The following is a 144,179-nucleotide window of genomic DNA, read 5'->3' on the forward strand; positions in this document are numbered from 1 at the left end:
CCCCCCAGCACTGAGGGGCACCTGCCAGCAGGCCCCCACTCATGTCCCCCAGCACCCCCACCCCCCAGCACTGAGGGGCACCTGCCAGCAGGCGCCCACTCATGTCCCCTTGCACACCCACCACCCAGCACTGAGGGGCACCTGCCAGCAGGCCCCCACTCATGTCCCACTCATGTCCCCTTGTACCCCACCCCCCAGCAGTGCAGGGCGCCTGCCAGCAGGCCCCCACTCATATCCCACTCATGTCCCCTTGTACCCCCACCCCCCAGCAGTACAGGGCACCTGCCATCAGGCCCCCACTCATGTCCCCCAGGACCCCCACCCCCAGCACTGAGAGCAGGCCCCCACTCATGTCCCACTCATGTCCCCTTGCACCCCACCCCCAGCAGTGCAGGGCACCTGCCAGCAGGCCCCCACTCATGTCCCCTTGCACCCCCCAACCCCCAGCAGTGCAGGGCACCTGCCAGCAGGCCCCCACTCATGTCCCCCAGCACCCCCACCCCCCAGCAGTGCAGGGAACCTGCCAGCAGGCCCCCACTCATGTCCCCTTGCACACCCACCCCCCAGCACTGAGGGGAACCTGCCAGCAGGCCCCCACTCATGTCCCCTTGCACACCCACGCCCCAGAACTGAGGGGCACCTGCCAGCAGGCCCCCACTCATATCCCACTCATGTCCCCTTGCACCCCCACCCCCCAGCACTGATGGGGCACCTACCAGCAGGCCCCCACTCATGTCCCCTTACACACCCAACCCCCAGCACTGAGGGGCACCTGCCAGCAGGCCCCCACTCATGTCACCTTGCACACCCACCCCCCAGCACTGAGGGGCACCTGCCAGTAGGCCCCCACTCATGTCCCCTTGCACCCCCACACCCCAGCAGTGCAGGGCACCTGCCAGCAGGCCCCCACTCATGTCCCCCAGCACCCCCACCCCCCAGCACTGAGGGGCACCTGCCAGCAGGCCCCCACTCATGTCCCCATGCACCCCCACCCCCCAGCAGTGCAGGGCACCTGCCAGCAGGCCCCCACTCATGTCCCACTCATGTCCCCTTGCACCCCCACCCCCCAGCAGTGCAGGGTACCTGCCAGCAGGCCCCCACTCATGTCCCCTTGCACCCCCACCCCCCAGCAGTGTAGGGCACCTGCCAACAGGCCCCCACTCATGTCCCAATCATGTCCCCTTGCACCCCCACCCCCCAGCAGTACAGGGCACCTGCCAGCAGGCCCCCACTCATGTCCCACTCATGTCCCCTTGCACCCCCACCCCCCAGCAGGGCACCTGCCAGCAGGCCCCCACTCATGTCCCCTTGCACCCCCACGCCCCAGCACTGAGGGGCACCTGCCAGCAGGCCCCCACTCATGTCGCCTTGCACACCCACCCCCCAGCACTGTTGGGCACCTGCCAACAGGCCCCCACTCATGTCCCCTTGCACACCCACCCCCCAGCACTGAGGGGCACCTGCCAGCAGGCCCCCACTCATGTCCCACTCATGTCCCCTTGTACCCCCACCCCCCAGCAGTGCAGGGCGCCTGCCAGCAGGCCCCCACTCATGTCAGACTCATGTCTCCTTGCACCGCCACCCCCCAGCAGTGCAGGGCACCTGCCAGCAGGCCCCCACTCATGTCCCCCAGCACCCCCACCCCCAGCACTGAGGGGCACCTGCCAGCAGGCCCCCACTCATGTCCCCCAGCACTGAGGGGCACCTGCCAGCAGGCGCCCACTCATGTCCCCTTGCACACCCACCACCCAGCACTGAGGGGCACCTGCCAGCAGGCCCCCACTCATGTCCCACTCATGTCCCCTTGTACCCCACCCCCCAGCAGTGCAGGGCGCCTGCCAGCAGGCCCCCACTCATATCCCACTCATGTCCCCTTGTACCCCACCCCCCAGCAGTGCAGGGCACCTGCCAGCAGGCCCCCACTCATGTCCCCCAGCACCCCCACCCCCAGCACTGAGGGGCACCTGCCAGCAGGCCCCCACTCATGTCCCACTCATGTCCCCTTGCACCCCCACCCCCCAGCAGTACAGGGCACCTGCCAGCAGGCCCCCACTCATGTCCCACTCATGTCCCCTTGCACCCCCACCCCCCAGCAGGGCACCTGCCAGCAGGCCCCCACTCATGTCCCCTTGCACCCCCATGCCCCAGCACTGAGGGGCACCTGCCAGCAGGCCCCCACTCATGTCGCCTTGCACACCCACCCCCCAGCACTGTGGGGCACCTGCCAACAGGCCCCCACTCATGTCCCCTTGCACCCCCACCCCCCAGCACTGAGGGGCACCTGCCAGCAGGCCCCCACTCATGTCCCCCAGCACCCCCACCCCCCAGCACTGAGGGGCACCTGCCAGCAGGCGCCCACTCATGTCCCCTTGCACACCCACCACCCAGCACTGAGGGGCACCTGCCAGCAGGCCCCCACTCATGTCCCACTCATGTCCCCTTGTACCCCACCCCCCAGCAGTGCAGGGCGCCTGCCAGCAGGCCCCCACTCATATCCCACTCATGTCCCCTTGTACCCCCACCCCCCAGCAGTACAGGGCACCTGCCATCAGGCCCCCACTCATGTCCCCCAGGACCCCCACCCCCAGCACTGAGGGGCACCTGCCAGCAGGCCCCCACTCATGTCCCACTCATGTCCCCTTGCACCCCACCCCCCAGCAGTGCAGGGCACCTGCCAGCAGGCCCCCACTCATGTCCCCTTGCACCCCCCAACCCCCAGCAGTGCAGGGCACCTGCCAGCAGGCCCCCACTCATGTCCCCCAGCACCCCCACCCCCCAGCAGTGCAGGGAACCTGCCAGCAGGCCCCCACTCATGTCCCCTTGCACACCCACCCCCCAGCACTGAGGGGAACCTGCCAGCAGGCCCCCACTCATGTCCCCTTGCACACCCACGCCCCAGAACTGAGGGGCACCTGCCAGCAGGCCCCCACTCATATCCCACTCATGTCCCCTTGCACCCCCACCCCCCAGCACTGATGGGGCACCTACCAGCAGGCCCCCACTCATGTCCCCTTACACACCCAACCCCCAGCACTGAGGGGCACCTGCCAGCAGGCCCCCACTCATGTCACCTTGCACACCCACCCCCCAGCACTGAGGGGCACCTGCCAGTAGGCCCCCACTCATGTCCCCTTGCACCCCCACACCCCAGCAGTGCAGGGCACCTGCCAGCAGGCCCCCACTCATGTCCCCCAGCACCCCCACCCCCCAGCACTGAGGGGCACCTGCCAGCAGGCCCCCACTCATGTCCCCATGCACCCCCACCCCCCAGCAGTGCAGGGCACCTGCCAGCAGGCCCCCACTCATGTCCCACTCATGTCCCCTTGCACCCCCACCCCCCAGCAGTGCAGGGTACCTGCCAGCAGGCCCCCACTCATGTCCCCTTGCACCCCCACCCCCCAGCAGTGTAGGGCACCTGCCAACAGGCCCCCACTCATGTCCCAATCATGTCCCCTTGCACCCCCACCCCCCAGCAGTACAGGGCACCTGCCAGCAGGCCCCCACTCATGTCCCACTCATGTCCCCTTGCACCCCCACCCCCCAGCAGGGCACCTGCCAGCAGGCCCCCACTCATGTCCCCTTGCACCCCCACGCCCCAGCACTGAGGGGCACCTGCCAGCAGGCCCCCACTCATGTCGCCTTGCACACCCACCCCCCAGCACTGTTGGGCACCTGCCAACAGGCCCCCACTCATGTCCCCTTGCACACCCACCCCCCAGCACTGAGGGGCACCTGCCAGCAGGCCCCCACTCATGTCCCACTCATGTCCCCTTGTACCCCCACCCCCCAGCAGTGCAGGGCGCCTGCCAGCAGGCCCCCACTCATGTCAGACTCATGTCTCCTTGCACCGCCACCCCCCCAGCAGTGCAGGGCACCTGCCAGCAGGCCCCCACTCATGTCCCCCAGCACCCCCACCCCCAGCACTGAGGGGCACCTGCCAGCAGGCCCCCACTCATGTCCCCCAGCACTGAGGGGCACCTGCCAGCAGGCGCCCATTCATGTCCCCTTGCACACCCACCACCCAGCACTGAGGGGCACCTGCCAGCAGGCCCCCACTCATGTCCCACTCATGTCCCCTTGTACCCCACCCCCCAGCAGTGCAGGGCGCCTGCCAGCAGGCCCCCACTCATATCCCACTCCGTCCCCTTGTACCGCCACCCCCAGCAGTGCAGGGCACCTGCCAGCAGGCCCCCATCTGTCCCCAGCACCCCCACCCCCAGCACTGAGGGGCACCTGCCAGCAGCCCCCACTCATGTCCCACTCATGTCCCCTTGCACCCCACCCCCCAGCAGTGCAGGGCACCCTGCCAGCAGGCACCACTCATGTCCCCTGCACCCCCAACCGCCCAGCAGTGCAGGGCACCTGCCAGCAGGCCCCCACTCATGTCCCTCCCAGCTCCCACCCCCAGCATGGCAGGCACCGGCCAGCAGGCCCCCACCCCATGTCCCCTTGCACACCCACCCCCAGCCTGAGGGGAACCTGCCAGCAGCCCCCACTCATGTCCCACTCATGTCCCCTTGCACCCCCACCTCCCAGCAGTGCAGGGCACCTGCCAGCAGGCCCCTACTCATGTCCCTTGCACCCCCACCCCCAGCAGTGCAGGGCACCTGCCAGCAGGCCCCCACTCATGTCCCCTTGCAACCCCACCCCCCAGCACTGAGGGGTCCTGCCAGCAGGCCCCCACTCATGTCCCCCAGCACCCACACACCCCCCAGCACTGAGGGGCACCTGCCAGCAGGCCCCCACTTATGTCCCCTTGCACACCCACCCCCCAGCACTGATGGGGCACCTACCAGCAGGCCCCCACTCATGTCCCCTTACACACCCACCCCCAGCACTGAGGGGCACCTGCCAGCAGGCCCCCACTCATGTCACCTTGCACACCCACCCCCCAGCACTGAGGGGCACCTTCCAGTAGGCCCCCACTCATGTCCCCTTGCACCCCCACCCCCCAGCACTGATGGGGCACCTACCAGCAGGCCCCCACTCATGTCCCCTTACACACCCAAACCCCAGCACTGAGGGGCACCTGCCAGCAGTCCCCCACTCATGTCACCTTGCACACCCACCCCCCAGCACTGAGGGGCACCTGCCAGCAGGCCCCCACTCATGTCCCCTTGCACCCCCACCCCCCCAGCAGTGCAGGGCACCTGCCAGCAGGCCCCCACTCATGTCCCCCAGCACCCTCACCCCAGCACTGAGGGGCACCTGCCAGCAGGCCCCCACTCATGTCCCACTCATGTCCCCTTGCACCCCCACCCCCCAGCAGTGCAGGGTACCTGCCAGCAGGCCCCCACTCATGTCCCCTTGCACCCCCACCCCCCAGCAGTGCAGGGCACCTGCCAGCAGGCCCCCACTCATGTCCCACTCATGTCCCTTGCACCCCACCCCCAGCAGTACAGGGCACCTGCCAGCAGGCCCCACTCATGTCCCACTCATGTCCCCTTGCACCCCCACCCCCCAGCAGGGCACCTGCCAGCAGGCCCCCACTCATGTCCCCTTGCACCCCCATGCCCCAGCACTGAGGGGCACCTGCCAGCAGGCCCCCACTCATGTCGCCTTGCACACCCACCCCCCAGCACTGTGGGGCACCTGCCAACAGGCCCCCACTCATGTCCCCTTGCACCCCCACCCCCCAGCACTGAGGGCACCTGCCAGCAGGCCCCCACTCATGTCCCCCAGCACCCCCACCCCCCAGCACTGAGGGGCACCTGCCAGCAGGTGCCCACTCATGTCCCCTTGCACACCCACCACCCAGCACTGAGGGGCACCTGCCAGCAGGCCCCCACTCATGTCCCACTCATGTCCCCTTGTACCCACCCCCCAGCAGTGCAGGGCGCCTGCCAGCAGGCCCCACTCTTCAATCCCACTCATGTCCCCTTGTACCGCCACCCCCCCAGCAGTGCAGGGCACCTGCCAGCAGGCCCCCACTCATGTCCCCCAGGACCCCCACCCCCAGCACTGAGGGGCACCTGCCAGCAGGCCCCCACTCATGTCCCACTCATGTCCCTTGCAACCCACCCCCCAGCAGTGCAGGGCACCTGCCAGCAGGCCCCCACTCATGTCCCCTTGCACCCCCCAACCCCCAGCAGTGCAGGGCACCTGCCAGCAGGCCCCCACTCATGTCCCCCAGCACCCCCACCCCCCAGCAGTGCAGGGAACCTGCCAGCAGGCCCCCACTCATGTCCCCTTGCACACCCACCCCCCAGCACTGAGGGGAACCTGCCAGCAGGCCCCCACTCATGTCCCACTCAAGTCCCCTTGCACCCCCACCTCCCAGCAGTGCAGGGCACCTGCCAGCAGGCCCCTACTCATGTCCCCTTGCACCCCCACCCCCCAGCCAGTGCAGGGCACCTGCCAGCAGGCCCCCACTCATGTCCCCTTGCACCCCCACCCCCAGCACTGAGGGGCACCTGCCAGCAGGCCCCCACTCATGTCCCCCAGCACCCCCACCCCCCAGCACTGAGGGGCACCTGCCAGCAGGCCCCCACTTATGTCCCCTTGCACACCCACCCCCCAGCACTGATGGGGCACCTACCAGAAGGCCCCCACTCATGTCCCCTTACACACCACCACCCAGCACTGAGGGCACCTGCCAGCAGGCCCCCACTCATGTCACCTTGCACACCCACCCCCAGCACTGAGGGGCACCTGCCAGTAGGCCCCCACACATGTCCCCTTGCACCCCACCCCCCAGCAGTGCAGGCACCTGCCAGCAGGCCCCCACTCATGTCCCCCAGCACCCCCACCCCCCAGCACTGAGGGGCACCTGCCAGCAGGCCCCCACTCATATCCCACTCATGTCCCCTTGCACCCCCCACCCCCCAGCAGTGCAGGGCACCTGCCAGCAGGCCCCCACTCATGTCCCCTTGCACCCCCCACCCCCCAGCAGTGCAGGGCACCTGCCTGCAGACCCCAACTCATGTCCACTCATGTCCCCTTGCACCCCCCACCCCCAGCAGTACAGAGCACCTGCCAGCAGGCCCCCACTCATGTCCCACGCATGTCCCCTTGCACCCCCACCCCCCCAGCAGGGCACCTGCCAGCAGGCCCCCACTCATGTCCCCTTGCACCCCCACGCCCAGCACTGAGGGGCACCTGCCAGCAGGCCCCCCACTCATGTCGCCTTGCACACCCACCCCCAGCACTGTGGGGCACCTGCCAACAGGCCCCCACTCATGTCCCCTTGCACACCCACCCCCCAGCACTGAGGGCACCTGCCAGCAGGCCCCCACTCATGTCCCCTTGTACCCCCACCCCCCAGCAGTGCAGGGCGCCTGCCAGCAGGCCCCCACTCATGTCCGACTCATGTCCCCTGCCACCCCCCCCCAGCAGTGCAGGGCACCTGCCAGCAAGCCCCCACTCATGTCCCCCAGCACCCCCACCCCCAGCACTGAGGGGCACCTGCCAGCAGGCCCCCACTCATGTCCCACTCATGTCCCCTAGCACCCCCACCCCCCAGCACTGAGGGGCACCTGCCAGCAGTCCCCCACTCATGTCCCCCAGCACCCCCACCCCCTAGAACTGAGTGGCACCTGCCAGCAGGCCCCCACTCATGTCCCCTTGCACACCCAACACCCAGCACCGAGGGGCACCTGCCAGCAGGCCCCCACTCATGTCCCACTCATGTCCGCTTGTACCCCACCCCCCAGCAGTGCAGGGCGCCTGCCAGCAGGCCCCCACTCATATCCCACTCATGTCCCCTTGCACCGCCACCCCCCCAGCAGTGCAGGGCACCTGCCAGCAGGCCCCCACTCATGTCCCCCAGCACCCCCACCCCCAGCACTGAGGGGCACCTGCCAGCAGGCCCCCACTCATGTCCCACTCATGTCCCCTTGCACCCCACCCCCCAGCAGTGCAGGGCACCTGCCAGCAGGCCCCCACTCATGTCCCCTTGCACCCCCAACCCCCAGCAGTGCAGGGCACCTGCCAGCAGGCCCCCACTCATGTCCCCCAGCACCCCCACCCCCCAGCAGTGCAGGGCACCTGCCAGCAGCCCCCCACTCATGTCCCCTTGCACACCCACCCCCCAGCACTGAGGGGAACCTGCCAGCAGGCCCCCACTCATGTCCCACTCATGTCCCCTTGCACCCCCACCTCCCAGCAGTGCAGGGCACCTGCCAGCAGGCCCCTACTCATGTCCCCTTGCACCCCCACCCCCCAGCAGTGCAGGGCACCTGCCAGCAGGCCACCACTCATGTCCCCTTGCACCCCCACCCCCCAGCACTGAGGGGCACCTGCCAGCAGGCCCCCACTTATGTCCCCTTGCACACCCACCCCCCAGCACTGAGGGGCACCTGCCAGCAGGCCCTCACTCATGTCACCTTGCACACCCACCCCCCAGCACTGAGGGGCACCTGCCAGTAGGCCCCCACTCATGTCCCCTTGCACCCCTACCCCCCAGCAGTGCAGGGCACCTGCCAGCAGGCCCCCACTCATGTCCCCCAGCACCCCCACCCCCCAGCACTGAGGGGCACATGCCAGCAGGCCCCCACTCATATCCCACTCATGTCCCCTTGCACCCCCACCCCCCAGCACTGATGGGGCACCTACCAGCAGGCCCCCACTCATGTCCCCTTACACACCCAACCCCCAGCACTGAGGGGCACCTGCCAGCAGGCCCCCACTCATGTCACCTTGCACACCCACCCACCAGCACTGAGGGGCACCTGCCAGCAGGACCCCACTCATGTCCCCTTGCACCCCCACCCCCCAGCAGTGCAGGGCACCTGCCAGCAGGCCCCCACTCATGTCCCCCAGCACCCCCTCCCCCAGCACTGAGGGGCACCTGCCAGCAGGCCCCCACTCATGTCCCACTCATGTCCCCTTGCACCCCCACCCCCCAGCAGTGCAGGGTACCTGCCAGCAGGCCCCCACTCATGTCCCCTTGCACCCCCACCCCCCAGCAGTGCAGGGCACCTGCCAGCAGGCCCCCACTCATGTCCCACTCATGTCCCCTTGCACCCCCACCCCCCAGCAGTACAGGGCACCTGCCAGCAGGCCCCCACTCATGTCCCACTCATGTCCCCTTGCACCCCCAACCCCCAGCAGGGCACCTGCCAGCAGGCCCCCACTCATGTCCCCTTGCACCCCCACGCCCCAGCACTGAGGGGCACCTGCCAGCAGGCCCCCACTCATGTCGCCTTGCACACCCACCCCCCAGCACTGTGGGGCACCTGCCAACAGGCCCCCACTCATGTCCCCTTGCACACCCACCCCCCAGCACTGAGGGGCACCTGCCAGCAGGCCCCCACTCATGTCCCACTCATGTCACCTTGCACACCCACCCCCCAGCACTGAGGGGCACCTGCCAGTAGGCCCCCACTCATGTCCCCTTGCACCCCCACCCCCCAGCAGTGCAGGGCACCTGCCAGCAGGCCCCCACTCATGTCCCCCAGCACCCCCATCCCCCAGCACTGAGGGGCACCTGTCAGCAGGCCCCCACTCATATCCCACTCATGTCCCCTTGCACCCCCACCCCCCAGCAGTGCAGGGCACCTGCCAGCAGGCCCCCACTCATGTCCCCTTTCACCCCCACCCCCCAGCAGTGCAGGGCACCTGCCAGCAGACCCCACTCATGTCCCACTCATGTCCCCTTGCACCCCCACCCCCCAGCAGTACAGGGCACCTGCCAGCACGCCCCCACTCATGTCCCACTCATGTCCCCTTGCACCCCCACCCCCCAGAAGGGCACCTGCCAGCAGGCCCCCACTCATGTCCCCTTGCACCCCCACGCCCCAGCACTGAGGGGCACCTGCCAGCAGGCCCCCACTCATGTCGCCTTGCACACCCACCCCCCAGCACTGTGGGGCACCTGCCAACAGGCCCCCACTCATGTCCCCTTGCACACCCACCCCCCAGCACTGAGGGGCACCTGCCAGCAGGCCCCCACTCATGTCCCACTCATGTCCCCTTGTACCCCCACCCCCCAGCAGTGCAGGGCGCCTGCCAGCAGGCCCCCACTCATGTTCGACTCATGTCCCCTTGCACCGCCACCCCCCCAGCAGTGCAGGGCACCTGCCAGCAAGCCCCCACTCATTTCCCCCAGCACCCCCACCCCCAGCACTGAGGGGCACCTGCCAGCAGGCCCCCACTCATGTCCCACTCATGTCCCCTAGCACCCCCACCCCCCAGCACTGAGGGGCACCTGCCAGCAGTCCCCCACTCATGTCCCCCAGCACCCCCACCCCCCAGCACTGAGTGGCACCTGCCAGCAGGCCCCCACTCATGTCCCCTTGCACACCCAACACCCAGCACCGAGGGGCACCTGCCAGCAGGCCCCCACTCATGTCCCACTCATGTCCCCTTGTACCCCACCCCCCAGCAGTGCAGGGCGCCTGCCAGCAGGCCCCCACTCATATCCCACTCATGTCCCCTTGCACCGCCACCCCCCCAGCAGTGCAGGGCACCTGCCAGCAGGCCCCCACTCATGTCCCCCAGCACCCCCACCCCCAGCACTGAGGGGCACCTGCCAGCAGGCCCCCACTCATGTCCCACTCATGTCCCCTTGCACCCCACCCCCCAGCAGTGCAGGGCACCTGCCAGCAGGCCCCCACTCATGTCCCCTTGCACCCCCAACCCCCAGCAGTGCAGGGCACCTTCCAGCAGGCCCCCACTCATGTCCCCCAGCACCCCCACCCCCCAGCAGTGCAGGGCACCTGCCAGCAGCCCCCCACTCATGTCCCCTTGCACACCCACCCCCCAGCACTGAGGGGAACCTGCCAGCAGGCCCCCACTCATGTCCCACTCATGTCCCCTTGCACCCCCACCTCCCAGCAGTGCAGGGCACCTGCCAGCAGGCCCCTACTCATGTCCCCTTGCACCCCCACCCCCCAGCAGTGCAGGGCACCTGCCAGCAGGCCACCACTCATGTCCCCTTGCACCCCCACCCCCCAGCACTGAGGGGCACCTGCCAGCAGGCCCCCACTTATGTCCCCTTGCACACCCACCCCCCAGCACTGATGGGGCACCTACCAGCAGGCCCCCACTCATGTCCCCTTACACACCCACCCCCCAGCACTGAGGGGCACCTGCCAGCAGGCCCCCACTCATGTCACCTTGCACACCCACCCGCCAGCACTGAGGGGCACCTGCCAGTAGGCCCCCACTCATGTCCCCTTGCACCCCTACCCCCCAGCAGTGCAGGGCACCTGCCAGCAGGCCCCCACTCATGTCCCCCAGCACCCCCACCCCCCAGCACTGAGGGGCACCTGCCAGCAGGCCCCCACTCATATCCCACTCATGTCCCCTTGCACCCCCACCCCCCAGCACTGATGGGGCACCTACCAGCAGGCCCCCACTCATGTCCCCTTACACACCCAACCCCCAGCACTGAGGGGCACCTGCCAGCAGGCCCCCACTCATGTCACCTTGCACACCCACCCACCAGCACTGAGGGGCACCTGCCAGCAGGACCCCACTCATGTCCCCTTGCACCCCCACCCCCCAGCAGTGCAGGGCACCTGCCAGCAGGCCCCCACTCATGTCCCCCAGCACCCCCTCCCCCAGCACTGAGGGGCACCTGCCAGCAGGCCCCCACTCATGTCCCACTCATGTCCCCTTGCACACCCACCCCCCAGCAGTGCAGGGTACCTGCCAGCAGGCCCCCACTCATGTCCCCTTGCACCCCCACCCCCAGCAGTGCAGGACACCTGCCAGCAGGCCCCCACTCATGTCCCACTCATGTCCCCTTGCACCCCCACCCCCCAGCAGTACAGGGCACCTGCCAGCAGGCCCCCACTCATGTCCCACTCATGTCCCCTTGCACCCCCAACCCCCAGCAGGGCACCTGCCAGCAGGCCCCCACTCATGTCCCCTTGCACCCCCACGCCCCAGCACTGAGGGGCACCTGCCAGAAGGCCCCCACTCATGTCGCCTTGCACACCCACCCCCCAGCACTGTGGGGCACCTGCCAACAGGCCCCCACTCATGTCCCCTTGCACACCCACCCCCCAGCACTGAGGGGCACCTGCCAGCAGGCCCCCACTCATGTCCCACTCATGTCCCCTTGTACCCCCACCCCCCAGCAGTGCAGGGCGCCTGCCAGCAGGCCCCCACTCATATCCGACTCATGTCCCCTTGCACCGCCACCCCCCCAGCAGTGCAGGGCACCTGCCAGCAGGCCCCCACTCATGTCCCCCAGCACCCCCACCCCCAGCACTGAGGGGCACCTGCCAGCAGGCCCCCACTCATGTCCCACTCATGTCCCCTTGCACCTCCACCCCCCAGCACTGAGGGGCACCTGCCAGCAGGCCCCCACTCATGTCCCCCAGCACCCCCACCCCCCAGCACTGAGGGGCACCTGCCAGCAGGCGCCCACTCATGTCCCCTTGCACACCCACCACCCAGCACTGAGGGGCACCTGCCAGCAGGCCCCCACTCATGTCCCACTCATGTCCCCTTGTACCCCACCCCCCAGCAGTGCAGGGCGCCTGCCAGCAGGCCCCCACTCATATCCCACTCATGTCCCCTTGTACCACCACCCCCCCAGCAGTGCAGGGCACCTGCCAGCAGGCCCCCACTCATGTCCCCCAGGACCCCCACCCCCAGCACTGAGGGGCACCTGCCAGCAGGCCCCCACTCATGTCCCCTTGCACCCCACCCCCCAGCAGTGCAGGGCACCTGCCAGCAGGCCCCCACTCATGTCCCCTTGCACCCCCCAACCCCCAGCAGTGCAGGGCACCTGCCAGCAGGCCCCCACTCATGTCCCCCAGCACCCCCACCCCCCAGCAGTGCAGGGCACCTGCCAGCAGGCCCCCACTCATGTCCCCTTGCACACCCACCCCCCAGCACTGAGGGGAACCTGCCAGCAGGCCCCCAATCATGTCCTACTCAAGTCCCCTTGCACCCCCACCTCCCAGCAGTGCAGGGCACCTGCCAGCAGGCCCCTACTCATGTCCCCTTGCACCCCCACCCCCCAGCAGTGCAGGGCACCTGCCAGCAGGCCCCCACTCATGTCCCCTTGCACCCCCACCCCCCAGCACTGAGGGGCACCTGCCAGCAGGCCCCCACTCATGTCCCCCAGCACCCACACCCCCCAGCACTGAGGGGCACCTGCCAGCAGGCCCCCACTTATGTCCCCTTGCACACCCACCCCCCAGCACTGATGGGGCACCTACCAGCAGGCCCCCACTCATGTCCCTTTACACACCCACCCCCCAGCACTGAGGGGCACCTGCCAGCAGGCCCCCACTCATGTCACCTTGCACACCCACCCCCCAGCACTGAGGGGCACCTGCCAGTAGGCCCCCACTCATGTCCCCTTGCACCCCCACCCACCAGCAGTGCAGGGCACCTGCCAGCAGGCCCCCACTCATGTCCCCCAGCACCCCCACCCCCCAGCACTGAGGGGCACCTGCCAGCAGGCCCCCACTCATATCCCACTCATGTCCCCTTGCACCCCCACCCCCCAGCAGTGCAGGGCACCTGCCAGCAGGCCCCCACTCATGTCCCCTTGCACCCCCACCCCCCAGCAGTGCAGGGCACCTGCCAGCAGACCCCACTCATGTCCCACTCATGTCCCCTTGCACCCCCAGCCCCCAGCAGTACAGGGCACCTGCCAGCAGGCCCCCACTCATGTCCCACTCATGTCCCCTTGCACCCCCACCCCCCAGCAGGGCACCTGCCAGCAGGCCCCCACTCTGCATCTGGACAAGGCAAAAGTGCTTTTTTACCTGAGAACAACGTTCGTTTTTACTTTCCTGATCTGACCTGCACTGCGAGCTGAGACGGGGCTCTTGCAGGTGCAGGCACTCGAACGCTGCCTAGAGGAGGCGGGGCTTGTGCTCACCACGTGACCTATCACGTGGTATTCCTCTGCTTCAAAGCCCACTGACATCCGCCTGAGCGGCGTGCATCTGGACAAGGCAAAAGTGCTTTTTTACCTGAGAACAACGTTCGTTTTTACTTTCCTGATCTGACCTGCACTGCGAGCTGAGACGGGGCTCTTGCAGGTGCAGGCACTCGAACGCTGCCTAGAGGAGGCGGGGCTTGTGCTCACCACGTGACCTATCACGTGGTATTCCTCTGCTTCAAAGCCCACTGACATCCGCCTGAGCGGCGTGCATCTGGACAAGGCAAAAGTGCTTTTTTACCTGAGAACAACTTTCGTTTTTACTTTCCTGATCTGACCTGCACTGCGAGCTGAGACGGGGCTCTTGCAGGTGCAGGCACTCGAACGCTGCCTAGAGGAGGCGGGGCTTGTGCTCACCACGTGACCTATCACGTGGTATTCCTCTGCTTCAAAGCCCACTGACATCCACCCTTGCGGCGATAAGCCCGGTAGGAGACAAGGCCACTGGCTGTTGTGCGGCTGTTTGGCGCGCTGGGGCCGCCTCACGAAAGTAAACGGAATCCGGTTGAATCTGAGGAGTCCGTAGGCTCCGGGACTCCCTTCTTGGTTCTCCCTGCGGCCTCCCCTGCTCCCCGCACATAGTGTCTTGCAGCCGAGGATACAATGTGCACCAACGCTACAATGCCCTCGGCGATAGGTAAATCTACGAGTGCTGCCATAAAGACTCGAGCCCAAAGGAAGCGTGCGCGTGAGTCTGCCTGCAACGACTCCGAACGCTCATGGCTCTCGGCGGAATCCTCGGAACCGTCTCGCACACCTGTCCTAGCTCCTGATACTGCTGAATGCATACAGCTTACGAATGAAGCGGAGCGACATAACAACGAGGAAACCACAGTAAGTGCGTGTGTGTCTTCTATCTTGCAATTAAATTCAGTCTTTCCGGTTTATGCTGGCCACACGAGAGGGTCCATTGAGGGTGTGTGTCCTGAGTCAGTGGTCGAGTCTTCTATAATACAGCACATTACTGACACTGCTATCGTACAGCCTAGTCCATTTCAAATAGACACCCTCCATGACGCCCCATCCCGCTCCCCGTGTCAATGTAAATATGATGAGCCATCTGACAAACGTGATAAACAATATGAAGCTCAGACTTCTCCGATATTGATGACTACCTCGGCCTCAACATGTGCCTCTGCTGTACTTCCAACCTTTGCTGCACCACATAACAGTAGTACAACGCAACAGGTCTGTGGCACTGTGCAAATGCCTCCTTGCAGGCCTACTGGCATAACGTCGGACGTTCAGGTTCTTCTTAAGAGCCCAGGTGCATGTGATGCAGTTTGCGCTCTAATGCAAAAAGAAACAAGCAGCGGATCTCCGCGTACAAGATTTTACAGTGCACATGAAAAGCTGCTACCGTCGCCTATGACGCCACTGAACACAATGCCTGATGTTGATCTCCCTGACACAGCTTTTACATTCAACGAAGTGGACAAACCAGAGCAAAATCTGGAGTCGGAATCATTCTCCCGTGGTTCTTTTACAACCGCTGAGCGGGAGAGGTTGCCGGCTCAGTATGAAAAAGACTCTACCAACCGAAGAAACTCCTTGGAAGTTGTGAATAAGTTGTTAATGGACCTCAAACACTTGAATAAAAACAGATTGAACAACTCGGCATTAAAAAATTTCACGCCGGGTGCTACAGCCCATGTCGGGGCATCCACGATTTCTGTGGTCGAGGCGCCCCTTCCTGCACTGTGGGATAAAAGTCCTCCGCAGAGCGTATCTATGGCCAAGGTGAATCAAAGAAAACACAGACGCTCGAGCCTCTCTCCGAACATTAAATGTTCACAGAAGAAACTTGTTACAGCAAAAAGAGCCGACCCCCTTATTTCGCAAAATGATACAGCGCCGAATCTACACCAACGCATGGATAGATCTTCAATCATGGGTTCTCATTCCGACGCTACGTCAGATTCATCTTCATCGGACTCATCATTAATGGAGCGTCCTTTTCCAAAAATCAGACACCTTCCGTTGAATAAAAGGCGATCTACAGGCCTCCCAATGGACAGCACTGGAAATGAACGCTCTTTACCAAGCATGCAAGAAATTCAGACGCTTATTATGTCATCTACTACTCTTGCTTTGGCTCCATATTTGAAAATGTACGAACACATTAATGACAACATGACAGATCTAACAGCTTTAATCTCTGGCATGAATACAAAGATCGCTGAACTGGAGACCTCTCAGACGACATTAAAGAATACCTCTCTGCACACTGACAAACAGGTTGAATTGGCGTTAGGTGCATTAATAGACAGTAACAAAAACGCTTTTCTGGATAGAAAATTATTGGCTGAAGTGGCAAAACAGGCTTTACATCTTTTTCAACAAAAAATCGATAAGCCTGGCTATATTGGAACTCCTGAAGATAGAGGATTACTGAGCTCCCAAACTCCAGACAAACCTGTAGCCTGTTCATCTGTTCGGATTCCACTAGCCACATGTGCCCAAATAGCAGAGGCCACTGCTATTGAATCAAAGCGAAGTTTAAATAAGCTGGCCTGTAATGAAAAGGTGACGTTAGAAGCTGGTCAGGATCAATATTTGTCGCTGCCGGCTCCATGCCTTGTAGATCCGCAAACGGATGAGTTTGCTCCCTCTGCCACTGATCCAATCCCATCTCAATTGACCAATTCTCAGGCCATTATTGTGGAAATTCAAGCCGCAGCGAACTTGCCTCCTCAGGACCTTCAATTGGCTGCCTCCTCCAATCAAAATCTTGCTTCAGATTCTACTAAAGAGGTATCCAATGTCGCACAAAACCACGGAATTGACGCCGCTGCTGAAGTCTATGACATCTTTAAGCACCCCACGAACGGCCCCATTACAGGTCCGAAAACTGGAAACTGTAGAGGCAACGAAGCCAAAAAATCAAAAAACATACCAACGAAAAAAAGGAACCGAGGAAATGATTCCAGGAAATTTTTGCGTAACATAAAAACGGTGAATGTAATTGTTAATAAAACAATCTCAAAAGGAACAAAGGATGCATCAGACCCTCCGTTAAATGCTGCATCTAACAATCTGGATACGGCCGCAGATCCAACAATCAACTTATGTGGCACATCTGAGGACCTGCTAAACATGTCCGTATACGAAGATGATGTAGCTGAGGACGTGGAGAAGGCTGCTGAGTTTGACACTCTACCGGCAAGCCCTCTCAATGTACACAAGCAGTCTGGCAATCCAACCGGTCCTTTGAGTGCTGCCTGTCCTCATATGACTAACCAGCCTGACACTGGATTAAATCCGTCTGGACATAATTTCACTCATCCACAAGTGCCAGCCCCGAAGTCTTCCAGAATTGTATCCCTAGGTGAAAAAATTGGACCATCCACTACTCCCATAGATGACACGGACAACTGGTCGTAACCCTTCATGACGTTAGAGGAGAAACGTCGCAAGACGTGTGACCTAGGCAACACCGGCCAATCCAAGATGGAAGATCCAGAGGCATTAGTTCCCTCTGCTCCTTGTATTAACCTGTCATCCTCGGTAGTTGCTAAGAATGACTCATCTGGCTCTAATTCTAGGGGTATCCTGCCTAAGTCGCTGCAACCCAAGGCTACTGGGGTGTCGCAAAGAAACTTATCACTGAGTAAGCAAACAACAAACGAATCCCTCAAGAACAAATATTGGAAGAATGAGCCTGCTTACCACCAAGTACTTCTAGAACGTATCGACTCTGCTGATGACTTGATAATGAATCGGCATAATGTGTTATGGCTTTGTCATCTGGTACCGAGCCTGCGAGCAATAGAATCTGGCGATCTAAAAATTGTAGAATTTCTTGAAGAAAGCAAAAATGACGCAGTTATTCTACATGTCCAGTCCAAATTGATAGCTGATACACTGCTCCAAGCCGGACCAGTTCTAATGACTCTGGGCTTTGACATTTCCCTAGCCCCTACACGGATTCCAGAAGAAGCTTTGAATAAAGCTGCGATCTCGTTGGAGGTCGGAAGAGGCTATAAAAACCCTTCAGATCGCTCTTGTGAGAGGGTCACTGCAGTTTCACATTTAACATCCTTCCCTCCGGCACAGAATACCAGCAAGTCCGTGAACGAGACATCCAGCTTAAATAACATCAAGATTACAATCATAGGAGCCAGCCAAGCACATCATACCGAAGTTTTGCAAGGGTCTGATATGCTGCCGAGGGGTCAAGAGAAGGAATGGGCGTGGATTGCTGAATCTTTAAATAATATCACGCCACGCTAACGCCAGGTCCTCAAACACCCTTATAGCAACAAAACCCTTACTCTGGGATCATGGAACACAAGGGGCTTCACTCACCTGTTTAATACCACCTGGGCTGATGATTTGGACCTTATTTGCCTACAGGAGACATGGCTATGTGAAAAACCCATTCTGGAAGGATTTGAAACTGCCTATACTCCAGCCCTCAAACAGACTAGGGGAAGACCAATGTCAGGCCTTCTGGTAGCCGTTAGGATTAATTCAGGTCTTCGGATCCTGAATTCAATTGACATTTCTCCATATATCCAAGTGACCACGGTCAGGGTAGGCAGCACGGCTGCTGATGCAACAACTAACATCTGCATCTTTAATCTGTACTGGAACCACGCGGCCAGTGGAACCACAAACTTCATAGATGAAGTCACCAAGGCGCTGGACGAGCAGATTGAAGCCTGCCCCCTAATTAACCTAATAGTCTGTGGAGACCTCAATATCGACTGTCTTGACCATCAGGACACACCAGGTCACAAGAAGACTGTCAACAACTTAGAATCTCATTTGGCAACTCAATGGTCTCTGGAAATGGAGCTACGCGACTTGATGATGTTGAATGGTCAAACGGTAGGCGATATTCCTGCTGCCCCCACGTGGAGAAGAGGCGACCTAAGTTCAACCTTGGATTATATCATTGTATCCAGTGGGATTCATATGAAAACATCCAGACTGTCTGTCCGAACAATGCGACACAGTGATCACGAGATGGTGGTACTGACATTTGCGGCAACTGACATAAGGCCTCAAGATCGCTGGGCCTTTACAAAACTCGAACAGGAGTCGGTAGGATTCGCCTAAACCTAGACCACACTGAGACAGGCAATATCTTGAAAGGTCTCCAGACTTCGGAACTCACGGAATATAGCCACCTCCTAACACAATATCAAGAACGCAAAAACCACATGGGCAATAGTCTTTTTTTTCCAAAACATAAATTTGATCTTGAAGTGCAACAACGGAAACGTCTCCTACGCTGGCAGATAAGATCAACCTACAAACAAACATCTAGTGCTGCAAATGGGCTCGTAAGAAATTTCAAACAAAGCTATAAGAACTGGCTTAAGTCCCATAAATCTATTATGCTACAGAATGATGCGGAGTTGATGCTATCAAAAATGAAGAGCTCTAACGCAGCTGATTATTGGAGATTGATAAAGGACAACTTTGCTCCTCAACATGCTCTCCAGGCAAACATGGTCTCTGAGTCTGAGTGGGTATCCTTTTATACCAACCTCTTTTGTAACAATAATGAGGTCGTTGACTGGAGTCCCCCAGCGCTGCTACTTTGGGACCTGACCTTTGATTATGAGGAAATATTGAGAGTCATTAGGAATCTACACAACTCTAGAGCCCCCGGACCTGATGGCTTAACGAACTTTACGCTCAAGCTCCAACCTGAACTATGGACTACCTTTTGTGAGCTACAGTTCAAAAGAATCGTTAACAACCGCAAGACCCCTTTGTCTTGGAAATCAGCAGTGATCATACCTATCTTTAAAAAAGGCGATTGTCGGAATCCTAAGAACTACAGACCCATTGCACTACTTGACGTACTGGGCAAGGTCTATGCCACTCTCCTTCAACAAAAACTGACGGAGTGGTTAACAAAATGCAATCAGATGGACCCTAGACAAACGGGATTCGTCAAAGGCTTGGGCTGCGGCATTAACCTCTTAATACTAAATCTATTGAAAATGGAAGCCTTGCGTTCTAATTCCAAGATCTATCTCGCCTTGGTGGACTTGTCTCAGGCGTTCGACAGTATTAACAGAGATTTACTCTGGTCTAAACTGACCAAATGGAATTGCCCTGCAAGTCTGCTGGCCGCTATTCATGAACTCCATACGAACACGACCATCAGAGTCCGCCTAGATCAAAAAGGCAATCTATCTGTACCCATCAACACCTCTCGAGGTGTCAAACAAGGTTGCCCGCTTGCGGCAACCATATTTAATTTGTTCATATCCGACATCAAGGACGTATTTAGTGGCCTACGCACTTTCCCGCCAAAACTCCATGGCTCCCATGTGGACTATTTAGTCTATGCAGATGATATCATTTTGATAGACTCAACCCCCATAGGTTTACAGCGCAAACTAAATGCTGTGGAAAAATACCTAATAGATAACGGGTTAGTTATCAATAGAGGGAAATGCGAAATAATGGTCCTTGAAAGACTGCAAGGATCCAATTCAAACCGGCACGGTACGTGAACAAAGAATCCATCGGACGTGTTCTTAACACCAGATACTTAGGAATGCAACTAAGTGCCAGCAGAAATGACGCTCCCTGGGTGGACTCAGTGAAGAACAAATGCCGTCAATTGGCGTGCCAAGCAGCCATAATCAACAAAAAATTTGGGAAATTTACTTTAAGACCGACGTTAACCTTCTTTCAGCAGAAGGTGGTACCTTCTCTAATTTATGCTGGCGAAAATGCCTTTGGGTGTGGGTTTGAAATGTGGAATTCCCTAGAAAACATCTTCTGGACCAGGGTTCTCCATCTACCCAAAGGCACCTCCACTGTTTGCATTAGATATGAACTTGGCTACATATCGATGCAAGCGAGGGTCGCTTGGAATCTTCTAAGCATCTTCAGGAAAGTAAACCTTAACACCGTTTTGCCTCAGATGAAGATTCTTCACAGCCTACAGTTCGCCAAAGCACCCACAATTGCATTCCAATGGAATAAGATATGTTATGATGTACTCAGCTTGTATGACATTTCGATGCAATTGCTGCTCGAAAATCCGGATGCCGCAAAACTGAAACTTTGGCGAAACGACTGGATCCAGACTTGCGACAAAAGAGCTAAATCTAAATCGATGCGTGAAGTACCAGCCGAGGCAAGAGCATACGGAAACGTAGCTCCATACCTAGCTTGCTTTCCGGACCAGTGGGCCCGGGCGGCCTACCTTCAGTTTAGGCTGAACGCTATGTCAACTAAAGAACGTCTTTGCTATTGGTCTCAATCTTCGGACTCGGACCTTGTGTGTCGATTCTGTTCCAACACAAAGGAAACACTTAAACACCTAATCATAATGTGCTCCGAGTTTGAGTCTGAGAGAATTAACATCTTCAACCCATTAACAATGAATTCTCAGTGCCTCACTCGTGATGACTGGTGGAAAGCTATGTTTGATGGATCAAACAGAGCGTTGTTATATGCTTTGATTTCCTTCCTTCGTGTTATAAAAGAACGTTTACACGATAGCTCGGTGGACCCGCTCGTTGTGAGATCATGAGATCCGCACCTAGTATAAGTTATGGGAACCAGATGAAGGGAGGAGGACTTGTATTGATGTGAGATGAATGTATAAAGCATAGCTTGGTTTTGTCTTTTTTCCTTTTCTTCTTGCTTCTTTTTTTTAAAGGTTTGTAATATAACCAATAAAAATAAAAAAATAACATGTCCCCTTGCACCCCCACGCCCCAGCACTGAGGGGCACCTGCCAGCAGGCCCCCACTCATATCCCACTCATGTCCCCTTGCACCCCCACCCCCCAGCACTGATGGGGCACCTACCAGCAGGCCCCCACTCATGTCCCCTTACACACCCAACCCCCAGCACTGAGGGGCACCTGCCAGCAGGCCCCCACTCATGTCACCTTGCACACCCACCCCCCAGCACTGAGGGGCACCTGCCAGCAGGCCCCCACTCATGTCCCCTTGCACCCCCACCCCCCAGCAGTGCAGGGCACCTGCCAGCAGGCCCCCACTCATGTCCCCCAGCACCCCCACCCCCCAGCACTGAGAGGCACCTGCCAGCAGGCCCCCACTCATGTCCCCTTGCACCCCCACCCCCCAGCAGTGCAGGGCACCTGCCAGCAGGTCCCCACTCATGTCCCACTCATGTCCCCTTGCACCCCCACCCCCCAGCAGTACAGGGCACCTGCCAGCAGGCCCCCACTCATGTCCCACTCATGTCCCCTTGCACCCCCACCCCCCAGCAGGGCACCTGCCAGCAGGCCCCCACTCATGTCCCCTTGCACCCCCACGCCCCAGCACTGAGGGGCACCTGCCAGCAGGCCCCCACTCATGTCGCCTTGCACACCCACCCCCAGCACTGTGGGGCACCTGCCAACAGGCCCCCACTCATGTCCCCTTGCACACCCACCCCCCAGCACTGAGGGGCACCTGCCAGCAGGCCCCCACTCATGTCCCACTCATGTCCCCTTGTACCCCCACCCCCCAGCAGTGCAGGGCGCCTGCCAGCAGGCCCCCACTCATGTCCGACTCATGTCCCCTTGCACAGCCACCCCCCCAGCAGTGCAGGGCACCTGCCAGCAGGCCCCCACTCATGTCCCCCAGCACCCCCACCCCCAGCACTGAGGGGCACCTGCCAGCAGGCCCCCACTCATGTCCCACTCATGTCCCCTTGCACCCCCACCCCCCAGCACTGAGGGGCACCTGCCAGCAGGCCCCCACTCATGTCCCCCAGCACCCCTACCCCCCAGCACTGCGGGGCACCTGCCAGCAGGCGCCCACTCATGTCCCCTTGCACACCCACCACCCAGCACTGAGGGGCACCTGCCAGCAGGCCCCCACTCATGTCCCACTCATGTCCCCTTGTACCCCACCCCCCAGCAGTGCAGGGCGCCTGCCAGCAGGCCCCCACTCATATCCCACTCATGTCCCCTTGTACCGCCACCCCCCCAGCAGTGCAGGGCACCTGCCAGCAGGCCCCCACTCATGTCCCCCAGCACCCCCACCCCCAGCACTGAGGGGCACCTGCCAGCAGGCCCCCACTCATGTCCCACTCATGTCCCCTTGCACCCCACCCCCAGCAGTGCAGGGCACCTGCCAGCAGGCCCCCACTCATGTCCCCTTGCACCCCCCAACCCCCAGCAGTGCAGGGCACCTGCCAGCAGGCCCCCACTCATGTCCCCCAGCACCCCCACCCCCCAGCAGTGCAGGGCACCTGCCAGCAGGCCCCCACTCATGTCCCCTTGCACACCCACCCCCCAGCACTGAGGGGAACCTGCCAGCAGGCCCCCACTCATGTCCCACTCATGTCCCCTTGCACCCCCACCTCCCAGCAGTGCAGGGCACCTGCCAGCAGGCCCCTACTCATGTCCCCTTGCACCCCCACCCCCCAGCAGTGCAGGGCACCTGCCAGCAGGCCCCCACTCATGTCCCCTTGCACACCCACCCCCCAGCACTGAGGGGAACCTGCCAGCAGGCCCCCACTCATGTCCCACTCATGTCCCCTTGCACCCCCACCTCCCAGCAGTGCAGGGCACCTGCCAGCAGGCCCCTACTCATGTCCCCTTGCACCCCCACCCCCCAGCAGTGCAGGGCACCTGCCAGCAGGCCCCCACTCATGTCCCCTTGCACACCCACCCCCCAGCACTGATGGGGCACCTACCAGCAGGCCCCCACTCATGTCCCCTTACACACCCACCCCCCAGCACTGAGGGGCACCTGCCAGCAGGCCCCCACTCATGTCACCTTGCACACCCACCCCCCAGCACTGAGGGGCACCTGCCAGTAGGCCCCCACTCATGTCCCCTTGCACCCCCACCCCCCAGCAGTGCAGGGCACCTGCCAGCAGGCCCCCACTCATGTCCCCCAGCACCCACACCCCCCAGCACTGAGGGGCACCTGCCAGCAGGCCCCCACTCATATCCCACTCATGTCCCCTTGCACCCCTACCCCCCAGCAGTGCAGGGCACCTGCCAGCAGGCCCCCACTCATGTCCCCTTGCACCCCCACCCCCCAGCAGTGCAGGGCACCTGCCAGCAGACCCCACTCATGTCCCACTCATGTCCCCTTGCACCCCCACCCCCCAGCAGTACAGGGCACCTGCCAGCAGGCCCCCACTCATGTCCCACTCATGTCCCCTTGCACCCCCACCCCCCAGCAGGGCACCTGCCAGCAGGCCCCCACTCATGTCCCCTTGCACCCCCAGGCCCCAGCACTGAGGGGCACCTGCCAGCAGGCCCCCACTCATGTCGCCTTGCACACCCATCCCCCAGCACTGTGGGGCACCTGCCAACAGGCCCCCACTCATGTCCCCTTGCACACCCACCCCCCAGCACTGAGGGGCACCTGCCAGCAGGCCCCACTCATGTCCGACTCATGTCCCCTTGCACCGCCACCCCCCCAGCAGTGCAGGCCACCTGCCAGCAAGCCCCCACTCATGTCCCCCAGCACCCCCACCCCCAGCACTGAGGGGCACCTGCCAGCAGGCCCCCACTCATGTCCCACTCATGTCCCCTTGCACCCCCACCCCCCAGCACTGAGGGGCACCTGCCAGCAGGCCCCCACTCATGTCCCCCAGCACCCCCACCCCCCAGCACTGAGGGGCACCTGCCAGCAGGCCCCCACTCATGTCCCCTTGCACACCCAACACCCAGCACCGTGGGGCACCTGCCAGCAGGCCCCCACTCATGTCCCACTCATGTCCCCTTGTACCCCACCCCCCAGCAGTGCAGGGCGCCTGCCAGCAGGCCCCCACTCATATCCCACTCATGTCCCCTTGCACCGCCACCCCCCCAGCAGTGCAGGGCACCTGCCAGCAGGCCCCCACTCATGTCCCCCAGCACCCCCACCCCCAGCACTGAGGGGCACCTGCCAGCAGGCCCCCACTCATGTCCCACTCATGTCCCCTTGCACCCCACCCCCCAGCAGTGCAGGGCACCTGCCAGCAGGCCCCCACTCATGTCCCCTTGCACCCCCACCCCCTAGCAGTGCAGGGCACCTGCCAGCAGGCCCCCACTCATGTCCCACTCATGCATCCTTGCACCCCCACCCCCCAGCAGTGCAGGGTACCTACCAGCAGGCCACCACTCATGTCCCACTCATGTCCCCTTGCACCCCCAGCAGTGCAGAGCACCTGCCAGCAGGCCCCCACTCATGTCCCCTTGCACCCCACCCCCCAGCACTGAGGGGTACCTGCCAGCAGGCCCCCACTCATGTCCATTTGCACCCCACCCCCCAGCACTGAGGGTCACCTGCCAGCAGGCCCCCACTCATGTCCCCTTGCACCCCACCCCCCAGCAGTGCAGGGCACCTGCCAGCAGGCCCCCACTCATGTCCCCTTGCACCCCCACCCCCTAGCAGTGCAGGGCACCTGCCAGCAGGCCCCCACTCATGTCCCACTCATGCATCCTTGCACCCCCACCCCCAGCAGTGCAGGGTACCTACCAGCAGGCCACCACTCATGTCCCACTCATGTCCCCTTGCACCCCCAGCAGTGCAGAGCACCTGCCAGCAGGCCCCCACTCATGTCCCCTTGCACCCCACCCCCAGCACTGAGGGGCACCTGCCAGCAGGCCCCCACTCATGTCCTGTTGCACACCCACCCCCCAGCACTGAGGGGCACCTTCCAGCAGGCCCCCACTCATGTCCCCTTGCACACCCACCCCCCAGCACTGAGGGGCACCTGCCAGCAGGCCCCCACTCATGTCCCACTCATGTCCCCGTGCACCCCCACCCCCCAGCAGTGCAGGGCACCTGCCAGCAGGCCCCCAATCATGTCCCCTTGCACCCCACCCCCCAGCAGTGCAGGGCACCTGCCAGCAGGCCCCCACTCATGTCCCCTTGCACCCCTACCCCCCAGCAGTGCAGGGCACCTGCCAGCAGGCCCCCACTCATGTCCCACTCATGTCCCCTTGCACCCCCACCCCACAGCAGTACAGGGCACCTGCCAGCAGGCCCCCACTCATGTCCCGTTGCACCCCCACCCCCCAGCACTGAGGGGCGCCTGTCAGCAGACCCCCACCTATGTCCCCTTGCATACCCAACCCCAAGCACTGAGGGGCACCTGCCAGCAGGCCCCCACTCATGTCCCCTTGCACACCCACCCCCCAGCACTGAGAGGCACCTGCCAGCAGGCCCCCACTCATGTCCCCTTGCACACCCACCCCCCAGCACTGAGGGGCACCTGCCAGCAGGCCCCCACTCATGTCCCCTTGCACCCCCAACCCCCAGCAGTGCAGGGCACCTGCCAGCAGGACCCAACTCATGTCCCACTCATGTCCCCTTGCACCCCCACCCCCCAGAAGTGCAGGGCACCTGCCAGCAGGCCCCCAATCATGTCCCACTCATGTCCCCTTGCACCCCCACCCCCCAGCAGTGCAGGGCACCTGCCAGCAGGCCCCCACTCATGTCCCCCAGCACCCCCACCCCCTAGCACTGAGGGGCATGTGCCAGCAGGCCCCCACTCATGTCCCACTCAAGTCCCCTTGCACCCCCACACCCCAGCACTGAGGGGTACCTGCCAGGAGGCCCCCACTCATGTCCCCCAGCACCCCCACCCCCAGCACTGAGGGGCACCGGCCAGCAGGCCCCCACTTGTGTCCCCTTGCACACCCACCCCCCAGCACTGAGGGGCACCTGCCAGCAGGCCCCCACTCATGTCCCCTTGCACCCCCACCCCCCAGCAGTGCAGGGCACCTGCCAGCAGGCCCCCACTCATGTCCCCCAGCACCCCCACCCCCGGCATGACTTGAGGCCAGCTTGTTCTTTGCTCTGCGTTTCAGGTCGTTCCACCGCTTGTAGCAATCATCAGCTGAGCGCCTCACAAATCCAAGGGCACTTATGTGGTTGGCGATGGTCTGCAAGTGTGCCTTACGTTGACCAGGTGTAGTCTTGGACCCTGCAGTCACCACCATTTCGTGGCAATGTTGCAACACATAGCTCACAAGTGCATCAAGTTCCAAATCATTGAAGCAAGGCTTCCTTGAGGTACCGGAGTGTGTAGCTGTGCCTGGGGTCTCAGCCTGTCGTGCCAGAGCACCCTTCTTCCTCTTTTTAGAAGGTGGAGCAGAGCCAGAGTGGCTAACACTGCTCTGGTCAGTAGGGGCAGAATCACTGGTGGACTGGGTTGGAGTGTGCGAATGCACATTGACCATAGGACTTGGCTCTGTCATCACGTGCTATGAGGCAAAAACCAGCGCGCGTTATGTCACAGACGCGCTTACGCACTAAGGGCCTTTGGTCCAATGAAATCGCGTACGTGCGCTGATGCGCTTACGCGCTAAGGGCCTTTCCTCAAATTACACGCTGACGTGCAAAATGTTCATGTACCAAATCACTCCGTATCAAGCTGGCCACGTGTTGAGTGGGGGCCTGCTGGCAGGTGCCCCTCAGTGCTGGGGGGTGGGTGTGCAAGGGGACATGAATGGGGGCCTGCTGGCAGGTGCCCCTCAGTGCTGTGAGGTGTGGGTGCTGGGGGACATGAGTGGGGGCCTGCTGGCAGGTGCCCTGCACTGCTGGGGGTTGGGGGTGCAAGGGGACATGAGTGGGACATGAGTGGGGGCCTGCTGGCAGGTGCCCCTCAGTTCTGGGGGGTTGGGGTGCTGGGGGACATGAGTGGGACATGAGTGGGGGCCTGCTGGCAGGTGCCCCTGACTGCCTGGGGGGATGGGGTCCTGGGGGACATGTGTGAGACATGAGTGGGGGCCTGATGGCAGGTGCCCTGCACTGCTGGGGTGTGGGGTGCAAGGGGACATGAGTGGGGGCCTGCTGGCAGGTGCCATGCACTACTGGGGGGTGGGGCTGCAAGGAGACATGAGTGGGGGCCTGCTGGCAGTTGCCCTGCACTGCTGGGGGTGGGGGTACAAGGGGTCATGAGTGGGGGCCTGCTGCCAAGTGCCCCTCAGTGCTGGGGGGTGGGTGTGCAAGGGGACATGAGTGGGGGCCTGCTGGCAGGTGCCCCTCAGTGCTGGGGGGTAGGGGTGCTGGTGGACATGAGTGGGGGCCTGCTGGCAGGTGCCCTGCACTGCTGGGGGATGGGGGTGCAAGGGGACATGAGTGGGGGCCTGCTGGCAGGTGCCCCTCAGTGCTGGGGGGTGGGTGTGCAAGGGGACATGAGTGGGGGCCTGCTGGCAGGTGCCCCTCAGTGCTGGGGGGTGGGGGTGCTGGGGGACATGAGTGGGGGCCTGCTGGCAGGTGCCCTGCACTGTTGGGGGGTGGGGGTGCAAGGGGACATGAGTGGGGGCTTCTTGGCAGGTGCCCTGTACTGCTGGGGGGTGGGGGTGCAAGGGGACATGAGTGGGGGCCTGCTGGCAGGTGCCCCTCAGTGCTGGGGGGTGGGTGTGCAAGGGGACATGACTGGGGGCCTGCTGGCAGGTGCCCCTCAGTGCTGGGGGGTGGGTGTGCAAGGGGACATGAGTGGGGGCCTGCTGGCAGGTGCCCCTCAGTGCTGGGGGGGTGGGGGTGCTAGGGGACATGACTGGGGGCCTGCTGGCAGGTGCCCTGCACTGTTGGGGGGTGGGGGTGCAAGGGGACATGAGTGGGGGCTTCTTGGCAGGTGCCCTGTACTGCTGGGGGGTGGGGGTGCAAGGGGACATGAGTGGGGGCCTGCTGGCAGGTGCCCCTCAGTGCTGGGGGGTGGGTGTGCAAGGGGACATGACTGGGGGCCTGCTGGCAGGTGCCCCTCAGTGCTGGGGGGTGGGTGTGCAAGGGGACATGAGTGGGGGCCTGCTGGCAGGTGCCCCTCAGTGCTGGGGGGTGGGGGTGCAAGGTGACATGAGTGGGGGCCTGCTGGCAGGTGCCCTGCACTGCTGGGGGGTGGGGGTGCACGGGGACATGAGTGGGACATGTGTGGGGGCCTGCTGGCAGGTGCCCCTGACTGCTGGGGGGTGGGGGTGCTGGGGGACATGTGTGGGACATGAGTGGGGGCCTGCTGGCAGGAGCCCTGCACTGCTGGGGGGTGGGGTGCAAGGGGGCATATTGGCAGGTGCCCTGCACTGCTGGGGGGTGGGGGTGCAAGGGGACATGAGTGGGGGCCTTCTGGCTGGTGCCCTGCACTGCTGGGGGTTAGGGGTACAAGGGGACATGAGTGGGACATGAGTGGGGGCCTGCTGGCAGGTGCCATGCACTGCTGGGGGGTGGGGGTGCTGGGGGACATGGGTGGGGGCCTCTGGCAGTTGCCCTGCACTGCTGGGGGGTGGGGGTGCAAGGGGACATGAGTGGGGGCCTGCTGGCAGGTGCCCCCCAGTGCTGGGGGTGGGTGTGCAAGGGGACATGAGTGGGGGCCTGCTGACAGGTGCCCCTCAGTGCTGGGGGGTGGGGGTGCTAGGGGACATGATTGGGGGCCTGCTGGCAGGTGCCCTGCACTGCTGGGGGGTGGGGGTGCAAGGGGACATGAGTGGGGGCCTGCTGGCAGGTGCCCCTCAGTGCTGGGGGGTGGGTGTGCAAGGGGACATGAGTGGGGGCCTGCTGGCAGGTGCCCCTCAGTGCTGGGGGGTGGGGGTGCTGGGGGACATGACTGGGGGCCTGCTGGCAGGTGCCCTGCACTGCTGGGGGTGGGGTTGCAATTGGACATGAGTGGGGGCCAGCTGGCAGGTGCCCTGTACTGCTGGGGTGTGGGGGTGCAAGGGGACATGAGTGGGACATGAGTGGGGGCCTGCTGGCAGGTGCCCCTGACTGCTGGGGGGTGGGGGGTTGGGGGACATGTGTGGGACATGAGTGGGGGCCTGCTGGCAGGAGCCCTGCACTGCTGGGGTGTGGGGTGCAAGGGGACATGAGTGGGGGCCTGCTGGCAGGTGCCCTGCACTGCTGGGGATGGGGGTACAAGGGGACATGAGTGGGGGCCTGCTGGCAGGTGCCCTGCACTGCTGGGGTGTAGGGGTGCAAGGGGACATGAGTGGGGGCCTGCTGGCAGGTGCCCTGCACTGCTGGGGGGTGAGGGTGCTGGGGGACATGAGTGGGGGCCTGCTGGCTGTTGCCCTGCACTTCTGGGGGGTGGGGTGCAAGGGGACATGAGTGGGGGCCTACTGGCAGGTGCCCCTCAGTGCTTGGGGGTGGGTATGCAAGGGGACATGAGTGGGGGCCTGCTGACAGATGCCCCTCAGTGCTGGGGGGTGGGGTGCTGGGGGACATATGTGGGGGCCTGCTGGCAGGTGCCCTGCACTGCTGGGGGATGGGGGTGCAAGGGGACATGAGGGGGGCCTGCTGGCAGGTGCCCTGCACTGCTGGGGGGTGGGGGTGCAAGGGGACATGAGTAGGGGCCTGCTGGCAGGTGCCCCTTAGTGCTGGGGGGTGGGTGTGCAAGGGGACATGAGTGGGGGCCTGCTGGCAGGTGCCCCTCTGTGCTGGGCGGTGGGGTGCTGGGGGACATAAGTGGGGGCCTGCTGGCAGGTGCCCTGCACTGCTGGGGGGTGGGGATGCTGGGGGACATGAGTGGGGGCCTCCTGGCAGGTGCCCTTCACTGCTGGGGGGTGGGGGTGCAAGGGGACATGAGTGGGGGCCTGCTGGCAGGTGACCCTCAATGCTGAGGGGTGGGGATGCTGGGGGACATGAGTGGGGGCCTCCTGGCAGGTGCCCATCACTGCTGGGGGGTAGGGGTGCAAGGGGACATGAGTGGGGGCCTGCTGGCAGGTGCCCCTCAGTGCTGGGGGTGGGGGTGCTGAGGGACATGAGTGGGGGCCTGCTGGCAGGTGCCCTGCACAGCTGGGGGGTAGGGGTGCAAGGGGACATGAGTGGGGGTCTGCTGGCAGGTACCCTGCACTGCTGGGGGATGGGGGTGCAAGGGGACATGAGTGGGACATGAGTGGGGGCCTGCTGGCAGGTGCCCCTCACTGCAGGGGGAGGGGACATGAGTGGGACATGAGTGGGGGCAGCTGGCAGGTGCCCTGTGTGCTGGGGGGTGGGGTGCTGGGGGACATGAGTCAGGGCCTGCTGGCAGGTTCCCTGCACTGCTGGGGGATGGGGGTGCAAGGGGACATAAGGGGGGCCTGCTGGCAGGTGCCTTGCACTGCTGGGGGGTGGGGGTGCAAGGGGACATGAGTGGGGGCCTGCTGGCAGGTGCCCCTCAGTGCTGGGGGGTGGGGGTGCTGGGGGACATAAGTGGGGGCCTGCTGGCAGGTGCCCTGCACTGCTGGGGGGTAGGGGTGCAAGGGGACATGAGTGGGGGCATGCTGGCAGGTGCCCCTCAGTGCTGGGGGGTGGGGGTGCTGGGGGACATAAGTGGGGGCCTGCTGGCAGGTGCCCTGCACTGCTGGGGGGTAGGGGTGCAAGGGGACATGAGTGGGGGCCTGCTGACAGATGCCCCTCAGTGCTGGGGGGTGGGGTGCTGGGGGACATATGTGGGGGCCTGCTGGCAGGTGCCCTGCACTGCTGGGGGATGGGGGTGCAAGGGGACATGAGGGGGGCCTGCTGGCAGGTGCCCTGCACTGCTGGGGGGTGGGGGTGCAAGGGGACATGAGTAGGGGCCTGCTGGCAGGTGCCCCTTAGTGCTGGGGGGTGGGTGTGCAAGGGGACATGAGTGGGGGCCTGCTGGCAGGTGCCCCTCTGTGCTGGGCGGTGGGGTGCTGGGGGACATGAGTGGGGGCCTGCTGGCAGGTGCCCTGCACTGCTGGGGGATGGGGGTGCAAGGGGACATGAGGGGGGCCTGCTGGCAGGTGCCCTGCACTGCTGGGGGGTGAGGGTGCTGGGGGACATGAGTGGGGGCCTGCTGGCAGTTGCCCTGCACTGCTGGAGGGTGGGGGTGCAAGGGGACATGAGTGGGGGCCTGCTGGCAGGTGCCCCTCAGTGCTGGGGGGTGGGTGTGCAAGGGGACATGAATGGGGGCCTGCTGGCAGGTGCCCCTCAGTGCTGGGGGGTGGGGTGCTGGGGGACATGAGTGGGGGCCTGCTGGCAGGTGCCCTGCACTGCTGGGGGGTGGGGGTGCAAGGGGACATGAGTGGGACATGAGTGGGGCCTGCTGGCAGGTGCCCCTCAGTTCTGGGGGGTTGGGGTGCTGGGGGACATATGTGGGGGCCTGCTGGCAGGTGCCCTGCACTGCTGGGGGATGGGGGTGCAAGGGGACATGAGGGGGGCCTGCTGGCAGGTGCCCTGCACTGCTGGGGGGTGGGGGTGCAAGGGGACATGAGTAGGGGCCTGCTGGCAGGTGCCCCTTAGTGCTGGGGGGTGGGTGTGCAAGGGGACATGAGTGGGGGCCTGCTGGCAGGTGCCCCTCTGTGCTGGGGGGTGGGGTGCTGGGGGACATGAGTGGGGGCCTGCTGGCAGGTGCCCTGCACTGCTGGGGGATGGGGGTGCAAGGGGACATGAGGGGGGCCTGCTGGCAGGTGCCCTGCACTGCTGGGGGGTGAGGGTGCTGGGGGACATGAGTGGGGGCCTGCTGGCAGTTGCCCTGCACTGCTGGAGGGTGGGGGTGCAAGGGGACATGAGTGGGGGCCTGCTGGCAGGTGCCCCTCAGTGCTGGGGGTGGGTGTGCAAGGGGACATGAGTGGGGGCCTGCTGGCAGGTGCCCCTCAGTGCTGGGGGGTGGGGTGCTGGGGGACATGAGTGGGGGCCTGCTGGCAGGTGCCCTGCACTGCTGGGGGATGGGGTGCAAGTTGACATGAGGGGGGCCTGCTGGCAGGTGCCCTGCACTGCTGGGGGGTGGGGGTGCAAGGGGACATGAGTGGGGGCCTGCTGGCAGGTGCCCCTCAGTGCTGGGGGGTGGGGGTGCTGGGGGACATAAGTGGGGGCCTGCTGGCAGGTGCCCTGCACTGCTGGGGGGTGGGGATGCTGGGGGACATGAGTGGGGGCCTCCTGGCAGGTGCCCTTCACTGCTGGGGGGTGGGGGTGCAAGGGGACATGAGTGGGGGCCTGCTGGCAGGTGACCCTCAATGCTGAGGGGTGGGGATGCTGGGGGACATGAGTGGGGGCCTCCTGGCAGGTGCCCATCACTGCTGGGGGGTAGGGGTGCAAGGGGACATGAGTGGGGGCCTGCTGGCAGGTGCCCCTCAGTGCTGGGGGTGGGGGTGCTGAGGGACATGAGTGGGGGCCTGCTGGCAGGTGCCCTGCACAGCTGGGGGGTAGGGGTGCAAGGGGACATGAGTGGGGGTCTGCTGGCAGGTACCCTGCACTGCTGGGGGATGGGGGTGCAAGGGGACATGAGTGGGACATGAGTGGGGGCCTGCTGGCAGGTGCCCCTCACTGCAGGGGGAGGGGACATGAGTGGGACATGAGTGGGGGCAGCTGGCAGGTGCCCTGTGTGCTGGGGGGTGGGGTGCTGGGGGACATGAGTCAGGGCCTGCTGGCAGGTTCCCTGCACTGCTGGGGGATGGGGGTGCAAGGGGACATAAGGGGGGCCTGCTGGCAGGTGCCTTGCACTGCTGGGGGGTGGGGGTGCAAGGGGACATGAGTGGGGGCCTGCTGGCAGGTGCCCCTCAGTGCTGGGGGGTGGGGGTGCTGGGGGACATAAGTGGGGGCCTGCTGGCAGGTGCCCTGCACTGCTGGGGGGTAGGGGTGCAAGGGGACATGAGTGGGGGCATGCTGGCAGGTGCCCCTCAGTGCTGGGGGTGGGGGTGCTGAGGGACATAAGTGGGGGCCTGCTGGCAGGTGCCCTGCACTGCTGGGGGGTAGGGGTGCAAGGGGACATGAGTGGGGGCCTACTGGCAGGTGCCCTGCACTGCTGGGGGGTGGGGGTGCAAGGGGACATGAGTGGGACATGAGTGGGGGCCTGCTGGGGGGTGGGGGTGCTGGTGGCCATGTGTGGGGGCCTGCTGGCAGGTGCCCTGCACTGCTGGGGGGTGGGGGTGCTGGGAGACATGAGTTGGTGATCATATTACAACGTGACATGTGGCTTGGCTGGGGGGCATGCCCATGGTGGATGTGCTGCCTGCGGGACATGACTAGGGGTGCGGGGTAGTCCCCTGTGGTGTGGGCTGCCTGCAGGGGCTGTGGAGGGGGTAGAGGGGACACCTGGGAGGACCCACACTGCCAATTCACGTGTAGGACCCCCTGCGCACCCCCGAAATATGCGTTCCCCACTCTGACAGCAAAATCGCGTGTGAAACTTCATGCTCAGCCCGGTAATACACGTAACCTACTCCAAATGCGAGTGAAACTTCCCGCGCACCCCTGAAATACCCATACCCAGCCCAATCGCGTGTGAAACTTCCTGTGCACCCTGAAATACATGTACCCAGGCCCAATCGCGTGCGAAACTTCCCGCGCATCCCCGAAATGCACGTACCCAGGCCAATCGCGTGTGAAACATCCCACGCACCCCTGAAATACATGTACCCAGGCCATTCGCATGTCAAACTTCCCGCACACCCCTGAAATACACATACCCAGCCCAATCGCGTGTGAAACTTCCCGCGAACCCCAGTAATACACGTACCCCACTCGCACAGGCCCTTTCGCGTGTGAAACTTCACGCGCACCCCAGTAATACACTTTCCCCGCTTAGCGTTTGCTGTTTGGCAGCCCTGTAAACTGGTGCAGGGTTAGTGCAGCCCTTTGCGCTGAATTAGGAATTTTGATGGCTTTTCCTTGCGCGAGGTCGTTCTTAGGGGCGTAACTGGTGCTGCTGCAGGGTTGCTGCACCACTCTGCGCCACGGCTGGTTTTGGAGGCTAAAATCCATGAATACGCTGTGCGCGGAAATCGAGTTTAGCGCACGCGGCTGGTGCAGACATTCGCACGCGCACACTGTGCGCCAGCCGCGTGCGCCACTTTTGTGCGAAATTCTATGAATTACCCTGTTAATATTCTGGCTTGGCTCTGCAGCACTTAAAGTGGATTTGTATGGGTTTTGGTTTGGAGATTTGGAGGTCCTCTACCGTGTTCTCCTTGGCGAGCGGGTGTGTATGAGGTTTTGCTGTTTTACTCGCAATTTGGCTATTGCCAAGCTATTTCCAAGGGGTGAAATTGATGTTCTACTCAGTTAGGGTAAAGAGATTCGGCAGGTATTCCCTCGGGATGGTAGGGGAATGGGGGGTGAAGGTTTATCTTTGTTTCTCTTCTAGGTTCAATTGACACAAAGCTGGCACAGGCCATTTAGAGGGACACAGTTTTGAGGTGGGTGGAACAGGCGGACAGGGAGTTGTATATATTGTATATTTCTGGAGGTGTCATGCATCGTGTGAGGAGTCTCCTTTGTTACGATCAAACTCCCAACATAATGGGGGGACGCAACAGATGTGTGACCTTGCAAAATTGCACTAATGCCTTCATTCTTGGCCAAAATGGCACTAGTTTACCCCTTCCCACTTAACATCCTCATTGTCCAGCATTGGATCTTTCATAGATTCACATGCTGTGAATATTCCCGAGCTTTGGGGTGGGACTACTTGGTTACCTTATTTTTTCCCCTTGCTTAAAACAAAGAAAACTTTCCATTTTGTAGGCTGTCACCCTCCTTATGGGTGCTTTTGGTCTCAAACAATGGAACATCGAGTAGTTAGACCCCTAGACCCTACTCCTCTTCCTCACCTCAGATTCTAACTGTGTGTCATGCTGATGGGAGTCCTTGTGTTTTATCCTCTGAGAAAATATCTTCTTCTTTCAAATGGATAGGATTTTATGGAGAATTTCTTCTTGGAAAGGAAAGGGGTTTCTTTGTGGCATCACCTCTACAAGAAGTTATTCTTTAGAATGTGTTTGTGTCATCACGTCTACATGAGGCCTCATCGTCCTCTATACAGATAAGTGGGGATGGAAGGCAAAAAGAAAGCCTTGTTTAAGGCCTGTGCCACCTGTGGCCTTACAAATGTCTTCGAGGGAGATAGGCACACAGATTGTTTCTACTGCTTGTACCCCACCCACACAGTAGAACAGTGTGACATTTGTAAGGGGTTTCATTCTAAAATGCTAAAAGATAGGAATCGTCACCTTGTCTGCTGACTCAACAAGGCAAACTACCCTGAGTCCAACTACCCCTCCGATGTAACAGTGTACAGGGAGTATGGCCACCCCCAAAGTAAATAGGCCATGTTCTAAAGAGAGAACAAGGTCAGAAGAAAGACAGCTTAATAAACATAAGCGGCAAGACACCCACGGCCATGAGCCGTTATTGGCAGCGGGAGAACTTGTCGCCGAAGGAAGCAAGGCCTGGATGCCTCTGAAACCCCCTTCGTCATCAGGCAAATGATCGATGATTCGGTCGCCATCGAGCAAATTGACAGACAAAAAGGTGAGAAAACCTTCCACGGATTCACCAACGTCAATCCAGGTGACGGCTGTCCCGTAGTCGAGCAAACACTATAAACCTTGGGGAATCGTCAACTGCTACCATGACGACAAGCCAGTCTATGACCTTCCCGTCGTCGAGCAAACAGCATGTGTCTAAAGTCTCGGCGGCTACATCAACGACGACAACATCCATATCGTTGACAACATCGTTGAGTAAGCATAAGTCCCAAAGTCTTCCTCTAAGGATCGACAACCTTGTCAATGCCTCTGTCGTTGAGTCAGCATTTTTTAAGTAAACAAAGGTAAGCGACCACGGCAACAGTTGGCAAACCACTATCTGCAGCTCATATAAAGCCTCCAACAAAAAGTAAGTAGTTATTAGCCGCATCAACGGTGAAACTAAACCTGTCTACGACTAAAGTGGCACAGGAGACTGGGGCTACTGTCTCAGATAAATCTACTCCGAAGGCCCCTCTAGAAAGAGTAGTCCTCATAGTGAACACTGTACCAAAGGATACTTGCTGATAGGACAAATACATTTACAGGTCTCGTCAATTGCCTGCATGGACATTATCCCAGAGGATATCCAGTAGCACGAAATAGACACCGACTTTGAAGCTCAGCAGGAAAAACAGGCACAGTTTTCAGACTCTGAAGAGTAATCATGCAGGAACAACAGCAAATTCCAACGTCTCCTAAAGACCCTTAAACTCCAAGGAGAAACATTGCTCTCTTTACCTCTTCAGGTCACCAACAGGGACAACAGTGCTATGTCGAGGCACTCCACCCAAGACCAGGACCAAGTCACCTGGGTGCACAACAATCTCAAGCAGAAATGCGATGACTAATCTGCAAGCGCTCTTGTCTTTGCAAGTTCTATCCTCATTAGAGAGGGTCATTACACAGCTGGATTCCGCTTTAGCTAAGCCGCACCAGCATATTCCATCACTACAAGCACCCATACAAGTCCCTCCATGACTCCATGACACTAATCACACTCTCAGTCCGGGGCAAGGTCAGGGTCTGCAACACGGTCTAGGACAAAATCTTCCCAAAGACCCTCGCGGTCCAGGTCACGCCCAAGACCCAGATTACGGATGGGGTCACAGGTCTCCAACACCATTTCGACAAACACACTCTCTGCCTAGAAGGCAAGAACAGGAATAAAGAGAGCTCACAGACACTGATGGGGATGCCCCCCAAAATACAACATCATCAACCTCATCACACTCAGCCCAGAGAGATGATGGCTGGGATACAGTCTTGCCGGTTGAGGACCCTCTAATAGAGGCACAAAAACCCTCCCTGCCAGACGACATCTTGGCTTTTCACAATATGATGACAAAGGCCTGTCAAGAGTTTGGCCTAATTGCATTGGAGGACAAGAAGGAATGTTTCCTCTTTGATCACATGGGGAAAGAGGAAGGCAGTGGTCTCCAGGCCAATTTTAGATCATGTATGGGAGGAAGGTCTAAAAACGATGAGGCAGCTGTGATGAATCGGATGGAGTCATCACTAATTATCTGGAAGTAACCTCCTCCCACGTGGCCAGGGGACGGCAGCTGCTACCTGATCCTGACCCTGGGGGTGACTATATAAGGGGGGATCACATGGGAGGAGACAGCCTCTGGGGAGATATCATGGCTTCATCGGGTGAGACATGGTATCCCCCATTTACCCTTGAAAATAAGCTCCCCACGACTGAAACCCTCATGGCCTATTGTCATGCATTTGCTTCTTTTCCTATGAAGAACTGGGAAACCTCTCATATAAAATGTATAATAACCTGATGGAATCACCTTTAACAACTCTACTTATCCATCAAACATTTTTTTGTTTATTCAAAGTCTATAAATCAATTGTCTCCAATGGACTACGGTTCCCAGAATCTTCCAAATACTGGGACGAAGAAGAGAGAATGGAGCAAAAGAGATTACAGACTCGATAAGCGCTGTAGTGTTTCACCTGAGCCCAGGAAATGTAAGCAGCTCAAACCGAGAGACATGGACAGCTGCTGTGGTGACTGGCGAGCAAGAGTTGAACCTTGATATGAGGAGCAGGGAAACGAAGAGCAGGAACCAGGAACCGGCGTGGAGAAGCCAAGCGGCTCACAGACAAAGAAAGAAGCTGCAGAGTGAAGAACTGCTGCTGGAACGCCAGGAGGCGGTGAGGGACTCCTGGACGTTCAAACACGAGAAAAGCAGAACAGCGCTTACCAAAGTCTAGATGAAAGCAAGCATGTCCAGCAGAAGTTGTGTAGGACCGGCAAACAGAGAGAAGGTGACCGTGAGGGGAGAGCAGGCTGGAATACTTCATTTGCAGACTGCAAGAGGGAGAATCTGTAACGCTCACCTGACTCCCACGGAGGCGCTGGCCTGGTTTGCGCTGCTGTGACCTCTTCTAAGGTGATGCGCAGGGTTCAGAAGACGGACTGGACCGGGCCCCCAAATCTGGCTTGTCTGGCTCGCAGAAGTATCCTTCTGTAGGCGAAAATAGGGGATTAACTGTCTGTGGGGTAATGCAATCGGCCTCCCACTTTCCCCTCTCGCCCTCCTCGAAACCCTTCTGTGATTCCTCGTAGCGTCTCACTTTAGGGTCTGGAAGGACGAGCTCTCCATCCTGCTTCTGATGCAGGGGCGCGTTGGTATCCAGTTACTTCACTGGATTTTCGGATTGGTGAGAACCAAACTTGCTTGGCTTCCAGGTAAGTTTTTTGATAAGAGGTTCCCCTTGTGTCCATGCATTAATGTACTAATGCTAGTGTATTTTTCCCCATAGGGGCCGGGGTACGGAATGCCGGGGAACAGGCACCAACCCGAGATGAGAGGTGAAATCCTTATAGAAATTAGGTAAGTCTTTAATGAGCTTTTTTTTGGTAATGTCTTTTCATTCGCTCATTAACGCTGATGTCTTTTTTTCCCCTTAGGGGCCGGGGTCCGGAAATGCCAGGATGCGGCGCGGACCCGAAATGGAGAGGGAATGAATCAACAGGTAAGTCTTAACATGGAGATTTAGTTTTCCTTATTCCCTTCTCTCTCTCACCTTTTGTTCGGGTCTTTTTCTCCCTAGGCTCTGGGGCGTGACTGCGAATCCGGATGATCGCTGCTGAACATGGAGGCGCCCTTTAAAGGTGAGTGGAATGCGGCGCTGCAGCGATCGACGCGATGAGCTTTTAAATAAAAGTCTTCCTTTTCAGGATTGTCGGCGAGATGTCTCCGGGATGCGGTTTTAGCAGGTAAGGACTTTTCCTTCTTCTGTTCTCTTCTTCTCTTCCTTTGCAGGTGATCCAGGATGCTGGCAGGCGTGGCAGAAGTCAGGAGCAGAAACGGTGAGCGTCCAGCTGCTAGATGCAGAACAACGCGAAGCATGTGTGGCTGTTCGGGTGGGGTTTAAATAGCCTTGGAAGAAGTTCCAGGTATGTATCCTTCCTCCAATCAGGTATGTATCCTTCCCCGACCACGCCCGGATGGTAAATTAGTCCCACAGGTAAAGTCGTTCCTTTCAGGCCTCAAGGAGGCCGGGATCCTGCAGCATGGTCTGCATCAGGTAAGTGCACCCAAGCACTCCCATAATGAGCCTGGCGCCTATGGCGCCAGGACTGATGTCTTTTATGAGCCTGGCGCCATGGGCGCCAGGACACTGTCCAAAGGGCCCCTATATGGGGTTGCTGGGTCCTTCCTTGGGGACTGGATGTCCGCTTTCGGGGACGCAGGGCTTGAACCGGCTCCCCGGGAGCGGGCATCATGACAGCATCAGCGCCAACGAAGACCAGTGGTTCCACCCAAAAGCAGAGGGGACACCGGGTCATATCGGCGTGCAAATACATGAAAAGCAATTTACAGAGACAGAGTATGGACATATAGAAAAGGGGGGATTTAAATTGCAACTAACCCCTCTTCTAATGTATGGATGTGCAAAGTGTAAACATTTGAAGAACAGTGAGTGGATTACCTATCACAGGCATACGTTATCCAACCTTATATACAAGGACTTGTGGGAGCGGGAAAAGGCTCCAAGTGCATGAATACAGAAGGCCTGGAAGGAGAGTAAACCAGGCCATTCAAGTGTCTGTAAACAGAAGTTCTGGCAGGAGAGTAAACCAAGACATTTCAAGTGTGTGTTTCAAAATTCCTGGCAGGAGAGTATACCAGGCAATTTGAAAGGATTGTGTTAAACATGAAAGAAGAAACCAATGTTGTAAAACCAAACTGCTTTGGCTACAAGTTTGGTAGTTGGCCTAGCGATGCCCAAAGAACTATTGTGTGGAAAAAGCCTCAAGGAGCAAGGAAGAATCCAGGGGCAGGGGACTACCCTCTGGAACCTTTTGTTTGAATCATTTATTCTTTATGAACACTTTTGCTGAACCTTCCAAGGTTAAAGACATTCCCCTTTTCACCTTTTAGTAGAGTTTGTAGTGTGAGGGTCAGAATAGAACGTTTTGCACAGGACAGTTTTATTTTGCCATCCTGATACAGACCGATCCTTAGTTTTGGTTTAGGTAGGGAAATGCCTCTTGCAGCAGGGCCAAAGAGACCTTTTCCCAACCCCTTTTCTTCAATAAAAGTCTTCAACTAAAAACATGGCAACCTACGTCCGACTTTCATTTCTGACTCCTCACACATCCTTTTACCGAACCTGCAGTAAAAGGCTGATTAGTCAAATAGGTAAATCCTCCAGATTGAACACCAAAGTGCCTAATTTCACAACTGTCCCCAGAATCTGTCATTTCAGCAGCTGCTAGTCGGACGGTCCGATCAGACAGACAAAATGAAGACGCTAAGGTTGGTTTGGGTGCATGGACTTTCGACCGGAAGTACATCACAAAGTGATCGACATGGCCTTTGAAGGTGATAACCTATTAGGGCCAAAAAATAGACAAAGCCCTCAAGGCCATAAAAACAGACTCAGATACAGTGCACTCCCTCGCATCATTACAGACCTGGCAGTCCTTTCACCCCTTCAGGATAGCCTCAGGAAGACCAAGATCTTACACCCCCACTAGAGGTAGTAGACCGTATAACAAAGGTTCCTCCTACTACTCGCAAGGTTATAGGAGAACCTACCAAGGAAATCAGAGGTCAAAGGACTTCAGGCAAGCACAGAGGCGTAAGCGTTCCCAGAGAGGTCAGCATGTGAAACAGCAACAATGACTGTTATCCAAGTTAAAAGCAGGTGCGGAGGGAACATGAACCAGCATGTCTAAAATTTGAAGCACGTAACATCGGACAGGTGGGTACTGGAAGCAGTAACCCACGGACATCTACTGGAATTTACATGGCTTCCACCTGAAATTCCCCCAAATCGCCACACACCTGCGCACGTAAAGGTGTTGTTAAAGGAGGTACTGCTATACTCTTCAGTGAGTGTATTATCTTTGTATAGATTCTTATGATCATTTGTTGTGAATATTAATAAAATTGTATATTTTTCTACAAATTGCCTATTGATTTAATGGAATAAGGGCAGGCCTTTTTCTCTCAACCCTTTTGTTGACCCGAGGTTACCTACGTCGAATTCAAACAAGATACCTGTCGGACCTGTATGTTTAGTTCTAAAGGTTGTTGACCTTTTCTTGAGGGTGGTCCAGCACAGGCTTTTCTTCCCTCTTTACGTCCTCAGTGTTATTGTTAAAGGAGGTACAACACATGTTGTCAAAAGTGCCTTAGAAAAGGCACCAATGCCATACAGAGGGCAGGGGGATTACTCCCAATATTTTATCGTTAAAAAATCAGACACTAAATGGCGACCCATTTTAGATCTTGTAAGCTGGACAAATTCATTAAAGAAGCAAAAATTCACCATGGTAACACTGCAGCAGGTCACAAAGGCATTTCAGCACCATGACGATCTGGCGTCCCTAGACCTCCAGGATGCATACTTCCACATGCCAATCGGCCCAAGACACAGGAAGTATTTATGCTTCGTGATACAAGGTGCCCATTACCAGTTTTGTGTGTTGCCATTCAGCCTAAGGTCTGCCCCCATACGTTCACCAAGTGTCTCTCTCTGATAGCCGCCAGCCTGCACAGGGAGGGCCACCATGTCTACCCCTATTTGGATGACTGGTTGGTGCGAGCAACCACGATGGCCGGGGCATAACGCTCCATGTCACAAACAGTTCAGTGACACCAAGACCTGGGATTCTCCATATAGTCCTCACTTCTGCCATCTAAGAGATTGGTTTTTCTAGGTGCAGAATTTTCCACGGAAGAGCCAAGAGTACGGCTGTCAACAGAGAGAGTACACATGCTCATCACTCTGATCCCAACCTTCGGGCCAGGACGATTGCTCACTGTACACCAATGCATGCAGTTCCTGGGAACTATGGCATTGTGTTTCAGTGGCATATGGCACTGATACCAAACTGCATACTGCATATGAGGCCCCTGCACAAATAAATTGCAGCAAATTGGTCCCCAACTTCAGGAACTTGGGAAGACAAGGTAAAGGTCTCAATCAAACTGGCTCAAAAACCTTAGTGGTGGGCAAACAGACCCAACATCCATAAGGCAATCCGTTCCAGGATCCACCATATCACATGACGCTCATGACGAAGAAGCAACTCTCCATATCAACGTGCTGGAGCTAAGGGCGGTGAGATGGGCGCTAAATTCCTTGCTACTGGTACTAAAGGGTCAATCGGTCAAGGTCTTGTCAGACAATACTACAACAATATATTACCTCAGGAAACAGGGGGGCATAAGGTCCAGGAACCGATCCCTAGAGGCACAATGGATTTTGCACTGGGCAGTACCCTACGGCATCTGTCTGGGGGCATTCCACCTCCCAGGTGTCCAGAACCAGGTGGCAGACAGCCTAAGCAGGCAAGCCACTCAAACTCATGAGTGGGAACGCAACAACAACCACATGAAGCTGCTATTTCATAGGTGCGGTCAACCATCCGTGGACCTCTTTTCCACCAGTCGCAACAAAAAGTGCATGCAATTTGCTAGCAGGACCCCACAAAGGGACCAATGGGAACAACCTATTTGCCTGCACGTTCCCTCCCTTCCCGGTCATACGCTGGGTAGTACAAATGATCAGAGCTCACCCATGCCGAATGATCCTCATTACTCCAAATTGGCCACGCCAAACGTAGTACTCCCACCTGCTTCAACTCTCAGCAGATCAACTGATATGGCTGCGCGATCACACAGACATCATTTCGCAAGACCACGGAAAAATCTTGCATCACACTCCGCGGTCCCTAAAATTGACAGCGTGGCTCCTGATTTCGCACAATTTAGATGCCTTGCGATCCCTCAGGACTGCAAGGACATTTTGTTGGCAGCCAGGACCCTTGCCACCAATAAGTTGTATAACCTCGAGTGGAAAAGTTTCTGTGCTTGGTGTCAAAAGCAACACTGTGTCTAGCCACTCCAGGTAGAACCGGAACAGCTCCTGCCATACCTTCTCTACATAGCTAAGCAAGGCCTACCGCATGCATCTACACAAGTCCACTGAGCAGCGATCTCCACTTACACCAGACAGAGTATAGGCATGCCGATGCATAGCAAAGGAGTAATGAAACATTTTCTAAAAAGGCCTGATCAGAACATTTCCATCAACAAAAATAACCCCACCAGATGGAGCCTCAACACGGTCTGCGCGGGTCTCATGAAGAAGCTATTCGAGCCAATGGCCACAACCCAACTCAAGTATCTCTCTTGGAAGGTGTCGTTCGTGGCAGCCATCACATCAGCTAGAAGAGTTTCGGAGATACCGGCTCTAGCAGTAAACGAATCATACTTGCGATTCCGGAAGGATAAAGTTCTGCTCATGACCAATCCACGATTCATCCCAATAGTCTCAACAAACTTCCATAAAAACATGACCATTGCTTTGCCGGTCTTCTTCCAAAAGGCTACATCTCATGCTGGGGTAGCTCTGCACTCTTTTGATGTAAAAATGGCCATTAAATACTACATCAACAGGACCAAGCTCTTTAGGAACTCAACACAACTGTTCCTAGCTTATGGACCAACGAACAAAGGGAACGCTCTATCCATAAAGTGCATTTCTAAGTGGATTTTATCCGTCATTTCCTTCTGCCATGTGGCAGCAGTGAAACAGTTAACTGTGCCACTGTCATGATCCCAGTAAATGAGCACAGTTCCCATTCAGGCATACTGAAGAAGCACAGGACAACACATCAGTCAGCAGGTTTACAGTGGCTAAAAGCCTGGCACAAATGGCATTTGAATCATTCATGGTATTGCACCCATAGGCTATCATAGTGTTTACATTGGTTTTCATACATCAAACATGGCCGCCGCCAGGTCCACGGATAACTTAGAGCAGATTCTATGCCTTTAGCGGAGGGAGCTACTTAAGCCCCGCCTGCGCTGGAGCGCTCCCTTCGTGTCTGCTCCACTGACAGCGGGTAACGCTACAAGCGTCTCTCCTCACAGAACCTGTCAAAGGAAACAGACAAACGTATTAGTTTCCGCAGAAAAACAACAGAATTCCATTGTTATTTAAAAGACTTACCGAACCAAAGTATTTCCGAAGCGTTTCTTCAGTCAGCAGTTGTTTCTTAGCCGCAGCATATTTTGTCAGAAGTTCCCTCACAGCCGCAGCATCTTCTTCACAGCAGTCTTCGTTCGCGGCCACAGTACCTTCATACAGAAGTTCTTCTCAGCAGACTCTGCAGCTTCCAAAGGTATTTCTTCTACAGCTTTCCGAAAACCTGCAGAGACAAAAGGTATTTCATTAATGAACAAACTTAATAGAAATAAGAAAGAAAAAGTAAATAAGTTACGTAACTTAAGTGTCTTCAAGTGTTCACCGCTTAGTTTTTTCCGCGTTCATCCCTGAAGGCTATAGTCTTGCGCATAGTGTATTAAACGTTTCTTCATACAGAGTTTAGTCGCAGCCATTCAACAGCCATGAATTTTTCCCGACATCTAAGAACCTGTTAAAATAAGGACAAATATTAGAAAGAGAGATCTCTCCAATGTAGGGACAACTCTGAATTAACAAACTACAATGTTTGTCTCAAATACTTACCCAAGACAATTTGGAAATGCCAAGACATAATTAAAGACAAGAGTCCTTTGAACACCGCAGCCTTCCAAGTTAAAAGCTCTCATACCAATGCCCCCCTGGAGACTACAGGATGGAGAGCTCCACAAAACAGACACACAGGTGAGAAGGCACACTACCACACAATAAAAAAGAGGTATTACAGTAGCTCTATTGTATTTATTGTCATTTACACAGGAGAAGAATCCTAAAAGTGCCCAAGTATCAGATCCACTGGCTGAGAGAGACGCTTACCTGGACTCCTGATGAGTCCAGGTAAGCGTTATAGCCACCCCATGTTCACTCCACAAGGGCCACAGCAGCCTGGGTGGCTTTATGGCCAGCATCTTCATCGCAGACATTTGCCAGGCAGCTACATGGCCGGGGCATATGTTTACAAGGCACTGCTGATTGAGGAGGCAGCACGCAGCTGACATTCAGACAGGGAGAGCAGTCCTGCAGCGTCTTTTTCAATAAGGTACGCTTTTTACCTTGCCATAGTAAGGGGGGTTCTGGGAGTTTTTCTCTACCGGCCTATATCCTGGGTTAGAGTCTCAACCAGAGTCTTTAACTCACCATCCTTTCACAGAAGAGACATTTCCACTACATATCAGTCTTTGTCCTACCCAAGGGCAGTCCAGCACCGAAATGCCAGGAAATTCTCTTCTGAACAATGAACAAGAGTACCAACAGCAACCCCAGACACGTGTTTCGACCTGTTTGCGCCATGTCAGTAAGGTGAAGCTCTGCCTCTCTAAGAACAGTGAACAAGGGTTCCACGTCTGGATTACCCTAGTAACTTAGGGTGAAAACCCAAAGCTACTTAATATGCATAAGTAAGGGGGGTTCTGGGAGTTTCTCTCTACTGGCCTATATCCTGGGTTTGAGTCTCAACCAGAGTCTTTAGCTCATCATCCTTTCACAGAAGAGAAATGTCCACTACATATCAGTCTTTTTCCTACCCAAGGGCAGTCCCGCACCAAAATGCCAGGCAATTCTCTTCTCAACAATAGTACCAACAGCAACCCCCTTTTCTGCCTGGTTGGGCCACGTCAGCGAGGTGGAGCTGTGCCTCTCTAAGAACAGTGAGCAAGGATTCCACGTCTGGATTACCCTAGTAACTTAGGGTGAAAACCCAAAGCTACTTAATACGCTTTTTACCTTTTACAGCCTCCAATTCTACATACTGCTACTAAGTCTATTCACTGCATGTGAATTTATGAAAGATCCATTACTGGACAATCAGTATGTTGCTTACTCATAACTTCTGTTCTCCAGCATTGGTATTTTTCATAGATTCACAAGCACCCTCCTTCTGCCCCAAAATGGTAAAAACATAAAAAATCTGGCTAGCATGACGGGTCCGAATCTGAGTAGAGGAAGAGGAGGAGGGTCTAAGGGTATAACTACTCGATTTCCATTGGTTGGGATCAAAAGCACCCATAAGGAGGGTGACAGCCTAAAAATCTGGAAAGTTTTCTTTTGCTTTAAGCAAAGGAAAAAATAAGGTAAATGAGGATTCCCAGCCTGACGCCAGGGAATTTTCACAGCATATGAATCTATGAACGATACCAATACTGGAGAACAGGAGTTACAGGTAAGCAATTTACTCCATCCCTTGTTATTTCAAGTTTCCACAGAGCCTTTGTTTGATCTAGAGAGCACATTTTCTTTCCTGCCTGGCTCTCTGTCCATGAAGCATAGCCCAGAGATAACAAAAACTGTCCGTTCACTGCATCCTATTGTGTTCCTCATCCACAACCATCTTCATTGACCGTCTCTATTGGGAGTTGTAAGGAACTCATGGTGGCAACAGTAAAGACAGACTTAAGTGATCACAGTTCAAGGGTGTTTATTGAACAACGATTGCAGGGTGGAAAAACGCCTAAACGAAACCTAAATCTAATATGCGAGCAAGCGTCGTCCATCAAATGAAAATAAAGCAGTCCTAGTGGCGTTGTGTCAAATAAAAAAGGCGCTATACTAAGAAACCTATTTCCAAATCTTACAACTGATACAAAAAGGGATGTGGGATAGTTTTCAAGAAAGGAAAGAAGTGTTCACAAATAATATGTCAGGGTGCAGTAGCTTGGGTCTCCCGTCCCCACATTTTGAGCACAGGGTAAGGTGGAATCTTGGAGCACAGCACACACTCAAGCTTCTTCAGCACAAGTCGAAAGTTCTGTTCCAGTTTACCAGGAGCCTCGATGGCCAAGTCTTGTTTCACTTGGAAGTCTCTTGCCTTCGAGGGCCTGATTTGTTCAAATAACAGAACAAAAGTTCCTTCAACAAAATGAAAGTTTGTTTCTTGGTTTCACATAGGGTGAGGGTTCTTCACCCCTGAGCCCCCTCCTCTGGGCGCAGACCCCTCTTAACTTTCAGCCTCTCTTCACCGTGTTCACTATGGCTTTTCCTTCCTTCACAAATCTTAATGTCTTGTTAAACAGTTCCAGTGGACATCCCTCGGCTGGGTTGACTCTTGTCAACACACTGTTTCTTGGGACTTTAGACTTGCCCCTTTCTCGCTTGCCAACTTCAAATTAATTTATACTTTCAATGTTTACGGGATTCACTTCCCTTACTTTCGTTATAGTTCTTAGGTGAAAAGCTTTCGACTTGGGATTTTGCTTGACCTCCTGTATGACCACTTTGACATATCTGGGCAGCTCTCCTACGGCCTTCTGGTATCTGTAGTTTCACTCAGACGGGGATCGACCAGGGTTTCTCGGAGCAGCACCCAAGTGGTACCGGTCCCCTTTTGCAGCTGGTCTCCCCTTCACAATGTTACAGTGCTTTTTCACTTTGCCGCTTTGCCACTTTCATTCACCACAGCCCGGTTCTTATCAGCTCTCCCCTCGACTAACCAGCTGTGATGAACCGCTTGGCATTCCTCTTTACTGGAGTCAAGACCGGTACCACGAAAGCAGGAGTCTCCTTTACTCCGGCTTATCAGCGTCGATACACTCTGTGTACCATTGACATCTGTTGCAGCACATTTGGGCTATTGTCCTCGGTCTTAAGTTTCTTTCAGCGGAGGGTTCGCAGAGTTTTGTTGAAAAGGGCAAGGTCGTGTCTCTTCTCGTCAGCCCCTCGATATTTTCTGCCTTTTGCCTCCTCTTTAGCTGCCATGTCTGGATAGCTGTCTCGTCGTGCGGTCTGCCTTGCTTAAACTGTGCTCCCCTTCTCCACCTTTTATCCCTATAGGGAAGGGAAAGGGACGTCAGATGTACGTAATTCTTGTCATTTGCCTGACTTTGCCAGACCCTTGTATTGGGATATGTCAGGTAAACGGCTTGGGTGTTAGTCTGTTTATGAAAGTGCTCATGTTGGGAAAGGGGGGGGCAGTGTTTTCGAATGTCCTACGAAGTAGGATGAGGAAGAGGTATTGAAGGAAGGGGGATACCACGGCTCACCCGTCGGTGTCCCGCTTCCACTCCCGTAGGACCCCCCATCCAGGTGATCCTCCCTCACTGGTCCACCCCCAGGAGCTGGATCCAATAGCGATGGCCGTGTCCTGGCCACCTGGATGACAGATCCCTGGGGACTAGCTAGGGAGACACCTTCAGGTTTCTCACAGACTAGATGCATGCTAATCAATACTTACATAACAAAACAGAACTACTTAACCAACCAAAACCCCTTTATTATTCACTTTGCAAATTCCAGCCTGTTTCCACACAGCAATTTACATGCCACTGCTTTTCTCCAGTATTTGTATTTTATTAAATTTGGAAAGCGCCTTTTGCCTAAGGTGCTGTACAATAAAAGAATCAAAGAAACAGTACAGTCATAAATGAAACAGATGAATGCAAATTCTGGATAACCAATGGAAGGTCTGCTTTCAAACATATATGCCAGACGTGGGCCAATCATGCCCACGGTGGTCCCAGTCATTCAGGCACACCAGACATCCTGGCACCAGTAGAGTTTTCGTGGGAGACTGCATGTCCAAATAAGGAAGTCCTGGGTCAGCTCGAACTGGGAGAAGACAAAGGGACAAAATGGCCACATGACAGAACAAAAGACTTCATGGCACAGCCATTTTTGGCACTGGCCAGTCTTGAGCCAAACACGGCAAATGTAGTATGGTTCATTAAAAAGAAGTAAAAACACTTGTCAGGTGTATCGATCCACGTTCAAGTTATTATGCTGCAACATTTGGTGCTGTGGGCTTAGAAAATCCAAGATGGCGGAAAAGCCCACATTTGCACCGGAATCCAGGAAAACCGCGCAGTTTTTGCGCACACCAAAATGGTCGCCTGACCAGCCAACCACCAGTGCGAGCGTGATGGGCCAGAGGCGCCATGAGTGAAACGTGGTGCCAAAGGAAAAACAGCAGTGCCTGTTAGCTGAAAAAGCACTTTGAAATCACCTTTGTTTCTCTGAATGCAAGCTCAAAATGCCTATTTCAAACATTGCAAGATATTCAAAAATCTTACTGAACACCAGCAGACGTCTGGTAGAATGAAGTCTTGTGTGCATACAAAATATGGAAAGATGAAGAGCCTAAAATAATGTTGATAACAAAACTGGCTGTGCTGTGGATGTCAGCAGCTTAAGTGAAATGGGATTTAAAGCCACTAAAATCGAAATGTTTAAAATAAATGAGTGACCTACTTTTGAGTGTCACATAGGTTGCAACTGCTTAAATGTCATAGTTGAACTTAGAATCAGCGTTCTAGCTGCATGTGTCAAAATTGTAAGTTTGATTTGAATGAAGAAAAGTGGGAACAAAGTGACCTTTGCCTGAAGCCTGGCTTAAAGGGACTGAATTCTGCCCAGCAACTACCCCCGACAGGAGTTGAAACTTACCCAGCAACTGCATTCACAGGCCTGGCCTGCCTTCTGTTGCCCCACCAAAAGGAGATTACACCTCTCTGATTGAATCAAGGGAGGGGTACCTGGGACTGCAGGAAAACAGAACAATGAACTTCCCTTTGCTCCAAACAATTGCTAAATCAGGGGTTCGTAAATGGCTTCCTCTTGGAAGGAAATGGGAGGGGCACTGCCTCTGTGAGCCAGCTGAGCTTGGAGGAAGTGGACAAACCAGAAATTCCCCCATGTGCTTTGGGAAACCACACCCCTCTGGGCCAGAGCATAATTTTAAGAAGATGGATAATTCAAAGTACAAAATTGTCAAAAGTATATCAATAATATAATTATTCCTGTGATTTTTCTGTGCACATTTTAAGAGGTGTTAGGACTCTGTGGTATGCTCTGGGGGGTAGTAGCGGAAAATAGGGTATTACTCCAAATGTCGGTATGTTAAAAATCTGACACTTCAGCATCTGATGCCCATATTCCCTGTGCACATTTGTGTAAATTCTGGAAAAGTTTAGAGACTGTGTTCTGGATGAAAAGGGCAGAATTCTGTCAGAAGTGAAAACAACATCTTACAAAGACAGGGATCGGATGGTTTGGTGGTACAGAAAATATGTTAACTGGACATATAATATTAGAAAAATTGTACATAGATAAATATGCATTTAAGTCAAGAATAGAGTTCTGTGAAAAGTGACAAGGGGAGTGTTCTTTCTGTATGCCATAAAAATGTTGCCTGATGACACAGGATGACTCACAACTCAGTTCCCCAGTCAGGTGACAGAGAATCCTCTAGCCTATCAGATCCTCAGAGGGTTGGGCATAGAAAGTCAGCCTTCCCAACCACTTTCAAAAGATATAAAAAGAGGCACTGAGACCCAGGTAGACAGACTCTTTCCACTTTCTTGCGAAGCACTTTGCCGGACCAGACAATATCCAGAAGGACCATATCCAGAACTTAGACTCCAGATTCCAGAACTTTGAAGCAGAAGGCCTGCTGCAAGCTAAAAGTATTCTCAGCTGGCCTTACAAACTGGCAAACTGATTTTACCCCAGACTTCCAAGTGGGCACATCAGAATAAAACAGCCGGGCTGTGCTGTTCGCTTCTGGACAAGACTGCGCTGCAAGTACCAGACCCAGAAAGCAGAGCTGTATCCAAACCGCAGACCAGACCCAGACCATACCGCAGTGCAGTGCCAAGAACTTTTGCCAGAACCAGAGATCCAGACCAGCAGTGCAGAGCTGACCCAGATAGCTGTGACTTCAGAACTACCCGCCAGAAGTCCTGTCTAAACCTGTTGACCAGATCTTGACGGGCTAGCTCAAATTTATAGTGTGACTATCCAGCCAGAACTGTGCAAACCAATCTCTTAGTTTAAAATAATCTAATTCAAACCATTTCCACCTATTTAGAACTGCATCATAAAAATCGAATGTTCATTCTGTGATTTCAAAGCTGTGAAAGTGTCATTTGTCATTTGAATCTTACTTATTTCTGAGAATCTACCTCCACTAAGTCGTCCGTATCTTTTGAACCGCATGTCCTAGGAGCAAGATTTAACTTTCATTTTAAAGCTAAGAACCTAAGCTTTCCAACAAGCCTGACTTTTTACTCCTTATAGTTTTTCCGTAATCACGCTCGACGCACTCGGGAAAAGTGCTGCGAATTGAAATTTGAATCACCTTCTTCACCTGTCAAAAATAGCTGTCTTTTGCTTCCTTTGCTGAAATTCGTTTTCAACCTGATAATCCCTCATGAATCATTGATAGTGTTCACCTGAACTAATTCAAAGTAGCTGTCACTTACCCTAAATCTCCTAGAGGGAATTAAAATAATTTTTACCATATTTTCACTTCATTGCAAATCACATTAAAAGTATTTCTGCATGTTTTAAAAGCATACCGGTTGCTCTAAGCTTGCCAGGGGGGAACTAGAATTTGTATTGCATTTGATTATAATCCTGAAAATTGTGTGCTCTCCTTCCATCCCTTTATATTGCATGGGGGGGAGTGAATTGCCACAAGGGGAAAAGTGATTATATTATCTCTTGTTGAAACCATATCAGTTTATGTAGAACCAACAGATGTCCACACTTTTGTGGAACTCTCCCGTCCCCTGCACACCCAATCAATTGTGAAAACAATCAATAATTTAACGATTGTAACAATATGTTTTTGAAAAATGTTTGTAAAAAACAATTTAAGACAATGATTATGTTAAAAAATAACCATCAATTTAATGTTGCTATCAAATACAAGCTACACATTTGCATATTGATTCATTTGATGTTTATCATCTATATTGATGCGATTTCAACTTTACTTATTAAGCGTAGACATACACATTTATCAGTCATGCTCAATTTAGGCGCAATATTCTTCGTGGGCACACAGTATGTTTAACACATTTTCTATTAATCATAGAGAGCGTTAACATATATTACTCAACGCGTTTCGGGGTTGGTTTTGTCCCCTTCTTCAAGAGTTGTTTGCCCTCTTTCTATTCCTCCTTTTGTTTTTCACCTATAATATATAATTCAATATTCAGTACAATATTCAGTTTTCATCTTAATTGGTCTATGTCATGTTCTTTTTGTTGACCATATTTATAATAATAATCACAAGGATGTTCAATGTCAAATCTCCCATCTTGATAAAGATGGGGGTCTTTTCAAAAATAACCAAATTGTTGTATTTAGAGCATGGTTGGTATGCAACCTGTAGAAATAATAGAAAAACGGTAGAGAAAAGCTAAATTAAAATCGGAGAATGAGTCCTGAATTCTAGTTTAAAAAGTTCTTATCATGCAACATGTGCATCAAAATTTACCTGCCGTATCTTCATCTGTGGTGCCACGCAGTAAGTTGGTTAGTGTCACTGTTGGACCACCAAGGAATTCCCATGGGGGAGAAGTATTTTGGTTGAATGATTTTCCAAGATGTATCTGTAAAACACATATATGTGTGTTGTAATAGATGGTCAAGGTATAGCCATATAGAGCCTAAATTAAACCATGGATAATAGTTAGAGAATGATCTACGAAACGTATGGGCCCTGATTGTAAACAACTACTTCTATGGAAGCAGTGAGTCTATGTTGTCTAGCACGGTCACATCCCATGTTAAATGGGTGTAGCCAAGTCAGTCGAAAAAATAGCTAATATTCACATGGTGTCTATCTGCTGACATATATAGACACAGTATGTATGCTCGAGGCATCTGTCTTACCTTACTCTATAAAAGGACGTTCCAGGATTAGGTGCTGCTTATCGCGTAGCTCCTCGTGAGTAACACTCAAAAATGGATGCTGTTTATGTAGTGATGTTATCACGTACGAGCGTGATGACGTCATTGCATTTACACCGTCAACGTGTGACGTGAAAATCGTCATGCCTACGCACGTAAATACGGTCTGTTGATACGAGTACTGGTTAAATGTAAGTATTCGTGAGTTGATAAATCAACTTGTCACTAGCTATGCCCAATGTGTGATATATCATATTGATTTCTAGAGGTGGGTGTTACAAACACCTGGTGTTGTTCATAATGATTTCTAGAGGTGGATGTTAAAAAACACACCTGGATCTGCCTATGTTTAGCAGGGCTAGGCATTTGGCGTCATGTATGTGCGAGTCCCATGGGGGAGTGATATTGACCATCCATGTGCTTACTACTCCAAACAGAACATGCTCACATTCTCCATTATGTTATCCTTGAACCATATTAAATAATTCTCACAGTCGAAAACATCTCTATATGAGTTATTCATTGGATATCACCATGGCCTCTTATCTATAAGAATGCAGCTAGACTGTAGTCTTCGTTCATCTCGTTGGGAGTTAGGCTGTTCAATTTTTCTATCCAGAAGATCTCCCTCTGGTTCATGCGCCTGGCATGATTCCCCCCTCTTTGACCTTTCTTTACAATCTCCAAAATCACCACTTTTAGTTGGGCATTATTATGTTTCTTTTGGGCAAAGTGTCTGGCTACTGGTGATTGTGTGTTATTAGTTCTTATGTTGCTTTTGTGCTCATTCCAGCGCTCCTTGGCTTTCCTTTGTGTCCTAGGAGCGAGATTTAACTTTCATTTTAAAGCTAGGAATCTAAGCTTTCCAACAAGCCCGACTTTCTACTCCTTATAGTTTTTCGTAATCACGCTCGACGCACTCGGAAAAAGTGCCGCGAATTGCAATTTGACTCAACTTCTTCACCTGTCAAAAATAGCTGTCTTTTGCTTCCATTGCTGAAATTCGTTTTCAACCTGATAATCCCTCATGAATCATTGCTAGTGTTGACCTGAACTAATTCAAAGTAGCTGTCACTTACCCTGAATCTCCTAGAGGGAAGGAAAATCATTTTTAGCATATTTTCACTTAATTGCAAATCACATTAAAAGTATTTCTGCATGTTTTAAAAGCATACCGATTGCTCTAAGCTTGCTAGGGGGGAACTAGAATTTGTATTGCATTTGATTATATTCCTTAAAATTTTGTGCTCCCCTTCCATCTCTTTATATTGCATAGGGGGGGAGTGAATTGCCACAAGGGGAAAAGTGATTATATTATCTCTTGTTGAAACCATATCAGTTTATCCCTGTGCTGCATTCTTTTCCATCATTGCATTTCCTTGAAACCATAAAGTATTCTCAGCTACCTTAAACTTTCTATACCAACTCCTCACTGATTAAAAAAAAGTGTGCTAGTGTAATATTATCCATTGTTGATCACTGTCATATCCATAAGTGTGCTATCAAATATTAATTCATTCATAAAAGTGTGATATATATATTGTTTAATTTTTCAATAAATCTTTTATTTTGCAAAACAAACCTACTCCTTGGCTCAGTGAGGTCAGGGGGATTCAAAGAGAGGGGCGTTATACAAGGGTTTATCATCCAGATCTATGAACTTGTCATAAAAATATATAAATAAGGGCTTCCCTTGGGCATCCCAGACTAGGCATTGACTTAGTTGGAGTGCTGAATTGAAGTCACTTAACAGAGTGGGGGCTCGAGCCGGAACGTCTGGATTAGATCTACCACTTGTGCAGCTTAATACAGTGTGCTAACTGATAGGATACATAAATCCTGTTGGATCACCACGCTGTGTTACACTGTAAAAGCACCCCTCAAAAGAAGGATGCTCTAAGGAGACAATCTGTTTTGCAAAATAAAATACTAACTTCTGTAAGTCAGGAAGGAAATCAATTTGCAGAATGATGATCTCGGTAGATATCAAAATATCCAGAGAGCACCTCTTACATAAGCTATTCGTGAGAGACCAATGGACGGAACAGGACCAGACGGTGTGGTTGCAGGCAATCGCACCCCAGATCACTGCAACAGGGTCAGACATATGGAGAGATCAGGGTCCATTACATGTGGCCCTGAGTGAACTATATATGGCCCCTAAAGCCAAAGATGAGGACGACAATATTGGGATAGCGGCATATTTATATTTATATATGGGAGCCATACAGGACAAATGTGCTGAAGGCCAATATCTGGCAAATAGGCAACAGATGGCATTAAAGAAGGCCCAATCTGACCTGGTCTCTTCTGAGCATAGGCTGCACAGGAGCCAGGAGTCAGAAAATGAGAGTAGGCAGTATATCATTAAATCAAAAGAGGATATGGGTATCCTGCAACAGGAAAAGTCTGACCAGGATACCAGATTTCTGGCTTTGCAGAAGGAGTACCAAGAAGGTTTAGACTCCCTACTGCAGAGCCAGAAAAAGCTGGAGCAACAACTGGACTTCAATAAGGCATGCACAGAGCAGGTAGTCACCCTGCAAAGCCACCGAGATAGGGAGAAGGCAGAGAGCAACAAACTGATTCTGAAAGACCTGGATACCCAGACAGAATTTGAGGAAGAGCGCCAGAAAGCTGGTGCCCTTAAAAGGCAGAGGGACGACCTGGCGGCACAGATGCAGGCTCTTAGTCTGGAAAGGGACACCTTAGGCCAGGAAGTCTGCCAATTAAAAGGAAAAATTGAAGAAAATCACTTGGCCCTCCAGGGACTGGGTGACCTCCAAAAAGAGCATCAGAACTTGTTAGAGCACACCAGGAGTGTGGAAGATGCTCTGGCAAGAAAGGAGCAGGCCAGTAGGGATGGGACACAGGAGGTAACCCTCCTGCAGCAAAGACTGGCCCAGTATTCCAGGACAAACCAGGAAGCAGAGAGAGAGAGTGAGGCTCTCTGCCAGGACAATGATAGGCTCCAGCAACAGGTAGCCATGCAGGAGAGACTGATAGAGTCTAGTAAGGCCTTGACTGAGGAACTGAAAGCACAGGCTCTTGCATGGCAACAGGGAGCAGGGGCTGATAGAGATGAGGTTCGCTGGGAAAGGGAAACACCTGAGCATAACCTCAGGAGCCCTAGTACAAGAGGCCTTCACCTCGCCCAGTCCATGGACTCTCCCACCCCAGGTCCCCAGGCACACATGAGCACAGGGCCACAGGGATGGCAGATTACTATCCAGCCAAAAGTATGGGCCTCATAGGCCAGTACCACCTTTACGAGCAAATGATGGAGACTTTCCATTTGAAGGACAGCAGTAGCTGCATCCAGTATGTAAAATGGACATTCTCCCCAGAATACTCCAGTTTCTTTGCGGGATTGGAGGACCAAAACCATTCAAGATGGTCCACATATAGGGTGGCCATCATGAAACATTTTTCTGTTCACTGGAATCCCCAAGAGGCTCGCAAGGCAGCCTACAATTTGCAATGTGGGGAGGATCAGGCCCCACAAGTATTTGTGCAGGAATTGAAGCGTGCCTTTGCGCAGACTACCAAAAGGGTGCGCAGGGACAGTAAAGAGTTTGTAAATACGTTTTCCATGCCTTACCCAAATACATAATGACCCAGCTAGTGAGAGGTTTTCACGAGAAAAGGTCACCAGACTGGGTCATTCAACAGGCTACCCGGATCTATGCGGTGCAGAAACCCATAGAAAATAAAAAATAACGCCCAGAAAAGCCCTAAATCAACTAGCACCCCTGCTTCTGCTAAGGTGGCAGAGGTAAAGGTCGCCCCCATTTTAGATTTGGAGATGGGGGGTCTAAAAACTTGCCTGCGCAGAATAACTCTAAGCCCAGAAGGCCCTCGGGCCAGTCACAAACAGGGAGTCAAGGAGGTAGTCCCATAAATGGTATCCCGCATTCCCCTGATTATGTAAGTCCCTGTTACAAGGGAAACCGACCCATCCTGGGTTATGTGTGGACTCCTCCGGCGCAAGGGGGGAGATCCAGCCAAGCACCTTACCCAGGGAACTCCCCTCCTAATTTCCAACAGGAGGGCAGAAATTCCCCAAATACTGGGCAGAACTTTTTTTCCCAGGTATCCACCCAATTTCCAACCCCAAAATCATCCATCCTTCTTTCCCCAATTCCCTGAGCCCAGACCACTTAATCCGGGAGAGGGGAGGCCAAGGGTGGAGGGGTACCCAAATCTTCCCAAGTACTACCAGAGAAGGGATAGCTACCCTTCCCGGGATCAGCCCAGGGGAGAAAATAGAACCCTGTATCAGCCTGAGCGGGTTTCAAAGTTAGAACACTAGGTCCAAAGTATGGCACGGGATCTGGGTCACATGCTGAGGGCGCAACAGAATCCTCAGATGAGCATGCCAGCACAGAATGCCACAAACTCTGAACCTGGTGCTCCAGAACAATGACAAGGGCAGCACCCCGATAACCCACCGGTTCCCAGGGAGGAGGCACAAAGGGAAGGGGGGTGTAAAGCCTTGCAGGAAGCTTCCTTCCCCACTTGTAAACAGCCCCTGGAACTGGAAACAAAATCTCCTACCCCTGAAAGTCTGCCACCCAAGGAGCAGAGAGGAGGTAGGAGAAACAAAGGACCCAAACAGACCCATTTTCTGGAGGAGGTACAGATCTTCCAATCTGAGGGAGAGGGATCCTCAGAGGAGCCTGGGAAAAGGATCTTCTCCTTCAGAGATGGGGGAACTCCTCCCAAAGAAAAATGGGTCCCAAGGGATCCAAATCCAGACTGTGTAGATGTGGGGACTGTGCTAGCACCGCCCATCATCTCATCCCAGAAACAACAGCATCAAAATCCCATTCTGGTGATTGCCTCCAAAAAGGGGGGGCCGGCCCAGAATCAGAACCAGGGGAACCCACAACGGCTCTGATTTCCAGTTGCCAACTTTTTCTTGCAGATTCCCATGACTCTCCACAGAATTCTGCCCAGATCTCTTCTCTCACAATGTCCAAAACTAAAAAATTAGCCCACCAGTTGTCCAAAAATGTGCATTATCTGTGCCCCCTTGAGAAGAAGGAAGGAAGATACAATGCCCCGGTACAAGTACAGGAGCAGGGTACAATTTTGGCACTGGTGGACACTGGATCCCAAGCTACCCTTTTGTCCAAAAGGGCCTTTGATGAACCAAATGCAGGAAGGGGGAGAATTACCGTATTCCTCTCACCTCTCTTCCTGGACAACTTCAGAACTTTGACGGGAAGGAAATTCCCGTCGATGGGACTGCAGATCTGGACATTAAAATTGGGCGACACAAGGTGAAACACCCGATCATAGTAGTGACTCCAGAGGGCACCCCTTGTTTACTAGGGAATGACCTCCTGAGAAGGTTGTCACTCCTAATAGATTGCGTAAACAAGGTCCTCTGGACCCAGACTAGCCGACCAATAAAATTAAAACAGAGTGTCAACCATGTTAGTTTAAACGGCACATGCCACATGGTTGAACAAACATCTGATCAAGTAGAATTTCACTTCCAGAACAACCAAATTCCAGACGTGACAGTAATAGCAGTAGGACAACAGATTGGTGATGGGGGGTCCTCTCTATTTCTGAAAATCAACCTTCCTTCCCGTTTAAGGTGGTATTCCACGCTGGAAGGAAACACTCTGAAATTCTTTACTAATCTACAATCAGACATTACCACTCCAATAGTCCAGAAAGATGTGAAATCAGCTCAGAGCCTGGCTGATATCAACAAATTGGAGAGCAGTTGTTCATCCCTGTTCAGTTAAATGATGGGAAGGACTCTGTTCTCGCCCGAGTGTGTGTGAACAACGGTAAGAGCTTCATCAGCGAAGCCATGTTCCGCCAACTCCCAAAAGATCCAGCCATTCCCACATTCAAACTGATAGACAAATGGGAAATAGATCTGGAAACACCCAATTCCAAACATCTCCTGCCAAGCAGGTGTATGCTCAAAATCTCCATTGACAACAAGAGTATAGTCCATAATTGTTGGGTCGTGCGAGACGTCACTGCCGCCTTTTACTTAGGCGGTGATGTTCTCAATCGCTTTGCCATTAGTTTGGACCTAATAAACTTCAAAGCTTGGTCCCGATTAGCGGATAATCCCATGGGCTTTGATGATCCAGAAAAGCATTTAGGTCGGCTCAATTGCTACCTTATGCAGTTGAAATTCAGATTAAAGAGGAAGTCACCATCCCAGAAAGGACCTGACAATTCTCCCTGGAAGTGAAAGTTAAAAGAGGACAAAAATTGAAAAACCCTGATGCTTATATTCATCTAAATGCTTTTCTCCAACAGCAAGGGTTAGGGGTAAACCCAACACCATTAGTCAACATAGAACATGACACCATTCCAATAGAGGTAGATAACAGCGACTTAAAGAGTATTACTCTAGCCGCAGGCACCATTATTGGAATGGCGGTTGATGACCGACATTTCTCCATTGATTTAGGAAATGAACTGTTAGGACCAATCCCCAAGGACTGTTTTGACAGTGACAGTGATGACAATACAACACCAGACAGGATCTTTACCCGGCATGGGGGGAACTTCCTGGTGTACACTTCCTGCCCTTATGGTAAGGAAGATGTGACTTGTGACTTCAGAAGGGATGAGGTGATTTTCCAGGTCCATGAGGGCTGCCTTTCCCACCTGAAGCCTCCAGTCCAAATCAGCACTCTGACCAGGGACTTCTCCACCGAGCTGGAGAAAGCCGCTGAGATAGCACAACCAGAAGTCTTTCCAGGCTTCAGGCAGATGGTGGAAGAGAGAGTCAACCTAGCTGATGCCTGTGTGACTCTGGAACAGAAGCAAAAGTTGAAACAAGTTTTCTTGGATTTTCAAGATCTCTTTGCGGTAGACTCATGTGACTGTGGTCACACAGACATCCACACAACAACAATTCCCACGGACCCTGGCATGACTCCAGTGTTTGTGAAGCAATATCGCTTGCCTCTTGCATCCATGGAGTCCCTTACTGAAATAATTAAGAACCTTGAGTCCCGGGGAATAATCCGTCCAGTCCACAGCACCTTCAATAATCCGATGCTGGGAATATTGAAGCCAAACGGCCAGTGGAGACTCTGCGCCGACCTTGAGGAGCTCAACAAACGGGTCCATAGTTCCCGATGGCCTCTTCCCTACATTGACCAAGGGCTGGCCCAGATCCAGGGGTCACAGGTATTCACTGCAATAGACCTGACCAATGGATGCTGGACCGTGTCTGTCAGTAGGGAGGACCAATGCAAACTGGCTTTTACCTTTGGGGGCCAGCAGTACACATGGACCCGGACTCCCTTTGGATACCTCAACTCCGGCAATTAATTCAACATTTTCCTACATAAGGCCATGCCCGACCTGGGTGTGAGGGGTAACCTGGCTCATGTAGATGATGTCCTCATCAAAAGTTCATCTGTGGAAGAACACATAGCGGAGATCTGTTATGTTCTGACACAGTTGAGGGCCGCCGGAGCAAAACGTTCCTTTCAGAAAGCACAGTGGTGTAGAACCCGTGTTAATTTCTTGGGGCATGAGATTACTCCTCAGGGTCTCTGTCCCCAGGAAAATAAAGTGGAAGCACTTCAGAAACTAAAAGACCCCACAACTCTGCGGGAACTAAGGAGCCTCCTTGGACTGAGTAATTACAGTAGAAAGTTCATTGAGGGCTACGCAGAGATCACCAGACCCCTGATTCATCTCTTGAAGGGGGGGTCAAGTGGGAATGGGGTCCAGAACAAGGCAGTACGACAGCTCAAAAGAAGCCTCTCACAAGTGCCTTGCCTAGCTACCCTGTCAGAAACAATGAGTTTTTCTTGGACACAGGGTTCTCTAATACATGCTTGACTGCAGTATTATATCAAAAAGCATGACAAGGTCAATAAAGTAATCCCCTATGCGAGCAAAACTTTATCCTCTGTGGAGGAAAAATTCAATGATTGTGAGAAGGCACTCCTGGCAACGGTGTGGGTATTGGAGAATTACCGCCCATTTATCCAGGGGGAACACATCATAGTGGAGACTCCACACCAGCCTCTGCAATATCTCCAAAGTGACAGAATCCGGGCCGGAAATGTGAGTAATTTCCGAATTACTTCCTGGATTCTGTCAATGCAAGGCTTTCCTGTGGAGGTCAGATATGGCCAAAACAAGAAGAGTCCCCTCGCGCAAGGTCTGGCTGACTTGCATGATTGTGCCAGAGAAAACTGTCTCGAGGACGTAAGTCTAAAAATCAATGACAACATGGAGGCCTACCTTAATTCCCCACACAAAGTCTTTGAAGAAGACAAGTGTGAGGGAATGCCCACTGTCTATGTGGACGGATATTCTTACCATGTTGACAACGGGGAGAAAGAACTGGTGGCCGGCGTAGGGAATGCATGGGTGAATGAGTCCCCAGAACCCTCTGCTGGATACAAGATTGGTCCCCGAAGTAGTCAGGTGGCAGAGTTGATGGCTGTGTATCAGGCCATCCTCACTGCTGTCCAACATCAACTCCACGAACTGGTCATAATCGCAGATTCAGATTATGTATGGAAAGGCTTTGTGGAGCACCTGGTTAATTGGAAAACCAGAGGCATGTTATGTGCTAATAACAAACCCTTGAAACATGGGAAGTTAATTCAAAACATTGATGATCTGGTCACCGTGAATGGGATGACCATCTACTGGAAGAAGATCAAGGGTCATTCCAAAGTAGAGGGACCAGACAAAACTGGAAATGACTTAGCTGATCAGCTGGCCAAAACCGGGGCCATCCAAGGGGATCTAATAGAGATTGAGGCCCTGTTGGGGGAATCCAGGTCACTGCTATCACTAGGTCCCAGACAAATGCTCACAATGATCTTTCAACTGCACAATGGAGTAAGGAGACCCCAGATGCTGATTTGATTATGGCTCATAAGGGGGATCCAATAATTGGTAAGTTTTACCAACACATTGAGGACCCTGAGAACTTTCCCCTGACGGATACCAATTACATTGGGAAAGAGGACCTCAGAGTGTTGATGAAATGTCCAAAAATGTTCCGAATCCAAGACGGTTTGTTGGTAAGGAAATCCCAAGCTGGCCATGATCAGTGGGTTGTTCCTACCTCATTCCGAAGCCTGATGTTAAGTCACGCCCATGATGCTGCCACCGCCGGTCATAGGGGGTTTCACACAACACTTGAAATCTTAAGAGAGGTTGCATACTGACCACACATGGGGCAGGACCTCGACCAATACTTACAGGGGTGTCTTGTGTGTGCACAATTTCAGCCAACATCCCTCACACACCGTGCGCCTCTCCAAAAGAGTGGGATGACACTGCCATCGTCAGATTTGCAAGTCGACTACATAGGGCCCATGATTCGCTCCTCTAGGGGGAATAAGTACATGTTGACGGTGACATGCTTATTTACTAAATGGGTGGAATGTCTGCCGGCCCCAAACTGCAAGGCAGAAACAGCAGCTGCCCTGATGATCAACCACATATTTTCCCGTTTCGGTCTACCCCAAAGGATCGAATCAGACAGAGGTAGCCATTTTACCAGCGAAGTAATGACTAAGATGTGGGAGATACTGGGGGTTAAAAGGAAGCTACACATTGCTTACCGGCCGGCCTCTTCTGGTGCAGTAGAACATTACAACCGAACCATTGTGAGCATCTTAAAAAGGTTTGTGGCAGATTCTGGGCCAAGTTGGGATATCCGATTACCTCTGGTCCTAATGGCCATCAGATCTACCCCTTCATCTGCAACTAAAATGTCACCGTTTGAGCTGATGACTGGACGCAGGATGGTGCTTCCCCAGCATTTCCTTTACTGGACCCAAGAGCAAACATTGATCAATGAATCCACAACGCATGGGTATGTTGAAAATTTAAGGAAACACCTCCAACATGCTTTTGCCTATGCTCAGCGAAACCTAGAAAGATCCGCCGATAGCATGAAGACTTACTAGGATTTGAAGACTACTAGGAAAGAATACAATGTAGGGGGCCGGGTTTATCTATACAATTTCCAAAGGAACCAGGCCAAACAGTGGAAATTTCTGCATACATGGAAGGGACCTTTTAAAATTGTAGACAAGATCTCCCCAGTCGCCTACAAGATCCGCATCCCCAAGGGTAGTTTGGCGGAAGGGGAAGACAATTGGGTCCATATAAATCAGCTAAAGTCTTGCCATCCCAAGCACACTCTGCAGCAACTGGAGGAGTCCTCTGCAATCCCAGAGGGAGTAGCTCCAGATTAATACAAGTCCAACCCTAAAATATTCCACATATAGCCTATTTCTTTTTTTTATTTTTTTTTTATTGGTTTACCTTAAACCTTTAAAATGTTTGCTTGAAGTGACACAAAACCATTCATTACACCGTTACCTTGGCAACTACTTCCTTCAACAATAACCTCCTTCATTCCCACTCCAGTACATGACCAATATCTTTTTTTTCTTTTTTTTCATGTCTTTAAACGCATTTGCAACCCAAGGCTAGTCATTTCAGGCTGGGTCATTTTTTGCATTTAATCTTTCTTCAATGGAGGCAAGGAAGGAGGTCAAAGGTAGAATTAATTTCATGCCTGAGCCATTCCACATATGCTTCCACCATTCATCAGCACATACTGACTGGTGTGCACTATACCAGCCGCCTAAGTGGATTGATCGTATGTCCTTCAATATTGTACAGAACAGCACCAAGTGCTTTATAGATTCTGGCTCCTTGCCACATAACCGGCACGTCGTCGATAAATCCACATTTCTCGCCCAATGACTGATTCTGTCTTTTGTTTTCATTGCGTTGAGGCGGAATAACATGAATGATCTTCTTGCTTTCGTGGATGGAAAACGACTCAGGTAAGGTTGAAGGATTCCGTAGCTTCTTGCTTCTCCCGGAGAATGTTTCATTGCATGGGCTTCATTGCGCTCATCGCATGTGTTTATCCAATCAAGGCGCCATATTGATACCTTGGCAGCTGTTGGATTTGTAAGGAGAGTTTCCACAGTGATATTATAGTCCTTTAGCAGGTCTTCGCATCTTTTTACCCATTGCGCGAGCAGAGCTGAACCTTTGGACGAGGCATTGTATAAGATTTCAAATTGAAGTATTCCCACTTCTGGCCTTGATTTCCGATACAAGCTAAGTTGATTCCAAATTATCCTTGCATGTAATGAGATTAGGGCTAGTTCGTATCTTATGCATGCCGTTGAAATGCCCGGAGGCAAACTTAAGGACTTTGTCCAAAACATATGTTCCAGCGAAGCCCAGTGTGTTGATGAGCATCCAAAGGCGTTTTCTGCACCATAGGACAGAATCGGGACCACTTTTTGTTCGTAAAAGTTCCGTAAAGGCTGTGTAGAAAGTTCCCAAATTTCCTATGTAGCTTCAGGCCTTGGCATGCTAATTGGGCACATTTCCGTTTTGAATCTGCCACCCACGGTTCATCACATATGCTTGAATTTAGTAGCATGCCGAGATATTTAATGCTTTTTGAAATTTTCAATTTTTCATGGTTCAGCAGCCACACCTGTCTTGGGCCTTTATGTAACCGTTTAGTTTTTAGATTCTCAAGAATAAGTATTTCCGACTTCTTGGTGTTAATCTTTAAGTTGTTCTGGTCCACATATTTTTGGACGGCGTCTAGTTTACGCTGGAGTCCAATTGGCGTTAGATCTAGAATCACTAAATCATCGGCATATAGTAACCAACTTATCTTTGATGCATTGAGTGTCGGAGGAAAGGCTCTGACCGACTGAATAGTAGCCCCAATGTCAGAAATAAAGAGGCTAAAAATTGCTGCTGCCAGAGGACACCCCTGCTTCACGCCTTTGTATGTTTTTATTTGTGTTGTAAGCGATCCCGATTGATCCAACCGGACAGAAATTGACGTATCATTGTGTAGTTCTTTTATTGCCGCCAATAATCCCTCAGGACATCCCCACAAGACAAGCTTCTGCCACAATAGATCACGGTCAATCCTGTCGAAAGCCATGGAGAAGTCTACAAAAGCTAAGAACACCCTCGAATTCGTTCTCAGAGCCTCCATTTTCAACAGATTTAGGATCAATAAGTTCAACGAACATCCAACGGATTTTACAAAGCCTGCCTGTCTTACATCAACTCTATTTACAGACTTTGCCCATGTAATCAATTTTTTTTGGAGCAGCGAAGCAACATTTTTTCCCAATACATCAAGTAAGGCCACTGGCCGATAATTTGCAGGATCTAATCGATTGCCTTTCTTGAATATGGGTATTATTATTCCTGTTTTCCACGATGCAGGGATTTGTTTTTGCTCGTTAATCCGTCTGAATAACTCAGCGCATATCGCTGTCCATAAGTCAGGGAACTGTTTAATCATCACGTTTGACAGACCATCTGGTCCAGGCGCCCGAGAGTTTTTTGCTCTCATTATTATCTCGTGGATTTCGTCTTCTGCAAAATATAGGTCCCATGATGTTGTGTTAGGCATTGACTTAAGGGATGGCGAATCATTCTGATACAGAGCTGTAAAGTAATTTACCCATTCTTTTTCAGGCACTGGGCATATCTGCAAAGCAGCTTGCGGGGCTTCAAGGGCATTAAGTATGCGCCAGAAATCTCTACTATTTTTGTTTACGAGAGTCTTCATCATTGCTTCTGCATCATTTTGCATCAATATGGCTCGATGACTTTTCATCCAGTTTTTATAGGATTGTCTTGCAGATTTGTTTTTCGCCACAATTTCACCAACTGGGCCTTGATTATTTCTGCGGATTTCGGCTCTCATTTCACGTTTTCATTGTCTTATAAGTAAGTCGAAACTATGCTTGTTCTGAAATTACCCATTTTTCATGCCAATATGTTTTGTTTTAAATTGCCACAGAATTGGCACGTAGTCAATGACCTTCTCAGTTGCTGTAAATTGTTCATGAATCTCTAGGACCTCTTTGTCAACTAATTTTAACCGCAGCCTGTTTGGTGCTACTGAAAGTTTTGATCGCCATTTTTCTCTCGGATTATTACTCCAATCTTGAAATGTAAATTCAAGCATTTCATGGTCGCTGTTGATCATTGGACAAATTGTCATCGACTTTATTTTCTTATGCATGTTGTTGGACACGAAAATATAGTCAATGGTGGAACTTTGGCCATCACGCCGCCACGTTGGTTTAGGAGGAATATCACCTTGCGTGCAGCCATTTAACATTGTGAGGCCTCTTACTTCCATTTCATCATTCCATGTTTTTGCTAGCTTAGTTTTTAGAGCGGTCTGCGGTTTGAAGAAATCGATGTTTAGGTCCCCACAGACTATTATGGCAGTTCCGCAGCCGGATTCTAATACATTGTCAAGTATTTTCGTGACTTGGTCAATAAATTCATAGGATCCAGTGCGCTGATGGTTCCAGTACAGATTAATAATATGTATCACGTCATTCTTCTTGTCATCGGCCGCAGACTTACTTATCTCAGAGGCCTGGATGTATGGCGTCAGGTTGACAGATCTTACTAACCGGTACCCAGACGACCGATTTATCATCGTCAACAGGCCGGCTATTGGCCGACCTTTATCAGGCTTAATGGCGGGATTCAAAGCGCATTCAAAATTTGCCACTATAGGTGAATCACACATCCAGGTCTCTTGAAGACAAATCAAATGTAGGTTGGTAGCCCAATTATTGATCAACAAATGACTAAATCCGCGTGTGTTCCAAGAACTAAACGTGAGATCTTGTTGTGACTCGCTCTTTGAACATTAGCTGGTTGCTTTCCTGTTCAGAGCATTCACCATCCAGGTCCAATCTTCATTTAAGCTAGTCCGCCGTGGCATGTTGCAGCGTGCTAAACTTGTGGTCTCGGTTAGCTTCTCGTTACTTATTGTAATTTCGATTTTTCCCATTAAAATGGAAAAATCCTGAGTTCCAGCTCTCAACTCTTGCGACTGGGTCCGTCTTGGATGTTTTTGTAATCCATTTCGTTCTTTTCTAGTTGTGAGTTTTGTTTTGTCGGTGAATATACAGGCTTTCTCATGTCCCTCTCTGAACTGTGGTCGTTATGGTCACACTGAGCGACATCCCCTTTACGGACTTTACTTTCATCCTTAAGGCTTCTTCTCTCACGGTCAGTCATTATATAGGCATCAAAGCCTAATGAATGCAGTTCTTCATTTGCCTCAAGTATTACATTTGCAATTAAGGTTGAGTTTAGATGTAAAATCACTCTGTCTGTTCGCAATTCATCTGGAAATTCGATTATTTTTAGGTCTTTTGAGTCCAGCGACCGCAGTTGTGGAACGTGGTGTAAGAGTCTTAATACATTAGTGCGGTTCAAGATTAGATTTTCATATCCATGTAGACATTCCAGCATTAATTTAGTCAGGGCCACCGAGTCAGTTGTTCTCGTACTAGGCCTCTGCTGTCTCATATTCGAATTTTGCCCGAGTGGTTCTGATAGCGGTGGGTCCACCTTCCGATGTTTCAACGGAATAAATGAAGGCTTCGGTGCGAAAAACGCATCCTTTCTTTCTTTCAGTGGATTCATGTTAGCGAAGGTCGGACTTGGCTCATTGGGGCTCGTTGGTTTTACGTTGTTCCTCCTCATTTGCCTATCTCTTTTTTCTTGGAGTGTGACAAACTCAGGGCTCATTGGCTCTTCCTTGTCTATTTTACTCTCGACAATGGGATGTAATTTCACGCACCTTCGGCCCTTAGCATCGCTAAGTGGCTTGTCTGGGAGAACCTGGGGGTTTGTTTCCACCCTCACGTTCACTACATCATTATCTGGGTTGAGCTTCTCTGTGCTAACTACTATTCTTGGTTTGGCTGAAGGTTCCTCATGGCTACTACCAGAGCTCGCTTCATCTGTGGCGTACTCCTCATAGACAGATAGTTCCATTAAGTCAGCCTGTGTTGTCTCCTCCTCTTCGATTTGTATGTTCGCATTCTTTTTTGTCGTTGCTTCCTCTACAAGTTGATACTCCCTCTCTTGATCCTTTGCCTTTATTGCCTCGTGATCAGGATACACCGACTTGCCTTCTTTAAATGAATCGGCTAATTTTAATCGTGAGGTAATTGCTTTATCCACTAAGTGGAACATATTTAAGTTTCGCAAGAACTTTCGTGCACCTTTTTGTTGCGTTCTTTTTGGGGCCGGCTTGTTCTTTTGTTTTTTATAGATGACGTATTTTTCGTTTTATCCCCTACAAGACTTGGGCTCGCTTCTGTCTTCGAATGCCCAAAAATCGTGAACAAGCCCGATTGCTTTAGTATCACATCTTGCTCACTTTGCGGGTCAACTACCAGATCTATTATATTTTGTGTCAAAACAGAGCAGGAGGCAATTTGACCATCCCCCAATGCTGGGTTCATCGCATTTTGTGAGTGTTTAAACGCAGAATTAAATGAGAGGTCGAGAGGATTTGTATCACTCTCCGCGTTTCTGTTCTTTTTGTTAGTGATAGCTCGCAAGTCCTCCTCCAGCATTATCTGCTCAACTTCTGTCCGGTCCCCTTCGTTCATTGAGACATTCGTAACAATCTGTGGTGTTTCCGTGATCATCGTGCGGTGTAAAGAGGATTTGTGTGAAGACTCCACTTGCGGGTAGAGGGGGGCATTCAATGCCGGATTTGGAATATTTACTTTGCCGCTAGGGTTTACTGTTTTAGGGGTCAAGCCTGCATCTTTCTCTTGAGAAGCAGCTTCCAACGTGTCCCCGTTATGGACCACGTGAGATTTGCGAAATAACGACAAAGCTTCCCTTGCTACCTCAGCAAATAACTTCTTGTCAATCCTGTAATTTTGTTTAGATACGTTCATGTCTTGTATACCTGACAGCAACTGCTGGTTTGTCTCGTTTTGTTTAAGGCTTCCCAGGCCCTGCGTTGCCTCTAATTGAACCAGTTTTGAGTGCGTCAATGCTAACAGGGTTGACATATCCTTTACATTGTCATTTAATGATTCATAGAGTTTTGTAAATGGTGTAAGAGAAATTGCCATGGCCGCAGTTAAGGTCGTTAATAGATCGTTTAGGGGGACATGACTATATGACACTCGTTTCATATTTTCATTTCTCTCAATTGATTTTGCTAAGTTGGTATTACAGTACCTCCTCTCTCTTCTTATTTTAGGAAAAGGGCGTTCCCCAATCGAAGAGTCTGAAGTTTCCTCCTCTTCTGATGATGCATCGAGCGACGAGTTTGACCTACTGAACTCATGTGATATTACCCGTTTTCTCTGTTCTTCATGCTCCTGTTTACAGGCCCTGTTCTGAGAGATGGGCACATGGCTCTCCTGCGTCTGTCTACACCTCGTAGGCGATACTACCTCTTGAGCCATATTGTTCTTCGGTCTATCTGCTCCCCCAATACCATGATTAAGTGCTGTGTCACACATACTTAGCTTTGTAGTTGATACAGCAGTTCTAGATACGATTCTTGGTGTCAATAATGGTTGTTTATCACAGTTCCTGGTTTTGTTTAAGTTAATTAAATTTTGCAACACGGTGGAAACCACTTCTAATGAGTTTCTTTTTTCACCAGGGGTATTGACATTTAGCCCAGTCGTGGTACTCGCACTGGGCTCTTTCTGCGAACTACCATATTTCTGCAGCTCTATCGTTATTTCGTCATTGTGTGGGCCGTCTACAATGGCCTTGTTGTGCTCAGGAGTGACAGGTGGCTCCGGGCGATTAAGTATAACATTAGTATTTCTTATAGGGTTGGCATTAGATAGTTCAAGCATCGTTGTATGTTTACTTACTTCTTTCATCTGCAACAGGTGCTCCTCGGGCGACTCTGCAGGCATGATAACAGCGGCGTGATCGTCTTTTAAGAAATCGCCTGTTCTATTGCACCCGCCCGCTTCCAGCCGCATCACGGTGCTGACTACAACACCGCTCGAACTGTGCGATGTGTCCGTTCCGCCGTACCGCCTCCGGACGGCCACGTCATCATCGCGCGTCGGGCTTGTCCTCTCCTCAGTCAGCGACGCCTCGGGATCTCTCCGCGTCGGCTCCAACGCCATGGCCTCTCCTAAACAGCCACAACCTTCTGCACTTGGTAAGTGGGACTCCGTCGCAGCTATGCGTTCGGGTATTTCATCGACAATTGCTATTTTGTCATGCGCTACCGATGCGTTGGTCTTCGTCTCCACTGATAGAGCGAGCTCGGAGCTCTTGCAACCACCAGTAGTGCGAGATGCTTCCGAGTTTGTGTTAAGGACTACAACGTTGGGATCTCCATTGGTCGGGGGCTGCGACTCTAGCTCTTTACAAGTATTATTAAACACGCTATCTGAGCCTTCTGTTGTTCAGTCCACGTTACCGGACGCATCATGTTCGATATCCTCTGCTATATCGGTTACAGAGTTACATGACAAATAAAGACTTTGTTGTTTTTTCCTCGATCGTTTGGCGTTCATCTCCTGTGTCTCATCCGATGATGCAGCCCTTTTTAAATGGGCTCTTGTTCTCTGAATTGTGGGTCTCTCAGTGAGACTTAACGGTTCCATTTCATGTAGAGTCCTTGTTCGCCTATCGCCGCACGCCAAACAGCAAACAGTAGATACAACAGCCCTTTGCACACAGGGCTTAGCGCCACAAGGGCGAGAGAGGCGGCCTTAAGTGCCCAGAGGACTGGGTCAGGTGACACAGCCAGTCAGTCAGTTGGTTAAAGGCACAGGTAAACGGCACACGCACCTCTCTTTGTTGTCTTCCTTCTCCTTCCTCCACGCCACAGCAAACAGTAGATACAACAGCCCTTTGCACACAGGGTTTAGCGCCACAAGGGCGAGAGAGGCGGCCTTAAGTGCCCAGAGGACTGGGTCAGGTGACACAGCCAGTCAGTCAGTTGGTTAAAGGCACAGGTACACGGCACACGCACCTCTCTTTGTTGTCTTCCTTCTCCTTCCTCCACGCCACAGCAAACAGTAGATACAACAGCCCTTTGCACACAGGGCTTAGCGCCACAAGGGCGAGAGAGGCGGCCTTAAGTGCCCAGAGGACTGGGTCAGGTGACACAGCCAGTCAGTCAGTTGGTTAAAGGCACAGGTACACGGCACACGCACCTCTCTTTGTTGTCTTCCTTCTCCTTCCTCCACGCCACAGCAAACAGTAGATACAACAGCCCTTTGCACACAGGGCTTAGCGCCACAAGGGCGAGAGAGGCGGCCTTAAGTGCCCAGAGGACTGGGTCAGGTGACACAGCCAGTCAGTCAGTTGGTTAAAGGCACAGGTACACGGCACACGCACCTCTCTTTGTTGTCTTCCTTCTCCTTCCTCCATGCCACAGCAAACAGTAGATACAACAGCCCTTTGCACACAGGGCTTAGCCTATAAAATTCTTTGATTCTTGAATGCAAATGTCTCCTGATCTATAAAATGTATATGTTCGTCCCACCATTAATAGTGGTGGGGAAATGTCTACGAACATGTTTCTGCCCCTTTGCTTTGTCATCCTAGGAGTGATAAACCATGGAGATTGACCAAGGAGGACGACCCAGGGACCGGGAGCAAAGATATGAGGTGCCCGAGGTACCGCCGAAACTCCCATCAGGACCGGCGAGGAGAACCGACTGATCCACCCTGATGGAGGAAAAGATGCTGAACTGTGCCATCTGCGGAATCAGAAGAAGATGATGCGGACATCCCAGCGCGTGGATCAAAACATCCTTTGCACCCGACTCCACCTTGACTCGAAATCAAAGTGCAGTCTGGTGGGGGGGGCTTGTCAGGTGTATCTACCCACGTTCAAGTTATTATGCTGCAACATTTGGTGCTGTGGGCTTAGAAAATCCAAGATGGCGGAAAAGCCCACATTTGCACCGGAATCCAGGAAAACCACGCAGTTTTTGCGCACACCAAAATGGTCGCCTGACCCGCCACCCACCAGTGCGAGGTTGATGGGCCAGAAGCGCCATGAGTGAAACGTGGTGCCAAAGGAAAAACAGCAGTGCCTGTTAGCTCACAAAAAGCGCTTTGAAATCACCTTTGTTTCTCTGAATACAAGGTCAAAATGCCTATTTCAAACATTGCAAGATATTCAAAAATCTTACTGAACACCAGCAGACGTCTGGTAGAATGAAGTCTTGTGTGCATACAAAATTTGGAACGATGAAGAGCCTAAAATAATGTTCATAACAAAACTGGCTGGGCTGTGGATGTCAGCAGCTTAAGTGAAATGGGATTTAAAGCCACTAATATCTAAATGTTTAAAATAAATGAGTGACCTACTTTTGAGTGTCACATAGGTTGCAACTGCTTAAATGTCATAGTTGAACTTAGAATCAGCGTTCTTGCTGCATGTGTCAAAATTGTAAGTTTGATTTGAATGAGGAAAAGTGGGAACAAAAGTGACCTTTGGCTGAAGCCTGGCTTAAAGGGACTGAATTCTGCCCGGCAACTACCCCTGACAGGAGTTGAAACTTGCCCAGCAACTGCATTCACAGGCCTGGCCTGCCTTCTGCTGCCCCACCAAAAGGAGATTACACCTCTCTGATAGAATCAGGGGAGGGGTACCTGGGACTGCAGGAAAACAGAACAATGAACTTCCCTTTGCTCCAAGCAATTGCTAAATCAGGGGCTCGTAAATGGCTTCCTCTTGGAAGGAAATGGGAGGGGCACTGCCTCTGTGAGCCAGCTGAGCTTGGAGGAAGTGGACAAACCAGAAATTCCCCAATGTGCTTTGGGAAACCACACCCCTCTGGGCCAGAGCATAATTTTAAGAAGATGGATAATTCATAGTACAAAATTGTCAAAAGTATATCAATAATATCATTATTCCTGTGATTTTTCTGTGCACATTTTAAGAGGTGTTAGGATTCTGTGGTATGTTCTGGGGGGTAGTAACGGAAAATAGGGTATTACTCCAAATGTCGGTATGTTAAAAATCTGACACTTCATCATCTGATGCCCATATTCCCTGCGCACATTTGTGTAAATTCTGGAAAAGTTTAGAGACTGTGTTCTGGCTGAAAAGGGCAGAATTCTGTCAGAAGTGAACACAACATCTTACAAAGACAGGGATCGGATGGTTTGGCGCTGCAGAAAATATGTTAACTGGACATATAATATTAGAAAAATTGTACATAGATAAATATGCATTTAAGTCAAGAATAGATTTTGTGTGCAAAGTGACAAGGGGAGTGTTCTTTCTGTATGCCATAAAAATGATGCCTGTTGACACAGGATGACTCACAACTCAGTTCCCCAGACAGGCGACAGAGAATCCTCTAGCCTATCAGGATCCTCAGAGGGTTGGGCATAGAAAGTCAGCCTTCCCACCCACTTTCAAAAGATATAAAAAGAGCCACTGAGACCCAGGTAGACAGACTCTTTCCACTTTCTTGCGAATATCTGGACAATATCCAGAAGGACCATATCCAGAACTTAGACTCCAGATTCCAGAACTTTGAAGCAGAAGTCCTGCTGCAAGCTAAAAGTATTCTCAGCTGGCCTTACAAACTGGCAAACTGATTTTACCCCAGACTTCCAAGGGGGCACATCAGAATAAAACAGCCGGGCTGTGCTGTTCGCTTCTGGACCAGACTGCGGTGCCAGTACCAGACCCAGAAAGCAGAGTTGTATCCAAACCGCAGACCAGACCCAGACCAGACCGCAGTGCAGTGCCAAGAACTTTTGCCAGAAGCAGAGATCCAGACCAGCAGTGCAGAGCTGACCCAGATAGCTGTGACTTCAGAACCACCCGTCAGAAGTCCTGTCTAAACCTGTTGACCAGATCTTGACAGCGTAGTTCAAATTTATAGTGTCAGTATCCAGCCAGAACTGTGCAAACCAATCTCTTAGTTTAAAATAATCTAATTCAAACCATTTCCACCTATTTAGAACTGCATCATAGAAATCGAGTGTTCATTCTGTGACTTCAAAGCTGTGAAAGTGTCATTTGTCATTTGAATCTTACTTATTTCTGAGAATCTACCTCCACTAAATTGTCTGTATCTTTTGAACCGCATGTCCTAGGAGCGAGATTTAACTTTCATTTTAAAGCTAAGAACCTAAACTTTCCAACAAGCCCGACTTTCTACTCCTTATATTTTTTCCATAATCACGCTCGACGCACTCGGAAAAAGTGCTGCAAATTGCAATTTGACTCAACTTCTTCACCTGTCAAAAATAGCTGTCTTTTGCTTCCATTGCTGAAATTTGTTTTCAACCTGATAATCCCTCATGAATCATTGCTAGTGTTGACCTGAACTAATTCAAAGTAGCTGTCACCTACCCTGAATCTCCTAGAGGGAATTAAAATCATTTTTAGCATATTTTCACTTAATTGCAAATCACATTAAAAGTATTTCTTCATGTTTTAAAAGCATACCGGTTGCTCTAAGCTTGCTAGGGGGGAACTAGAATTTGTATTGCGTTTGATTATATTCCTGAAACTTGTGTGCTCTCATTCCAATTCTTTATATTGCATAGGGGGGGGAGTGAATTGACACAAGGGGAAAAGTGATTATATTATCTCTTGTTGAAACCATATCAGTTTATCCCTGTGCTGCATTCTTTTCCATCATTGCATTTCCTTGAAACCATAAAGTATTCTCAGCTACCTTATCCTTTCTATACCAACTCCTCACTGATTTAAAAAAAAGTGTGCTAGTGTAATATTATCCATTGTTGATCACTGTCATATTCATAAGTGTGCTATCAAATATTAATTTATTCATAAAAGTGTGATATATATATATATATATATATATTGTTTAATTTTTCAATAAATCTTTTAATTTGCAAAACAAACCTACTCCTTTGCTCAGTGAGGTCAGGGGGATTCAAAGAGAGGGGCATTATACAAGGGTTTATCATCCAGATCTATGAACTTGTCATAACAATATATAAATAAGGACTTCCCTTGGGCATCCCAGACTAGGCATTGGAGATCATTACGACCCAGGCGGTAAGTACACCAACTTTATCACCATGGTGTAAACTACGTTTACACCATGGTGGATGGCGGATTTACCGCCCCATTCCAAGGTGACTGGGGCGGTAAATCCCCATTTCCCATTTACCCTTCCCCATTCCCATTTTTGCCCCATAGGGCATAATGGGGATGGGGAAGACGCTAATTACGCCACCGTAAATTACGGTGGCGTAATTAGCACCATGGTCCCTTAGCGCCATGGATTTTAACGCCTGCAAAAAGCAGGCGTTAAACTCACCATGGCGCAAAGGGACCTCGGAATCAGGCGTTAAGGGTCGGCGCCGTTTACGGCGCCGTTAACCCCTTAAGCCTGACTCGTAATGAGGCCCATTGACTTAGTGGGAGTGCTGAATTGAAGTCACTTAACACACTATAAAAGTAAACTGCTGCCACCAGTTTGTCCTAGGCACACTTGTACAATCACCAAACATTCTTAGAGGCTGCCTAGGGCCATAAAACAAAATGCTGGGCTCCACTGGAAAAAATCAGGTTAGGTAAGCCAAACAAAAGCAAAAAGTTTGCGGGGGGTATGGAGGGACAATTACACTGAGAGAAATCTTTCCTAACTATCGCCCCTGCCCCCCAGACCAAGGACATGGGGGAACTAATCCATTCCTGAATGGGCCTCTTGTTGATGTTGGTTAAACATTCTGGACAACCCATCAGCATTGCTATGTTGGACACCTGGCCTGTGCTCAATAGTGAAGTCAAAGCCTTGTAGGCTAATGGACCACCTGAGCAACTTAGGATTCTCTCCCTTCATGTTCATGAGCCACTTTAAGGGCTTATGGTCAATTTGCACAGTGAAGAGGGTCCCATAGAGGTAGAGCCTCAGCTTCCTTAGTGCCCACATGACAGAAACATTCTTTCTCTACAGTGGACCACCTGAGCTCTCTGTCCTTAAGCTAGCGGCTAATGAATCCAATCAGGTGTTCCTTGCCTTTCTCATCTATCTGTGATAGAACAGCACCTATGCACAATAAAAGAATGTTTGTAGTCAGGGGCTCTGAGAACAGGGGCTTGGCACTGGGGGTCTTTTAAGCCTTGGAAGGCCTTCCCACACTCCTCAGACCAAGAGACCTTCTTTGGCTTCTTTGGAGTAGTGAGAACACTGAGAGGGACAGCTATGGTCCCATAGTCTGCCATCACATTCCTGTAGTACCCAGAGAGGCCCAAAAAGGATCTCACTTGGGTTTCTGTAGTGGAGGTAGACTTGTACTGCTTGCACTTTTCTAGGAAGATGCTGTATCCTCCCTCCACCAATCTCATGCCCAAGGTACACCACTGATCCCTGACCAATTTGACCCTTGCTGGCCATTATGGTCAGGTGGACCTTCTGAAGGGCCTGCAACACTATTCTGAGGTGTTTCACATGCTTTTCCCAGGTGGCACTAAAACTGCAACATCATCCAGATATGCTAAGCATAATTCATCCAACCCATTTAGAACATAAGTCACTAGCCTTTGAAAAGTGGCAGGGCATTCTTCAATCCAAATTGCATTACCCTGAATGGGTAAAGCCCCTCTGGAGTTAAGAATGCTGTCTTCTCCTTGGCATGTTCTCCCAGGGCTATTTGCCAACACCCTGCAGTGAGGTCAAAGGTGCTGAGGTAGTTCGAAGCACCCAGTGCCCACTCATCAGTTCTTGGTAGGGGCTGAGCATCTGTCCTGGTGACAACATTCTGAACCCTGTAATCCACACAGAGCCTCAATTCAGAAATACCTACCTTTGGTACCAGAACCACAGGACTAGACCATGGATTACTGGAGGGCTCAATCACCCCAATATCCAACATTTTGTTGACCTCAGTTTTGATGTAGGATGCTACTTTATCTGACATCCCCTACCTTTGCTAGGTACACTATCTCCAGTGTCAATGTCATGTTTGCACCAAGGTGTCAAACGTGGAGTTAGTGAGCACAAGGTGCAGAACTGCCTCAGCAAACTCCTTACTTCCTCTTGTTGGTTAGGAGTCAGTTGAGAGGCCACTTGGACACCCTCAATGGAGCCTTCTGAAGGGCTACCCTGGAATAAGTCAGGACAAGGTTCTGATTCCTTCTATGTCTGATGACAGAAGCAGTGCAGCTATTTCAACCCTAGGGATGAAAACCTTCAGCCTATTTATGTGGAGCACTTTAGGGGCTTGACCAGGCCTCTTATGATCCACTAAATAGTTAACCTCACCCAGTTGCTCCACCACTGTGTAAGGGCCTGACCATTTATCCTGGAGGGCTCTAGCCCTTATAGGATTCATGATAAGGACTTCTTGGCCGGGGGTAACGTGAACAAGAGAAGCCTTCTGGTCATACCAATGTTTGACCAATGCTTGACCAGCCTTCAGCTTGTCACTGGCCTGAGCCATCAGGAGGACCATTCTCTTCCTTAAACCCGGCACATAATCTAAAGCATTGGTAGTGACAGGAGGAGTAGGGAGCTCTCACCTTCCCTTGGCTATGGCCAGTGGTCCCCTCACAGGGTGACCAAAAATAAGCTCAAAGGGGCTGAAACCAACACTCTCTTGAGGTACCACTCTGTTAGCTAAGAGTAAGCATGGTAACAGAGCCCCAATAATGCTCTTGAGAGTTATATTATCAAGTAAGCCACTTGTTTGTGGATGATAAGCAGATGAAAATATATAAGTGACCCCACACTCCTTCCACATGGCTTGCATATACTTGCACATGACGTTGCTGCCTCTGTCAGGCACAACTTCTTTAGGGAAGCCAACCCGAGTAAAGATTCCAAGTAAAGCTTTAGCAACTGACTTGGCAGTCACTGTCTTTAGTGGGAACGCCTCAGGATATCTGGTGAAATTGTCAACCAACATCAAGATAAACCTATTGCCAAAGGATGTCTGAAGGTCAAGGGGACCAACAATGTCAATCCCTATCCTCTCAAAGGGCACTCCCACAACAGGGAGTGGATCCAATGGAGCCTGGATTTTTACACCACTCTTCACAGAATTCTGGCAGGTGGCACCCCTACAATGGCCTTCTACCTGGGCCCACATCTTGGACCAGTGGAAATGGATGGATAACCTTTTCTTAGTTCTCTTGATCCCAAGGTGACCAGCAAGGGATACTTCATGCGCCAGTTTGTAGGAGGAAGGGTCATACTTGAAAGGAGACCACCAACCTCCTATGGTCACCCCCAGTAGACTCTGTGGGTTCACTGTACATGAGCCCACCTTCCCAATAAATCCAATGTTTCCCAGGTGGTTCACCCTCAAGCTGGGAACAGACCTGTCTCATCAGGCCTTCTAAAGAGAGGCACTCTTGTTGGCCCTTACTTAACTCTTCCCTATCTGGACCACCTTCATCCAACAAACTTTGGAGTTCAGGATGGTCATGTGGGTTGAGAATTTCAAGCAGCACCTCCTGCTCGTCAGGTTCAGCTTCTTGGCCAACTACCTCCACCTCAGTGGTAGGTGAGTTAGGGGGAATGTTTTTTTTCCCTCTTCTGAGCTGCTTTACTCCCTTAGCCTTGGGTTTCCCCTTTGGCTTTGGCTCGGCCTTGGACTTGGCCAAGGCAGCCTTTGTGTGTGACCTTGTGCAGGGTCTTTCTGCTGTGCCCCCATGAGACCTTAGCCTCTGAGGTCATTCCCCAGCAGAACGTTTCCTGGGACTTGCCTTTGTACACTCACAGGTATCCTTACTGCTACTTCATTTATGGTCATAGTTACAAGCATTACTGGGAACTTGAGAGGGGGCCATCAGCTAACTTGGTGGGCATCAAGGGAGCTTTGGCAAGCTCTTCTTGGTTTACCAATGTGGAATCCACCACTTTTCTGCTGGCCCCACTATCCCTAAGTGCAGGGGTGCCAACCCCATTCACCAGCACACTCTCTTTAAAATAGTGCTTGGTACTGTCAGGTATACTCGCATAGGCCTCAGATACTCTAGGCTCCCAGAATCCCAAGGATACTAAGACTAATTCTGCTTCTACCCCACAGGGGAAGGAGTCTGAAGAGAAGGATGCCCCTGTGATTATTTCTTCTTCCTCATAGGAGAGCAAGGCCAGACCCACAGAGTGTACCCCCAAGGTTTTGGCCTTGCATCTGGGGTCCCCCTTCACAAGATCCACTGGGTCTTTGGACATAGGGAGACTTAATGTAAACAGTGCTATGCTTGGGAGGAGTACTCCTACTACCCTGAACATTTTCATGGGGCTTACCCTTGTTAAACATTGTGTGGTCCGTATGGGAGGACGATTTTTCATTACCTCCACCCTCTTTCCCTTTGTGCTTTTTCCCCTCCTCCTGCTTTCCAGAAGCAGGGTTGCCCTCATGGGACACTCTGTGTGACACCCATAAAACAGCTGCAATGGCTATGCCTTTAGACAAGTGCGGCTTTAGCTCAGGGGAACAAGAAGTAAAGCTATGTACAAGCAAATCATTCCCTCAAAGTTGATGACCTTGTAACATTCAACCCAACCATTCAATTGTTTAAGGAATCAGTCACATAAGAAATCCAAGTATTACCTTCTTTCTTTTTGTAATCTCTAGTATCTCTAAAGTATTGGGCAGGAGTCTTCCCAAACTTCAAGATCAGAGTTTGCTGTAATTTCACAAAGTCTTTTCTGCCAGCCTTAGACATTTCCATAATAGCACTGCAATGCTAATTCCTATAGGCTAGGAGCACACCTATATGTTCATCTGAAGTGGAGTTGTTTTCAAACAGGTAGCTGGGTGTGGGGGAAAAAACAACCCTGACACTAGGTTGCATAATAGCACTGCAGCCAGAATGGGTTAGTTGACTGAGCAACCATCCAATCTTGTCAGCATCCACTACCTCTTAAACCTCACATGCATACTCAAATGCAGTTAACCAGTCCATGATGTCATTCTTGTCATCATACATACCAAGCAGATCTTTAGGAACCCTTGAATGAGAGGAAGAGCCAGACCCATTACCAGATCCTCTAGCAGAGCCATTGGTAGCTTGTAGCTTTGCAAGTTCCAATTGAGGATCCCTGTCTATTTGTCTTTCTACTTTCTCTAACTCTAGTTTAGCCATGTTAAATTCAAGCTCTCTCTGCTTAATCTGCAGATCTTGTTTCTTGAATCCCAACAGGGCCTCACAGCCAGTAAAAGAGGCTTGCAACTCTATATTATCCCTATCTACATCTCACCCTTCCATGACGGCAGCAACAGTTAACTCATTATTGTTACTGCGAGCGGCCCCAGCACCTTCTACACCTAGGAGGATAAAGCAGTGATACAACTTTCTTGCCAATCCATGATTTTATGAATCATTTCGGCTTTTGTGCCAGTCTCAGGAGGGGTGAGAGTGATTGGAATCCCAAAATGAGCACACACAGTAACAAGCCACAGAATACTATTAGACAGGTGTATATCAAAAATACAAATACATTTATTATAGGCCTTATAATCAAACATGAATAACAACAGTAATAAAGAAACAGTTACCACACAAGCATTTCACTATCTAACATATATACAATCACTTTAGCCCAATGCGAAAAAGGTAAACACATCCACAAACTGCAATAGAAAGAGGGTGAACACACTTATAGCAATGAGCAGACTTCAGAACCAAAACCCTAACTTAAGCAGTCCAACGCTACGAATTTGGGAGCCTTGCGCTCAAAGGTACAGCAGTGCGTTTACAACATGCAGTCGTGGTTTGAGCAAAATCAGGACTCTTTAAAGGGCTGTATCAGATCAGAAAAGGGGCTTGAAGTGATGAAGAATAAGGTCCCACTATTTGAGGAGGGTCTGCCTTTGCAGGAAGAGTGACTTTCGAGGTTCGGGAATAGTTAGAGAGCGCAGACTATCCCAGCCAAGGTGAGGATCCATTAAGGGATCCTCATGTGTAAAAGTACAATGGATGCACCAGTGACCACCGGTAAGTTAAGCAAGTACTCACTGCCCACTGGTACACTCCGGACCAAACTTCGCCAGTCGAGTTGGGGTTGCTGGTAGGGTCAAATCCTGCCATTGCTCGTCGTTCCAGCTCTCAGGGACTGCGGGACAGGATGATTGTCCGTGACGGGACAGTAGCCTTTACTCCGGCCACGGAGGGAGGATGAAGAAAAGTCTGGTGCAGTAGGAGTTAGGTCACAGGAGAGCAGGTAGGTAAGACTCTTAAAGAGACTGTCACCACAATGTATAGTGACGCAAGAACTGCAAAGACTCGGGGCATGGCACACTCACCTAATTCACAACCCAGAGGAGCTAGGCCTTTGAAATTTGGCGGGTGAGGACTGAGGACCACAAACTAACAAATACACAATTCTCAAGTCGCAACTCGGGACGGCGGCGCTCCTAGTCGATATCCCAGGTTCAAGCTGGTCCGTTCACTGGACGCTCTTTTGGCATTGAATCAGGAGGTGCTGAGAGTAGTTGTTCCCACTACTCCAGTGGGCTGAAGCACCCTTGCAGACCTTCAAAGATTGACGACAAAACAGGGGTACTACAGGGCAACAGCAGTCTCAGGGTGTTAAACCTTCCAGCATGTCTACGGTGGGACCACATGTCTGCTTCGGCTTACATGATACGTGGCTCCTTTCGTAGTCTTTGTGTGAACCATGGTAGATTGATCTGGAATGGATGCAATGCCCCCTCTCTTATCCAAAGTTCGCTTTGCGTTCCAATTCTGGATAACCAATCGAAAGGTCTGCTTTCAAACATGCATGCCAGACGTGGTCCAATCACAGCCCACGGTGGCCCCAGTCATTCAGGCACACCAGACATCCTGGCACCAGTAGTGTGGATTGAGACCAGACAGTAGGCACTAACACATGTAACATGTAGGAGCCCGCAAAAAGGTACGGTTTTCGCGGGAGGAAGTCCCGGGTCAGCTCCACCTAGAGACAAGACAAAGGGACAACATGGCCACAGGCTAGAACAGTGGTCTTCAAACTTTTTATGCCAAGGCCCCCCTGAGCAAAAAAAATAAATGGTTCAGGACTCCCGTGCCCCGCCCCTCTGTGTTGGTGTTATTTCTTTTTTATAGAGATGGCTGCAGAATGCGCCGTGCCATCATTTTGAAGGGATATGTTATTGGGGAGACATTCCAAGACAGTACAACCACTTCCAATCCAAACATAGAAACTGTGCAAGTAAACAAAAATTCTCCAGTAGGGCTTTTATTTTCTTAAAATACATTCCTATTAGTATATTCAGCAGAAGGCAATTTGGTTTTACAGAGCAAGTACTAATGGGAAGGGTGGGCCTGTCTCTCTGCAGAAAGTGAGTCAATGGGCCTCATTACAAGTCCGGCGGCAACCAGCTGGTTTTTCCGGCTCGGTTACCGCTGGACTCGTATTACCATTCCACCTCCGTAACTCCCGGAATTACCAGAGCATTACGACGCTGGTGTCCTGGGAATTCCGGAGGCGGAATTCAGTAAATCCCCATTCCCATTGAGTCCGATAGGACTCAATGGGAATGGGGAAGTGGAAACACTGGCACCATCTCGTGATGGTGCTGGTGTTTCCACATCTGCCTGCAGGCGGGCGGTGTTAAACCCACCAGGTCAGACCTGGCGGGAGGAGCATCACCTCCCGCCTGCAGGACTCGGGATCGGGCGGTCTGGAATTAACAGTGGTGGCGGGTTTACTGTCACTGTTATTTCCGGACCGCCCGACCCGTAATGAGGCCCAATGTGTGGCTTTATTATTGAGACCACCACTCTGAGGTTGTCCTCCACTTCCAGCCTTGTGCGGGATTTCGTTTTCAGTACAGCCAATGCTGAAAAGCCTATTTCGCACAAGTAGGAAGACCCAAAGGGTAAGAGAGACTCTATGGCAGATCTTGCCAATGTAGGATACGCCAGTATTACCTTCAGACAAAAGTCACCCACTGCAATGTTCCTAAATTCAGATTGCAGAGTAGTGTCCGACTGAACCACAATCAGCTCCTCCTAGACATCAAATGGAAGATGCACCACCTCCTCTGCCAGAAAAGGCTGGATCACTGAGTCATTCATGCCAGCATTTTCTACAGGGAGGTATTAATCAAAGATGGACCTTAATGTTGTTAGGTTACTTGTTCAGCCTTCAGTGAGTAAAATAACCTTGTAAAAATAAAATGCAGCTGTGCATAAAATGAAAAATAATTTGGGGATTATCAGGCACAGGAAAGGCCCCTCATATGAAAATGTTGAAATGTCCTGGTGCCTCTAACTTGAAAAGGATGCAATGCCCTGGTGCCTTCCCTGGCCACTGCTGCTGCAGGCGAAATGAGGGCCATGGGGTCTTTGTCCTGTTCACTTGTACAGAGTCCCCACAGTCCTCATTTCTCCCCCGCTTAGAGTGGAACCAGTCTGCGGCACACAGCTTGTAATGCAAAGCGCCCATTTTAAGCATCAGGACAAAAAACAGAGAACTGAATACATTTCTGAGCTAAATTAATTCTGATTGGCAACATGGGGGCAGTTGCTCCCCCCCTAAATCCCTCTCCCATCTGAAAGTAGGGCAGTATGTCACTAATGAGCCATCATTAGTGGTTTCCTGCTCTGCATTCAGATGGGAGGGTCTGGTCATCCCCACAAAAGAAGGTGTATGCTGTATTCAGGGCAGTTTCTAGCCAACTTGGTTCCCAGGGCGAAACATCAGAAACATCAGAATGCACCCACCCACCCCCACTGACTGGCACACGTCACTCCCAAACGACACCTCTGTCGTGCGACAAAACCCCTCCTCAATATGAATACATAATTGCTATATAAATGAAGCTGGTTTTGTACATTGTAATTCAAGTACTTTACAGAAGAATTCTAATGTGAAAACACAGCTGTTGCTGCCCAAGTAAAGGGTTTTTCTGTCACCTGCTCTTAGGGAAGGACTTGCTTGAACGCAGTTTCAAACTGTCCGTACTGGCACACTGCGGTGTGAACAGCCTATCACGGTCTGAGGGCCCAATGACCTGGCCCTGTGTTGCTGGTGTTCTGTTCGTACAACCTCACTTGATTTCGCAAGGGGCAATATACATTATTTTCTGATAGAAGGTAATCATTCCAAGATGGACAGTCTGGTACACTATTATTGTACTCTTTCAAAATACCTCTATGAGAGTGGGAAAGGGGACAAGTAGCACCAATCAGGATTCCTGTATACTTTGCATTAAATCACAGAGCATTTCAGGACTATTACAGTGATCAGAGTCTGTGATAAAAGGATTGTATGTGTGAATCTCTAAATGCATAACTGATGCATGGCCTGGTGCTCACATCATGGTTCACAATACTCAACCAAACATTAAAATGTTTGTAACCATGAACCATGCATGCTCATTTGCACAGTTTACGTTTTTGGATGCGAGTATAAAATGGCTGCAACATCAGCCACTCAAATGGGGTACAAGGGCTCTTTTGCTTCTTGATTCTGAGGAATTCTAGAGGAGGAAGGGCTGGGTCTCAGTATGGACATGCCCAACCCCAATACAGAAACATATTTAAGCAATTATATCTACAGACAGGGCAGGATACCGCACAAGAGAGCCCCAATAAACAATGCAAAGAAAGGATTGTACCTCTTTCAAACTTTAGCCTGACCAGTAATAAGCTGATGAAGCGTTTTAAACAAAACCGGGTTCTGATGCGTGGTAAAGGGCCCACAGTTCCTCAGCCGTTACCTCCTCATTATTGTGCAAGCCTCAGGGGTTATTTCCGCAAAATAGAGCAGGCCCATGCATTTTCTAACCGAGCTGGCATTTGTATCTCTTATTAGTGCTGGACTGCAGCTAGTTAAAATCAGGGTCTGTCAGTGTAGAATGGGTGTTTGGCCTTGTGGATTTACAATTTGAGGCAACTTCTTTGATTGCTTTATGTGTTTAAGTGTGGGCACAGTATGGAATGCTCGTCAGAGTCACATACACAAAACAGTCCAGTGTGCTCTTGTATGGGCACTGGGCACATCAGACAAAAACAGGTATATGTTATGTTACATAAGGGAGCACCACATAGACATCATTAACCAACAGGGTGGTGACTTGTGCAGCGCACAAATCATTGCTGAACACATCATTGTTGCACACATCACTCCATTGATTTGCCATGGACTACTGTCTGCATGGTGACATACAATGAACTCCAATTTCCTAATCAAGGTGCCAAGTGATATTGAGTTGCCATCTGGTGTGCTCGCTAGGCAGTGGCTGGCTTGTTTAGACAATTAAAAGACCTTTGATACTGAGAGGATGCATTTAGTCCATGTCACAAAGCAGCCACTAGAATACTTAAGCTCAAAAATTACAGTCAATCTTACCAGGGATGCGCCATATGTAACTAAAAAGTAATATTAAAAAAAAATGTTTTGGCGTGTCAAATAAAGAGACACGAAAATAAAGAAAATAGTTTAAAACTTTTCTGTGTGGCACGTTAATTCTCTCTTGCATAGGTTTGGTCAGCTAACATACTCGTGCTGGCCTGGTGTATAAAAATGACCCATGTTTAGTTCTTAACACTGAAATGTTAAGCATATACTGTATAAAAACAATGGCTTGTTAAATGAGCCATCACTTATAAATTGCCCCACTTGAATGGCTGTCAACACAAAGAATGAGGGGTGCAGGTTGTGTGACTCCAGAGCATCTCACACGCTGAGTTTGGAATATGCATTGCTTTGTTTGCATATTCCAAACGCATTGCAGTCATCTACAAGTCAACAGTGAGCAGCCAGCCGCACATTGCTGAGCAGTGCTCACCGGCACATTAGGCTGCTTAATCTGTTGTCTGGCAGCTTTTCAGGCTGTGGATGCATGCCCCCCTGGGCATGAGGCTGTGGCCCACCAGAGGGGCGCACCCGACAGTTTGAATACCGCTGGGCTAGAACAAAGACTTTGTGGCACGGGCAATTTCGCCACTGGCCACAGTCTCGTGCCAAGCACGGCAAAGGCGGTAAACGCGATATGGTTTGTTAAAAAGAAGTAAAATTGCTATAAAACTAAACTGCTGCCACCAGTTCGTCCTAGGCACACTTGTACAATCACCAAAAATTCCTTAGAGGGTGTCTAGGGCCATAAAAAAAGGACCCCAGCGCACTGTACTAGAAGATACTTTGTGTGCTGATAAAAAGTTACCAAGAAATGTCAACAAAGTCAAAGACTAAGGGAAACATAGTTTCCCAGTACTGACAGCCTGAAGGGCATGTCAGTTTCCACTTAACAAGTGAGCAAAAGCCCAGGGGAGCGCAGCTGAAGGCTGGACTCCACTGGTAAAATTCAGGTTAGGTAAGCCAAACAAAAGCAAAATGTTTGGGGGGTCCAAAATATGGAGGTAAAATTACACTGAGAGAAATGTTTCCTAACAATAGCCATATTGAATGTATCCTCAAATCGATGTGAGAGACATAGGTCTGCGACATCCGCCGAGTGAAGATCTGTGAGCAGAGACAGGCTGGAGACTAAGTGACATCATGTAAATACAAAACAAGGACGCACTGATGATGAAGATGATCAATGAATACTGAAGTAAAGAAGATGTAACTGATGAAACATAAATGTAACTCAAAGCAGGTGCACATTCGAATATGAGAAACTTGCGCAGAACTAAAGAAGATAAAGTGAGAAAAGGTCTAACTGGTGTACATATGCTGAAACGCAAGTAGATAAGAAAACGTAAAGGCTTGCTAAAGTAGAAAGTTGGATGCAGGCAAAGCTGCCATTATTAGAGGACGGACGTCGGCTTGTATAATTTTTAAGCATGAAACCTTGAGGAGAAAGGCTGAAAGTGGCAGAATTGACAAATCACGGGAATACATATTCTTGCAAGGCACAGGAGAGGATGTTTTTGGCTTAGAGTCAAGGATGTTGTGGCAAGGACGGTGATGTACCTTCAAAGACCAGAGAAATGGATTATGTGTGTAGGACACATTCCTCTTAGATTAGGTGCAAAAAAGAACATTGCGAGTGCCAAGTGTTGAGTGTTGGACAATTAAAGATGCAGAAAAGCATGTCAAGATAGAGTGAGTAAGTCTCCAGAGGCCGAAGGGGTAATGACACTTTGACTAATTGAACATAGATAGAGCTAAATAAGAGACCTGATGAGCAAAGTTGCGGTCTCTTCACACGTGACTAAGCTGCTGAAAATAGGTTCTATTCATGGAGTTACAGATGAAGATAGTGGTGTACCTACACTTCCGTAAATGTCATAGGAAGGAGACGTGCAGCAAGGTCGACTACAAAGACAAGAACTAGGGTTGAGGCCTAGGTGATGAGAAATGAGTGCCTAATTGGCTGAGAAGGCAGTTATCTGACAGGGTTCTCCGGCACCTGGTTTTTATCTTACATGCTGCTAACGAGCCGTCTGTCTGGGGTTGGTGCAAGCGTGCAAAACCAATCAGAAGGACTTATATGGCGGTGGTCGATATATTGTTGCACCAGCCTATCCACTGCAGTGTTTTTATATCTCATGTTGTTTATAGGTAGTTCAAGGGGTGCCTAGCAAGTAGGAGGCATCATATTGTATACTTATCCATGAGTGAAAGTATACGTAGACATATCCCTTAACCAATTCCCATGTTTGATAGGTTTTTATTGTGTGCCACAAGGGATGATGTCATAACTGACGTACATCAGAGTATAAAGCCTTAATTGAAGTGGAATTCTACGAGAGTGTGTGGCCTTCGTGAGACATTTACCATGTTTCCCTGTTTCATGTGTAACTGAAAGTAAAGCAGTAACTCTTTTGCCAACTTCCTTGAGTTTGTCCGCTTATTTGGGCCGATGGTTATTTCTGTGGTAATTCTATCTTGCTTCTTATTGCCCTCCAAGGTACTTAAGAGTACAAATGTTTATAATGTTATATATAATATATGCATAGCATATTTTTATGAGTGGGTGGTGGAGTCGGCAAGGTTAGTTTTGAGTTTGCTTGCTCTGGTAGTTGGGCATGCTACTTTGTGGCTGGGACACTGCATATTAGGCCACTAAATTGTACTTGCTCCCAGGGCAAAAGTTGACAGACCTCTCTTGGGAAGCAGTCTTGAATTTGTTTTAGACCAAGAATTAATTTGACAATTGTATCCTTGCAACTAAAGGTCAGTAGAATGACCATTACCCTACCAATGTATTGATACATACTAATCTTCACTCGTAGAAATATGGCACAGCGTTTTGCCTAATTGATTGTTGTCATTTAAAAATGAAAGACAACCAGGTTCTTTAAATCAGACGGCCAAAAAAGACCTTCAGAAATTCAGAAACCAATACCAGATGTGTTTGCTTTACAAAGGCCATTTTGGTGATATTTTAGAACTACCAGATGATCCAGCCACGCGTAGCCATAATAAGCTGAGTCTTAGAGGCTATGCATTCTTGATCTGATGCATCTAATTAATTATCTCATCATTTTGATGAAGATATAGCACTGATGGTGAGCTGCCCACATCAGCCAGGAAACTTATTGAATCAGGATTACCGACCCAGCCCTTTCAGACGAGGTAGCAATACTTTGAGATGGATGGGGATGCAGAAGATACTCAAACATCAATAGTCAGACTAACTCAGAAAGTTGGCAAAGGTTTAACTGTTTTAATGTCAATTATCTAAAACAGGGAGTAAAACGGACATCAATGGACCTCTCACAGCATGATCTCGAAACATTTCATAAAAAACATGAGTTATATAGTAAAAACTCGTCATTGCTGACATCAACCTGCGTAGTAAACTACAAAAACCTATTGGAGAAAGTAATTGGGTCTAAGGGAACATCTAGGTATACATTCCATACTTGTCTAAGAGAGTGATAGGGTCTCTAGCATCAGGTGGTGCAACTAAGCCCTCTCCTCAAACAGGTCACTATGAATGTCATAAAATACACAACGTCCCATTGGTTACACAGCCTATAGGACTCTTTGCTTTGTGGCCCTCTATAATTGGTTGACACCTTTACATCCATCAGTACTTTTCCACCTACGTCGGCAGCATGCAGGCTGGTCTCCAGGTGCTGGTGGGTTGGTCTTGACCATAGCTTCCCACCAATTAGCATGTCATCTATCATCACCTCTGTGGTCTGCACATCAATTAAGGCTTTGAACTCGCCTTGGAAATGTTCCTTGCTCTGGAGAATTTGAGGGAGTGGAGGCATGCTCTTTCTCCTTGCATAGGTGTGGTTCGTCATTATTGTCCATTTTCACCCCTCCACGTGACTGAAGACCATGATTTTGAGCTCTTGGTGTATTTGAAATACTATTATTTAATGAACCTCTGACGACTTCTTTGTTTTCGTGCACGTCTTCTGAACAGGAGTTTGTTCTTTCACACGATTGTAACTACCGTCTGATCACTCCAGTCCAAAGCGGCCTTGGCTTCTTGGGGCTGGTCCAGCCGTGCGCTTCTGAGTTTCACTCCTGTAATTCAGTTGCTTTTTAACTGTGACACACTGGAAAAGCCTTCTTGTTTCTGCTCTAGTTCTGCTAAAATGCTTTCCCTCAGGTGTTTTTATGTAGTCTCTGATTTCTACATCTGTTAGCTCTTTAGTTATCCATCCTGATTCAACATCAATCATGATCTTCATCCCTACGGCTTTCTTTGCAGTCTTTTTGCATTGTGATTACACAGAATCCAAGCATGATCATCACCAACAGGGCTCCAAGGAACTTGAACATATTTGCCATCCATTGTGAAACCCACGAAAAGAGTGATCCAAACCAACTGTCATCAGTAATGTCTTGCACTTCGTCTATCATTTGGACGTGTAGCTTCGTCAGCATCTCTATGGCATCTGTCAAGGTGCCATTCTCGTCATCATGAGAAAGTATAAAAGTGCAACATGATTCTCCAATTTTGGCACAACACCTCCATCCATAGCTGTAATCATATCCAGGACGTATCTATTCTGAGGAGTCATCAGTTGTATGGCTCTCTGCTCTTCCTTGATAGTATTGAATACCTTTATGGTAGTGTTGATTGTCTGCAACAACTCCCATTTGGTTACTTGTAACCATTTAGTGTTTGCTGATTTCTGGATCCTTGGCATAAAGATTATCGTGAATATCGATGAAGTCTGGTTGAACAATCTGTGCTCATATGGAATAGAATCAAAAGCCTCTAGTGACTTGGCTGAGAAATAGTTATCTCTCTTCATTCGATTTATCAGCTCTACAGATCTCTTCCTCCTCAGGTGAGAATCTGCTTTTGGAAAGCTATCAATGTTCAAATCACTTTTGGAAATCACCAACGCTGGAACATCAATTTTTACTATGGAACATCGTCCGCCCCAATATTTGGGCAGCTTCATATATGCTCTGGATCCACAAGCCCAGTAGTGATCCATACTCACTGCTGTCCCAATGTTCATTCCTGGTACATCAAAGATTCAACCACAATTCTGATTCTCGCCAACATTTCTTGTGCCATTGTTTCTGAAACACAGCTTTGCACTTTTCCAAAGGCGCTATCTGCAAAGGCCCACCTTTGTCTTTGACCCAATGCAGTAGTTTAGCAATTTTCGGCCATAAAGGTTTCCATCCATTCTGTACTAGGTCAATGGTTGGCTGATATAAATCAATGATTACCCACGCTGTGCAGGTGACCACACCTTCTTCCCATCCATCTGGTGAAAGCACTGATCTCATCTGCATCTGGCCTCTATTCTTCCATCTTCGAATTTCCTCTGCAGATTTTCCTGGACTCTCAAGTCTTCTGTTTACTTCCCATCTGATTCCAGCTCCTTTTACTCCAGGCTGTTCGTATCTGACCACATGATTTTTGGTATGCTCCCTTAGCCTTGTCTTTGTTTCTTGGACATAATCATCTTCTTCTGGATCCGTCCATTCAGTTGTCCATTTGAGATGTTCGGCCCATGAACTGACCTATTGTCCGGCAGAGTGCAATGTGTGATAGACAATGTGCTGTATGGACATCTATTTCAATAGCTATGCACATTTTAGACTTCTGTTACGCTCACCTGGCTCCCACAGGGGCGTCGGTCAGACCCGGACAGCTGTGGTCTCCACCAACGTGATGCGTAGTGCAGAGATGACTGACTGGACTAGCCCTCCTAATCTTGTCTGCTTGATCCGAAGAAGTATTCTTCTGCAAGTGGAGAGATGGTTTTAGCCACCCGTGGATTCTAGTGGTGGCACCCCCACAGTCCTCCCCCACTAATCACCTCCGAAATTCCCTTCAGTAAGCTCACCTTACTCTTGAAGGATGAGCTCTCCATCCTGCGTGGATAGCAGGGGCGCGTAGATGCCAGTTACTTCACTGGTTTGAAGGCGTTTGGGAGAGTTCCGGAGAGTATTGACTCTGAGATTCCTGGCGAGAACCAGTAAGTATTAAGTTCAAAGAGTTCAATATGTCCGATGTTCACTCTTTTCCCCTTCCTTCCTTATCTTGCAGCTGAGTTTGTGAGAAGAAAGTCTCGTGGCAGCTGATGGCGTTCAGGTAAGGGTCTGTATTACCCGACGCTGTCCGGTAAAGGTTGCATGTGCTTAACGTATTGTTTTCTCTCTCTTTACAGGTGCGGCACATGAAGATGTGAAGAGTTACAGAATAATGCCTCCGGTGGTAAATCAGGTAAGTCTATGGTGGTAAAGAGGTTGTATTTGTTGGTTCTCTCGGCTCACTTTGTTGTTTCTTTTGTCCCCTAGGTGGCGGAGTTCGGCGAAGAAATGATGGAGGCAGCGCCAAACCAAAAGATGCTGTGAGGACTGGTGAGTGAAGCGCAGCGCTGCAGCTGGCGATGCAACGCGTGCAGAAATGATGTTCTTTCCAGGGCCGGGGACGAGATGGATCCGGAATCAGGTGAGGAATTTGAAATAAGTTCATTTTCTAACCTTCCTTTTCTTTTCTCTTTATTCTAGGAGCTCCGGATTCGAGACGTGCGTGGCAGAAGACTGGATGCTGACTTCAGGCACGGTGAGCGTTACGCTGCTGGATGCAGAATAACGCGAAGCGTGTGCTGCTGTTCGGGCGTGGTTTAAATAGCCTCCAAAGTAGTTCCAGGTAAGAAGTTCCCCAGAACCACACCCGAGTAAAAAAATAGTCCCTGTAATAAAATAGTCCCCTTCCATGCCTCACGTGGGCTTGGATTCAATTGCAGCATGGTCTGCATAAGGTAAGTAAAGTCTATGAGCCTGGCGCCTATGGCGCCAGTTCTGATTTCCATGATGAGCCTGGCGCCTGAGGTGCCAGGACTGAACCCAAACAGCCCCCAGCCGGGGCTGTTGGGGTTTTAATAAGTGTCTGGATGCATGCTTACAGATCTGATGGGCTTGGTCCTGATGCCCGGGGGTAGGCATCATGACAACTTCCCCATACTATAACACAGGAGCGCACATAGAAAGCATTCCTCCTTTGAGGTCCTCCTTCCCACTTCTTTCATATGCTGATACCATATGTTAGTTCCCAAATGTGCTGTACTATCCAGGTAATCATTCAACTCATGATCATCCTCCCTAGTACTTCTTTTAGGTCTCCTCCTTTTCTCATGAGCTTCTATAATCATCTCATGAAGTACATCGTCATAATTCCTTCTTACTGGGGAAATAATAGGGACATTTGTCAGTGAACTTGGTGCTTTTACATGTACCTCTGGGGTAGGGACAATTACATAAGGTCTCGGTTGTCTTGTAGTTCCCGCATCTGTACCCCTCTTCTGCATAGGCAGATACACAGGGATCCTTGCTTTATTTGGATCCATATAATACGTACTGTAAGTGAGAGAAGAAATACAATAAACAAGATACAGGCATAAATGACGTACCAGTAGGCCCACCTGATGCAGTTATAGCTCCTTGCTGGTCGTGGTGGCCTCTCGTTGTTAGCCACGTTGTTGTTGCTGTCAATGTTTCCAATTCTCAACATTTTTTAAGGATGGAAAAACCAAACTTTATTCGAGCAACATCATGAAATAATCTGGCAATATCTGGATCTGCTCCACAAGCTCTTCAAGTAGCTGGATGATTGCAGGATGATTAACAGGATTGCAGATGTACACAAAGGAGTCGTCCTTTCGCCAAACAAAATGAGGGTGCGCTTCCAGCAAGTAGTAAAAGACAAAGGACAGTTAGTTCTGGATAGCTCCCCTCGAAAGCCTCATTCAGGATTGTTCTTTAGATTCTCTCAGAAAACAGATGTACTTGTTCGATAATGTCACGTAGCAATTGATTAAGCACTACTAGATTTCTCGGATCCCTCAGGAAAGTACGAACATCAGTTTGCCTTCCAACAGATATGAAATGAAATGATAGGTTATTTATAATGCGCTTAATACCCAGAGGTTTCTAAGCACAGACACGGGGGTCAAACCTGTGGTGCTCTGTGATGTCTTGCTTCCAAGGCGAGCATGTTGCCCCTGAGCTATCCTCCCGAGACAAATCAGACTGCGGACATTCTTCAATAAGGAAATAAAAGACCATTACAAGTAGTCTATTGGCATTGTCCTCAGATAGGGGCATTTGTGATTTCCAAACTGTACTCAGGAGCTGGAGAACTTGCTTTATGACAGCCTCGAGCAATCTCCTTACGATTGGACCATTTTTAGGATCCTGCAGGAACAGATGAAAACTCGTAGCTCTCCCCACAAGCACAGGGTATGCACGAAGAATGAAGAGAAAAACAGTAAGAATGATCCAGCGCACATGGCCATCAGGCACTACCATGGGTGCCTCCAAAGAGGACTCAATGAGAAAGGAATCAGGGAACTGTTCCCTCTTCCAATCATCGAAAAGAAACTCCAGCTCTGACATGTTTCCTTCTCGATCAAGACTTTAAGGTGTCTCAGTCCAATTTTAGCAAGCTCCTGTGGCTCAAGAACAAATAACTCTTCTTTCACTCCTTGTTTAGCAATTTCAAAGGGTATCCCAAAAGAACCACAGTCCAATGTATTCTTTATCTGTCTATAAGACAGTCTCTGTGTCCTTCTTCCTGGTCATGTATCTAGTCTGCATATGCTGAAGTTCTTCTCCGCAGCTTGCTTCCAACTGGGGTGGGAGTGAAGGGGACACTCTGGCATAGATCTTTACGTCCCCGAGAAATATCCACACTTGTCTTCCTTGGACCTTCACGGCTGATGGCATTATGTCTTCCATGACAAACGGACCATTAAATCGAGGATCGTGCCACTTCCTCATAAAGTTTCTAATTAGGATCTCATCTCTGGGGAAACGTTTGGGAAGATGTCATTTTTCAGGTTCCATTGCTGTGTGATCTCCATCTGCATTCTGAGCCCCACACCCCTTCCGCTTGAGCTGATCTGAAGTGACAGAAATACTTGTAGTCATACACTTTAAGGAGGCATTTAACTCGTTTCCTAACAATTCTGCTGTCGTCTGGGCATCACTTCCAGTTCTTGATGGAGGAGTGAGGGGTGTCTTCATTCGCCTCTCTGTCGGTATTTCATGGGGCGTAAGATGGTGGTCCGGCCTGGTGGATTTCTCAACGCATACAATGCAAGGGGCAGGCAATGTAACCAACCTTTCTTCAATGTAAGCTCCAGTTTAGCTATCCTTTCTTTAAGCAGGCCGTTGAGTCTCTCACAGATTCTATTTGCTTGCGGGTGATAAGCCTATGAGAATGTGTGCTTTATACTAAGCAACAAGCTTATTTGCTCAAAGACGTTGTTTACAAAATGAGGCCCATGATCTTAATACTTCATAAATTCCCCATCTAGGAAACACATCTCGTACAAAAAATGTGGCTGTGCAGGTGGAATCTGGATGTGTACATGGACCAGCCTCAATCCACCACTGAAAAGGGACATACTACCACTATCATATAACTGTATCTCATTACAGATCTGCAGCATGTTCACATAGTTGATGTGTAAATGCTGAAAAGGACCATTAGGTCATGCGATGAATCCTCTAACTGTACGCAGCATGTGCCCAGCAGTAAACTTTTGACATACGATACAGTTTACTACATAAAATGCAACGTGTTCTAGCAGGTTTGGTATGAACCAGTCCTCTGCAATAGCTGCTGCAAGGCTTTCTCTAGTGACATGCGCAGCGTAGTGTAGCTGTTCCAAAGCCACCCTTAATAAGGCTACAGGCATCACTTGTTTACCCATGTACAACACTTCTTGTTGACAATCTTGTAACATTTCCTTGTCAACCTTATATCCTTTGTCAGCAAGTATAAGAATCAGCTGAACAGAATCGTGTCTGCACTCTTCCACTGTGATGGTTCCCAAGTGCGATCTTGAGGTCCATAACCTTCCCAATCAATTAAATAGTAGTTTTCCTCATAGCATTTTCGAATCCAGGATGTCTTTAACCTCATACTCAGGTTCTCCTTTGATAATTTCTGGATCCGCAGGTTTTTTGATCCTAGTTTCGGGCTTTACAGGCTTCAGGAGAGAAACGTGAAACACTGGATGAATTTGCATATTGGCGGGTAGATGTAGTTTTACTGCAGCCGGGTTGATAATGGCCTTGATGGGATAAGGTCCGAGATATCTGGGACGGAAGACTTGAGGTCCTTTTAATGGTATATTTCTGGCAGCCAACCATACTTTATCCCCAATTTGGTAATGTGGGGCTTCCCTTCTATGCCTGTCAGCAAACTTCTTTTGTTGTTCCTTGGCTTTAGTTAAATTATTGGTTGCTTCCTTCAGAGTTTGAGTAATTGTTTTATGTAAGGAGGTGATTGCCGGCATTTCTAGATCATCAAGCGGGTCAAAGGAGAACGTTCGGGGATGCCGACCATTCATGATATAGAATGGGGTTTGTCCAGTACGAGTGTGGACGGAGTTATTGTACGCAAATTCATTTAACCAGAGAATGTCCTTCCAGGATCCCTCGGTTTGCTGCAGCATACATCTCAGGTATTGTTCTAGCGTCTGGTTAGTTCTTTCAGTTTGACCATCAGTTTGGGGATGGTGACTGGTGGAGAGGCGAAGGTCGATTTGCGCTATCTTGCAACAACTCCTCCAGAATGCTGAGACAAATTGCGTTCCTCTGTCAGAAATCAATACCGAAGGGAAACCATGTAGTTTGATTATCTGTTCTAGGAATACAGTTGCCAAAGTTCCAGCATTAGGAAGTCCTCTGAGGGGAATAAAGTATGCCATTTTGGAGAATAAATCTACCACCACTAAGATTGTGTTGAAGCTGTCACAGGGAGGTAAATCTGTAATAAAGTCCATGGATAATGTATGCCAAGCGACTGGTGGTATAGCTAGTGGACGCAATAATACTGCGGGACTTGACTTTTGGGATTTCTGTTGTGCACAAACTCCGCAGCTTGTAATAAATTGGACCACGTCCTTTCTGCAGGTTGGCCACCAATAGTTTGTCCTGATTTTTGCTCGAGTCTTAGTAATTCCGGGATGTGTCACGATGCCTACCCCCGGCATCAGGACCAAGGCCCCCAGCTCCGGGAGCAGGCATCCAGACATTTCTTTAAACCTCAGCAGCCCTGGCTAGGGGCTGTCTGGGTTCAGTCCTGGTGCCTTAGGCGCCAGGCTCATCATAGAAATCAGTCCTGGCGCCATAGGCACCAGGCTCATAGACTTTACTTACCTGATGCAGACCATGCCGCAAAAGAGTCCAAGCCTGCATGAGGCCTGGATGGGACTATTTTGTTACAGGGACTATTTTTTACTCGGGCGTGGCTCTAGGGAACTTCTTACCTGGAACTACTTTGGAGGCTATTTAAACCACACCCGAACAGCAGCACATGCTTTGCGTTATTCTGCATCCAGCAGCGTGACGCTCACCATGCCTACTGTTTAATAGTAGAGTGCAAATGACTAACTGCGGGCATTAGTGCTGAGGCCCAAGTGCTGAGGCAAATCGAGTTCTGAGGTTCGAGGGTGATGTCCATATCTGGTATAAAAAGGGCTTTGTCCGGTTCCTGAATGTACAGAGTTATTGTATGCGTACTCGGAAATCCATAAAATATCTTTCCAATTGCTTTTGGTCTGGTGTAGCATGCAGCGTAGGTACTGTTCAAGGGTCTGGTTGGTCCTTTCCATCTGACCATTGGTCTGGGGATGGTGACTTGTTGATAGTCTCACGTCGATTTGTGCCAGTTGACAACATTTCTTCCAAAAATGCGTGATAAATGGACTACCTCGGTCAGAAACTAATACGGAAGGAAATCCGTGAAATCGAACAATGTTTTCGAGGAACTCATTGGCCAGAATCTAAGCAGAAGGTAACCCCTTTAAAGGAATAAAGTGGGCCATCTTGGAAAAAAGATCCACAATAACTAGGATGGTGTTAAATCCATTACATGGAGGTAGATCTGTAATAAAGTCTAAAGACAAGGTGTGCCATGGTGTAGGTGGAATATCCAAAGGTTGTAAAAGGCCAGCAGGTTTATTCTTCTAGCTTTTGTTTTGGGCGCAAATGCCACAAGACATCACAAATGACTTTACATCTTTTCACCAAGTGGGCCACCAGAACTGTCTCTTAATTTTTGCTTCAGTTTTTGCGATACCTGGGTGCCCTTCCATCAGGGTGTCATGGTAATTGGAGATGACTAGTTCTTGTATTTCCTTGTGTGGTAGAAATAGTCGTCCTCGATAGTAAGGTAGGTCATTGACGACTGAGTAGTCCGGACCTTTCTTTACCCGGTCCTGTAGGGTTGCTGGATCGAAGAGTTGGATTTTTGAATGAATATCTTCTAGTGTCTGTAGAGTAGTTATGCCAAGAATTCTTTGCTCGGGAATTATTGGCACCGGTTCCGGGTTTGCATATGCTTCTCCCATCCCTATTCGGGATAAGGCATCTGCTTTGCCATTTTTGCAGCCTGGTCGATAAGTGATCACAAAATCGAATTCGGCAAAGAACAATGCCCATCGAAGTTGTCGCGATGATTGGGCTTTGGCTGTTTTTAAATACTGCAGGTTCCAGTGATCGGTGATTACGGTAATAGTATGCCTGGCACCAAGAAGATAGTGCCGCCAAGCCTTAAAGGCAGATTTGATGGCTAATAGCTCTTTATCGGTAACCGCATAGTTTAACTCAGGTGCTGAGAACTTTCTGGACCAAAACGCTACTGGGTGAAGTTGACCGGTTTCAGGATCCTTCTGGGACAGGACAGCTCTCATGGCTAAACTGGATGCATCAGTTTCTACTATGTATGGAATCTCAGGTCGTGGATGCTTTAAGACAGTTGCACATGTGAATTTCGCTTTCAGCTCTTGGAAGGCCTTTTCAGCCTCTTCGGTCCACAAGAAGCGTTTGTTTTTTCGCAAAAGTGCTGTGATGGGGTGTACAACATGGGAGAAGTCTGGAATGAATCTGCGGTAGAAATTAGCAAATCTGAGCATGCTTTGTACCCCTTTGACTGAACTGGATGATGGCCACTTGAGAATTACTTCCACCTTTTGAGAGTCCATTCGGACTCCTTTTGGAGTCAGGATAAATCCAAGAAATTCAACTTCCGTAGCATGAAAAACACACTACTATTACACAAGCCTTTAAGGAAGCCACAGAACATTTGAAACAAGCAAAAGAGAAATACGAGAAAAATGCTGATCAACATAGAAGTGAAACTCCACAATACCAGATTGGGGATCAAGTTTGGCTGGCTACAAAACATATACCTCTGAAGGGAACTCTGACTTTTAATCCTAGATATTTGGGATCTTACACCATTAAGGCCATTATCAACCCGGTGGCCGTCAAATTGGAATTACCCTCTAATATGCAAATTCATCCTGTCTTTCATGTTTCATTTCTAAAACCAGTTCAACCAGGGACAAGATTAACCAAACCACCTGACCCCATCTTGATAGATGGAGAACCTGAATTCGAGGTAAAAAATATCCTGGACTCCAAGATGATTAAATCAAAACTTTTTTATTTGATTGATTGGAAGGGCTACGGACCACAAGACAAACCGGGGCCAGGGGGAAGAACAACTTTAGGAGGGGCCTTGGGGGGGAGTGCTGTCAAGATGCCTACCCCGGGGCATCAGGACCAAGGCCCTCAGCTCCAGGAGCAGGCATCCAGACATTTGTTTAAACCTCAGCAGCCCCAGCTAGGGGCTGTCTGGGTTCAGTCCTGGTGCCTTAGGCGCCAGGCTCATCATAGAAATCAGTCCTGGCGCCATAGGCGCCAGGCTCATAGACTTTACTTACCTGATGCAGACCATGCCGCAAAAGAGTCCAAGCCTACATGAGGCCTGGATGGGACTATTTTGTTACAGGGATTATTTTTTACTCGGGCGTGGCTCTAGGGAACTTCTTACCTGGAACTACTTTGGAGGCTATTTAAACCACACCCGAACAGCAGCACATGCTTCGCGTTATTCTGCATCCAGCAGCGTGACCCTCACTGTGCCTGCAGCCAGCTTCCAGTCTTCTGCCACACCCACGTGCCTGCAGCCAGCATCCAGTCTTCTGCCACGCCCACCTTGATTCCGGAGCTCCTAGAATAAAGAAGAAGAAAAGGACAAGGTTAGAAAACAAACTTATTTCAAATTCCTCACCTAATTCCGGAACCATTTCATCTCTGCACCTGGAAAGTACATCAGTCCTGCACGCGTCGCTTCGCCAGCTCCAGCACGGCGCCATACTCACCAGTTCTCACAGCATCTTTCGATCCGGCACTGTCTCCATCATTTCTTTGCCGTAATCCGGCACCTGGGGGACATAAGAAAAAACAAGGTGAGCCAAGGGAATCAACAAATACAACCTCTTACCACCATAGACTTACCTGATTTACGACCGGCGGTATTATTCCATAACTCTCCACATTTTCATATGCCGCATCTGTAAAGAGGGAGAAAAGCAACACGTTAACGCATGCAATAGTTACTGGACAGTGTTGGGTAACGCAGACTCTTACCTGAACGCCAGCAGCAGCTACGAGACCTTCTTCTCACGAACTCAGTTGCAACTTAAGGAAGGAAGGGGACAAGAGTGAACATCGGGCACATTGAACTCTTTGAACTTGATACTTACCAATCCCGCCAGGGACTTCAGAGTCAATATTACCCGAACTCTCCCAACGCCTTCAAACCAGTGAAGTAACTGGTATCTACGTGGCCCTGCAAGACACGCAGGATGGAGAGCTCATCTTTTACGAACATAAAGTGAGGTTACTAAGGGGATATCGGAAGTGATTAGTGGGGAAGAGCGAGAACAGTTCGGAGGCCATCACTAAAACCCACAGGTGGTTAATCCCTGTCTCCACTGCAGGAAAATACTTCTTCGGGTCCAGCAGACAAGACTAGGTGGGCCAGTCCAGACAGTCATCTCTGCACTACGCATCACGTTGAAGGAGACCGCAGCTGTCCGGGTCCGATCGACACCCCTGTGCGGTCCAGGTGAGCATAACAGGATGCCCCTCCACTAATGACTCGTGGTAATTTGCAATAATCTTGTTTTGAGTTTCTTTATCTTTGATGAATAGTCTCCCTTGGAAATAGGGTAAATTGTCCTTCATGGAGTACTGGTTCCCCTTGTGTAACCATTCTTGTTGGGCAGCTTGGTCCATTTGAGACTAGAGGTTGATCTTCAAATCTTTCCAGCAGGCGGTTACTGCGATCTGATTTTGAATTTGCTCTTCTGGAATGATAGATACTGATTCTGATGGTATAAATGCATCTTTATCCTCTCCCATTCGTGACAGACCATCTGCCTTTCCGTTACGCACTCCCGGCCGATATGTGATCACAAAATCGTACTCCGTGAAGAAGAGAGCCCAGCGAAGCTGACAAGAAGATTGGGCCTTGGCAGTTTTCAAACATTGCAGATTACGGTGATCCGTGATAACGGTGACAGTATGTCTAGCTCCTAGGAGATAGTGTCTCCAAGTTTTAAGAGCTACTTTGATCGCCAGTAATTCTTTGTCAGTTATGGCATAGTTCTTTTCTGGTGCTGTAAACTTACTAAACCAAAATGCTATGAGGTGTAACTGCCCCGTGTCCGGATTCTTTTGCGATAACACCGCCCCCATGGCCACACTGGAGGCATCGGTCTCAACAATATAAGGCAGATCAGGTCGGGGATGCCGAAGGACGGATGCTGAAGTGAAAGCCGATTTCAATTCCAGAAAGGATTTTTTGGCATCGGGAGACCAATAAAACTTCTTATTCTTTTTTAATAAGGAAGTGATAGGATGAGCGATTTGGGAAAATCCTGGGATGAATCGCCGATAGAAATTAGCAAATCAGAGTACGCTCTACACTCCCTAGACCTAGGTCGGGATGGCCACTGAAGAATAGCCTCTACCTTACGAGTGTCCATGTGCACTCCTCGTGGGGTAAGCATGAAGCCCAAGAACTTGACTTCTGTGACATGAAAGGAGCATTTTTCCAATTTGGCAAATAGTCGATGCTGGCAGAGTTTTTCCAGAATGGCTCGTACATGTCCCACGTGGTCTTCTTTGGATGCTGAGTAGATGAGGATGTCATTGATGTAAACTAGCACACAGACGTCCAACAATTCGGGGACTACATCGTTCATAAAGACCTGAAATGCTGCTGGTGCATTGCATAACCCAGATGGCGTGACCTGGTAATCAAAAAGTCTGTACTTGGTTGCCGTTTTCCATTTGTCACCTTTTTTCACTCTTACCTAATGGTAAGCTCCCCGTAGGTCCAATTTTGTATAGATTCGAGCATTCTTTACTTGGTGAAGTAGTTCAGGAATAAGCGGCAGAGGGTACCTATTCTTCACAGTAATCTGGTTTAATGCCCTATAATCTATACAAGTTCTGAGATCCCCTCACTTCTTCGGCACGAAGAAGAGCGCTGAAGAGGCTGGGGACTTGGACGGACGAATGAACCCATTAGCTAAGTACTGATCTAGGTATGTTCTTAGGTGCTGATTTTCTTGCTCAGTCAGAGCGTAGATTCTGCTGGAGGGGATTTGTGCTCCTGGGACCAGATCGATTTGGCAGTCATAAATTCTATGTGGAGGCAGGGTATTTATTAGCTTGTTCCTTTTGGAACACATCCAGAAAATCTTGATATTCAGAAGGTAATGAACCAACAATTCCTTGGATGGATTTCCCTCCGAGTTGTAGTTTCCTCCCGTCCCTGTGGTAACAGGTTTTTGCACATTCCTGTGGGAAGGTCAGCTTCCTGGTGCGCCAGTCAATCCTTGGGTTATGGGTTTCAAGCCATGCATTCCGAGGATCATTTGGAACTGGGGGGGGCCCTATAATATCAAATGAAATGCTTTCCTGATGACCATCCTGACATGTCAGCATTACCATATCGGTGTGTTGAGTTACTGGCCCCGAAGACAGCTGCGAGCCATCCACGGCAGTGACGTTTTCCGAGTGTGGTTTTCGCTGAAGACGAAGGCCTATCCATGTGGCCAAATCCTGATCGATGTAATTCCCCACCACACCACTATAAATGTAGGCTTCCAGGGCATGGGCTCTTGACGGTTGTAGGGGGTGGGTTATTAGTACCGGGATGACCAGGTGGGAGGTCTGTACAACTTTCTTAATTCCACTCGACAAGTCGACCCCTACGCTTGCCGGGCATCCGAGTTTTCCGACTTCTGTTCCTTTGCTTCGGTTTCATTGTCCTGTGGCCCCTACCATTTTCTTGGGGGGTTTAACAGGGCAATCTCGCAAGAAATGTCCAACTTTACCGCAATATAAACAAAGTTGTTGTTGTCTCCTCTTTTCTCTCTCAGCCTTGTAAATGGGAGCTCGCAATCCCCCAATTTGCATAGGTTCGGTAGCTTCGTGAGCCTTGGTTTGACTGTCCCGAGGTCGCAGGTAAACTGATCTCCCTTCCGCCCTTGTGCGATCCATTTTTCGGTCTTGTAGACGATGGTCCAGTTGCACAGTTAGGTAAATATATTCCGCACAACACTCGGAAGTGTTGCTAGCATATCTTTTAACTCACCCCGTAGCCCTCGGTAAAATAGTGTGGTTCTTTTCTCCTCCGGCCAATTAGTCTCTGCTATGAGGCGGTTGAAGGAGGCAATGTAAGTCAATAAGTCATGGCTCCCTTGTCTAAGAGATAGTAATTTGTTGTCTAATGCTTGTCCTTAGGTGTGCCTGGCAAACAGTTTTTCCAATTCCTTTTGGAATTCCCCAAAGTTCCAAAGTATTGGATCATCCTGGGTTACTAATGGGATGGAACAGTCGGCAGCACAACCTCCCAAATAGGAAAGTACAAAAGCCACCCTTGCGCTACCATTAGGGAAGGCTCCGGGTCGACACAAGAAGTGGAGACGGCACTGGTTCATGAACACAGCATATTTGTTTGGGTCACCGAAGAAGCGTTCTGGAGGAGCCAGTGGGACTGCCCCCGGGAGTACCACTTGCACTGGAGGTGATGGCTGGGGCAACAGGGTTGGTGTAATCCCGGGTAACGGAACTTGTCCTGCGTGTGTCTGGAGCATTTGCCTTGCCAGATCATCCGCCCGCTCTCAGGTTACTATGAGGTCTCTTCTCAAGGAATTAGTCTCTTGTCTTGAGGCATACACTTCAGCCCGCAGCTCCCCCAGTAATTGGGCTAATTGGTCAGTTTCAGAGGTTTCCATTACGCCCAGACAGAGATTCGGAGAGTCTTTGCGTTCTGTTGCGTTCAACTGGTCTCTGTGGGGGCGTTGGGGTACGGTTGGAGCCCTCCGTCAGCTTGGCTCCCCTGTATCAGCTGTCTTCCCCAGCTGCTGCGGAGTATGTTGTTCTGGATGCTGGTATTGCTCCTAGGAGGAGATGAGAGGCAATGAGGATGGCGTGGAGGTGTTACGAATTCCCTCGCCCCTTTCGTGCCAAAACGTAGTGCGCAAGAGTTTTCCCATGCAAGCTCACCTGGTATTTTGTAATGCTGAGCTCTCCGTCCTGCTTCCTTCAGCAGGGGCACGTAGAGTGGGCCTAGTTGCTTCACTGGCCCGCAAAAGTGGTGATCCAGACCAGCTGCGACCAATCCACTTGGAAGGTAAGTCTTTGGTTATGGTTATTGTTCGTTTATAATAATGTCTTTGGCAATGAGTCTTTTGACTTGATGGTAAGTAATAATAATTCTTGCAATGTCTCTGCTCTTCCCTATAGGTGTGAAGATGGAAGATCGGAAGCGTGGAGCGGATCTGGGAATTCCCTTGAGGAGGATGGACTCTCAAAGTCAACAGGTAAGCTCGCCGTTACAATGGAATACAAGACTCAGGTATGGTGCGGCCAAGAGTTCGTTATTTATAAGATTTCTAACCTGTTGTGTGTCTTTCCCCTTGTAGGAGCGGTCTGACGGCGTGGAGCAGAGACTGGATGCTTGAAGGCAGTTCCGCGGCGCCGGATGAAGATACCGCGATGAAGAGGAGAAGAAGCGAAGCTCCAGCGTCGCAGGAAGTCCGGATAGGGTGAGGAAAGGCTCTGACTCCAATGGCGGTGGAGTGCAGGTAGGATGCGCGCACAGCGATGGAGCAGCTGGAATCAGGTAAGGGGTGCCTTCAGCGATGGAGCGGCTGGAATTAGGTATGGTGTGCCTACAGCGAGGGAGTGGCTGGAATCAGGTAAGATGCGCCTTCAGCGATGGAGCGGCTGGAATCAGGTAAGTGCACCTTCAGCGATGGAGTAACAGGAATCAAGGTGAGGAACAGTGGTACGCGTCATGCTGCAAAGCAGAATAACGTGAAGCGAGGGCATGTGGTTGGGCTGGCCTTATATAGGCTGGCTCTGGCCCCTCCCTTCGGCCCCGCCTTGTGGCTCCACCTTGCCCCTCCCAAGGACTCTGGCACGTGCCTCCCAATGATGTTTTATGGCCACGCCCGGCCCTGATGCACGTGCCTTAGGCACACCTTTCTGTGAGCATGGCGCCAGAGGCCCTGGGGGTGATGAAGGCCTGGGCCCTTGCCCAATGGCCATGATAGTATGGCGATTAGAAGACCTTTAATATCCTCTATAGCTAATGTATTCCCTCCCGTCATTTTTTGAACTCATGCATTCATTTTCCATCGCCAGAAGTTAAATTCGGGAGTTTACATTTCAAGTTTTCCCTGTCCATTTGGGGCCATGGTATATACTCTGGCCTGGCTCCTCCTTTTTCTAACAAGGGGAACTGCGATGCTCCAAACTCATTTTCATCTCTCATCATTTGTCTATCTAATGCTGGAGTAATATTCCCACATCGCTGTCTACCTGACAATGACCTTAGCCTGCTTACATAGGGCGGGGACTCCCCACTCTGACCATGGGGTTGCCCCTTATGTCGGTCTGACTGTGTCAGTGGCTCTGATGCCTTAGACATAGGTAATTTTAAATACAACCATCTTACTTCTTTATCCAAAGTTCATATATAAGACTCCTAACTTCCCTGGAGTAGGTTTACCTTTCTTCGTCTGATACTTCTTGTGCCCAACTCGTACAACTTCTCTCATCATCATCTCTATTTAATGTTAACCTGTCTAAAGACAGCTCCTTCTGTCTCGTACTACAGGAGGCTTCCTCCGTGTCATACAACTGAGTACTTTCCCTTACTTTGTGCTTCTTTCTGAGCATGCATTTCGTGATATACTTCATCGATCGTTTCCACAATGCTTTGCAAGTCAAATTCGTCTTCCAGATTTACTCCAGACGTGCTTGGAAATGGCTTGGACTCAGGAAATAATTCCTCTATGTCTTTCCAGTCTACTTGTGGATTGGGATCTCTTACTTCCCTTTCCAAATACTCAAGATCGCATGCTCTCTGTCTCCTTTTGCATTCTATGTCATCATCGACTTCTCTGCGCTTTCTCGCCTCTTCTCTTATTGTATCTTCCTCTTTCTTTTTCATATCCCTTTGTTCATTTGCCCTCCGCTTTTCCTCACCCCTTCGACTTTGTATTCTTTTCTCTCTTCTCCTTTCCTGTTCTTCAGCTTCTATTCTTTTCTCCTTTAGTCTTTCTGTTTCCTCAGCTGTTCTTCTTTTATTATCACGCTTTCTTTGTTCTTCTGCTCTCGCTTGTTTTTTAGCTTGCTCATCTTGATAATACTGTTCTCGTCTTTGTCTATCTTTTCTTCTTGCTCCTTCGTCTCTCAATCGTTCCTCCCTTTCTTTGTCTTTTCTGTCTTGTTCGTCTTGATCTCCCCTTTGTCTTACATCTTTGATGCCTTTACCATCGAGTTTAAGTAAAATCTGACCCCACAACCACTCGTTCTGCACAGTTTTATCCTTATCTCCTTTCCATCTCTTTATTTCTCTCTTTTTGTCTAGAGATGTGCTTGCTTGACCACTTCTCTCCTTATCCCGTCTCTTGTCCCTCAGGACTCTGGAGGTTATATCTTTCTCAGTGTCTTTTTCTGGGCCCTCGTCACTACTTTGCGTAGGTGACTCGTATGTCGGATTGCTAAATCCCGTTGCTGCTTTAAGTTCCCTTAATGGGTATAACCCTTCATCTTCCTTCATCTCGTCTTTCACTTTAGACAGAGCGGGTGGAGCAGAAGGCTCTTCACCGCCCTCTTTGCATATGTTGAGTATCCAATCTAAAGGAGGCTCCACCTCCTTCTAGTGTTCATACATTTACCAAAGCTCTCGTCTTGCTAGGTGCTTTTCTAACTTTTTTCCTGTGTACGCAGCATGCAAATATGTTGTCATATGCTGTAGAACTGTTCTCGATAATGACCCGCCTTGGGGCCACGGCATAAACACTTTGTCTGCAGTCCCCTTAACCCATTCTGCACTGTACTGTTTAAGTTTAAGCGCCTGCTTTGGTAGCTGTTTGCAAAGATGCACTAGTGGCGTAACTTCTTCCATTTATAACTATTGCTTCTCTTTTTATTACCACTTCACTTATGCTCTAGTTACAGTTTTCAATTTTATATTTCAATCAACATACACTTATGAGCGAGAATCAATCGTCGCAAGCTCTAATCTTGTTACAATGCAATTTTTTTACTTTAATCTTGCTAAAAACAACCATCAAAGTTTAATCTTAAAATAATCACTTTTCACGTCTTAACTTCCACGTTTCTTTATCCCTTAAAACATTTATTTTTCCAGCTCTTACGCCATCACACTTTCGAACCACATAAAACAAAACAGACAGACTTGACCGGTCACATATACGTACACCTCACGATCCTTTCCTTAGGACCCGTCTTACCCTCTACAATTCTTGTTCCGACTGGAACTAAAGCCAATTCCCTTGAGAAAGTCTTTAAACTTGTCTCATCTCCTATATGTCCCTCATAAAAAGGGGGCTCTGAATTAAGGCTTCTGCTAGTATTCTTTAAAATCTAGGAACAGGGCGTATCCTTATAGCATGGTTACACCTCACGACTCTTTTCCTCATATATTACATGGCAACACTCAAGTCAATGGCCCTCATTCCGAGTAGGGCGGTAAGTATAGGCGATTACCAGCATGGCGTAAAGAGCATGTCCGTGCTGGCACAAGACCGTAAAAATCGGCCTATTCCGACTCCGCATGCACGCGCTTTGCGCCATGCCGGTAACGCACCTCACCGCCATGCCGTAAAAGGGCCCCAAATGCCCTTACCGGCAACAAGCGCACCGTACATAACACTACCGACATAGAGAATTTAGCGGTAACCGCAAATAGCGGTCACCGCTATTTACAGTCACTGTTAAAAAACGGAACCGGAAAAAACGTCATTGCACAGGAACGGGAAGGAGCACGGCTGCCATCTTTAAAATCACAATCCATTGCCATCCTCTCCATACAGGACCCCCAGCCATACAGTGATCAGAGAAATAGGCTTTGGAGACCAGCATCATGCCCAAAGCATTAAAAAAGGGTGCTGCACGCATAAGAAAGGAGCGCTTTACCCAGGATGAGCTCCAGGTACTGGTCGACCCTCTGCACGAACATGCAGACACTGTATTCAGCAGTGATATGCGGAGGCCCGGCGTCGTCAAGGTGTTGGAGAAATGGATTGCGTTGCAGCGTCATCCGCTGATGGAGGTGAGTGTCATGGGTCAAGACAGAACATGCATTCCTAACGTAAGTCACTGCCAAGGGCTGGGCAAGGTGTCACATCATGGTTGGGCAACCCCCCCCCAATGAAATCATGCTGTAACAAGTGGGACCCAGGCTGATGTCAGGTGCAAGTCTATAACCCATATGGGCCATACCACACAAAGAGGCCGAATCTGTGAGGGACACGGGGCAGTGATTGTAAACATTGTGAATGTGAGTCATCACAGTACTCCACCAACATGAGTGACCCACACATCTGCATGCATTGACCATCCGGGGCCAGTACCTCCAGGGGCAGAGTCAGGGGCCGCCGCATACCTGCAAGCAGGAAGACAACACAGGCAACACCACCTGCTCCAGCAACCCCCATGGAGGGTGCACAACCCCCACCCGCACCCCTACCCATGCCTGCAGTGCCGCTGGACACATGTCCCACGCTGCACTCTGAGGAGTCCAGTGTGGCTGGTGAGAATGCAGCCATGTGCCTCCTTGATGTGCCAGACAGCCCCCCATCAATATTGGGAGCCAACGTGGAGGACACCATTGACATTGGCCATACCCCTGACACACCATCATCCAGCCAGGTGGCACACAGCAACTCCGGGGAGAGTGAAACCCCAGGGCTCACAGGGCAAGGAGTACAACCTGCCTGTCCTGTATCTACTTCCCCTGCAGAATCTCTGTGAAGGCCTGCAGGCCCAATACCAAGCCTGCCAAGCACATCGGCCACATCGGCCATGGATGTAGTGCGCTCCCAGCATCTCACAGGCCTCATTGAGGAGTTCATCAGGGACAATCGCGAATCAAGGGTGGAGTGGCGCAATGACCTTCAGGCTTTGGGCGAGGTGATCACAGCGAACACAAACCGGCTCTGCAACGTCCTTGGCCGGATCGCAGATGCCCTGGAAGCAGCACACCCCACACCACAGCCCCAGCGGGAGGAGCCACCTTCACAAAGCTCCTCCACCCAGACCAGCCCGGTCCGTCGTTCACTGCGTACATTGCGCCGCCACGACATGGATCCCCCTGGCTCTGGGAGTGCACATTGACCATCCCGGCACACACATGTGGCCTATGTGGCCTATGTTGCCCCAATTGAACTATTGTGGGGTTGTTGTGGGGGGAGGTGGAGGGGGTGAGGTTGTGTGTGGGAGTTGGGGGGGAGGGGGAGAGGGGTGAGGGTGTGTGTGGGAGTTGGGGGGGAGGGGGAGGGGGTGAGGGTGTGTGTGGGAGTTGGGGGGAGGGGGGTGAGGGTGTGTGTGGGAGTTGGGGGGGAGTGGGAGCGGGGAGGGTGTGTGTGGGAGTTGGGGGGGAGGGGGAGGGGGTGTTGGTGTAGATTTTGTTTTACACGTTAGAACTTTATCATTCAATCCACCGGTTGATTATCCAAAAAAAAAAGAGTGGACATTGATCATTGTGCATGTGTCTTTTAATGTTCCACAGTGCATGGTGTACATGTATCCCCACACCCAGTGCCTGATGTCCTGTCATCCTCACACCCTCAGCTGACTAGTGAGTCCGAAATATTGTCCGATCAATGATTGCCGCACAGCACGTCCCTCCTGTGCATCGGCACCGTGATGCTGTCCTGCCATTCCTTCATCCTCCCCCTCATCATCATCTGGTGGTAGCAGTTCCACGTCAGGGGGCAGTGGCACGTTCCGACGGATGCACATGTTGTGCAGCATTACACATGACATGGTGATCTTGGACACCTTCTCGTGGCTGTAGATGAGTGCCCCACCCGACCGGCTGAGGCAGCGAAATCGTGCCTTCAACATGCCGAAGGTCTGCTCTATCACCACCCTTGTACGGGTATGGGATCTATTGTAGTCCTCCTCGTGCCTGTTCTGTGGGTTGCGGACCGGGGTCATGAACCACGGCTTCAAAGGGTAGCCAGCATCACCTGCATAAGGGTGGAATGAAGGTAAGTGTTTGTAAATTCATGGTGGAGAACTGTACTATAACCCATATTGGCCATACCACACAAAGAGGCCGAATCTGTGAGGCACACGGGGCAGTGATTGTAAACATTGTGAATGTGAGTCATCACAGTACTCCACCAACATGAGTGACCCACACATCTGCATGCATTGACCATCCGGGGCCAGTACCTCCAGGGGCAGAGTCAGGGGCCGCCGGATACCTGCAAGCAGGAAGACAACACAGGCAACACCACCTGCTCCAGCAACCCCCATGGAGGGTGCACAACCCCCACCCGCACCCCTACCCATGCCTGCAGTGCCGCTGGACACATGTCCCACGCTGCACTCTGAGGAGTCCAGTGTGGCTGGTGAGAATGCAGCCATGTGCCTCCTTGATGTGCCAGACAGCCCCCCATCAATATTGGGAGCCAACGTGGAGGACACCATTGACATTGGCCATACCCCTGACACACCATCATCCAGCCAGGTGGCACACAGCAACTCCGGGGAGAGTGAAACCCCAGGGCTCACAGGGCAAGGAGTACAACCTGCCTGTCCTGTATCTACTTCCCCTGCAGAATCTCTGTGAAGGCCTGCAGGCCCAATACCAAGCCTGCCAAGCACATCGGCCACATCGGCCATGGATGTAGTGCGCTCCCAGCATCTCACAGGCCTCATTGAGGAGTTCATCAGGGACAATCGCGAATCAAGGGTGGAGTGGCGCAATGACCTTCAGGCTTTGGGCGAGGTGATCACAGCGAACACAAACCGGCTCTGCAACGTCCTTGGCCGGATCGCAGATGCCCTGGAAGCAGCACACCCCACACCACAGCCCCAGCGGGAGGAGCCACCTTCACAAAGCTCCTCCACCCAGACCAGCCCGGTCCGTCGTTCACTGCGTACATTGCGCCGCCACGACATGGATCCCCCTGGCTCTGGGAGTGCACATTGACCATCCCGGCACACACATGTGGCCTATGTGGCCTATGTTGCCCCAATTGAACTATTGTGGGGTTGTTGTGGGGGGAGGTGGAGGGGGTGAGGTTGTGTGTGGGAGTTGGGGGGGAGGGGGAGAGGGGTGAGGGTGTGTGTGGGAGTTGGGGGGGAGGGGGAGGGGGTGAGGGTGTGTGTGGGAGTTGGGGGGAGGGGGGTGAGGGTGTGTGTGGGAGTTGGGGGGAGTGGGAGCGGGGAGGGTGTGTGTGGGAGTTGGGGGGGAGGGGGAGGGGGTGGTGGTGTAGATTTTGTTTTACACGTTAGAACTTTATCATTCAATCCACCGGTTGATTATCCAAAAAAAAAAGAGTGGACATTGATCATTGTGCATGTGTCTTTTAATGTTCCACAGTGCATGGTGTACATGTATCCCCACACCCAGTGCCTGATGTCCTGTCATCCTCACACCCTCAGCTGACTAGTGAGTCAGAAATATTGTCCGATCAATGATTGCCGCACAGCACGTCCCTCCTGTGCATCGGCACCGTGATGCTGTCCTGCCATTCCTTCATCCTCCCCCTCATCATCATCTGGTGGTAGCAGTTCCACGTCAGGGGGCAGTGGCACGTTCCGACGGATGCACATGTTGTGCAGCATTACACATGACATGGTGATCTTGGACACCTTCTCGTGGCTGTAGATGAGTGCCCCACCCGACCGGCTGAGGCAGCGAAATCGTGCCTTCAACATGCCGAAGGTCTGCTCTATCACCACCCTTGTACGGGTATGGGATCTATTGTAGTCCTCCTCGTGCCTGTTCTGTGGGTTGCGGACCGGGGTCATGAACCACGGCTTCAAAGGGTAGCCAGCATCACCTGCATTAGGGTGGAATGAAGGTAAGTGTTTGTAAATTCATGGTGGAGAACTGTACTAGTCTTACATGGCAGCAGGTGATTACTGGGCAAACACACATGTCCCAGGATGCATTCACCCCATTACTGGCCTGGCTATGTGTCCTGTGCAATGGAATGATGGAGGGGGTAGCTTCTTCATGATGGGTTATGGTGTGCACTCACGTCTTGTTGCATGTGCATCGTATATGCATGCAACAGTGTTGGACTGCATTCATTGATGTGTTGTGCAAGTTTTGGTGACAGGGGGGGTTGCCTGTAGTTAGTAGCATACTCATCATTCTGCACTGATCTGTGCCATGGTGACTTGCAGCAATCCTATGGGTGTGCAGGACCAGTCACACGCTGTGGGATCCCTGTTGGACTCACTTCTATGCACTCCCAGGGATGACTGTCCTGTGTGGTGAGATGCAGGAGTCTGCGACATGGTGCTATTGCACTGCATGGTGCAGGATGCCCTTACGGTGTGTAAAGGCCGCCGATGAGTGTGGCATGTGTTGTGGTATTTGGGCAGGTTTCAGGTTAGTCATGTTGTGTTAGGTGTTGGCTCTAACTCATCACTGTGTGGTTAGTTAGTCATGTGCCGTGTCACTTGCCTTGGGGCACAGTGTTCTGTAAGGTGCACATCGTGCACTGGCATGAACATTCCCACCCAGGTGAAGTAGGCATCTCCCCCCGCCCCCCTTTCCCAGCCAGGTGAAGTAGGCAGCCAACATACTCACAGCCCCAATGCACTGCCATGGCCCATTCTGGTTACTCACCAAGCAGCCAGGCACGTCGTCCGGCATGTCGCTCCATGTAGCGTGGTAGTGTGGAGCTCCGCAGGACCAAGGAGTCATGAGTTGATCCGGGGTATCGGGCATTGCAATGTGTGATGGCTTTACTGGCATTACACACCATCTGGACGTTGATGGAGTGGTATTGCTTGCGGTTGCGATACGGCACCTCCATGGCATGCGGGACCACCAATTCAACGTGGGTGCAGCCGAGGACACCTATGCAATTTGGCATGCCTGCCAGTGCATGGAAGGCAACTTTTGTATCATATATCTTCTGGGGAGTCCGGGGTAGGGATATGTAGTCCCTTGTGTGGTTGAGGAGGGCATCCAGCACTTGGTTGAGTATCCGGGAAAATATGGGCTGTGAAATGCCATGCATGTGTCCGACTGTATGCTGGCAGATGCCTGTGGCAAGGAAGTGGAGCACAGACACTACCTTCAGCAGAGGGGGGATGGCAGTGCTGATTTCTATGAGGCTCACTATATCGTCATGTATAAGGTCCACTATGGTGGTAATGGTGTCCCAGTCAAGCCGGTACAGGGTGTGGATCTGCTCTGGTGTGAGGTTGAAGGGGGTGGCTCTGATGCGGGGGATTGGAGGCTGGCGGCGTGGTAATGGTGGCTGCACCGGTAGGGCATGCTGGGCCTGTCTCACCCTCCTTCTGCTCCTGTGTATCCTCTGTGGTGGGGGCTGTGGTTGTTGTTGTTGCTGTTGTTGTAGTTGCTGCCTTGCAAGCAGGGCCTCCAGCTCCAGGAATGCTGCTACAATTGGTATAATCTTGGTGTGGGAGGGGGTGTGGTGTATGGGTGTGCTCTTTTTGTGCTGTGCCAGACGCCATTGCCTCCACCTGTGCTGATTGAGTGCACCTGTGCCTCTTGGAAACACTGCTCATGGTTCTTAACACCTTCTCGGCGATGTCGTTATTTACTCCATGCTGGTAAGGTACTTTGCGGCCTTGTGGAGGCCGTTTTTTGCATGTCCGCATTACTTGGGATCAGCTCCGGTTTACGCCATGCGGCTAATTTCGGCATGGAGTGTCGGGCGCGCGCCACTAGACCGCTATTTACGACCTCGTACTTTACGGCGCCATAAATAACAGTCTGGTAGGGCAGAATAGTCCGTAACGGGAAACGATGGTGGTAATCCTTTTCCGGCATCGTTTTCCCCTTAACTCCTAACTCGGAATGACCCCCAATACCTTTCCCATATACATATATTTTACTCTCATACTCTTGCATTATATTTTATCCTGCCTCCCTCCATTACTCTCCATTATTTACTACACATGCATCCCTTTTGTCACTCTCTTTGGTCTTAGTCACTCACCGTTCGCATGTTTTCGTCTTCGGACCCTCGGGTATCACTGCCTTCGTTACCACCTCTTCGAGCTGCTTTTCGAACCGCTTCGCGTAGATGTGGGAGGGGTTCCTATATAAAAATAGGGGTCCCGTCACACCCGACTTGCAAGATTTGGGTTCTATTCTAACCACGATCTACGGGACCTTCACGTCCTGTCAGCCGAATGGCAAAGGTCATGCGATATTGCCGAAACCCTAAAGTTTACTTATGTCGACGGCCGATGGTATCTTATCTAACAATCAATCTCTGCTACCAAGTGAACTGGAGACTTCCAGCCCTTTAAGATGAGTAGCAATACCTTTGAGATGGATGGGGATGCAGATTTTAATCAAACATCAATAATTCAGATGACACAAATAGCTTGGTGAAACGTTTGTCTGCTTTAATGCAAGTAAGTAAACAGGGAGTACAACGAACATCAGCAATCAAATGATACTCAACTCTCAATTCATTTAGGAAAAAACAAAACAAAAAAGAAATAATCCTTGCCAAACAAGAATCCTACAACCTTCGCATCTCCCAAGCCAACTCTAATACCAAAGAACTGTTTACTGTCCTTAAAGAAATAGAAACGCCTATCCAAGCCCCTGACACCTGTCTTAAAGACAAAAACTGGTACACAAGCATTCATAGCGCCCTAGCCAACAAGATAACAACCCTCCAGGCAAAGATTAACAATAAAAAAGACTCTCCTCCATGCTTCTAATCCCGATAAAATCACTGCCTCTATGCCCCTGAACCCTTCACCTCCCGCCCCTCCTACGCCACCCACATCCAGTTTCAAGTTCAAGAAAGTATCCACCGTCGAAGTTGAAAAAGTTATCTTAACTCTTAAACCGTTCAACTGCCACGGCGGCCCTTGCCCAGAACAAATCATAAAAGATGCTGCACGGGACCTCTCCCCTTTCATTACCAAGCACCATTCCCAACAATCTGAAACAGTTGTGGGTCCTCCCACTTCTAAAAAAACATACACTTGACCCATCCATACCTACCAACTATCGTCCCATTACTACAGTTCCGTTCCTGTTGAAAATTCTAGACAAGGTGGCATGTCTACAAATCCAACAATATCTGGAATGCAACCACCTTCTAGGAGTATGCCAATCAGGCTTTAGATCTCAACATGGAACGGAAACTGCACTGATCGACCTCAAAGCACAAATAGACACCCTGAGAGACAATGGCAAAACAGCGCTATTACTGTTACTTGATCTCTCAGCGGCGTTTGACCTGGTCGACCACAAGACTCTCTGCTACCACCTAGATTCTGCCACGTACTTCTCACAGAAGCTATAGGATGGATTCAATCCTTCCTCGACAACAGAACTATGCGGGTCTTCTCACCCTCGGTAGCTGCTGACCCGATACCTATTACCTGCGGTGTGCCCCAGGGTTCTTGCGTCTCGCCTACTCTGCACAACATCTTTACAAAGCCCCTTTTTGATGATCTAGATGGCCTGGGTATCACCTACACTAATTATGCGGATGATACACAGGTCCTCATCCGGCTGACGGGACACTACAACAAGGATTTGGCCTTTGTGAATAGAGTGTACCTCATCATCCAGGCATGGATGGCATCTAATGGTCTATGCCTGAATGATAGCAAAACGGAACTCCTCATTGTCGGTAGCACGGCTAGCCTTAACAAACTGGGCCACCTCTACTCGAATTTCATAATAGACAATAATAACATCACAGTAGCCAAGGAAGTCAAAACTTTTGGATTCTATTTCAATTCTACTCTCACATTCAAAAAACAAGTAAACTCCATGGCATCAGCTGCTGCTTATACTTGTAAGCTAATTAGAGCAGCTAAGCCCTTCCTTTCACCTAACAACTGCATTACCCTAGCAAGAGCCCTTGTACTATCCAAATTGGATTATTGCAATGCCTTATATTTAGGGAACAACAAATACATCATCAATAAGATTCAGATCTTACAAAATAAGGCCCTGCGAGCAGCCCTAAATATTCCCAAGAAAGCCCACATATCTGACCTTAGAAGATCCGTCAACTGGCTTTCCATAAAAGACAACGTTTTCCTCAAAACAGCTTCCCTGACACACAAATGCCTACACCAGGCTGCCCCACAATACCTAACTTCTAGATTCTCGAGACAATCCTCTAACCGCCCTTCGAGAACAGCCACCGCCAACCTTCTTCTAGTGCCTAGATTCAAACGCATAAAAACAGGCGGAAGCTGTTTCCCGGTCAAAGCCGCCCAAAACTGGAACTCACTCCAACCTACCTTAAGGGAAGACTTACCCTACCCTCACTTTAGATCTAACCTCATCCACTGGATCAAGGAACACGACATCTGACCCCGACCATATCCTGCTCACTCCATTTGCCACTGCCTGTATTTATTGTATATAATGTTCTTGATGGTTCCTGCCTAATATGTTTAAACTGCATGACGCCACACAGTATTGTATTCTAATGTATTGTAATGTAATGTATTTTAACTCTAAACTACATATACTTTTACAGCAATGTAACTTAAGCTGAACAACCCTCTTTATGCTTTCTGCGCCCTAGTACCTACGGGTCTGGCGCGCATTATAAATAAAATAAACAAACAAATAAACAAACAAACAGTATTTTCATAGACCAAATGTGTCACTACTGACGTGTAGACCTGCGTCATTACCAACGTCATCCTATGTGGCAAACTTCTGAAACCTATCGGGAAGCAGGATTGGCTCTAAGTGAACTACTAAGTATAGGTGTAATATCTGTATAGAGTAATAGAGAGAAATAATTGGATAGTCAACAACAGGTGGGACAACTAAGCCCTCCCTTCAAGATGGCCACTATGAACGTTATTAAATGTAAGACGTCCCATTGGCTACACAAACTATAGGACCCCAACTACATGGTCCTCTACAATTGGTTGGCTGCTAACCCCCGTCAATAACTTTCCACCTACGTGAGCAGCATGCAGACTGAACAACCAGGTGCGGGTGAGCTTTTCTCTAAACCAGCTTCCCACCAATTAAAAGAACATTTCCTTCATCACCTCAATATTTCAGTGTCAATTAGTGTTTGAAGTTGGCCTTGAGTCTGTACGCTTCTCTGGGATTTTTTAAGGAGTATGGGTACTGCCTGGCATTCGTGCGTAGATGTGATCTCCTCATGCGTCCAACTTTCTTCCATCACGTGACTGGACACCATGAATTGAGCCTTTTCTTGTATTTGATTTTATTCCCCAACAGTCCTCTGACATCTTTTGTTTTCACTTGACCTTCTTGAACAGGAGCTTCTGTTCTTTCACGTTAATTGTATCTAATGTCAGCCAATTTTTTGTTCTGATAAGACATTGGCTCTTTGGATCATCTAAGTCCTTAGCTGAAATATATTCTGTTTAATTCAATTGCTTTTGTAACCGCGACACTGAATTTGAGTCCTTCCTCGTTGTTCAAGACTGCTATATACGTAGTGGAACCTTCATTCTTTATTCAATCCATATATATCTATGAGGTATATATGTATATGTTGGCGCTTGCCGCAATCTATTCACTATAAGCATTTGGCTAGCTTCATGATTGCTTCGCTGCTTGCGTTTCATGCATCTGTACACGTTTAAACTAACTAAGTATCTTCATCATGCTTATAGCTTAAATCGCTGTCATGGTCATGAAGTCAGGGGCACAGGAATGCAGGGGTCGCATGCACAGGCGACCTGGGTGGACACTGTCCTGGTGCCTTTGGCGCCAGCCCAGGCTCATGAACAAAAGTAAACAAGAACATCCATTTAACACCAAAAGGCTTTTATTATGGACATAGCACTTCAGATGCATTAACCTTGAACATTCCATCCATATAAGCTGTCCCGATCCTCAAGACAGACGCTTTGCGTTATTCTGCACTTGCAAGCAGCGTAACGCTCACCATAGCCTGAGGTCAGACTTACCTTTGCATATCCTGCTTCCTGGACATCCTGCTTCCTGCCAGCATACTTACCAACTGGGGGAAGCTGTTCTTACCTGTACATCTCTTCAGCGAACCAAGTATTCATCTTTACACTTTCCGGAACGCCAAAATCTCATCTTGGCACCGCAGCACGACACGCTCCATCATCGACAGCAGCGCCTGCAAGGAAAAACAGAAGACAAGGTGACACATCGAAAAAACAGTCTGTTTAAGGTTGCGCTTCGCCATACTTCGTGCTATTCCTTAAACCATCACTTACCTGCTGTCGAACATTGCGGTAGCATCCATCTTCCACCAGGCCATGTCTCACAGCTGCATTGATGCCGCATTCCCATCTAAGGGAAGAAAACAGAAGAGAGACATTATTGCGGGCATAAATAGGAGCAACATATAAAGACATTAAACAGAACTAAAATCATCACAAGAGCTCAAGAAAGATTTACCAATCCTAAGGAGAACCATAATCGCAGCTGGACTGGACTAATCCTTATCAGGGATAAGTGAAGGAACTAGATCCCATTTGACCTACCAGAAGTAGCATGACGGAGAGCTTATCTTCCATAATTCACAGGTGAGCTTTATGGGCCGGCATATGCTCACAGAAACCGTACTTTGTGGGTGAAGGATTCGAGAGGTACAACAATCACAGATTGGCGCACTCACACACTCTTATCTCTACGCAGGAGCAGTATCACCATGTACCACTGCTCACAGCTTTTCTACTGAGGGAGAGGCCTGAAGAGGGTGTTCCAAGTTCAGGGAGGGCTGCAACCGTGCCCCAATGCCTCCGCAGAGACCAGGTGAGCTTAACATCTCTTTATCTTGATCTCAAAATGTCACTTATCCTTAGTACTTCTTAATTCTTCCCAAATCGTCTGCCTTTCTGGTCCTGTTATCTTCTATAAATGGAATCAATTCAGTTCCGTATGACATCACCATTCATCCTGGTCTTTCAGTTTCTTTATTTCATCAGGAATCACATTCAAATGGCCATCATATTGTCTTGGATGTAGGTATGGTTTCCTTAATGGATAGTTTTCTTCCCATATTCTCTTAGGTATAGACATTCTTATGGGTACTGCACATAGTTGTTGCTCTTCTTCTTGCCTTCTGATTGGTGTAGTATATGCCACATACTTTGGTTCATACTTCTAAGGTAATGTAGGTGGGGTAGGTGGAGTAGGGGTACTTGGCTCTTCCTCTAAACTCTCCAATGGCAATCACTGTGCTCCTTCATCTGCCTTCATAATCAACTCCATCAAGCATAGCTAATTCTCCTCTCATCTCCTGCTTGTAACTCTAAGGGAAAGACTTTTCCCCCTTTTCACCCATAGGTATCCTTGGTCTAAATAAAAACTCATCAGGTATTCTCACAGTCTTACCCACTAAAGCAGGTAGTCATGTTAACAAAATGCGTACCCCATAGTAAAAGACTTCTGGTTCGAACGGTACTCCTCGTATGGCCATTTGCCCTGTAAATGCCATGATAAATTCACTCACATTTAAATAATGCATTCCTAGCATTGAACACACTATGCCTTCATCAGTAAACAAAATCATCATGTTTAACTTTGTCATAAAATCTCGACCATAGTATATTAACTGGTATCTGTCTTGAATACAATAATGGTACAGACATTTCACATTCTCCTATAGAGACTGGCAATCTTCCAGTGAAAGGAACCCTACTTGTAGCTCCTGTGAAACCATGAGCATTCATGGCATTCCCAGATAATGTAAATTTACCCATCATATACATAAGCGTATTGCACCTGTGTCTACCAAAAAAGAAAAAGATGTGCCTTCTATAGTGACATCCACTTCCTCTTGAGAATTGGGAGTCACTGATGGCACTGAACACATCAAGTCACCCAGTGAGCTGTCCTGTTGTGGGTACATGCTTATTCCTGTACCTGTGAAAGGGTTCCCTCCCTCAACAGTGACACCCCCTATCCTAGGAGTCATTATCTGTCCTGTGCTTTTGCCCTGCTGTATTTGCATGGGTGATGTCATGATCTCTGCTTCCAAAAGGTCAGGGTTTTCCCAACTCCCTTGGAAGCAGATCCATAACCCAGGTTCCGAGTGCCAACCAGTCCCAATTGGGACCTTTTGGACCCAGTCCTGGCGCCAGTGGCACCAGGCTCATAAATATGCCCAGTCCCAGCGCTGGAAGCGCCGGGCTCATAATGCTTGGGTGGACTTACCTGCAGCAGACCATGCTGCTTACTTGCCTGCCAGTTGAGCCTCTGATCCTCTTCTGTTTGGAACTACTTTTCCTGTTGGGTGGGGCAGGAGCCACTCCCTAGATTCAGAACACTGGAACTCTTCTGGAAAGCAGGAACTCTTTTCTTACCTAGGCGTGGCTGTGGAAGGAGACACCTAAACACTACAGGAGGCTATTTAAACCACACCCGATGGATGAATCTTGCTTTGCGTTATTCTGCATCCTCTGCAGCAGAACGCTCATCGTGTCTTCTGCATCTCATCCTGGGCCTAAGGAAAAAGGCTTACCATCCTGAATCCAGTCTTCAGCAACACCTATAAAGACAAGAAAGAACAGGTTAGCATTACGGTCTTCAGTGACAGCTCTTCACTTACCTGGTCCATCGGCTGTCACCAACGCCTCGCGCTGCATTCCGGCATCTGAAAGACAAAGGCTTACCTACTCTTCGTGCGCTCCGGAGGTCTTCAAACTGCATTCCGGCATCTGAAAGACAAAAGCTTACCAACTCTTCGCACGCTCCGGAGGCCTTCGGCGCTGCATCCCGCATCTGAAAGACAAAACAAGGTGCGTTTAAAGACATTGGGGAACTTTAATACTCACGTGCCATTACCCCTTTCCACATCTAACCCAGTGGGTATTCCGGCACCCTGCAGCCACTCCGAACTTATACCTGCAAAATAAAAAGACAGTTAGAGCGCATCGTGAAGCAAGCAACAAGCGCTTACTTACGTGCTTCCAGGCGCTTCTATTCATCACACGGGCTCCATCTTCAACTCACTTCAGCCCGTCATCTGCCATCGCCGGAACCCTGCAAAACAAGAAACATCATTACTAAAGACTTTAAAGACATTAGAATTACTTGAAGCTTACCGTTCGTGCAGTAAACGACGGACAGCAGTCCTCTGAAGTCAAGAGGCCTGCTCCCCTTATCCAGTGAAGAAACTGGTTACAGCACCCTGCCCCGAGGCAGATGGAGAGCACGGCGTTCACTTACCTAAGGTGAGAGCGTTAACCTTTGGGGTTCTACAGGAGAAGAGAAAGGGAAGAAGAGAGTGACATTCAATAGCCCAGTTCCTTAATCCCATATTTTCTATCTGCAGACATCTTACCCTTCGTGTCAGATATACCGTGCACAGAGGTCCAGCCCAAAGAGCCAGCCGTGTGTTACACATCACCTGTGAAGATACGGTATACGCCCAGTCAAGACCGGCGCCTCTACGGGAATCAGGTGAGCGTTACAGAACGCAAAGCCTACCACAAAACTCCCGCCCAGGCGCTATGGAAACCTCTGATACCGACCAGCTAGCCCAGTTACTTGGGGAACTAAGGGCAGAAGTGCATGCAGCCCGTCAGGAAACGAACGCTCTAAGAAGGGAACTGATTATTTCCAAGGAGCGAACAGATGATCTCGCTAGACAATTGCTACAGTCACAAGCCGGACAGACCCCGTTACCCGCATCTGGGGGAAATCTTCCTTCTACATCCTCTATGAATCCAGTGCAGATCAACCTACCTGGGAATGTACCTCTGGCTCCGCCCAAACGATTTTCTGGTGACCCAAAGAGGTTTGCAGTATTCATCAATCAGTGCCGGTTGCATTTCTTATGCCGGCCAGCAGCCTTTCCAACTGATCAAGCTAAAGTAGCTTTCGTGCTTTCGTACCTTAGTGGCAATGCGGCAGACTGGTCGATCCCTCTAGTAAATCAAGATGATCCGGTCCTCCATGATTTTCAAGCTTTTCAGCTCAGTATGGAAAAACTGTTCGCAAGACATTCACAGGGGCAGGCCTTGGACAATGAGCTTCTTTCGTTGCGACAAGGTAATCAAGACCTTTTGGCTTATATTGCGTCTTTCAACAGACTGATAGTGGAAACTCAATGGCCTGAGGACAAAAGGATTACGCTGTTTTATAGAGGTCTACGTGGAGAGCTCAAAGATGTGTTAGCCCAAGTAGTGAATCCCCCACAAGATTGTTCGGACTATATAGACTTAGTCGTTCAAATAGATCACAGACTGCAGAACAGGAAGGCCGATCGTTCCAAGTTTGATGCTCGAGTATTTTCCAAACCGCCAAATCATTCCAAAGGAGTAGACTCTGGGGAACCCATGCAAATAGGGGGTCTGAAAGGTCCTCTAACACAAAAGGAGCGGGAAAGGAGAAAACAGTTGCAATTATGCCTCTATTGCGGAAATTCAGGGCACTTTCTTCGAGACTGTCCGGTGAAACCTGCCAAGAAGGCAGTAGGAGCTGCAGTTACCAAAGTTACAAACTCTGAGCAGGGAAACGACCTTGCCCGACAAGAATAGAGGTCCTCTTGCCGAGCGTGCAAACCAGTTCCGTGAACTCGCATTTCGTGATACCTATGGTCCTCATTAGCCCTGATAATCCGGATCGATTACATGCAATTGAAGCTTACGTCGACAGTGGTGCCATCGGCAATTATGTGGATCATGAAATGGTTTTGAGGATGAATCTAACTCTTTGTCCCAAGGCTGTAAAGGACGTCATTACTACGGTGGATGGTACGGAGATAGCCTCCAGGCCAGTAACGCATACCACTCAAGAGCTGACGCTAGTAAGTCAAGATGGACACCATGAGAAGATCGTGTTCGATGTGATCAAGGCCCCTCAGTTTCAGATTATTCTAGGAATACCTTGGTTAGAGAAACACAATCCTCTGATCGATTGGCGAGCAAGAACGGTCCAGTTTCCAGAATGTGTCTCTACTTGTCACCCTCCACTTGGTGTTGCACTGGCAGCAATTTCTTCAGAGACTCCCCAGTTACCTCCCGAATACCTAGAATACCAAGATGTTTTCTGGAAGGATCAGGCTAACTCTCTACCTCCTCATAGGTCTTATGACTGCCAGATAGACCTGATACCTGGATCTACTCCTCCTTGTAGTAGAATTTATGCCCTCACCGAGCCTGAGAACCTTCACCTTCGACAATACCTGGATCAATACCTGGCAAATGGGTTTATTCATCCTTCCAAGTCCCCTGCTTCTTCAGCTTTGTTCTTCGTTCCAAAAAAGGAAGGAGACCTTAGAACTTGTATAGATTATCGCTCCCTGAACCAGATCACCGTTAAGAATAGATATCCGTTACCTTTGATCCCTGAACTCCTGGACCAAGTCAGAAAAGCATGCATATATACAAAGCTGGATCTTAGAGGAGCTTACCACTTGGTACGAGTAAAAGAGGGCGATGAATGGAAGACGGCCTTCCGCACCAAGTATGGGCTATTTGAATATCAGGTCATGCCCTTCGGACTTTGCAATGCCCCGGCCGCCTTTCAATATTTTATGAACGATGTCCTCAGAGAGCTCATAGATGTGTGTGTTGTTGTTTACATTGACGACATCCTCGTTTATTCTTCATCGGAATCTGAACATCGGAAACACGTGAAAATGGTCCTCGAAAGATTGCGTCAACACAAACTTTTCGCTAAGTTGGAAAAATGTGTTTTCAACGTGACTGAAGTTGAATTCTTGGGATTCATATTATCACCTGGCAGAGTGCGTATGGATTCAAAGAAGGTCGATGCAGTTCTCAAATGGCCATCACCATCCTCCGTAAAAGGTGTGAAAAGCATGTTAGGCTTCGCTAACTTTTACTGCAGGTTTATCCCCGAATTCTCTCGAATAGTCCAGCCCATCACTGCCTTGTTAAAGAAAAACAAACGATTTGAATGGTCTACCGAGGCGGAACAAGCTTTCCAGGATTTGAAGACTAAATTTATCTCTGCACCAATCCTAAAACACCCTCGCCCCGAACTCCCCTACATCGTGGAAACTGATGCTTCAAGCCTTGCCATGGGGGCAGTTCTATCACAAAAGGACCCGGTAACCAATCAGTTGCATCCCGTGGCATTTTGGTCCCGCAAATTCTCGCCTCCTGAAATCAATTACACGATTACTGACAAGGAACTTCTGGTTATCAAGTCTGCCTTTAAGGCTTGGCGGCATTATCTGCTGGGGGCCCGACACACCGTTACTGTGATTACGGATCACCGTAACCTGCAATATTTGAAAACCGCAAAAGCCCAATCCTCTAGACAACTCCGTTGGGCATTATTCTTTGCCGAGTTTGACTTCATAATTACCTATCGACCTGGTACAAAGAACGGTAAAGCTGATGCCCTTTCTCGGATGGGAGTGGAAGAACACTTGATCAACCCTAAACCTGTACCAATCATTCCCGAACAAAGAATTCTGGGTGTAATCGCCACAGAATCCATAGAGGAAGTTAAGGATAAAGCCAGGCAACTTGTAACTCCAGCAGACATACAGAATTGGCATCTGCAGGGAAAGGACTTTGCAGTAAAGGACAACTTATTGTATTTCCAAGAACGATTATACCTACCCAGCACAGATTTACAGAAAAAAGTAATCTCTTGTTATCACGATTCTTTAATGGAAGGACATCCCGGTATGGCCAAGACCTCAGAAAAGATCAAGCGCTACTTCTGGTGGCCGTCTTGGAAAAAAGGTATCAGAGACTTTATAATGTCCTGTGGAGTATGCGCCCAAAACAAGAGTCAAAAGGAAAGACCAGCAGGCCTCTTACGCCCTATTAACATCCCACCTCGCCCTTGGCATACGCTTTCTATGGACTTCATCACCGATCTACCTCCATGCTCCGGATACAATACGATTCTAGTAATCGTGGACTTATTCTCCAAGATGGCGCATTTCATTCCGCTCAAAGGCTTGCCAACAGCAGCAACGCTGGCCCGAGAATTTCTCGAAAACATCGTCCGACTGCACGGTTTTCCTTCGGTTCTAATTTCGGATCGAGGTAGTCAATTTATTTCTCATTTTTGGCGAAGTTGCTGTCGGTCGGCTCAAATTGATGTGAGACAATCGACCAGTCACCACCCTCAGACCGACGGACAAACCGAGATGACCAATCAAACTCTGGAACAGTATTTACGCTGCATGCTGCAACAAACTGAAAAAACTTGGAAAGACATCCTTTGGATAGCTGAATATGCCTACAATAACTCTGTCCATTCGGGAACTGGGAAAACCCCGTTTTTTCTTTTGTACGGCAGTCACCCTCGAACCTCGGAGTTGGATCCCCTCCAAGATCTTGAAACACCAGCAGTAGACTACCTGCATTCTACAATCACCCAAGCCTTTAAGGAAGCTGTTTCTCACCTTCAAAGGGCTAAAGAACAATACAAGAAAGGAGCAGATCAACATCGGAAGGAAGCCCCTCAATATCAAGTAGGGGAACAAGTCTGGTTATCCACCAAATATCTACCTCTAAAAGGGCCACGCACATCCAACCCAAGATACCTTGGTCCCTATTCCATCACTACCATAGTAAACCCAGTAGCGGTCAAGTTGGACTTGCCCCCGCACATGAAGATACATCCGGTCTTCCACGTCTCTCTATTAAAACCCGTGCAACCTCAAACCCGACTAACTAAATCTCCAAAACCTATCCTAGTTGATGGAGAACTCGAGTTTGAAGTCAAAAGCATTCTGGACTCCAAGATCTCCAAATCTAAACTATTTTACCTAATTGACTGGAAAGGCTACGGCCCCCAAGAGAGATCCTGGGAACCTGCTGAATATGTCCACGCTCCTCGCCTAATCAAAAGATTTCACCGAACATTTCCTGACAAACCAAAACCCCCGGAGAAGCCCGGTTTGGGAGGGGCCTTGAGGGGGGGTACTGTCATGATCTCTGCTTCCAAAAGGTCAGGGTTACCCCAACTCCCTTGGAAGCAGATCCATAACCCAGGTTCCGAGTGCCAACCAGTCCCAATTGGGACCTTTTGGACCCAGTCCTGGCGCCAGTGGCACCAGGCTCATAAATATGCCCAGTCCCAGCGCTGGAAGCGCCGGGCTCATAATGCTTGGGTGGACTTACCTGCAGCAGACCATGCTGCTTACTTGCCTGCCAGTTGAGCCTCTGATCCTCTTCTGTTTGGAACTACTTTTCCTGTTGGGTGGGGCAGGAACCACTCCCTAGATTCAGAACACTGGAACTCTTCTGGAAAGCAGGAACTCTTTTCTTACCTAGGCGTGGCTGTGTAAGGAGACACCTAAGCACTACAGGAGGCTATTTAAACCACACCCGATAGATGAATCTTGCTTTGGGTTATTCTGCATCCTCTGCAGCAGAACGCTCATCGTGTCTTCTGCATCTGATCCTGGGCCTAAGGAAAAAGGCTTACCATCCTGAATCCAGTCTTCAGCAACACCTATAAAGACAAGAAAGAACAGGTTAGCATTACGGTCTTCAGTGACAGCTCTTCACTTACCTGGTCCATCGGCTGTCACCAACGCCTCGCGCTGCATTCCGGCATCTGAAAGACAAAGGCTTACCTACTCTTCGTGCGCTCCGGAGGTCTTCACACTGCATTCCGGCATCTGAAAGACAAAAGCTTACCAACTCTTCGCACGCTCCGGAGGCCTTCGGCGCTGCATCCCGCATCTGAAAGACAAAACAAGGTGCGTTTAAAGACATTGGGGAACTTTAATACTCACGTGCCATTACTCCTTACCACATCTAACCCAGTGGGTATTCCGGCACCCTGCAGCCGCTCCGAACTTATACCTGCAAAATAAAAAGACAGTTAGAGCGCATCGTGAAGCAGGCAACAAGCGCTTACTTACGTGCTTCCAGGCGCTTCTATTCATCACACGGGCTCCATCTTCAACTCACTTCAGCCCGTCATCTGCCATCGCCGGAACCCTGCAAAACAAGAAACATCATTACTAAAGACTTTAAAGACATTAGAATTACTTGAAGCTTACCGTTCGTGCAGTAAACGACGGACAGCAGTCCTCTGAAGTCAAGAGGCCTGCTCCCCTTATCCAGTGAAGAAACTGGTTACAGCACCCTGCCCCGAGGCAGATGGAGAGCACGGCGTTCACTTACCTAAGGTGAGAGCGTTAACCTTTGGGGTTCTACAGGAGAAGAGAAAGGGAAGAAGAGAGAGACATTCAATAGCCCAGTTCCTTAATCCCATATTTTCTATCTGCAGACATCTTACCCTTCGTGTCAGATATACCGTGCACAGAGGTCCAGCCCAAAGAGCCAGCCGTGTGTTACACATCACCTGTGAAGATACGGTATACGCCCAGTCAAGACCGGCGCCTCTACGGGAATCAGGTGAGCGTTACAGGTGAGTGCTGTGACTGTCCTTGTGGCGGATTCACTGTTGTCTGCTGTGTTTTCAAATCTTGTTGCATTCTCTGCGCTTGTGCTTGCTGCACTGTCTCATTTTGGACAAACTCCTCTCTACTTTGCTGACTATATGCAGGTGGGTAAGTGGTCCCCCCTCTTGAGAACTGCCCAATCTGCACAAACCCTTGGCTCCCACACATGCGTGCAATGTGCCCTGTCATTCCACATGTCCAACATATAGGAAGTCTCCTAATTTGCCCTCCCTGCATGCATTGACTCTCATTCTGCGTGTCTTGAAACCCACCTTGATTATTCTGGAAATGTACCTGATTATTCTGGAAGCCTCTTTCTCGGAAGCCTCCTCTACCCCTTGGTATGAATCCATTATTACCTTGATCAAACTGCCTTTGGTTATTCACCTGTGGCCTGCCTGCTGCTTGCTGTGATCCTGACCCTTCTCTGCTAGTCAACATCGCCCCTTCTATGACGTATTGTGACAACTTCTTTTGCACTAATTTTGCTTCTTCACCTTTCCTAGTATCATCTTTATTTCGATTTTTCTCCTGCAGTAATTTGAAATAATGCACGATGGTTAGTTCTATTTCTGACCATGGTTTTGCCTCCATACCCACCGTTTCTTGAGCTTTTTCTGCACTGGATCTGGCTGCCCCTGACATAATATATTGTAGAATACAGGTATAGATTTCCCCCACGGCTCCCGCGTTTCCAAAGACCACTGCTCTTGAACATTTTGAATGTAAACGAGAGGATCCTCCCCTTCCTGCATTTTCTGTGCCATTATAGCTCCCATATCCGACATATCTGGATACTGTACTTGCAGCGCTTTCCAGACTGCTGCTCTACAGTTATTAAATGGTGCTCCATCATGAGTAGTGTTCTGCGCAGTGACACTCGAGTATCCTGATCTCCAGCAAATGTTGTCTGCTCTCTCCCCAAGAATAGCGGCTAGAAGACCGTTAATGTCTCCTATAGCTAACGTGTTTCCTCCTGTCATTTTCTCTAACTCATGTATCCACTTACCAGCACCGGAAGCTAAACTTGGAAATGTACACCTTAAATTATCCTTATCCATTTGTGGCCATGGTATATACTGCGGTCTGGCTCCTCCTTTCTCTAACAAAAGAAACTGCAAAATCCAAAACTCACATTCATCCCTCATCATCTGTCTGTCCATAGCAGGGACAAAGGTTCTGCACCGCCTCCTTCCTGGTAGCAACCTTAACTTTCTCACTTAAGGTGGTGAGTCCCCCCTCTCACTATGGGATCGCCCTTTGGGTTGATCTAGTCGCGCCAGAGTTTCTGATGCCCGAGGTTTGGGTAGATCTAGATCTGACCATCTTACTTCTTTGTCCATCGGAGAACATCCTTCAGGACCACATGAGTTATCTCCCTCCTCCCAACAGAAGATTTCGCTATCCTCGTCTGACATATCCTGTCCCCAACTTGTATGACTTTCCTCTTTTTTTGTCTTTATTCAGAGTTAGCCTCTCCAGAGACAACTCTTTATGCTCAAAATTGTATAAGCCTCTGCGTACTTTCGAGTCAATCATTTTTACCCTTTCCTTCCGGTTCTTTCTTAGTCTTCATATCATGATAGACTTTATCGATTGAGTCCCCAATGCTTCTTGTATCAAACTCATCCTCTAGATTTTCTGTAGATTTTCTGTAGATTTTCTGGCATTGGCTTATGTGTCGGGAAGAATTCTTCCATGTCCTCCTATGCTACTACTGGATTAGGCCCCATTAATTATTTTTATACATGATCAATGTCGCATGCTCTTTGCCTTCTCTTAGGTCCTATTTCTTTGCCAAGCTCTCTTTGTTTCCTTGCTTCTTCTCTTACCCTCTTCTCTTCTTTTCTTTTGACCTCTCTTCTCTCATTTGCCCTACGTATTTGTTCGTCTCATTCTTCAGTTGCCTTTTGTCTATTATCATACTTCCTTTGCTCCTCTGCCCTTTCCTGCTTTTTTTAGCTGCTCATCTTGATACAGCTGTTCCCGTCTCTGTCTATCTTTCTTCTAACCTCATCGCCTTTCAACGATTCCTCTCGTTTTCTGCTTTTTTGTTTGTCTCGATCTTCCCTTTGCCTTACTTCCTCAATACTCTTTCCATCAAGTTTGAACAAAATCTGACCGCTCATCCATTCGTTCTGTATTAGCGCTACCTCATCAGCCTTATCTTTCTCTCCTTTCCATCTGTTTATCTCCCGTCCTATATCTAAGGATGTACTTGGTCAATCACTTCTCTCCTTATCCATAAGACTTTAGAGATCACATCTCTTTCCGGAGTCTTCTCTGGACTCTCCTCACTGCTATGCGCAGGCGACTAATATGCCGAATTGCTGTACCCTATTGCTGCCTTAAACTCTCTTAATGGGTACAGTCCGTCATCCTTTGTACTATCGCCATTTATTTCAGGCGCAGCGGGGGGAGCAGAAGGCTCCTTGCCTCCTCTTTGCACTGGTTAAGCATCCAGTCTTCAGGAGGCGGATCTTCCCTTTCCTGCGGGTACATCTTTGTGGAGTCATGCCTCGGGTGGTGCCGCGGCGTGCACTCAACCCGCACGAGCCCGGAGACGCTGGACACCCTGGCGGCATGCCCGCCCTCCTATCCATGCCCGCCCTTCCCGTTATAGCAAGGAAAGGGGAAGCCGCTGCGGACAGCCGCGCTGCTGGCGGCCGCGGCGACGCTGCGGAAAGAGCCGCTATAGACAGCACTCACCTGGGTTTCACCCCGGCCTGGGGAACGGGGAGCCGTGCTCGCGGTGGTGCCGGGACGCAGGAGAGCAGCGTCCGGATCGCCACCCCCGTGCTCCTTCTGATGGTGCCAGGAATACATGTGGCAGGAGAAGGACGCCCATCGTCCGGATGCGTCCTTACACCACGCGGCCAAGGCCACATGGCCAACGTGAACCCTCACAACCTCAAGGGAAACGGGAATGGCGACAGCCCGGGGCGGCAAACTTTAAGGGAGGCGGGACAACGTCCAAGGAACCAATGAGAAGGGGGTTAGCCCAGGCTCCCAGTGATTGGAGGGGGTTTGAAACCTCCTGTTATGATAAAAGGGCACCAAACCAAACTAATGGGTTGCTCTCATTCCACAGGACACGGAGAAAGGAGAGAGGGGAGAACCAGAGTGGTGGGCCTATCCGGACACCTCAAGATAAGACCAGACCAGGACTAACGTTGTTATATTTTGGAAGACCAAGACACCGGTGAAGTTAACCGGGAGGACTTGATAGTAATTCCCTTAAACATAACGCTATCCTTCAACCAGTGATTAAATTATTGTTTCAGCATCCACCTGTCTCCGAGCTTAATTCCACAATCTTCCAGAGCTCTAAGCTCACTAACATCTTTTCTAACTTTTTTTCCACGTATGCTGCGTGCAAATATGTCATCATGTGTTGCAAAACTGCTTTTGATAGTGATCCCCCTTGTGGCCATGGCATGAACATCTTATCTGCCCTGCCCTTAACCCATTACGCACTGTATTGTTTATGCTTGGGTGCGTGTTTTGGCAACTGCTTGCATATATGTATAAGCAGAGTAATATCCTCCATTTTGACTCGTCACACTTGACTGTCAGTACTCACTGTTACGTTTTACACTTTAAAAATATATGTTTCAGAAAAATAACACAATATGAGCGTGCACCAATCGTCGCAGCTCCAAGCCTTTTATATCACGTTTTACTTCAGTCTACTTATTCACTAAACATCATCAGTTCAACTAAATAAATAAATAATTAAATCTCAAATATCTGTGCTTTCTTTTTCACGTCTCTTAAATTCTTCAATATTTCTTCACCACATATACATTATATACGACATAAAACAAACAGCCAAACTGACAGATTTGGCCGGTCTACGCTCTTCATGACTATTCCTTTATTCACGCTCTTCGTGACTATACTTGCCCCTAAAAATACTCCTACGGAGTTTAAGTCATTCCCTTTAGACAATCTTTGAATGTGTCCATAGTCTACGTCATCCACTATTGGGACTCTGGATATGACTCCTTCTGAAAACGTCCTATGACGCAGGATACTGGGCTTACTCAAACTGTGACGCTCCTTGTCTCACAGTTTCTCAATTGCTTGGCGATCCTCGTCTCAAGTCAATTGCTTACTAACTCGACACTCATCGTCTCAAGTTGTTTACCCCAACGTCCCTCCGTTACTTATTTCCCCTTATCACTCTTTCCACTCACTGTCCATTCACAATTTGCCACCTCACTCAGTTCTATTCACCATTTGCGTTTTTAACTTCCGACTCTCGGGATCGTCGCCTCCTCAACCAGCCGCTTCAGCCTTCCGTCTGCTCAGTTCATGTATAAATCGGTAGGGGATTCTGTAGAAACCGAGGGACCCGTCCCACCTACACTTGCAAGTTTTTCTTTAAACTAGTTTCCGCTATTTACAGGGAGCCGTATGTCCTTTCAGCTGAATGGCAGAGGGCATCCGATATTGTGGGACCACAAAGCTTCCTATGTCGACGGTTCTTTAACCATCATTTCTCTGCTACCGCGTGAACCGGGATTACCAACCCAGCCCTTTAAGACGCGGTAGCAATACTTTGAGATGGATGGGGATGCAGAAGATACTCAAACATCAATAATCAGACTAACTCAGAAAGTTGGCAAAGGTTTAACTGTTTTAATGTCAAGTATCTAAAACAGGGAGTACAACGGACATCAACTGTCGTCTCACAGCATGATCTCGAAACATTTCATAAAAAACATGAGTTATATAGTAAAAACTCATCATTGCTGACGTCAACCTGCTTAGTAAACTACAAAAACCTATTGGAGAAAGTGATTGGGTCTAAGTGAACATCTAGGTGTACGTTCTATACTTGTCTAAGAGAGTGATAGGGTCTCTAGCATCAGGTGGGGCAAGTAAGCCCTCCCCTCAAACAGGTCACTATGAATGTCATAAAATACACAACGTCCCATTGGTTACACAAACTATAGGGCTCTTTGCTTCGTGGCCCTCTATAATTGGTTGGCACCCTTACATCCGTCAGTACTTTTCCACCTACGCCAGCAGCACGCAGGCTGGTCTCCAGGTGCTGGTGGGTTGGTCTTGACCATAGCTTCCCACCAATTAGCATGTCACCTATCATCACCTCTGTGGTCTGCACGTCAATTAAGTGTCATGACCCTTGCCCCTGGCCCTCACTGGCAAGTCAGCCTTCCAGTTGGGGGCAGGTCAAAGTCCTTAAAACCTCTTCCAAGACTCTCTTGGAGTCAGTCCTTTGGCGCCAGGCTCATAACCATCATGAAGACCAACATTAGAATGGGACTATTTACTTGGGGGGTTCAGCCAACATGGAGGCACACAGATAGCTCAGTTAGAATGAACTGAGCTATGCGGTCTAGTCTTTTGGGTGTGGTAGGCCTGGGACTACTTTACCTGCACTACTTTGGGTGTGGCAGGCCTGGGACTATTTTACCTAGACTACTTTACCTGAGACTATTTAAACCACACCCAAGCAGCAGAACATGCTTTGCGTTATTCTGCTGTGGGCAGCGTAACGCTCACCGTGTCCAGTTCTTTGATGCCAGCTTCCCTGAAACCAAGGACCTGCAGAGAGAGAAAGACCACTACGATACTTACTCGGAACAGTATCCTGTCTTCAATCCATTGCCGACTTCAGTTCCACTCACCTGAAGGTACGAACTCCATCATCCGGCACCGCATGCATCCTGGAATACCATAACCTGGAAAGAGGAGAAAGAAAAACAGCATTAGTAAGCGTTTATTCACGTTTCCTTCCGAATGAAGACAGCCATACAATTCTTACCTGGGTCAGTATCATTGCTGGAACCTTACGGCGCTCGGCGAGGAACATCGCAACCTGCAAGGAGAGAAAAGACACAGGTTAGCAATATAAAAGGCGAAACAGCGCTGTGCATCGCGCATTACTCACCGGACAACATCTCGCACACCACGCTTTCGCCTACTGGCCCATGCTTATCTTCAAACTGCATAACACCTCCAAAATACCTTTCCATACTTAAAAGGAAAGAAACAAGACATCATTATTCGAACTAAGAGGAACATAAGAACGGCATATAAAGACTGTAAAGCAGCAAACCTACGGAGTCGCAGCAGGCCTGGATTCCCACGGGGGGGGCTTGCCCCAGTGAAGTAACTTGGTCGCTGCTCGCCCCCCACATCTACGCACCCCTGCCACGAGGAGCAGGACGGAGAATCCACCTTCTACAATATTAAGGTGAGGAGAGGGCCCAAGGCGGAGGAAGGAGTTGAGGCCAAGGGAGGTGAGAAAACATAAAGACAATCTGGTATTGAATCCAGCTCTCCTATATTGCAGACCCATCTTTAACCAGAGGCCTTACCAAGGGACCGGGAGAGGGTTCGAGACTGCAAATCATCCAACCAGGGCTGGGTGGCGTCCCTGTGGATACCAGGGGAACGTAACATTAAGGCTTTGAAATCGACCTTGGAAATGTTCCTTGCTCTGGAGAATAAGAGGGAGTAGAGGCATGCTCTGTCTCCTTGCATAGGTGTGGTTCATCATGATTGTCCATTTTCTTCCCTCCACGTGACTAAAGACCATGACTTTGAGCTCTTGGTGTATTTAAAATACTAGGATTTATTGAACCTCTGACATCTTCCTTGTTTTCGTGCAGGTCTTCTGAACAGTAGTTTGTTCTTTCACATGATTTCTAACTACTGTCTGATCACGCCAGTCCAAACCGGACTTGGCTTCTAGGGGCTGGTCCAGCCTTGCCCTTCTGAGATTCACTCCTGTAATTCAATTGCTTTTTAACTGCGACACACTCGAAAAGCCTTCTTTTTTCTGGTCCAGCCCTGCTAAAATGCATAGTGGAATCATACATAGTTCACTCATTTCTATATATATATATATATGTTGGCGCATGCCGAAATCTATTCACTAGATAGCTAGCCTTAAGAATACTTTGTCTGCTTGCGTTTCTTTGCATCTGTACACGTGTAAAATAACTTCATATCTTCATTATTTCTGTAAAATAAACATCTTCATCTCAATCCTGAAATGTTACTTGTCTCTGATACTTTCTTTGACACCTATAGAATATCTATGTTCTCTTGCCTCTGCATCTCTTCTGGGTGCATCAGTCTTGCTTCGTGTGATGTCACCAATCTGCTCTTTTGCTCATGTTTCACACCTCTTCTGGTATTTCATTCAAATGACCATCATATTGTCGTGTATGCAGGTATGGTTTTCGCAACGGGAAGGATTCTCCTTGGTATTGGTATTTTCACTGGTACTGCACGTATTTCACACTCTGGTTCCCAACATATAGGCAACATGGGCGAGATGCTTGAGGTGTGGGTACTTGTCTCCCTCTCTACAGTATAATAATCGACAAGTATGCTAGAGATTTACTTCTTGTGGGCACTTTATATAGCCTTCTTTAAATGGAGTCCTGTGCACTATCTCCCCGTTATAACCGCATACTCGAACCAAGATCGCCACCTAAAATACCAAGCAGGATTACACCAAGGCCCTAAATCATGGAATTATTTGCGTTTAAATCCCTGTTTGACGAATGGGCCTTTGGAGGCAGAATGGCACGCAAATCCCTGTTTTACACGCAAATTATTCAATGAATCAGGGTCATTGCCTCGAAGTTTGAACATGCTTGTGTTTGTTGACTGCATTTTCATAAGTGCTCAGAGATTGTAAATTAATTGTTTAACTATTTTATATTTCAACACTACTAACTGTATTAACATACTGAAGCTCACTTAGTACTACTCTTCCTCCCATGTCTGTTGCAACAGATGTACATTTCTTTGGTACTTAAGATAGTTTGCAATTTAAATACTCCTACGTCCCGTCCCCTTTCCTGCATACTATATGGGAGTCCCTGTGCAGGGATGGGCCCAGAACCATTTTCCCTCACAATTTCCCCTTTAACGTATTTTTGTTTTTTTTATTGTTATTTTGTTAACAGTGTAGCCTTTAACAAAACATAAAAACAGCAGTATCACAATGAGATTTAAACACATCAAACACAGAACGATAGAAAAAAATAAAAAAATAAAACATCATAAAACATCGTCAAATATCAAGTAACAATATGTTATCACACATTTAAAACTTCTTTAAAAAAATGTATTGCGGCAACCAACCAATTGTTACGACCATAAGAATTCATAATAAGTCGCCACACTCTTTCGATAGGAACCTGGCCACAATGTGCTTGCCTCCAGCACTGGCAATGCAATAAAATGTGGTGTAATGTTTCCACCTGCCAGGCAATGAACAAAATCTGCACAATCTCAAAGCCCTGGGTGTTTTAGTTCTAGCACCCATTATTTCCTTGATCGGAAGCAGATTTAACCTCACCCCCTTTAAATGTATATCATGTGACAGCGCAGCCGCAGGAGTAACCATGCCCTGCTAGCCCTGCCCATCGGCGCTCATCTAGTCCTCTTTTCCGCACGGATGGGAATTCGTGTTGCGTGTGAATGTTTTTTTGTGCAGAAAATGTTTGTGTCAGTGCTTTTATTCTTCACCCAGCCTCTGGCGCATTGCTCCCCAGTGTTTGTCGCCTCAGAGCAGGTTTTCCAAGTGCACATCGTGTGGGGATCCCTTCTGGTTTCAGACCCCTATTTGCCCTGGTTTGAGTGTATAGGGGCTGATCACCGGTGGGATTCTTGTGCGGCGTGTGACACACTTACCCTGAAGTCACTCAAGGACAGTCTGTCAAGGTGGAGGGAGATCTACTCACATTTGCCACCAGAGAATCTGAAGGCCTCCACTCGACAAAGTCAAGACAGAAACAGGTAAGTCACATTTTTTCTACAGCACCTCAGTGGGGAGACTCTTTCCCAGGGAGTTTCTCCGCTGGGCAGGGTCCTCGAGACTCTGACACCTGTGCTCGGCCTGAGGCACCTATGGCTACCGGTGCACGCACTGAGGGGTCATCTCTCCCAACCAGGACAGGTGCCGAGGGGCCAACTGGTCCTTCTACTGGACTACACTCAGAGGGGCTTCATAGCTCTAATACCAGGCTTAGGCCTGAGGGAGCACCTGTACATGGAAAGACTGCCAGGCGAGAGGCAGAGGGTAATAAGCCTCCCGGAGCTACTTCAGAGGTCTCTAGTATACCGGGAAAACTGCAGAGGGCACCAAACAACCTATATGTCTGGGTGCTGCACTCAGCAAACAGCCTAAAGTAATCCCACATAGACCTTGCCTAGATATAGCAGGAGACCTAAATCTCTAATTTGAACCGCTTAAAATGATGGTAGGGCTCACTGAAGAGGATGATGCAACATGGAGTGTGGGGGAGCTGGGGGTGGCTAGCTCCAAAAGGAATTATAGACTTGCCGTGGTAGCAGCAAGAGTGCTCCTGGCCTTTGGCCTCAGGGCGTGCAACAGAAGATTTCCTAGTGATCGTCCAGCTGCCAAAACCTTCGGCACCCTTGCCAAATGCAGCCTGATAGACTACATTTTGGTAAATATTGAATCTTGGGGACATTTGCAGCACTTTAAGGTGTTGAAAAGGCCCAAAAAAAAGGATCATAATCCTATTGTAGCCTCTGTAGCCGGGTCACTGTTTGGCATAAGGGGAGGAGGCTGTGGACTAAAAACTATACCAAGAAAAAGGGTGGAGCAAGACTCTAGAGACCAAATTACCAGGTATATATGCAAGCATTTAGTCCCCACTTGAGATTTCTTGTCTCAGTGAAGCTGATAAGGTTGATCACTTGTTAAAAGCACATGAAATGATTGTAAGCACCATGGGAGTTGGGCTGAGCAGGCCTTGGTTCATTGTGGGCAGCAGGGTAGCACGCAATACCCCATGGTATTATGGGGAATATCGAGCTGCCAAAAAGGCATTGATAGAGCACGCCAAGGGACTTAGGGGAGTGGGCACATTGTCCCTGGTTGAATCCAGTGTCTTATATCATAAATTACTTAAAACAAAGAAGGTGGAGTACTCCGATCATCTGTGCGACAATCTCTTCCAGGCCTCTGAGGTGGGTGATTCTAGGGGCTTATGGCAATGCCCGGCGGCCGGGAGGAGTAGTAATTGAAATTTAATTCAGAACAGCATCCCTGAGGCGGCCTGGATCGCACACTTTGGAAATCTCTATATGGCAGGAAATCTGTCTCCCAGTACGTAAATTGGTGGCTCTCATGTCGCAAACGCTGGGGAAAGCGTCTGGCCCGGATATACATTTATTTATTTATTACATGTATAAAGCGCACAAAGCGGCCCTGGGTACATCTTGGCGCTGTTACAGCAGTACTTACTTGGTTACAAAGAAAAAGACATGAGCACCTGTCTGTGGTTCTTTTTTACATTGAACCTGATGCCACACAGGTGAAAGTTGCATTGACAAAGAGACGGCAAAGTGTGCAAAGATACAGGCAAAATGATTCTGGTGGTCACTATTGACTGGTACCGACAGGAGGTGGTTATATGGCTCCCCTATCTGGTAAAACATTTTAGTGTCCTGTTGGAAGCGAATAAAGTCCCTTCCTTATTCTTGGACCCAAGCAAAACCTGTCCCCATATAGAAGAAAGGGCATAGGGGTGGCCTATCGGCCTATCTCTCTCTCATTGCACCAACTTCAGGCTGGATTTCAGCACAATATTAGCACAGTGGACCAAGTCTTAAGACGCAATTCAATCGCTCTAAACCAACAATGGGGCAGAAATTTGGCATAGGTTGGATTTCAAAAGCACCCCCAGAGTAAAAATGGATGTTGGAGTCAGACAGGGCTGTGTCCTTGCACCTAGTTTGTTTTTCCTTTTTATAAATGGGTCATTGACTTATTGGTGGCTGAGTTTACTGATGGCCCGTCTTTGGCAGATGAGCAAATTCCAATCCTTCTCTTTGCTGATGGTGCAGTCCTCCTCTCATTAACCCTGAAGGGCCTACGGAGGCAAATGGCAATGTTTGAACCTTTCTGCGAGAAAAGCAGACTCTCAATAAATGTTCAAAAAACGCAGTCAAGGGTGTTTAGCAGAAACAGGGTTAAGAAAACACCACGGGTCACAATCAGTTTAGAGGTGGTGTTATTGAGCCGATTATAAGCTATGACTATTTGGGGGTCCGACTGGCGGCCAATTGTGCATGGAAAGACCAGGTGAATCGGGCAGGATTAAAGTTGACTAGTCACTGTGGGGCTATATCCAGATACATTCAGGCCCATGGGGCGGGCCCGGTAAGTGTCATCTTGCAGATTAACAAGAGCCAGGCCAGGCAGGGCGCCCTCTATGGAGCTGAACTATAGGGAATCTGTAATCCAGGTATGCTCCAGGTTGTGGAACAGAATTTATTAAAACAGCCGTGGACCTGCCTGTAAATGCGACTAATGCTCAGAATTTCTTGGAGTTGGGCCTGCAGAGCATCGGCCTCCTATGTCAAATGAGGCCTGTGTTTCTCTGGGCTAGACTCTGGACAAAAGAAATGATTTGATTGCCTTGGGGATCGATAGTTATTTGTCCCAGCCAGAAGCAATCCCAGGAAATTTTAAAATGCTATTAAAAAAGGCCTATGAGAGCATATGGGAGAGAGAACCCAGAGCAAAACCTGTAAATTCAGCTAGCCTAATCTCTTACCTGTCCAGGAAAGAATATCTTGGTTTTGAATGTTATCGGGACAGAATGCAGCTGTAACCAATCATGAAGCTCTGTATCGGCATTCTTCCCCTAGCTAGTTCAAAGCATAAATGCAAGCCGAGTAACTCAGCAGCCTGTCATTTCTGTCTATATGAAACTGAAAGCATAGTGCATTTTATCTTGTTTTGTTTATATTAGAGACACATATTTGATACCACTTTTTAAACACTCTGAAATGGCAACCCATTTCATGGGGAACTACCTACTCCAGGCTTGGGGAAAGAGATCCAAACATGTTACCCCAGTGATGGAAAATCTTCTATTTTCTGACGTCTAGTTGACTGTTTTGTATATTTTTATATTTGTATCTGTTATTTGAAGTGTTACAGCACAATGCAGATGTTGTATTTTATCAACTTTTATTAATGACATTTAATATTTATTGTTATGTATATTGTGATTTATAATCTTGTACATTTTTGTATGTGACTTTTATGATCTGTGTTGGATCAAATTAAAGTTGTAAACTGGGTAAATGGTGGATATAAGCTGCATCTTGACACTGCTGTGTGGAGCATGGTTACTGAGCGGTAGTCATGAGTTATGTTGGGTTTAGCGGCATCTCAGTGTTATAGGGTGGGGTATTGTGAAGGGAAAAGAAGATTTTTTTTACAAGTAAATCCTTGTCTTACTTCTGTGAGAATGGGGACAGGTCAGTCAAAGCATGTACCATTTCCCCCTACTGGTACATTTCAGGATAAATGGGACCATTGTACATGTAGTGACATCACAAAGTAGTTCCCGTAGGAAGGTACATTTGATCTTGATAAGATTTTGTTTTATCTAAGAGTATTAATAGTGACCCTGGGGCCAATGTACCATCAAAAACTGTGGCATTGCTTATTCGACTAGTATGCAGAGGTCACTAAAAGGCATTCTGAGTCCAAGACTAGAGCTCTGAAAGATAATAATAATAATAATCATAATAATAATAATAATAATAATAAGATGACCAAGGGAAACTCCAAAAGCAGTTAAAAGAAATCAAATCAGAGGGAGTGAATTTGGCCATCCCTAAAAACAGAATAGGTTACGTCTTGCTGCACTCCAAGGATTACCCACACTGAAAGAACTCAGAAGATATTTTAGAGTCATATAATCCTTCTATATGAAACCATGCACTTGGTCAGGCACCAGATCTTTACCAAGCCGCTGCATCTGCTATGCCATCTCCACTGAGTGGGCAGATTCAATTCCAGAGCTGAAATTCATCCCTGAGTGAACCGCGGAGGGATATAGTTAATCCACCCTTATAGGATCACTGTGAGGCTCTACATCACAATCACTTTGAACTTTTGATGTGCTCCCTGATAGATTTGTGATTTTCAAACATTTTGGTACCTCACCTGCATCTAATACATCTGCAACCTATAAAGGGTTCCCTAGTATGTCCCCTCAAGCTGATGCTGCAGCGTACCCTTTGAGAGAGATTCCTAGGCCAGGAAATACAATAGTGAATGTGCATGCAACATGCAGCTCCACAAATCTATTTAATATTATGTACAATCCTGTTAAGTTTCCAAAGAGGTACAAGTCATTATTAACCTCTATAATCCTACTTCTGCTAATTAGAAATTTGAGGGTCAGAGGAAGAGATTTCACTGTTATTGAGGGTCAAGCAGGAGCTCAAGTCGGACAGATATGAAATGTGTACAATTATTGTAAAGAATTTAGGCACTAGAAGTTCAAGTGCTCAAATCAACCAGCTCTGCAGTAAGTACAATCAACACTGCACCCTCCTTATTTGCAGTAATTTCCACCACCTCCACCGCCTTCAATGCTTAATACAGAATATGAAAGGCAGGGTCTAGCAATATTGTTGTATCACTGATTCTGCTTGACCCTTCAGCTCCTTATGTTAACCCTTCGGTTAGCGGAAAGAGCATTTCTTGTCCGGTGATACAGGAGCATCACGCCCAACATTTTGTGACTCTGAATTTCCACATTTACCCAGCTCAGAGAAGGTAGTAATTTCGGTGAGTATTGGAGGCTGACTGATACATCATATAGTTACCCAATCTTTGACTATCCTCCATTTTGACTCGTCACACTTGACTGTCAGTACTCACTGTTACGTTTTACACTTTAAAAATATATGTTTCAGAAAAATAACACAATATGAGCGTGCACCAATCGTCGCAGCTCCAAGCCTTTTATATCACGTTTTACTTCAGTCTACTTATTCACTAAACATCATCAGTTCAACTAAATAAATAAATAATTAAATCTCAAATATCTGTGCTTTCTTTTTCACGTCTCTTAAATTCTTCAATATTTCTTCACCACATATACATTATATACGACATAAAACAAACAGCCAAACTGACAGATTTGGCCGGTCTACGCTCTTCATGACTATTCCTTTATTCACGCTCTTCGTGACTATACTTGCCCCTAAAAATACTCCTACGGAGTTTAAGTCATTCCCTTTAGACAATCTTTGAATGTGTCCATAGTCTACGTCATCCACTATTGGGACTCTGGATATGACTCCTTCTGAAAATGTCCTATGACGCAGGATACTGGGCATACTCAAACTGTGACGCTCCTTGTCTCACAGTTTCTCAATTGCTTGGCGATCCTCGTCTCAAGTCAATTGCTTACTAACTCGACACTCATCGTCTCAAGTTGTTTACCCCAACGTCCCTCCGTTACTTATTTCCCCTTATCACTCTTTCCACTCACTGTCCATTCACAATTTGCCACCTCACTCAGTTCTATTCACCATTTGCGTTTTTAACTTCCGACTCTCGGGATCGTCGCCTCCTCAACCAGCCGCTTCAGCCTTCCGTCTGCTCAGTTCATGTATAAATCGGTAGGGGATTCTGTAGAAACCGAGGGACCCGTCCCACCTACACTTGCAAGTTTTTCTTTAAACTAGTTTCCGCTATTTACAGGGAGCCGTATGTCCTTTCAGCTGAATGGCAGAGGGCATCCGATATTGCGGGACCACAAAGCTTACTATGTCGACGGTTCTTTAACCATCATTTCTCTGCTACCGCGTGAACCGGGATTACCAACCCAGCCCTTTAAGACGCGGTAGCAATACTTTGAGATGGATGGGGATGCAGAAGATACTCAAACATCAATAATCAGACTAACTCAGAAAGTTGGCAAAGGTTTAACTGTTTTAATGTCAAGTATCTAAAACAGGGAGTACAACGGACATCAACTGTCGTCTCACAGCATGATCTCGAAACATTTCATAAAAAACATGAGTTATATAGTAAAAACTCATCATTGCTGACGTCAACCTGCTTAGTAAACTACAAAAACCTATTGGAGAAAGTGATTGGGTCTAAGTGAACATCTAGGTGTACGTTCTATACTTGTCTAAGAGAGTGATAGGGTCTCTAGCATCAGGTGGGGCAAGTAAGCCCTCCCCTCAAACAGGTCACTATGAATGTCATAAAATACACAACGTCCCATTGGTTACACAAACTATAGGGCTCTTTGCTTCGTGGCCCTCTATAATTGGTTGGCACCCTTACATCCGTCAGTACTTTTCCACCTACGCCAGCAGCACGCAGGCTGGTCTCCAGGTGCTGGTGGGTTGGTCTTGACCATAGCTTCCCACCAATTAGCATGTCACCTATCATCACCTCTGTGGTCTGCACGTCAATTAAGTGTCATGACCCTTGCCCCTGGCCCTCACTGGCAAGTCAGCCTTCCAGTTGGGGGCAGGTCAAAGTCCTTAAAACCTCTTCCAAGACTCTCTTGGAGTCAGTCCTTTGGCGCCAGGCTCATAACCATCATGAAGACCAACATTAGAATGGGACTATTTACTTGGGGGGTTCAGCCAACATGGAGGCACACAGATAGCTCAGTTAGAATGAACTGAGCTATGCGGTCTAGTCTTTTGGGTGTGGTAGGCCTGGGACTACTTTACCTGCACTACTTTGGGTGTGGCAGGCCTGGGACTATTTTACCTAGACTACTTTACCTGAGACTATTTAAACCACACCCAAGCAGCAGAACATGCTTTGCGTTATTCTGCTGTGGGCAGCGTAACGCTCACCGTGTCCAGTTCTTTGATGCCAGCTTCCCTGAAACCAAGGACCTGCAGAGAGAGAAAGACCACTACGATACTTACTCGGAACAGTATCCTGTCTTCAATCCATTGCCGACTTCAGTTCCACTCACCTGAAGGTACGAACTCCATCATCCGGCACCGCATGCATCCTGGAATACCATAACCTGGAAAGAGGAGAAAGAAAGACAGCATTAGTAAGCGTTTATTCACGTTTCCTTCCGAATGAAGACAGCCATACAATTCTTACCTGGGTAGTCATCTCCTGGTCAGTATCAATGCTGGAACCTTACGGCGCTCGGCGAGGAACATCGCAACCTGCAAGGAGAGAAAAGACACAGGTTAGCAATATAAAAGGCGAAACAGCGCTGTGCATCGCGCATTACTCACCGGACAACATCTCGCACACCACGCTTTCGCCTACTGGCCCATGCTTATCTTCAAACTGCATAACACCTCCAAAATACCTTTCCATACTTAAAAGGAAAGAAACAAGACATTATTATTCGAACTAAGAGGAACATAAGAACGGCATATAAAGACTGTAAAGCAGCAAACCTATGGAGTCGCAGCAGGCCTGGATTCCCACGGGGGGGGGGCTTGCCCCAGTGAAGTAACTTGGTCGCTGCTCGCCCCCCACATCTACGCACCCCTGCCACGAGGAGCAGGACGGAGAATCCACCTTCTACAATATTAAGGTGAGGAGAGGGCCCAAGGCGGAGGAAGGAGTTGAGGCCAAGGGAGGTGAGAAAACATAAAGACAATCTGGTATTGAATCCAGCTCTCCTATATTGCAGACCCATCTTTAACCAGAGGCCTTACCAAGGGACCGGGAGAGGGTTCGAGACTGCAAATCATCCAACCAGGGCTGGGTGGCGTCCCTGTGGATACCAGGGGAACGTAACATTAAGGCTTTGAAATCGACCTTGGAAATGTTCCTTGCTCTGGAGAATAAGAGGGAGTAGAGGCATGCTCTGTCTCCTTGCATAGGTGTGGTTCATCATGATTGTCCATTTTCTTCCCTCCACGTGACTAAAGACCATGACTTTGAGCTCTTGGTGTATTTAAAATACTAGGATTTATTGAACCTCTGACATCTTCCTTGTTTTCGTGCAGGTATTCTGAACAGTAGTTTGTTCTTTCACATGATTTCTAACTACTGTCTGATCACGCCAGTCCAAACCGGACTTGGCTTCTAGGGGCTGGTCCAGCCTTGCCCTTCTGAGATTCACTCCTGTAATTCAACTGCTTTTTAACTGCGACACACTGGAAAAGCCTTCTTTTTTCTGGTCCAGCCCTGCTAAAATGCATAGTGGAATCATACATAGTTCACTCATTTCTATATATATATATATATGTTGGCGCATGCCGAAATCTATTCACTAGATAGCTAGCCTTAAGAATACTTTGTCTGCTTGCGTTTCTTTGCATCTGTACACGTGTAAAATAACTTCATATCTTCATTATTTCTGTAAAATAAACATCTTCATCTCAATCCTGAAATGTTACTTGTCTCTGATACTTTCTTTGACACCTATAGAATATCTATGTTCTCTTGCCTC

Source organism: Ambystoma mexicanum, chromosome 3p (assembly GCF_040938575.1).
Source record: "Ambystoma mexicanum isolate Mex_15411 chromosome 3p, UKY_AmexF1_1, whole genome shotgun sequence".
NCBI lineage: Eukaryota > Metazoa > Chordata > Amphibia > Caudata > Ambystomatidae > Ambystoma > Ambystoma mexicanum.